Here is a 144,179-nt window from a genome sequence, read left to right as displayed (position 1 = left end):
ACAGCAAATAAGGAGGTTTATTTTGGGAAAGGACTCTTACTGTCTTTTTTTCAAAGCTAAACTTTAAGTTCCTCTCAAAGTTACTTTGGCCTATGCCCACGAATGAACAAGGACAGTTTGGATGTTAAGACCAAGATGGAGTCAGTTAGGTGCAATCTTTTTTCACCGCCTCAATTATAATTTTCCAATGGTAGTTTCATAACTTTAAATCATGACTATCAGAGTTTTCATAAATTATCTAGGTAAACAAAATAAAATAAGTAAATGTAATGTTATAAATACTTGTAGTCAAACTGGTCTTAATTTAGAATATACGGTTATGTTAAATTAAATGATAGATATTTCATTATTTGGGTATTTTCCAATAAATATATACTGTAGGAAAACATTCTTGCTAAAAGAATGTGTCCTTTTTTAAAAAAAGGTGAACAAGTTTTGTTTAATTCAAAGTCTATTTAAAGGTTACGTATAAAACAAGGTAAAAGGAACCAGAAGTAAAAAAAATTTGTAAAGAAAGTTATAAAAATACTTTTTTTTGAGGTAAAAAAGCTTAAAGATAAATAATTTTATTTAAGAAATAATCTTCTATGGTAATTTTAGTCCTAAAATAAAATAACTGGTTGTTTGAAAAGGAGGGATGTTCAGGAAAACCAAAAAGTCTGAACATGTGATGAACAGTCGGCATAAGTCACAATAAGAAGATTTATATGTATTTTTGGCTGTGTGCAGTGGCTCAAGCCTGTAATACCAGCACTTTGGGAGGCTGAGGTGGGCGGATCACGAGGTCAGGAGATCGAGACCATCCTGGCTAACACGGTGAAACCCCGTCTCTACTAAAAAAAAAAATACAAAAAATTAGCCGGGCATGTTGACGGACGCCTGTAGTCCCAGCTACTCGGGAGGCTGAGGCAGGAGAATGGCATGAACGCAGGAGGTGGAGGCTGCGGTGAGCCGAGATCGCGCCACTGCGAAAACTCTGTCTCAAAAAAAAAAAAAAGAAATTAAGTTTATATATTTTTTAAATTATGTAAATACCATTGTTTTGTTTAAAAAGAGACATCCATGTATCTTCCTGTATGTGTTTTTAAAGTCCTTGTAACACTGAGTTACAGGGCTTTAACTCCTAAGTCTAAAAAGGACACCAAGTCCTGCTAAATCTTAAACACTGACAGCAATTAAACCCTCATCTTCAGGCCCTGTAGAAGATGCCAATCAAAATAAACTGCATTCCTGAGACACAGGGCAAAAGAATTAAAGCTATTAAATTCCTCAAGGCCCAGTGACTATCACAGAAGATGTGGACACGTGAGATTACAAGGGCCGATTTTGAAAAATAAAATATATTCAGTTTCTCTATAAATTAATCATTAGTGTCAAAGGCACACTGATGCAAAACCAGTATATGGCCCCCTGTGTCAGATTAACAAGGTTTTCTTGAAGCATTAACCAACTCCTTAATAAAGGTTATAAAAGGCTTATGGAAGTTATATTTTATAATCAAGATTACATTTTATAGATTGTTTACAAAATTTTGAAAAAGAAAAGTAATTGGCTTCTTGCTGTTTTTATTAGGGCTTCCTGTTTAGAAAATTAAGTCTCCTCTCTCTAAGAATGAAGGTCTTCATCTTTTTTTTTTTTTTAAATCCTCCAGTTATCACTTTGGTTAAATAAATGACTTTACAATGACCTGTAATCCTGTTTTGTAATACCAAGTGTTTTAAACCTTTTGTATTTGATGAACTTCCCAAAACTAAATTATAAATTATGTCTTTTTCTAATCTAATTAAACCTTTAAGACATTAGATTTCCTAAAGTCCAAAAATCACATATGTTGGCTTATTTGGTATAAAAATTTTACAGGAAGCATTTGTCAAACATGAAATGGTGGTTGGTTTTCTTTGGGCTGTATTTGTATTTATATGTTATTGGTATGTGTTCCAAAATTATGAGAAACTCCTATAATTCTGATATAACAGTGTACATTATCAGTAATAATCATAATTGTTATGTTAAAATTATTGTGTGCCACAGAGGTAACAAATTTCCTTGTCAATTGTGTCTTTGAATTATGGCTGCCTTAAAACTTTTTTTCATCCATGGACAATTGTTGCCTTATTTTGGGCCTCTTTAAAAGGTGTTTTATAATCAGCTATAAAACTCCAACAGGTGCTCTGAAATGCAGGTTTCTGATAACTTTGGGGATAGTGACATCAGAATAGAGGAAAAACTTTCAGGACTCATGGAGAGCTAAAATGTTCATGAGTCTCAAGCAGAACAAGAATTAACTTCATGGACGGAAACAATCTTTTTGACTTTTGCTTAAAATGTTTGCTGATCCTTTGTTTTGTTTTTCAGAATCTTAAAACTTTTCTTTTGAGCTATTGACAGCTTTTAACAATTTAGTGTACTTCTTATGAATAAAATTTGGAGCATATTTGTTTCTACCTTTGGAATTTGGAAACTATTTGTGACTATTGTTAACTTAAGGCAATACAGTTATTTGCATAAGTGTAATTAGATTGTTTTCATTTGTAACAGGACACAATTGGAGAAATTATTTTACCAAGGCTTTGACTGGAATGGTGTGCTTTCCTTTAAGGAATAAACTGGACTTATGGAGCCAATAAAGCCCTTTTGAAAAACTGGCCTCATGTTTTATGTACACAGTCCGTGTGCAGGGGTTCTGACCTGTGGTAAGTAAAGAATGTTACTTTCTGACAGGCACAGAAGCCCCCAGGTTCATCTTGGAACCTCAAGAGGAGAGGAAATTCACCCAACTCATAGGTATTTGATGGCACAAAGTCATAGCTGGGCTTGGCTTTAAAAGTCTTGTCTGAGATTCATTCTATGGAACAAAGTTCCATCAAAGCCAATTTCAAAGTCTATGTAAAAAATAATTGTGCTTGCTGTGCTGTATACAAATAATTAGGCCAAGTATAGTAAGCGAACCAGTCCTACTATGATTTGTCTTTAGTAAAATGAGAAACTTGAGAGAGAAAAAAAATTATGTTTTAAAATGATTTTATGCCTATTGTTAGATTCTAGTCTTTTCTAATGTTTTATTTTTTAGTGTTTATTATTTTCTACAGTTTGGACCAAATTCTAATTTTTCTAGGCTACAACTCTTCAAAATAATGTTTTTAATTTTTTCTTTTTTTCCATTTTTCCTAGTTTGAAGTCACTGAAAACTGAGCTGTGCTTTCTTGAAACCCTGCAAACTGAAGCCAGATGACTTAAACTTAGAAGAAAATAAGAGTAACCCATTTACATACATAAACCACTTTCATACCTGCCTACTAATGTATGGACTTCAGAGTAATGTGGCCTGTATCAATTTTTCCAGGATTATTTGTTTGTTGTTGTTTTTTCTCCCTTTCTTCCCTCTATTTTCTCTTCACAGGACATGAGACTTCACAATCTGCTCAAAATGAGCTTTTGGGACCTACTCATCTAGAAATAAACCATCCTAGCCATGAGAGATCAGATGAAACCTGAGGCCAGAGACTTATTTTTTTGTAAAATGCTTTCTACAAAAGATTTTAAAAAAGAAAAGGGGGGAAATGTGAAAGGAAAATACCTTGGGCCCCTTCAAGCTGGAAACCACTCAGGGCAAATCTCCCTTGCATTCTATTCAATGTAATCCCTCTGCTCACAGAGATAGATGCATATTCTGATTGAGCTTGCTTTAAGTTGTTTCTGTTTTTCTGGACAGAAATAGTGGACTCCTTACATATATTGATTGATATTTCATGTCTCCCTAAAATGTACAAAACCAAACTGTGCCCCGACTGCCTTGGGCACATGTCGTCAGGATTTCCTGAGGCTGTCAGGGGCGCGTCCTCAACTTTGTCAAAATAAACTTTTAAATTAACTGAGATCCGTCTCCGATTTTCTGGGTTCTCAAGATTATTCCCTAGCTGTTAGAACTGTGGCCTTCTTTTTCATTGTTTCCAGAATTATATATTGGTGTTTAACAATAGCTGATTGTTAATCTCTTGTGAATTTATTTTGGTTGTTCAGCTATTGTTTTGGATTTTTTAAAGTTATTTAAACTTTTCCAATTATACTAAAGATTTATCAGCAGCTTTTTAATAGGAATGTCCAAAAGTTGGAGTTCGAGAGAAGTGGAGGTAAGAAGGAATTTTGATCAATGTGCAAGTGTTATTTTAAAAAAGTTGAACAGAAACTTAAGCCACCTTAAATGTTACACCAATTTATTCACGACAGTACACTATATATAGGCCTGATTTTGCACTTATATCTGCATGAGAAAAAAATGAAAATTTAAGTTGCTATAGTCTCATGAAAGCATCTTTTGAAACTTAACACTTGATAGTCGTTAAAAGAAATGTGGTCTTTAGCAGGGAAAGAAAGAACTCATTAGCTATCAGTATTTTGTTTCACTTGATGTTACCATTTAAAATAAGTTAACAAGTTAGTATTCTAATTATAATATGACGGTCACAAAAATGAATTACTTTACCAAGGCAGTCAAATTTCTGTGGAAATTGTACTGGATGTGAATAAAAGGCCTACGCTTAGAGTCTTATCTTCCATTTTAGAGTTCTGTGGCCTTGGGCAAGATACTTTAAGCTCTCTGATCTTTAGTTTCTTCACTTTTAAAGTGAAGATACTAAAATAGCTTATATTTCATAAGGATAAACTAGGTAAAATTACCAAGGCTAAAACATATTGATATTTGTTAAGCCAAAATTCTTTAAAGAATCCTTTGACTAAATTAAAACTGCAAAGCTTAAAACAATTAGATTAATAAAGTCCAGCCATATAAAAGGTGAGAGCAGAACTGCCTGCTAGAATTACTATTTAATTAGTATTACTATTAAATTACATTCGTATTAAATATCTTATAATTTATATTTATATATATATTAGAAATATATTTATCAAGAAAACTATACCATTTATTATATGATAGCTGATCTGATATTTAAATGCAAGTTAAGGGTATGATAACAGTATCCACACTATTGTCATAGCAGCCATTTGCCCTCTATCTAAATGAGAAAAAGTATTTTGGTGAACATTTAAAAAATCTGGATATTTTTCTGAATTAAAAATATTTTTCAGGTGGAGCCAAATGTCTAAGTTATTCACTATCATCATTTACACAATGTAATAGAAGCCTTACTCGAACACAAATAGTTCCCTTTTTCACACTAACATGTACATTCTATTGTCTGCCGAATCTAGATATGAAAAGTGAAGAGAAGCTAAAATATTAAACCCATCTAACTAAAAAGGCTAATGTAAAACTAGTAAAAATATAAGAATGTCTTTTTGTTCCTTGTACAGTATTATATATAGCAGCCAATAAATTATAGTGCATATCAAGTTAAACTCTAAATATGAACAAATTAAAGTATATATGTTTGTGATGAATTACTTTTGTTTTCACAATTTACCACTTTAATATTAAAATGCAAGACTTGTAAACCTTTATTTTTGTTTATGTACAAGATGCTAAAAAATATATAAAGTTATGGATTTCAGTACTTAACCTGTGCATCGCCAGTCCCAAAGGGCCGTAAGTATATGAAATATAGCAGCTGGGAACAGGTTGAAGGTGTCTATTTTTCAAATACTTTATGTTAAAACGTATTTGTTATGGAGACTCATTATAATGCTATCTGCAGGGCCTAGACTTAAGAAAACTGCCTTCTAAGGAAGGTATACTTCATTATGAGTCTCTTTGTAACTTAATATGTAAATTCTCTTGATTATGACCCAATGATATCATTTAATATTAAATTACATGTCAAAAGTTTCTGATTTGTAAATGTATTTAAATGTGCATATATTAACACAAATTGAAGCATAACATTGACTTAAATTATTTATTACAGAGTTCTTTCATGATCAAATATTCAGTATTTTATAATATACACAACAGATAATATTCAATACTCTAGATGGACTAGGTTAAAAGTAAATATGAAATCTAATATTTCATTATTTGCCATTAAAATATTGCTGGAACCATGTTTGTATTCTCAAGAGAAGTCCATATCAAGTGTTGGCAACTTATATTTTCTCTCTTTCCTGTTCCATAGTAATTTTAGTACTGCTTCCATAGTTGATTCAGTAGTCAACACGAGCTTATCAAAAAAAATTTTTTTTCACCAAATTAATTTAACTTTTGGTTTGGGTAGCATTTCCAGTTTATAATTGGGAGGAAGTTTTGGATGTAGCAGATGTTGGTTATTAGAAATAAAACACATACAGGCTAACAATTTATCAACATTCTTTAGAGATTCTGGTACTGCACAGAAACTTTGATTCATTCCCTTGTGTGGTCTTTTCTTTTCTTTTTTTTTTTTTGAGACAGAGTCTTGCTCTGTGGCCCAGGCTGGAATGCAGTGGTGTGATCTTGGCTCACTGCAACCTCTGCCTCCCGGGTTCCAATGATTCTCCTACTTGAGGCTCCCAAGTAGCTGGGATTACAGGCGTGTGCCACCACACCTGGCTATTTTTTTACTTTTAGTAGAGACAGGGTTTCACCATGTTGGCCAAGCTGGTCTCCAACTTCTGACCTTGTGATTCACTCACCTTGGCTTCCCAAAGTGCTGGGATTACAGGTGTGAGCAACCACGCCCAGCCCAGCCTTTTCAACTACAATAATCTATGACCAGATCCTGTTTTCAGGGCTATTTGTTAATTTCATTCTGTGCTACGAAAAGACCTTCAGTGGTTATGTTACTTGATGGTATGACTTCAGTGTGGCTGATTAGCTTTGTGGTTCCTGTTTTCCCTCTCATGTTCCGGTGTGTTTTGTTTTCCATTACTTAACAAACATTAATAACAGACATTGAATTTTGATATATATATAATATGTATAATATATATTATATATAGTCAGTTTATTTTGGCTTAATTCGAGAGTTAAGTTCAAAATAATATATATTATTAATATATAATAATAAATAATATATATAATATATATTTTATATATCTGTAAATATAGGTTGAAATCTTTATTAAGAACACTGTTGACCTCTTCTATCCTGTCTTGGCCTAGGCCTTGGACGTTAGGTATTCTATGTATGTCTATGCAGACAACACATGGGATGTTTACTTATCTCTATGCTCTATACAATGTTACTCTTCTAAATCTTATTAAATGTTTACTGTCAAATTCTCATATACACTTCATTTACTGTACTATTTTACTTTCAGTGCTCCTTATGACAGAGAAAGGCCCTGTAACTTAAGTATATATTTTGGATTCATTGGTGTTTTCATTTTTAATTCCTAATAAAATTATTAATTTCTATTAATTTTACCTCTAAAATTTCTTCCTTTGCTCTTTTATTTTCTCAATGTCTGTTGCTACTGTTCTGTTCTGATCACTGTAACACCTACAAACTGGTGAGACAACAAAATCCTTTAAACTGGCATCCCTGGACCTAATAACCCATATCAGCCACTCAATCCATCCTTTATCCATCCTTTACCCAGTAGCCAAAGTAATTATCAAGTAATTATCAAAGTAATTATCAGCAAGTCTGACCCTATCAGACTCTTGTTTAAACCCTTAAATTGTTCTAAGTCAAAATTTCTTAACATGATTTACAAGTTTTTTGTGATCAAGAGTCAGTGTAGCACTCTAAGTACATTTCTGAATTATTTTTATTACCATTAAGGTGCATGTTCATGATGTTTTAGCACATCTCATTATGTTAGAGAAGGATATTTTCTTCTCTGGAAATATTTTTCCACTATACTCACCTTTTTTTTCTTGTTATGCACTAATTATTCCTCAGTTTTCTTTACCTGGGGTCACCTTTTCTGACATCCAGTACACACAGTTTGGAAGCTTTCATGTATGAATTTGTGCAATCTTAAAACCAAGTCCTTACCCTATAAGAGAATAGGGATCGTTTTACAATTTCTTATTTACTTGTCTCCTTCTAGCAGAGTCCTAAACAGAGAGGGAACACACAATAAACATTTGTGGGAGGCAAGAAGGAACAGGAAAAAGGGAAAAAGGGAGGAAAGGAGAAAGAAAAATGGCTAAAACAATATGAAAAGTAAAGCAATATTTTGATCAAACAAGAAATATGTTGCTTAGTTACTCATCTATGCTTCATTTGTAAGAAACCGTCCCTAATAACAATAATACTACCTTTATTATAATGAACATTATCATCTACCCCAATGTATTACATTAGGAATGATCACCAATAACAATTTTTCATATTGAAAATCAGACAGGCTTTTACTTTTCTTTCTTTCTATTGTTAGTTCTTAAAATGATTATGTGTTAAACGACACAATTCATTGGAAGGAGAAAAACATATCGCAGGTGACAAAATTACAATTATAATAGAAAGCAGTCTATTTGATATCTTTTTCATAGTAACACTACAACTTTTTAACATTTTAAAAACTTTGCCATTTTGAGTGCTATAATCAGCTGTTAAATTGAACAGAATTGACAAAATGTTAAAACATGTAATATGATTGCTCATTTGTTCAATACTTCTACTAATTCAATGAGATTCATATGTAAGTTAGTAATCTACTCTGCTGCATGATTCATTATAACAGAACACTACTTAATTTGAAAGTCTCAGAAAGTGATGATAGTCTGTATAAACAAGTAAGTTAAATTATCTTGCTAATATAAAATTTAGAAGTTAGATGAAGAATATAAGAATCAAATTATTGGAAAGTTACAGTTAGAAAATATTAAGATGGGGTATTACATAAAAGGAGAGAGAGAGAAAGTTTTCAGCAATATTATTATTTCAATTTGTTTTCAAATTGCAGGTCCTAGGTCAGATATTTAAGGTGAAAAATTCTTTATTCACATAATAGATATTGAAATTTTTTTTTTTTTGAGACAGAGTCTCTTTCTATCACCAGGGCTGGAGTGCAGTGGTGCAATCTCAGCTCACTGCAACCTCCACCTCCTGGGTTCAAGTGATTCTCCTGCCTCAGCCTCCCAAGTAGCTGGGACTACAGGTGCCCGCCACTACGCTCAGATAATTTTTTGTATTTTTAGTAGAGACAGGGTTTCACCATATTGGCCAGGCTGCTCTCGAACTCCTGACCTTGTGATTCACCCACCTAGGCCTCCCAAAGTGTTGGGATTACAGGCGTGAGCCACCACGCCTAGCCTGAAATTTTGTGAAGGTAAAAAATATTTGAGATCAGTGCTCAGTAATTCTTTGTGACTAAAGTATAAATTTGATTTGAAAATAAAAACAGCATATAAATCTTACAAAATAACATGCTAGTGAAACTGTTATTTAAACATCATAGGTAAGGTGTGGTGGCTCATGCCTGTAATCTCAGCATGTTGAGAGTCCAAAACAGGTGGACTGCTTGAACCTAGGAGTTCAAGACCAGCCTAGGCAGCATACTAAGTCCTTGTCTCTACAAAAAAACACAAAAACAAAACAAAACAAAAAAATTAGTGGAACGTGATGGTTGGAACCTGTGGTTCTAGCTTGTCTGGAGGCTAAGGCAAATCCTTAAGCCTGGAGGTTAACATTGCAGTGAGCCATGATCACACCACTGCACCCCAGCCTGGGCGACAAAGTGAGACCCTGTCTCAAAAAAAATAAAAAATAAAAAAAAGAAAAAGAGAAAAAAAATTATTATGAGCACTGTGGAAACATTGATATAAATTCCAGAAAATTGAGATGTAATTGTGAAAACTTACTCAATTACAAATTAGACAAACCTAACTAGAAAAATTCTCAGGGGAAAAAGGAAATTTCACTGAACCATCTCTCTTCCCTGTCCCCATTCTCTTTCCCTCCATCCTTTCCTCACTCCATCCATCGCTCTGATCATCTTTCTTTCTCTTTCTCATTTCTTTGTCCCTCACCCATCTCGTTTTTCCTTTCACTGCACTCCTTTGTCTGTCATTTCTGTATGATCTTTCTTTTATATGTAGACCAGATCAGCTTCTTTAAAACAACAATGGCCAGGACTACCAAAAGCTCTAGTTCCTCGTATCTTCACTATTAAAAAGGAAGCACAGGTCACTAGACTAGGAATGGGTGTTGATTTGCCCACTTTGAGTCAGATGTCTGTGTCTGGCCTAAGCATAGCTTAGATTAAGTTCTTATTTCCAAGACAGAGGATTCTAAGAAGGTAAAAGCTCCCATTTGAACCAAATGGTTGGGAGAATTTTCCAGATACGACAGATGCTGCTTTTATCAGAAAAACTATATATGGCCTTTCTTCAGGTTTTCAGAACGATATAAAAACTGAAAGAGCAAAGGAGAGACCTGAGGTAAAATGTATACTTCAGGGACTATTTAAACATTAGGTAGTCAGAACTTGAATTAGAGCAGTAATAGTGGACAATAGCAATCAATCCACGGAATAACACAGAAAAACCTATGACATTTTTCTGAAGCATTTTTTTGGTTTTGTTTTGTTTTTTGAGATGGAGTCTCGTTCTGTCACCCAGGCTGGAGTGCAGTGGTGCAATCTCGGCTCACTGCAATCTCTGCCTCCTGGTTCAAGCGATTCTCCTGCCTCAGCCTCCTGAGTAGCTGGGACTACAGGCGCATGCCACCAAGCCCGGCTAATTTTTTGTATTTTTAGTAGAGACAGGGTTTCACTGTGTTAGCCAGGATGGTCTTGATCTGATCTCGTGATCTGCCCACCTCAGCCTCCCAAAGTGCTGTGCTGGATTATAGGCGTGAGCTACCATGCCTGGCCTCTGAAGCATATTTTCTAAAGTTGCATAACAATGTCAATGTATCAAGGAATAAACCAAGGTTTTTTATCTGTGAAGTGATCTAAAATTAACTAGAATTAGTCAATACATCCATTTAAAGCTTTTTATGAAAGCTACATCCTTCTCTCTCTACTTTCTGAGCTCTCTTTGCCTGAGAGCAAACTTGTATACTTTGGCAAATTTGTTTTCTGGCATTCATCAAGAAGCTGTACACAATCAAACAGCAGAGGACCATGTCTATTCCTGTTCTAGGTGAGGTGAAAGCAAATAAAAAGGCTTGCAAATGGCATAAAGCCTCACAAACCCATTTCTGTTTGGGATCCAGTCTAGAGTGGAGTAATGGATATTTCGGCTCCTGGTTTGCCTGCTTCCACCTCAAAAGTTTGTTTACTCTTCATGATTCATGATAATATCAATATTCTCCTAGTGCCTAAATTTTGTAACCACGAATGTATTTCCTTTTTCATTTCCATTCAATTACCCAGTACTAGCAGTACTTAAAACGTTTTGGGTTCTGTAAATTTCTAGATATTGTACTTACATTTTCTCATTTAATTTTTCTTAATCTTTACAATAGTTCTGTCAGTTACTTTTATTCTCATGTTTGAATAGAAAAAAAATAAAATAGGGAACAAAGATTAAAGAAATTACAAAGGGTCAAATAAGTAGTAAATAAGTGTGGGTTTCAGTCACGGGTATGGCTAATGCTATTACCCATGTTCTTTCCACTTCACCTACTGAAGCATTCAATTTCTTAAATACATTGCTAGTGTCTGCTGCTACTCCTTTAATTCAATTTCTATTACCTTATCTTTAGCTATTCCATTAAGTATGCATTGTACCTCAGGTCCCTCCCTACTTCAGTACATTCCTCAGATCCCAGTCTTAAATTGTTTCTATTTTACCTCTTACATATTTTAATGTCTAATTTAAGTTTTTGAAGTATCCTCTAGTACCATACAATAAATATTTTAAAGAGAATATATATCCTAATTTATTTAAAAATGCCATCTTGTTTTGAATTTGTTGTTGTTGTTTGTTTTGAGACAGGGTCTCACTCTATCGCCTAGCCTGGATGGAGTGCAGCAGTGTGATCTGCAACCTCCGCTTCCCTGGCTCCAGCGATTCTCCCACCTCAGCCTCCTGAGTAGCTGTGACTACATGCGTGCACCACCATACCCAGCTAAATTTTTTTTCTATATTTTTGTAAAGACAGAGTTTCACCTTGTTGCCCTGGCTGGTCTTGAACTCCTGGGCTTAAGCAATCTGCCCATCTTGGCGTGCCAAGTCCTGGGATTATAGGCTTGAGCCACTGTGCTTGGCCTTATTTTTTTTTCATATGCATGACTATTTGTCTTTTGTCCATCCTTATACTTTCTACTGGGATTTTAGATTATTTCTTTGCAAAATTATGTGTGTTTGTTCAGAATTTGTAATTTCAACAGTAAGTAAATCATTAGAAACTTGAGTTACAGCACAATGAAAAAGTAACACCGAGGCACTTTGTCTTAGCCACATGAAGCTGAATTTGTAATTAACATTTTTATCACAAATTAAAACTCATTTTCTCCTACTTGTTTGTAATCTTATTTAACTGTAAGAAATTTTATAATGGGATTGAAATATTATCAATCATTTTAATTTCATAGTTAGATTTTTACTATATACAAACTTTCCTTGCAATTAAAAAAAATCACTGAAGAATGAGATAAATTAATGTAATCATGGGAAGGAAAAGGCTATAATGGCAGAGGGGAGGTTTGTACCAGATGTAAAGAGAAAGTAAAATAGAGTGATTCCATTCCTAGAAGTAAAGGGAGAAAAATGGAGGTGATAGTTGAAGGAAATTGACATAATCAGACAAATGTGTTCTAGCCCTTATCCTCCATGACAAAATCTTAGCAATTGCAACATAACATAATTTGAATGGAAATTCTAGAGATTGTGCTGTGATCCACTATAGAATTCTGTGAGGTGATGACGAAAGAGAAATTCTTAAGTCAGATGAACTAAAGCAAACTAAAAATTGTAGTATGACATAGCAGGCTGAGAGAGGATCAGAGATGAGATAATCCTCAAATTTCCAGCATGCTTCAAGGCTAAGTTGAGATCCACAGGACCTTCATGCAAGGGAAGAGATGACCTTGTCACAGAGGATAATAAATTGATAACCTGAGCCAGGCTTCAAGTGGAGTACCTGACTAAAACTGAGGAAGAGTCTGTAAAGTCTATATAATTCACACTGGGTTTGGCAGAAAGAAGCACTAGGCATTCACCCAACAAAATAATGGAAACTTTTATCAGTGGTCATTTGATAGGTTTAAGTGCAAGCAATTTAGAAACTACTCAAGCCAACAGTCTTGTAATGGAGTCCAATTCAATCAAGGACCAAGAAAAAACCTCTGTGTTATGTTGTGGATTCTCCTCCTCCATAACCAGGAGTCACAGCAACTTCTCCTCACACTCAAAGGCCTGTTTGAGACACAAAAAGGGATAAGGAGGTGGCTATAAGGAGGTTGGCTGAAATGGAGGAAAGCTGTCTGAAACAATAACTGATCAAGATACCTTAATTAGTGAGTTTAAGAGTCCCTTTGCTCTAATAACCAGGAGAGAGAGGGATTCCCGAGAGTAGGTTTAGAGAATGTAGAAAAAGTGAAAAGTCATTTATTTCCTTTCAATGTAAGTAAAGAGTAGTACATTTTTAATCCTGGTGCACTTTAAATCATATTTGCAGATGGTAAGTATTTGAAGTACTTTTTTTGCAAAGCTTTTAATCCCAAATTAGAGGGAAAAATGTGAATGTTGGCAGGGAATAGTATACATCTTCCTCAATATCTATTTTTTTCTACTTCTTTAGAAATAAAATATAAGTGTTTTAGCTAATCACATAGTCATTCAAAATGAATACTACAATCCCCAGAAGCCCTTTTACCACTAGAAGTGACAAAGTTCTGGACAGTTAAGTATATAAATTGTTAAGTGCCATCTGCTCTAAAAAAATCTTCATAAAATATCTTTTAAATTTTTTTGAAGATTATAAAATATCTTTAACTTGCAGTTACTAGGAAACATAGATATAATCAGTTATCACCTGGCTCTAATAGACTCTTTATTTTTCTAAGTAATTTGATTAATAATGTACTAGAGTAATAATAAAGGGATAATCAAAACCAATTTTATTAGAAATTTTAATTAAAAAAATAAACCTTTTTGTATCAGGTAAACTTTGAAACACAAATATCATAAAAACTAAAAGGAGACTCATTCTTCTTTATACCAAAAAAGAATGGCCTAAATTATTTTAGAAATATATTGTGTGATAAAGTCTACCATATCACCAACTGGGTGAGAATATTATGCATCTTTTCATTTACTATATTTCACAAATTGATTCTCGAGTTTAAGAAAATTAGCTAAGATATAATACTGATAGTCATTGTTTGACATTCTACATATACAATAAATTTCACCATCATTGTTATATTCTAGAGCAATGTTGTGTAATACAATTACATGAACCATATATGTAACTTTAGAATTTCTTACAGCTATATTGAAAATGTTAAAGTAGGTAAAATTAATTTTAATCACATATTCTATTTAATCCAATATATCAAAAATGTATTAATACTGGACGTTTCAACATGAAATCAATATAAATCATGAGATAGCTTACAGTCTTTTTTGTTTTGTTTTCAAACTGAGTTTTCAAAATACAGTGTGTAGTTTATGCTTATATTACATATTAATTTGAGCACATTTCTGGTGCTCAATACCTAGATGTGACTACTATTAGTGGCTACTGTATTGGATAGTGTAGCTGTATTTATATGTCTCTTTGCATTTATTTTTTAATGATTGTAAAAAGTCTAACCTTACTAATATTTTTCTCTTATGATACGTGGAAAATTTTAAAACCTGTGAAATCACAATTCTACTCAATGAAAGCTAAAGGCAGACTTTAAGGATAGGCTTTCTTCATACCTTCTTGAAATAATTATCTAATACTTGGAGCATTTCAATAAGAAATATGAAGAATTATAATGTTATTATAGCATTTTTTGATAGCTCCATGGTCTTTTGTATACTTTGAAATGTTTTATGATTAGTGCAGTAACTCTTAAGATGATAGCAAAAAGTGTAAAGACATTGCAAAAATAAGATAAGAACCTGTAAGGTATCTGAGATTTATAACATATAACAGAAATCTGAGACTTATAACATTTAACATGGACTATTAAATATTAGAATATTAGAATATTGACCTGGAAGAAACTTTTACTAAACCAGAAGCTACCTTCTGTCTTTTTAACATGAGAGATGTTATTTGGGGGTTGCTCTCCATGCAGCCCTCTTACAGAATTGTGTACCAATGAGGATCATGCCCATTTTTTTTTTTGTAGATGGACTCTTACTCTGTGGCCCAGGCTGGAGTGCAACAGTGTGATCTCAGCTCACTGCGACCTCCACCTCCCAGGTTCAAGCAATTCTCCTGCCTCGGCCTCCTGAGTAGCTGGGATTACAGGTGCCCGCCACCATGCCTGGCTAATTTTTTTGTATTTTTAGTAGAGACAGGGTTTCACCATGTTGGCCAGGCTGGTCTTGATCTCCTGACCTCAGGTGATCCACCTGCCTCATCATCCCAAAGTGCTGGGATTACAGACGTGAGCCACTGTGCTCAGCCAAGATCATGCCCGTTTTTTAATGCCATTTCCACCATTCCCACACACAGAGAGACTTTCATATAGAACAATCATAAAGTCAATACTAAGTAACACTGCCAAGAAAGCCCCACACTAATGTACTTTATTTATTAAAAACATACTTTACCTATCTTTATTTTCTTTATTTTTCCTATCTCTGCTTGTTTAATAAATGACCAGACAATTCAAATGTTACTCAAGGTTTCTTTCAGTTTTAAGACTACATTGGTGTTAAAATGATGAGAACTAGTGAGTTATAATTACCATGTAAAGTGAAATTTACTGTAAAAATAATGGCAAATTGTTGAATAGGTGAAAACTCTGCCAGTATGTTTATTACCATCTCCAAAATAGTGCTAGTTCCTTAAATAGAACTATAGTTGTTACAATATGATTTTTATCCTTTGGTTTTTTTTATGCTTTCTTAAGTCTGGGCATTGTATTATCCGTATTTGTTTCATGGTTGAATATGAATAAAACATGAGAAACTAGGTTATACGTCCAGGTAATATAAAACTGGCTTGACCTCTCTGTAAATATCATCAAATCTAGCAGGAAAACACATTTTCTTTATTTCCAAACTAGAAGGTAGTTTCTTTAGAACTAAATTACATGCATTTGAAAATATGGATATAGGAAACTACAAAGAATAAAAAGAGCATGTAGGTCGGGGTAATGATCCTTTGCTTATCACAAGCTGACCAAAATCTATATATGTTAAAATACTTTTTAGGATATTTTCTCTGCACAAATTTCAAGTATTTGAAAAACTGGCACAGAAATGCTATTCTTCACTACTGTTTTCTAAACACAGCCCAATTTTCCTTTTGGTGTTAATACTTGTAAGAAAATATGTAAACATTAGGCTTATGACTGCAGAGGCTTAGAGGAAGATAATTAGAAAGATTAAATCTAAAAAATAAAAAAGATTTTGTAGATGAAACAAAAAAGCGAAATGAGCTTTTTTTTTAAAAAAGAAAAAATAACCATAAGCAACATGTGTTTTTCTTTAACTAAACTTACTTTTTTGTCTTAGCAACTTTTAGAATGCAATGGGATTACAGGTAAAATTTACAAATGGGTTAAGATTTTCAAGTTTTCATATTTTGACTATATCTAATACCTGAACAATACTTGCAACTAGGATTGCTTTTACTTTAAAAATAAATCTACCTTTATAGCGACTCTACAGTTTGAATTAATTTATTGGAAATTAAAAGCATGGCAACAAACACAGGGAAGACAATAACTGCATTCTGAGTTCTGCTCTGACCTTTATCTTTCAAAACAGTAACTCTCCAAAATTGCTGAAAGGTTAACTAATCTCTTAAAAGGTCACCTGTCTTTAAACTAGCTGCAGTATATAAATGCTTTTCTGCTGTCCTGGAGCAATTCATCAATAACTCATTAAAATAGCACTGTTTATTTCTTGAAGTTTTTACTTTCTTGAAACGCTATTTCCTCTTGGTCAATATAACATTTAATGTTATGTCATAATTTACAGAAATATAATTATATAAAACTATGTAGTGCTGTTCAGTTAATTAAAACTATTTTTGAGTATGTAGTCTATGCCAGGCATAGTTCCAGTTGCTAGAAAAGAAAGCTAAGAAATACAGGGTCATAGACCAGAAAAAATGTTTGTTGTAAAATGTGTTTATGTATAGTGAGTATGGTGTATGTCAGCATGTAATATTTAATCCAATACAATGGCCAATAAACCCTTTGAAAGATAATGAACTTATTCCAATATTGTTGAAATTAATTCCAGCATTTTCAAAACTTGTTTTCTAACTCATTTGAGAGCCGACAGCATTTAAAAAAAATACCCTAAAGGTTAAATATAAATTAATGCAAAAATCTGTCCTTGAATGTACAATTGGATTCTTTTCATGTGATCAAATACCATTAAAAGTTTAACGGGTTGAACAAGGTGACTATGATAGGTAAAAATGGGTGCCTACTTGCAGACAAGAACAGAATTCTAAAGTAATAACACAGAATTGCTTCTATATTCTGCAACTGGTTTGAGACTATTTTTTTTGTTGTTACTCTGAAGGAAATAAATATTAGTTGTATAATCTTTGATTATTGTTTAAAATAAATCTCACTAAAGCCCACCAAAATGTCTTAATCATTACCCCACTCATTAATTGAGGCCCAGTATTTCATTCTACTCAGAATAACAATTATATACTTTATGAAGGCAGGCCTTTCTTTCAAAGAAATAACAATCTGTCCACCATTTGGATGAACAATTGCAGTTTTTAATAAAAGTACAAACAGTTTATAAATCCGTTTTGCTTAAAAGAGTTCTCATTTTGCGTCATTTTGGATATTTATTAAATTTATGTTTTTAAAACTGGCTTTTTGACATATAGTATCCAAGTTTTAGCAAGCATAAAAGAGTATGAAACAGAAAATGCATCAATAAATACCAGAGTATTTATCATATGTAGTAGAACCAAGAATTGTTTTATGAATCTTGTGTTTTAATTTTGTTTCTTTATATGTTTTTATATATAATAAGTTGCAATGCATTTCTTACAAGAGTTTCTTTCAAAAGACTTGAAAGACACTAAATTAGAACATAAAGTGTGACAGCCTGAAAACATCAATAAACAATAATGTCTGATTTTCACAAATACACATTAATTTCACATCTCTTATTTTTCTTCCTGAAAGCTTCAGCATTCATTGAATGGAGATATAAATACTCATGTCTATTTGAATAAGGAACACAGAGTTTGACTGTAGTTACAGGAAAAAAATAGAAAAACAAATGGATATTATTTAAAGCCACTTAGCTATATTGACATTCAAAATATAAAAGTCCATTTGTTATAACACACAACTTACATATATTCATGAGATAAACTTAAATAATACAGTTTACTTGGAAAATCATTTGCAATTGGAGCTATGTTAGCTTTCTAATAAATTTATTTTAAATGATATTATATATATCATAATCTAGGCCTTTAAAAATATTATATTCATTCAGTTTCTAATTCAATGAGGGAAATGGAGGTGACAGTTTCTGACATTGATGTTATTGTTGCATTTTAACTATCCAAATGAAATCCTGTAAAGCTTACTGATTCCTTATTTTTGAATTTGCATTCTTGTGTAGGGTTGAGTCTTAGTATACTCCTGTGTTTCTACTGAAAATTAAATAGGTACTACTCTGTTCCTATCTTAGTATACATTTGTCAAGAAGTCAGAATTTATTCATTTACACTGACATCTACCATACACTCAATTGTTGTCCAATAGAGTAAGTATGTACTTGTGCATATGAAGCATGTTATAAGCATAAAAAAACTGTGTAAAATATAGTCATATAGTTTGAAGGATTATAATATTATAAACATCCCTCTACCCACCTTAGAGATTAGAAAGTGAGTATTTTCAGAATTGTCCACCCTCACGGGCAACAAATGAAAGGTAATAACTTATGTAAATGATGGGTTCATTAGCCCCTTACTTTCTTTACAGATATGAGTCATTTATGATTCCTACGTATCAGACATCTCATTATGGACATTTTAAATTTTATATAAACAGAAACATACTGTATAAATTCTAGGCATGAGTCACTCACACTGATTTATATAATAGATGGTGTGATTCCCTGTCCAGATACTCTGTTTCACTGCTGTATTCTTTTCTCTATTGCTGTGAGTTTGGGCTATTAACAACTCAACAGTCCCTCTTATCCTCGCCCATTATTTTGGAAGAATTTTTTGTTTCACAGTAAAATCAGTACCTGGAAGAATGTGTGTCCCTACCCTTCAGGTGCCCCATGCCTAGTGACTGCTTAAAAGGAGGCAAAAGTGTCTGGTTCACTTACCTCAATAGGAGAAAACATTATTATGTGATGTGCGCTTAAGAGCCATACCCCCGTGAAACAAGCCAGGCTTAAACTTTGTCTCAGATTGCAAATTTGTTCACCCTTTTATCCTTATTTCTGCTGCTAAATTTCTTCCTTTAAATTTGAAATTATTTCTGGAAATGCATTCCATCAAAAAGTAAATTGGACATTAGACAATGAAGGACAGTAATTCCTGAAAGAAGGGAAACACACAAGGGAAGTTCTACAATTGTCCATGAGATTATATTTTCCAGACCTTTGCAAAACAGAAATCCAGGAGAAGACTGGCAGTCTTCCTGAGTTAAGGAGATGAAGCTGGGAGTCCAATAGATTGAGTGGCTAGAGTCCACAGGGAAGGAAGGATATCAGAGAAGACAGAGCTGTAATGAGGAATGTGTGGATCTGAAGAAGGTAGCTCTTTGAAGTCTATAGCTGAGAACTCCAGCACGTACCCATGAGGACAATGCCCAATATGGGGTAAGGAACCACTCCCCCCCAAAATCAATGGAAACAATATCTGTGTATCACACAGGGCTGAGAAAGCTTCTGTTCTCACTAGCTACCTGAAGGCATAGCAATAGAAACTACCAAAAATGAAAAACAGAAAAGAAAAACAACAAAAACAAATGAATTTATATTAGTGAGGTGTAGAATCTATTCAAGTGACCTAATATGCATACAATTGTATGAGAAAGAGGGTGGAAGGAAAAATGATTGAAGAAGCTATGGCCAAAGGTTTTCAAAATTTGATTAAGACTATGCAGCCACAGATCCAAGAAACTCAACACATTTCAAATATAAAAAACACAAAAATAGGCATATCAAAATCAAATTGGTTAAAAACAGCTGTAAAAAGCAAATCTTAAATCAGTCAGAGCGAAGAGCACATTATGTTCAGAGAAAATGTAAAAATAACATCAGACTTTTTTGGAAGAAGCAAGGCATCCTAGAACAAGATGGAATTTCATATTTCAAAAACAAAAGGGCAGAAAAGACATCAAACATATAAAAAATGAAAAAAAGATATCAGCAAAGATGAGAACTTCAAGAAATGTTAATAAAAGTTCTTCCAGTAGGACATAAATAATACTATAGTTCTGTCACATTTTGTGAGTGAGATGTTGTCATTGTCTGTCCATTGCTCTTTTTAAAGATGTTGTATAGTGCAGAAGTTCGGAAGATTGAGTAGATGTTTCTGTCTAGAGTCAAGAGCAGGTTTCCTCAGCCTTGAAAGATAAGGATAATGTCTCCTTCTAGAGCAAATGGCAAGTGTGCTTGATGCCCAATATAACAGAAAGTGTGCCCTATGGAAGAAAGCGAAGTCATGCTTACTGCCTATTGTAAAAGACTCACATTCTCTAAGGTAAGACTTCCTTTCCTCTAATGCAACACAGGTAGTTTCTTGCCTTTTTTATGTTGCCCTGTGGGAATGAGGGCTTCAGGAATTAATATAAAATGATGATACTCTTGCTACTGCTATTGCTTCTGGTAATGAACTATCTTTTGTCTGACACAAGAACACAATAACTTCTGTCAATAACAATGAAACTCTGTCAGACTAGTTGCTTAGCATGAAAATAAGGTAAAATTAAACTCTTCACTCTTCTTGATGCTTGAACATATGCATTGGTCATTTCTTATTTCCTTGATACAGATTGGAATGCACATACTTAAGAGTTGGTCAAGTACTCACGCTGGTTTCTTTACCTGTAGTGTAAGAGATATTGTAATAAAAATGACTAATTGGAATTCCTTAAACTGAGCATCTTACACTTTGGCTGTAATAGTAAACTTCTGCCTTCCAAATACATTTCATATAAGATTATATCTCAACATTTTCACTTCCAATATGTGGACTCTGAGCTCTCCTCACAAGCCTAGATTTCTATAATAGACTCCTAAAACTGATGCTCCTGATTCCACTCTTATAATCAATTAAGAAACAATTCTGGTTAAAAAAAAAAAGAGCCACTGTAGTCATTCTAAGTAGGAAACATTTTAATACAAGGCTTATATTTGATTGCAATTTATTTAAAAGGCTGAAGGAGCAAGTATTAGCTTGTGCCTCTGAGGCACACTCCCAGAGTAATAAGCAGTCCTCAGAAATGTACCTGCTATCACTGCAGTCATGACTGTACCTATGACTTTCAGGGTCTGGAATTATCACTGCCCACAGAAGCCTCTGATATCAGCGAGCTGGAGAATAGGCACAGTTCTGACTTGAGGCTATGGTATCCGTTCAAGAGGTTACCTGTGGTGATATTGTTTGTTGAAACTCAGGAGACCTCAGGTTTAGAATCTTTTTCAAAAGATCCCAAACTGTCAAATATTGGTTAAAATCCAGGAGCTACAAGAGGTAGTGTTCCTTTGACTTCCTTCCATGCAAAGTGTCTAAATGACAGAACTTTCTTTGCGTCTAGAATCTTAATCGAAAAGGAGGCTGGAAAAATAGACTTGGCTTTCCAACGCTAGAAAATAGAAGATGTAATGATGCTTTGAGAAAAGAAATTCACATTTCTACTACAACACCTCTATAAGGCTTTTCCCATACAGCTAGTTTAGTGATATCATTTTGTTACATAAAACATAAAGCCTTACCATTGTATATAGAATAAACCATACAATTCCTATTATGGCTCAAAGTTTACTCCATAATCTAATTCCTTTCTTACCCCATCTCCTGCTTTTCCCCTTCTCTTCATTACACTTCATCCACACTGATCGTCTTTCTTTTCTGCCAACACTAGGATTTTTCTCTTTAGACTTGGAGAAATTGTCCCTGGAATTCTTCACTAGACTTTTGTATGGTGAATGAATTATATCATGTTTTAGCTCCAGTGACAATCCCTATTAGATTTCCTTTGACACTCCAATATTAAGCAATAACAAAAATTTCACATGTCGATTCATAACTTTTCTCAGTTCTAGTACTTTTTCTTCCATAACATTTTTATTGTAATTTTAGTTATAATTGTTTTAACTTTTTATCAACAATGCCTATTAATGGTTAGGTCGAAGTCTTATTTATGTCTATTATATAAACGTATCCTTCATTATTTTGAAACTTGTTTTTCTCTTGAATTTTTTGGTCTATTTTCTATTTTTAAAAAATTTAAATTAGAGGTATTTATATATTCTTTTGTTTTTCCTTTATTTTCATATTATTCTGTCTTTGGGAATATTTTATTTCTGTCTCACAGAGAATACCATTTAGAATTTCTAATCATTCTTTGCTTTTTTTTAGTACTGGTAACAACTCATTTTTTGAATTATTTTTACTTTCAGTTAAATGTGATTATTACTTTTCAACAGGCCTAGTCTTATTATTTGTTTTCTCTTTTTACTCATTATCACAGACACATATGTCCATCTGTTTGCAAAACACAGAGCCTTACTGTTGTATATAGAATAAATCCCAAAATTCTTCATGGTTTAAAGCTTACTCCATAATCTAATTCCTTTCTTACCCTATCTCCTACTTTTCCCCTTCTCTTCATTATGCTTTATCCACACTGACCTTCTTTCTTTTCTCACAACAGATGGATACATCTATTTTGTTTTCATTATTCAGTGATTTCTAAATGTTCTTTTTGGACATTTAATTGTGAAAGTGACAAGGTCATACAAATTTTGAAACCTAGTTTCTAGTTCCTGTTCATCTGTACTATAGAGGTATACTTTTCAAAGTCTTTTTGAACTGGAAGCCCCTTTCAAATCAATATATAATCACATGAAAACTATAAGGTATTATTTAAAAGAATCTTCAGTATAAAATGTATTTTAGTTCAACTTTTATTAAAAAATGCATTATAAATTTAGTTTAGATACAGTATTTAATAATACTGATAATATATGACTAATGTTTGTGATTGTATATTTAATAGGAACACATTCTTATTAATTTAATTTATTATAAATATATGGATTTATTGCCAAAACTATCTGTGTTTTAAATGGAGTGTTTAGCCCATTTACATTTAGGGTTAGTTTTGATATGTGAGATTTTGACCCTGTCATCATGTTGTTAACTAGCTGTTATGGAAACTTGATTATGTAGCTCCTTTATAGTGCCTGCGGGCTATATGCTTAAGTGTGTTTTTGGGGATAGTAGGTGTCATTCTTTTGATTTCATGTTTAGCACTCACTTAAGAACCTCTTGTATGGCTGGACTACTTGAAACAAATTTCCTCAGTCTTTGAGTATCTGAGAAGGATTTTTATCTCTCCTTCACTTATGAAGCTTAGTTTGGTGGGACATAAAATTCTTGGTTGGCATTCGTTTTCTTTAAAGATGCTGAAAATAGGTCCTCTATCTCTTCTGGCTTGTAGGGTTTCTTCTGAGAGGTCTTCTGCTAGCATAATGGGAGTCCCTCTGTAAGCAACTTGACTCATCTTTTTTAGCTGACTTTAATTTTTTTCTTTTTCCGTAACCTTGATGAATCTGATGACTATGTGCCTTGGGGATTGTTGTCTTGTATAGTATCTCGCCAGGATTCTCTATATCTCTATATTTCTTAAATTTGAGGCCGGGCGTGGTGGCTCACGCTTATAATCCCAGCACTTTGGGAGGCCGAGGCGGGTGGATCACGAGGTCAGAAGATCAAGACCACGGTGAAACCCCGTCTCTACTAAAAATACAAAAAAATTAGCCGGGTGTGGTGGCGGGCGCCTGTAGTCCCAGCTACTCGGAGAGGCTGAGGCAGGAGAATGGCGTGAACCCGGGAGGCGGAGCTTGCAGTGAGCCGAAATTGCGCCACTGCACTCCAGCCTGGGCGACAGAGCGAGACTCCGTCTCAAAAAAAAAAAAAAAAAATTTGAATGTCAACCTCTCTAGCAATATTAAGGTAATCTTTGTGAACGATATCCTTAAATATATTTTCCAAGTTGTGTTTATTCTCTTTCTCTCTTGGGAATGCCAATGAATCATGGATTTTGTCTCTTTATATAATCCTATATTTCTCAGAGGTTTTGTTCATTTTTATTAATTATTTTTTCTTTTGTCTGACTGAGCTGATTTGTAGAACCAGTCTTTCAGCTCTGAGATTCTTTCCACAGCTTGATCAATTCCAGTGTTAGTACTTCCAATTGTATTATGAAATTCTTGTAGTGAATTTTTTAGTTCTAGAAATTCAGTTTGATTCTTTATTTAAATGGTTATTTCATCTTTTTGTTCTTGTATCATTTTACCAGGTTCCTTATATTGGGTCACAACTTCCTCCTAGATCTTCATGGGCTTCTTTGCCATACAGATTCTGAATTCTATGTGTCACTTCAGACATTTCAGACTGATTGAGAACCATTGCCGGAGAGCTAGTGAACTTGTTTGAAAGTAGGAGACAATCTGGCTTTTTAAATTTCCAGAGTTGTTGCACTGATTCTTTCTCATCTGGGAGGGTTGATGTTCTTTTAACTGTGGTATAACTTGTGTATAGTCAATTGCCTTCATTTCTAGATATTTTCACAGGGCCAGGGCTCTGGACAGGGTCTTTATGGCTGAATTCTTGCCCTTGATTTCACAGGGAAGTATATTAGAAAAATACTTTTGGTATTGTAGTTTAGGCTGCAATTCAGTAAATGGTGCAGTTATGTTCTGCAGTTCAAGGGACAGAGAAGTGATCCCTCTTACCTGGCCCACTCCTGGGCTTTGAGGCAACCCCATCTTATCACTGGCCCTGCACCCACATTTCTTTTGTTAGTGGTTCCAGGCTGTGGGGTTCCCTAGGCAGAGGTCACAGCAGGGAGATAGGTACACACCCTTTCCAGGACTGCCCTGCAGAGGAAGGCACATCCCACTCCCACTCCAGCCCACAAACCCACACATCTCACCTGTATTATTGCTGTGAGAGTGTAGGCTTCTCTCCCGCTCAAGTGCTGGCCATAGATCTCAGATTGGCCCTCCTAAGTTACATGTTGCAGCCCTGGGGGCCCAGGATCAGCTGGCAGCTTTGTCCTTTGGACCCTCTGAGTCAGGTTCTGGGTGTGACTGGGTATCTGAAGTGCTCCCAGGCTGCCAGGAACATAATCAGGTGGATCAAAGCACCCAGGCTAGGCAGCGGAGGCTGCACTGTGCACATGGTCTTGCAAGGAGGTCATACAGGTGCCATGGGAGTGCCCGCAAAACAGATGTGCCCTAGTCCCATGGGTAAGTCGGTGCCACATTCTCTTTGCCCAACGGTCAGCTGGGACTAGAAATTATTGGATGGAGATGGGGAGCCTTGGGTAATGGAAGCCTATGGCCACACTCCATCAGAGCTACACCATGCACAAAGACCCTTGGTTCCACACCAGCTGAAACCCTGTCTCAGTCTACTCTGTGGGCAGATCCCTCTTTCAGCTCAAATGTCCATGGGAGACATGGGATCACCTTCAGCCAGGATTCCAGAGGTTTTCAGAGAAGGTGGGCAGTCCCACACTCCCTTTACTCACCCATTTCCCAGGAGCCATTTGGAATACCCCACGTAGGGTTCCCAGCCTCCTCCTTCCTCAGCCTCAGTGTCTGCTTCACATCTCCATCCACTATTGGTGTCTTGTCTCTGAAGATCTGTTCAAATTACATTTGTTTACTCAAAACCTTGGTCTGTCTCCATGAAAGTGAAGTTTCCCAGCCATGTCTGGTCAGCCATCTTATCCCCGCCACCAAAAAAAAATACCTAAACCCACTTTAGATATAATGACACACACTAGATTAACCAAAAATTCTGACAACACCAAGTGTTTGCAAAGATGTGAAATAATCCTCTTATGGTGCTGGTGGAAAATGTTGTGTCTACTCAAGCTGGGTTTCTGTCATACAGTATATTATTGTCATAAAGAGAGCACAAGGAATTGCAATTCCAAATTGACTAATTATCAATTGCCAGCATCTCTGTTAAGAAGAATTCAAAACCTGTCAGACTTGGAGCATTCGGGGCTGTGATACTTGGGGATATATTCCAATATTAAGAAATTTGGCCTTAACAAGAAGTGTAAGGAAAGTAATATGGATCAAAGCCTAACCTACCATGTTCCACCAAGGTTAGACATTTTGTGGAAATTGCCTATTCTACAAGGGGCATCATTTCAATTGCAAGCTATGTAAATGGAAGGCTCCAGACCTATGAAGTACACTCTCCGATGATTTTACGTGATGGTCCTTTCCATGAGCAGATAACTAAACAAACTGAGGACTGGATATAAAGAATCACATGTAAAAATTCACGTGGGTTCACCTAAAACTAACAGTTGAAAGAAAATAGAGAAGATGTCTGTAAGTATACCTTTGTAAAATATTTTCAGCAGATAATAACAATAACTAATAAGACCTTGACCATAAGTACTGGTCAATGTTACGAGTGAAAGATCAACTGTTTTTGTGCACACTGCTAGATTTAATTATTAAAATAATCATCTAAGTGGCAATCATAATGTAAAATGAAAGATATTGCTTTCAAATAGATTATATATTTAAGCACTTATAAAAGAAAATAAAATAGGAAGCAGCCAACTTACAAATGAAAGAACGTTAACATTTCTATCTAACTTTATGTTAGGTAAAATAAAGCAATGAAGTATTTTGTTCGTATACAGCAATTATGAACAATTGGTGCCAATCACAGTAAATTGGATAGAAAGTGGTAATAACTACAGTATTAATAGATAAGTTTTTCCCCCTGTAGTATGATATGTCAAAATGTTGACCATACAATAGATTATATTAAAAAAGAAGTGCATTTTCCCTCATAGTATTTGTGAAACAGTCTGTTAACACATTTTCCCACTAAAGTATTTTGTAAATAAATAAAAGATTTTTCAAAATGAAATTATATTAAAGCCATGCTTCATTATGAAATCTGGTATATACATATAAATTAGCTTCATAAAGTATTCCATTGGTTCTGAAACTAGATTCACTGCCTAGTAAAAATATAGATAATACAGAGAGCACATTTATTCTTAAAAGTTACCACCACATGCAATCTATCAGAACACTGTAGCAGTAATGTGTTATGTGACCCCTGTTAATGTCTCATCATGTAGAAGCTTATTTTTGAGAAGCATCTATTCTCTTTCATAATCCACCTATAGGGCACAGAAAACTTTACTCTTATACTAACCACTACTAGTTAAAATTCCCAAGCTTAAGGTAAATGCTCATCATCAGTATAATAAATTTTTGAAAAGAAAGGAATTGATTGTCAACTTTGTGGCCATATCTTAATGGGAGACAAAGTAAGGAATAATTTCAAAAACTGGAAAATTATCTATTAACTCTCAAGTCTGCATTTGTTTCTTACTCCTAGTATTAATTATTCTGGCAGAAAAAAGCCATATGAAATACATTTGGAGAAAGTTATAAATCAAATATTGAATTAAGTAAAAAGGATTTATATCACTTTTTGAAAGAAAAGACACTGATAGTGACCTATTATGAAAGACATTAAACAGTCTTTTCTATAAGCCCCGCAAAAATCGAACGGAATATGGAATCATCTTCCATTATCTCCTCCATATATTTCTTGGGTACTCAACTTCTATGCAGGGGAAAAAGAAAGAATTTCCCAAAGATATAATCTTTGTAAATTGATTTATTTAATTTGTCTAATATTTATTTGAAGAAAAGTTATTAATTACCCTCTGTTTGAATAAGAATACAGTTGATGGCAAAGAATAGAACGCCATCACAAATTAATTAATGATAAAATGATAATTTATTTCACCTGAATTCTAAAATGCCAATAAATAATGACATCAGATTTCTTTCTCTTTCATTGGCTCAGTTTTGCTTACCTTCCATCTTTGTCTCATTCTTATTTCTTTCTCTGCAGATAGCCTGTGTTTACTTGCTTGGAAAGAAGAAATTCCAGCAGCTTCAGACTTAATGTCCTTGTTAGGTAAAATCCAAAAAGAGAAGGTAAATACTACCTACTTACAGTTCAGAAAATTCTGGGCAATGGGGCACTTTGGACTATACGCCTACACTCCAGGTATGGTTCAATGAGCAATAATCACACCAGGACCACAAGTAGTAGCAATCTACTAAGCCAACACTTTCCTAAATTTATGTTGTACTCTCTCAACTGGTTGGCTAGCCTTCCTTGTTGTGTTCCAAACACCTAAAACCATGCCTTGTACATAGTAATGCCTGGTCTAAAATTATATGATTGTATACATCAGTGGTTCTTAAAGTATATTCCAGAATCTCTCAGGCTTTTTAGACACCTTCACAGGGTCCACAATATCAGAACTATTTTCATAAAAATACAAAGTTCAAAAAGTTGATTGACATGGCTTCAGAATTTGCATTGCCAGTAACTTTTGGAAACAACCATTTAAGTTTTAGTATAGTATCAGGAAAAATATCTACAAGTATCTAAGAGAAGTATTAAAATATCCTTCCCTTTTTCAACTATATGTCAACTATCTACTTTATATTCTTTAATCCTAAAATTACATAGCAAGAGATTAAGAATGGATGCATTTATAAGAATCCAGTTCTCTTATAATAGCTAGATATTAAAAAGATTTGCAAAGATATAAAACAAGGCCACCCTTGTCTTTTTTAATTAATTAATTTATTTACACAAGATCTCACTCTGTCACCCAGGCTGTAGTTCAGTGACACAATCACAGCTCACTACAGCCTCGTCCTCCTGGGCTTAAGCAATCTCCCACCTCAGCCTCCTGAGTGGCTGAGACTACAGATATGTGCCGCTTCAATTGGCTATTGATTTTTTTAATTTTTTGTAGAAATGGAGTCTCACTACATTGCTTTTGAACTCCTGGGCTCAAGCAGTTCGCTCACCTTAGCCTCCCAGGGTGCTGGGTTTGCATGTGTGAATCTGCAATCTATTGCAGATTGTGCTTCTATTCTATTGTGGCTTCCATTTCTTGTTTTGAAAAACATTGTTGTTAGTTATAAAGGTATATTATTTATATTAATATGCCATGGTTTTATTTTTTTAAACTTTTCATAAGTTTCTACAGATATATTTACAATTTTGTTTGTTACTTTTAATACAGAAAATATCAGTACATAAAACCCATATAAACAAAAGGTCATTGGTGTCCTCGATAAATTTTTAGAGTGTTCAAGAGCTTTTGACCAAAAAGTTTGTGAACCACTGCTATATGCACATAAATATATAAATATATATGATATAGTAAACCAAATACAATTCTGCATGAGCAATTGAACTGATTTTACTAAGAGGCTAAATTGTTGTCAGCATGAGCTGGGCACTTTCCAACAAAGAGTCCTTCCAGATCAGAGCATCAAGAGTACCAAAACGGCCGGGTGCGGTGGCTCACACCTGTAATCCCAGCACTTTGGGAGGACGAAGCAAGTGGATCACAAGGTCAGGAGATGGAGACCATCCTGGCTAACACGGTGAAACCCCGTCTCTACTGAAAATACAAAAAATTAGTCGGGTGTGGTGGCGGGGTCCTGTAGTCCCAGCTGCTCGGGAGGCTGAGGCAGGAGAATGGCGTGAACCCGGGAGGTGAGGTTGCAGTGAGCCGAGATGCACCACTGCCCTCCAGCCTGGGTGACACAGCAAGACTCCATCTCAAAAAAAAAACAACAACAACAAGAGTACCAAAACAATATTGTGTATTTTAAAGTCTGTACATCAAGTTTCTTCATGAGACTGAAAGTGAAATATTTTCCACAATTTTAAATTTCACTAGAGCATTTTCTTCTGTACATTTTCTTCTGTACACTTCTTCTTCTGAGACTGAAAGAATGGCAATTATGAAAAGTCTAACGGAAATATGAAGTGGAATGTTTCCACTTTAAAATTTCCACTTTAAAATTTCCAAAATTTTAAATTTCATGAGAGCACTTTCTTCTGTACACTGAAGACCGAGCATGAATAAGACACTCAGAATGTCTGCTCTCATAGAGTTTATGTACTTTTGGCTGCATACAGAGACCATGCAGGTAAACAAAATAGACAAGATACTTCCAGATTCTTATTAGCATTTTTAGAAAAGAATAAAATAACTAAATAAGCCAGTAAGAGACTTGCAAAAAGTCCATAAGAATTTAAGTGAGGTATGGGAATGTCTCCATGAGGTGAATTTTGAACTGAGATTTGAATGACAAAAAGAAACCACACAGCAATAGATGTTTGGGAAAAAAATTTAAGACTTTGGTTTTGGACATAATATGTTTGAGTGTCATATGACATCCAAGTAAAAGTTTTGAGTAAGCATTTTTATAGAAAAGTCTGTAGTTATCAGGAAACATAGAAGGCCATATTATCTCTGCTGTGAATCTGCAATCTAACAGAGCCCAACTACACATTAAATGAATACTTGTTGAGTAAATAAATTAATGAAGCATCTACTTCCCTGACTGTTAATTTTTACTCCTCATGTAGTCTTCCATTTAATTAGTTCATTATTAATTACCTTCCAATCTTGCTATATGAGGAATAATGACATAAACAGGAAATCTGAGCCTTCACTTACTGAAATCTTGTTAAATAGATTCCTAAATTGAAATGTTTCTTATAATGGAGATAACATTAATACTTACCTACTATATGAAAAAATCACTGGAATAACTAAGAAATTTAAGTTTCTGCTACTATATTTGCCTATTGTAAGTGTTTACCATGACAGGCTCTGCCTAAGATGAACATATGTATTCATGTATGTGTTCATTCATTCATTTATCCATTCATTTTTGATAAACACTTTTGAGTCTTTACTCTGCTGCAGCAATTTCTTAAGTATTAAAGATATTCACACATAAGGACAATGTCTGTCTCTGCTTTATAGGCCAGAGCTGGAGACTGTCTGTGCCTTATAGGCCAGGATGGTAACCAGTACTTTGGATTCAAGAGAATGGCAATTATGAAAAGTCTAAAGGAAATATGAAGTGGAGTGTCCTATCAACTTCCTGGGGAAGTTAAGAAATATTTTGTAATATTTACATGAAACTTGGAACAGAGGGTGAGAAATGCCAGTCCAAGCAAGGGCAACAGCATGTCATCTAATTGACATATTATAAAAACATTGTGGTAATATTTTTACATGTATTTATTTATTTATTTATTTATTTATTTATTTATTTATTTATTTATTTTTGAGACGGAGTCTTGCTCTGTTGTCCAGGCTGGAGTGCAGTGGCGCGATCTCGGCTCACTGCAAGCTCCGCCTCCTGGGTTCATGCCATTCTCCTGTCTCAGCCTCCTGAGTAGCTGGGACTACAGGCGCCTGCCACCTCGCCCGGCTAATTTTTTTGTATTTTTAGTAGAGATGGTGTTTCACCATGTTAGCCAGGATGGTCTCGATCTCCTGACCTCGTGATCCACCCTCCTTGGACTCCCAAAGTGTTGGGATTACAGGAGTGAGCCACTGCACCCGACCGGTAATATTTTTAAAGAGAAACTGAAAAGGTTGGTGGAAGGGAAAGAGAAGAAAGCAGGAAAATAGGGACAGAGAACAGAATTGGAAAGTTATTTGAAAAATTCAAGGGAACTCCCTGAACTGAGGCAGTGACAGCTGGGATGAAGAGCGGCTTCCAAGTTTCAGTCTTTGAACTTTGGGAACAGATAATGTCATTCATCTGGAGGTGCTGAGGGTAAAATGGAAGATTAGAATACCCAAATGGAAGTATCAGATGGGCATATCTGGAAGGAGGTTGAAATTTAGTCTTTAAAGCATTGTTATATAAGTGATAATTTAAGAAATGACCATGAATATGATCACCCAGCAAAAGTAAAGAGACGATTGGAGAGGTAGAGCCTAATAAAAACATGTTTAGGTAAAGGAAAAAAAGCATATGTAAAAACCTGAGTAGACAGAGATACAAATATGGAAGAAAGGAGATGCAATGTCTTGAAAACCAAAAGAAGACAGTACTTTGAGGAGAAATTAAATAGTGCCAGATGACACCACTGTGAGTTTCAAAGTATAATATTTTAAATCAATTTTGATGTAGTGATGCAAGATGGAAAAGAAATAATAATGTCCTACTGTCATTTAGACCAATGTCTAGAATTTTGCTGGGAGATTTTGTGGAGTTTTGAACAGTGTAATTCAAGAAAATGCTCTTTGGAGAAGGTTTAAAAGATAATTAAAATGCTACAAGATTTGGCACAGCAACAGAAGATTAAAGAAAGTACAGATCTTCAGTCTGTGGAAAGGATAATTTAATGTAGTTCCTTGAGTAGTTCTCACTTATATGGAGAACTCTTAAATGCAGATTTTCATCTGGAACAAACCTGTGGAAGTCAAGAAGTTGAGACCAGAATATTTCACTGGGAAATGCACTATTCTAGTTTAGAAGAGTAGAACTAGTTTGTGATAAATAAAGAGAAATGTATGTGTCAATTTGTTTGGGGTGGGAAGCATTAGGGAGGAGTTATATAGCCACACATTATGGTACCTAAGGAAACACTAATGTTTAATTCAAGAAAATAATGTCATATTGAAGTATTTGGGGAAGTTTTATTTTCAGAAAAAAATAAATATACATGATTGTGTTTGTAGATTACATGAAGGTAGCATTTTATGGAGATTAAATAGCTTTTGCTTCCAGTGAATAAATGAGTAATACTATGTCACTTTAATATTCCCTCTAAGTTTCAACTGTAGATGCAGCTTTATATTTCTATAATGAGTATGGCAAGCACAGTAAAGCCTTGCTTTTCATCTCCAGTGGCTCCTGAACCTGGAAGATATCGTAAGCATTAGAGTCATTATTTAATGTTTATTAGATACTCTGGGATCATATGAAGGTTGAAGCTATAATTTAGTAACAAAAATAAGTATAAACTTGCTCTATTTTTGTTGCAATCCAAGAAAATAATGTAAATCTGTGTTATCCTTATAATTCTGGTTTACGACGTATTTTTATTGATCTTAATAGTATGAAAATAGCAAAACATTGTCTGCTTAGCTATACATAATACTAGAGTTTAAATGATAGAATAGTATATTTAGAAATATATGACTGACCTTTCATAACTAATGGTTTGTGATTTATTATTTTACTTCCTTCCATAAAAGTGGACTTTAAGAGAGTGACAGATACTTAAAAAAATTGAGGGTCTTCTTCCTGTCCAAATTTATGATGGACTTTATTATGCTTCCAAGAAGGAAAAGGATAGCTTCAAGGATGGTGATCTTGAGTATAAATTTAGCCATTATTGATTATGTTGTACTCTAGTTGAAGTTGCTAATCCTTCAGTTGATAGCAAATGAAAGTAGAGTAGGCTGATTATTTCACTTTGAATTTTAAAAGGCACACAGTCAAGTTTAAACTTAGCCATCTAAAAATAAAATAATGGAAAAAGGTGTTGTCAGCTAACTAAACAAAAATAGATATGTTTTCATTACTTCAAAAATAATGAAAATATATTTTAGTAAAGGAGAAATCAACACTCCATTTCCCAACATTATTTTGGAAACAGATATTAGAATGACAATGTAAGAAGACCAGATGGAAAACACAGGAAATAAAAATTAGATTTTTGAAATAATTTAGTATATGGTATAATAGAATCTGGAAACTAAATCTGTGCTTTACAAATATAATTAATTACACAAAATTTACCAAAGATCTTTTTCATTTGGGCTTACATAAAAAAATTAAAGTGTATATGTGTGCATACATATATGCACTAATATAATGTCTACATATTCAAACTTGTGTAATATAAAACATATATACATTCATGTACAATGTATGCATATTTTTGTGAGTGTGTATGTGTGTATAAATATGCATATGTTTTAAACGTATCTTGGTCTCAGTGAAGTGAAACAGAAAATTGGAAACCATTCAGTTGTTTTATAAATTGTGTAAAAAATAAATTACAAAACCTTTTTTGAATGTCATAACACATAGTATGGTACTAAATTTAACCAACTGTAGCATATTAGAAATTATTTTCACAAACAGCTTGCTGTTATGACCATAATAGAAATGATTGCTAATAGTTTCCTCATTGGAACTTGTACTTTGTGTTTAAAGAGAACTTCAAAGGCAATTGCAAAGAAAATAATAGTAACAATCATTTCTTTTCAGTTCAATAGGAGAGAAATGACACACGATCTAAATTAATGTTAATGTATTATATATGTAATTTCACATTTTGGTTAAATAGTCCATTTACCAAACTTCAGGGCCCAATTTTAAAAATCAGTGTCTGTAATTTTTTAAATCAAATACCATTGAACAAAGTTACTTGTACATTTTTTACAGCTGTGCAACATCAAATATGATCAGAACTTCATAGTTAAAAATACATAGAAAATTTATTAAATTATTTTGATCACTGAGATCAATATTTCAATGTAATTTTTTCACATGGCTTCTTTTGAAAAAATAAATGAGTGGACCATGGAATTGAAGCAATTGACTGTCAAAGGCTTTTATGGTTTCAAATAATATGATTAACCTTAGAGAAATCTATGCTGAAGAAGATGACTATCAGTCATGAGATAGTTTCGACCTATTAATATATATTCTTGTGAATAGTTTAAACTATCTATAAAAAAGGAAATCACGGAGCACTTTAATAGATTTATATAAAGTGTTACAAGTAATTCATTCATTAAAAGCTATTAAACTTACTATTACCCTAGACTATAAAAGGTGCTTAGAATAAAGACATGCATAGAATGCGGTTCTTTAACTTGAGAATTGGAGTATCTCATGCAGTGGGTAGACATTGTAATCTAGCTTCTGTATCTCTGCATCGATCATCTGTATACCCATCTTTCTTACTTCTATCAGCCCACAATAGCCTACCCTTATTCCTCAGTTACCACAAAGACTTTCCCACCTCAGTTGTTTGTGCTTGAGTTTCCCTCTGCCTGGACTGCTTGACATGAGTCCTTCTCAGTCTCCAGATCTTTGACATCCAGTGCTGTTTGCCTATACTTCCCTGTATAATACTCAGTATGCCTTATCTTTCCTTAAAATGTAGTTTAGGAGACAGAGATCATATTTGTTTTAAGCCAAATATAACAGCAGTCTACAATTTTCTAAGCTCCTTTGCTGTTAGAGCACAAGTAGTTCTCAGTTGTGAGGATACAAATTAAGCAAAAATCTGCTGTGCACTTTTTTATGAAAGCTTTTGCTTCCCTAAAAACAGACATAGATGTGACTATTCCTTACATCTTTCTGCTTTGATCAGAAGTAGGAAAAGAAGTTATCGCAGCGAAGTATGCAAAAAAGTGAAGGAAACTTCAATCAGGTTAAAGAAATGTGATGGAAGAGGACTGATATATTAAAGAGACTTATGGGTTAAATCTATGCTTTAGTGATGAATTATAAGAAAAAAGATAATGCCATGCAAGTATTACAAAAGGAGAAACACTTTAGGCAGAACAATGAAATCAGTTTGATTCATATTGATTATGAGATTCCTATAGAACAGTAAGTTGCCATTATGTCATGATGATCGCTAGGCAGTAGTTAATCCTAGCTTGAAAGTCTAAGAAATTGTCAGGTCTGAAGATACAAACATACAGGTGTCTGTTGAGAATATGGGAGTAGATAGATTCCTTTCATACAGTGCATGGAGAGTAAAATGAAAAGAAGGTGCAGGAGCAAACTTCGGGAAACCCAATATTGAATGGGCAAGGATGAAGAGAAAGAGAAAGAAAGTGAGAGAGATGGAGAAGTTATAGTTAAAGACCTAGGAAATCAGAAAAAAAAATTCTCAGAATGCAATTAAAAGGACAGTACCATATTTGGTGATAAAATATTTTAAGTGTTAACAATATATCAAGTTAGAAGATAATGTCAGAATGCATGCTGGATTTATTATTTAAGACGTCTGCACTCAGAACAATAGAAAAATGTATGTTACATATAAATTATTTTTTGACTGATACGCATTTGTGTACATAACTCTCTGCTTTTTCCAAAATAACAGCAGTTAAAGAGGAAAGGTCCACTTTAGTGCCTGACAGTGGACATCGCTCCACTCTGGTCAATGTGATATTAGAGCCAAATATAATTTAATTTCAGAAATCAGAAGATATTATACCTACAACTCACAACTTAAATTGAGAGCACTACTGAATATGACTACCTAGTGCTAAATAAAGAGTATATGACTCGCCAATGTATATAACTCTATCAGGAGCAACCTACACTCAGGTTACAATTTCCAGTCGTTTTAAGAATATAAAATGACAAAAAACTGCTAGTTAATATTATTGAGCTGGGAGCAGTAGCTCCCATCATTCCCTCAATATAAGAAAAATATCTCTCTATTTATTGAGGGATGTTTCCAACTTAGATTTATACAGCAAACACTAAATTTGGACCTCCACATTACATGGTACAGTAGTTTTTGTATACGTGATTATTTGGCCCTGTATAAGTTATTTTGAATTCTTATGGCTACTTCCTCTTTATGCATCACAAGCAGTTTATTCCTATAACAAAATTCTCCAACATCTCCCAAGAAGGACCTTTTTATTTTTGTATGCCTTTTCAGCAATTGTGTTCTTTATAGTTTCTTTAACTTTTTGCTAAACTTTAAAATGCATATAGAAAATTGCACATATCATAATCATAAAGCTTAGAATATTCACAAACTAAACACAACTAAATAATTAGCACCCAGGTCAAGAAACAGGATTACTCCAACACCCAGAATCCCTCCTCATTCACCTTTGGATAGTCCCCAATAAAGGGTAGCCATTATCCTGAATTCTAATACCATATATTATTCAGCTTCTTTTTGTACTTTATATCAAGATAATTTATAATGTGTGCTACTTTGTGTTATATTTTATTAGCTCAACCTTATATTTGTGAGAGTGCTCATATTAGCCGGTATAATTATAGATGATTTATTCTCATCGCTATGTAATAATCCATTGTATACCGATAATTACGCTGCATCTATACATCTGCTTTGACTGGTCATTTAAACAGATTTTGTTTTGTTTGTCTGTTTTATGGAAGCTATCTTTTTTGTTTTCTTTTAATATATTTCTTTTTGTGAGTGTTTCCCACAAATAGAGATTCCAGAAATATTCTCAAAATGGGTTTTGGTGAACTTATATAACACTTTCTTGAAATGATTCCTTCTTAAAATGTGATGCTCAACTTTGGTCAATACTGCCCATTTTTCCATACTGAATAAGAGTTTTTGTTGCTTCACACCCTGCACAAGAAATTGTAGTGGCTGTTTTTCATTGTAGACATTATAGTGAATTTGTAGTATATCTCATTGTGGTCTTAACTTGCATTTTTCTGATAACCAATATAGTTTAGACCTTTTTATATGTTTGCTGATCTTGGCAACTTGGATCTTTTTTATTGAGTATCTGTTCAAATCTTTTGCTCATTGGGTTTATTTATTTTTTTCTTATACTATTACTTTGTAAGTGTTCTTTGCTTATTTTGAATACAATTTCTTTTTTTGTTTTTGGGTACATATACTGTGAAACAGTTTCCCACTCTGTGGGTTGCCTATTCATTCTATATATGGTGTCTTTTGAAGAACAGAACCTCTTATTTTAAGGCATTCCAAATTACCATTTTCCTTTATCATGAGTTGCATTTAAGACATCGTAATTCCTCCAAAGTGATAAAGATACTACACAATTTTTTTTCTAAAATGTTCACTTCATTGGTATTTGATTTTTGTGTATGGTGTGAAGTAGTAATCAACACATACACATAAATGCATACACATACATATATGAATATATGCATATTTAATGCATATTTAGCTAAACCTACTTACTTCAGTTTTACTTTGATAACATAAATGGAAAAAATTCTAAAGCTGCATATTATAGGACCCATTATTTTAAAGTGCCAGCCTAAAACCTTTGAGGCTTTCTTACAGTTTTAACAAGCAAAATATTGCAATAAGGCAAGACCACGCTATCCTGACACCTACTATAGAGAGTTAATTACAATGAAACACAGAAAATCACACACTAACACTGCATTCTCATTATGAAGATCCTGTAATGCGAAGCTCACACAGAAAGCACTGAGCCATGGAGAAATGGAGACACAGAGGCTGGAAGGCAGAGTAGAGAGTTATATAAAAGAGATCTATTGGCCGGGCCCAGTGGCTCACGCCTGTAGTCCCAGCACTTTGGGAGGCTGAGGCAGGTGGATACCAGCACCTTGGGAGGCCGAGTTCAGGAGTTTTAGAGCAGCCTGGCCAACATGGTGAAACCCTGTCTCTACTAAAAATACAAAAATTAGCCTGGTATACTGGCGCACACCTGTAGTCCCAGCTACTCTGGAGGCTGAGGCAGGAGAATCGCTTGAACCTGGGAGGCGGAGGTTGCAGTGAGCCAAGGTCCACCATTGCACTCCAGCCTGGGTAACGAGCTAAACTCCGTCTCAAGAAAAAAAAAAAAAAAAAGTGAGAGAGAGAGAGAGAGATCTATTTAGTGAGAGTTTTCATAAGAAACTAGGCATACTATAAAATTCATATGCTCTACTCTGTTTTCCCCACAGCAATCCTAAATTTCTAACAAGACCCACTTAATAAAGAATATTGATTTGAAAGAGCACCAAGTTAGTAATCTAAAGATGGCAGTTGTATTTCTCAAATCCTTGTGCATAATGGATTTCACTTTATAAAGTCATGTCACATTAGTAGTCCTGGTAATATATACCCTGTAATGTTTCATGTGTTTGGGTATGAGTAGTCTCTTATAATGTCTGAAAATGTAGAAAGCTGTGGTGGATACAGAATGACAAACAATATCAGGAGCAGATGTACATAGGAGATTTCAGCAGGTTTTCTTGTCCAGCACATCATTCATTAGATGGCCCAAGATATTTTTATAACAAATAACAGAAGATATAAAAGTTACACTGTTTAAAGTGTTTCTGAGTCAAATGACATTGATGGTTTAAGTTACTGCAATATAACAGACACAAAAAAAGAGAAATACATTCTTAGAAAAAAAATTTGCCTCTTAACACCCAAAGTTCAATACTGAGGAATCATTAAGTTTATCAGAGATTTCTTTTAACATTTTAAGTGTAAAGATCAATTACTACTAATGCCTAACTTGCTTCGATGGGAAAATAAAAGCAGCATTTTTTGCCTATCTATATATTATGAACTTTATTAGGCTACTCATATTTTGCTCTATTTTAGACTTGATTTCAAACTCGAAGAATAGTTTGTCTGCCTTGGAGCTCACAGCAGATCCTAAACCAGAAAATATGCTCAAGAAACATATATTCTGTAGTTTTACAAAATAATAAGTAATGAGCGTATTATCTTTTACTACAGAGAGGAGAAGTTCTTTTTGGTGGCCGTATGCTTACATGTATATTGTAAAAACAAAAAGATACATTATTTTATTAATACAGAACTCAATAATTTGGAAAAATTCAATAATTCAATAATTTTTGTGTCTTGCTTGATAAAACTTTTCTTACGACAATGTAATGGCATCGTCCTGATTACGGGTAGTTTCTTGAGTATGGCAGTGGAAGAGCGGTCACCTGCTGATGATAGATACGACAGTAGTTCTCCTAGAACTTAATCTTACAGCATGGCTTTCCTAAAATCTCAACCAAAATCTCTCCTGTTTTATCACTACTCAGGATTACGTGAGCCATTTAATAATCTTTAACAAATTCCTTCCTGCTTAAAATACCTACAGTGGACTTTTTTTTTTTTTTTCCCAATTGTACTTTCACCAACAGTGTTTGTGGTAAGAATTACATGTAATGTATATTGTTTAACACCATGATTAGGATACAGTCAAGGTTCAACAAAGGTTAGTGAGTATCATGATTATTGAGAAGTTCTCAAACTTACACGAAGCATGAGCTATAGTTAACCAATTATAGATAAAATACACTCCTAAAAAGTTTAAAAACAAAGTAAATTCATGGGAATTTTGAAATATGACTGGCTATCTTCTACAATTTATCCTTGTCAATTGTAACTTACTTTAGAGATGTTAAATTCAGTGTGAAGTGTCTAACAGCATTCTGCCTCACTTATAATTCAGAAAATATTAAAAACTCATTTCTGATTGCCTGCTTTGAAACAGAGTATGGAACATAAGATATACTTGATGATTGAATGAAGGAACACAACTGATCTTTGGTTGTACTCCAAGTTTATTTTTCTAAATTTTGAATTCAAGCCAGGAAGGATGCTATTCTGCTCCATCTGATAAAAGGATAAAATAAATTTTTCAGACCAGATGAAGGCAATTCAGTCCTTGTCAGTTCACATTTTAGTGTTCTTCACAATTATAGAAAATTTGTGCATAATGGGAACATTAGAATATAAGTTTTTGGTTGGTTTGCTGGTATGTTTTAAGACAGTTTCACTTTGTAGTCCAGGCTCGGGTGCAGTGGCATGATCTTGGCTCACTGCAACCTCTGCCTCTGGGATTCAAGTGACTGTCATGCCTCAGCCTCCCAAGAAGCTGGGGTTATAGGCGCACACCACCCCTCCTAGCTAATTTTCGTGTTTTTGTTAGAGATGGGGTTTCACCATATTGATTGGTCAGGCTGATCTCGAACTCCTGACTTCAAGTGATCTTCCCACCTTGGCTTCCCAAAGTGCTGGGATTACAGGCATGAGCCACCTTGCCCAGCCAGAATATAAGGTTTTGAACACCAGAGCTCTCTTACTTATTGAATCTCATGGTCTTCTTTCAGGACCTGTAGTAGTGGCTCACTTAAAAATCACTATTTTTGCCATCATTAATATCAGAGCAACAGCAAAAAGTCTACCAGTTATTGTCACTTTATAAAATGTTCATATGGCAATGCTTGAGAAAAATCATTACAAACCCAAATTTACCTAGGGGCTCTGAGGCTCAGGGAAATTACCCACAGTTACAAAGACAGTGGCAAAACCAAACATCAAACACAGATTTGTTTAAAACAAATGTAAATGAGAGAATAACAGAAAGCACCTTTAGTGTGAAATATTGTTTTTCCTATGGCATTCCAGAGATTATGCCACTATCTGCCTTTTCTATTATTTTTATCAGATGAGCACAATGGGAATTTACTGACCATTCTGTTTCTACAACTAAAGTTTTTATGGCTGTTCAAGTTTCTCCCCTAGCTTAAAGAAAAATAAATAAATAAATAAGAATGTCCTGCTTGAAGCCAAATTTTTCTCTGTGATTAAGTTAAAAAGATATTTAGAAAAAAATATTTTATTAAGAAATAGAAAACTGCCAAAGAGAAAAAGATACATCCACATTGATTATGCAGATTCCATAGGGAAAAAATGACAAATATTGTCATTTTTTTATTTTTTGAGACAGAGTCTCGCTCTGCTGCCCAGGCTGGAGGTGCAGTGGTGCAATCTCAGCTCACTGCAAGCTCTGTCTCCTAGGTTCACGCCACTCTCCTGCCTCAGCCTCCCCAGTAGCTGGGACTACAGGCACCCGCCACCGCGCCCAGCTAATTTTTTGTATTTTTTAGTAGAGACGGGATTTCACCATGTTAGCCAGGATGGTCTCGATCTGCAGACCTCGTGATCCACCCACCTCAGCCTCTCAAAGTGCTAGGATTATAGGCATGAGCCACCTCGCCCAGTCCAATATTTTGATTTTTTAAAACATTAAAGTATAACATAAAATAGTGAATTTTTTTTGGAAAACTGCTGTATGTCTATACAATTTTCTCTGCAGAATATGTCAATTATTCCTAGAAGTCACATCATTTCATTAACGACAATTAAGTCACATTAGGAAGATACAATTATAAAGAGTTGGAACGCTATCCAGGTATCCCTTCTGCTCCAAAGTTAATTTGTCTCTGCTTTTATGTCATAATAAAAAGATTACATTACTTCTCAGATTAATGCAAAACATCAACCAGAATTGAGCAGCTTTATTCACAAATCCTTTCAATTTGTATTTATTTAAACCATACTAAGCACTGGACTTGGCACTAAGCTCCTGGGTAAAAAAATGAATTCTTTATAGTTCCTGATTTTGAGAAGATTTATTTCAAACAAAACCCTGCAAATAGAAGAATCCTAAATAGTAATCATCAAAATAGTAATTTAAATTAACATGGAAAAGAAACTTCAAAATGCTTTTCATTTTATTGCTCTAAAATATCTAGGGTTCATTTGGATGATAATATATAGATAAGATAGTAACTGATATATTCAGCAAAAAGTTAACTATTCTTACACAAATTTAAAATTCCTCTGTGGTTGTTATACCAAATTCTTTATTTCATCAACATATTGCTTTAATATGTAAGTATTATCACATCAACAAAATAAAGTGAAGTAGTACCCACCACAACACCTATGGTAGGAGCATACATATTTATTACCTATAAATTATAATAGAGGTAATCTACTCACACATAATTGAGTTTCACTTGTCTTCTGTAATCTCTACTTAAATCTAATCTTCACAAATAAATTATCCTCTACCTGCTTTCACTCCAAAATCTCTTACTTCATAAGTACACCTTAGACAATTCTTACATATTGTCTTTCTCATTTCTAAACATTTTGTGTATGGTTTTTTGTTTTTGTTTTTGTTTTTTTCCTGAGATGGAGTTTTGCTCTTGTCACCCAGACTGGAGTGCAGTGGCACGATCTTGGCTCACTGCAACCTCCCACCTCCTGGGTTCAAGAGATTCTCCTGCCTCAGCCTCCTGAGTAGCTGGGATTACAGGCATGTGCCATTATGCTCAGCTAATTTTTGTATTGTTAGTAGAGACGGGGTTTCACCATGTTGGCCAGGCTGGTCTCGAACTTCTGACCTCAGATGATCCTCCTGCCTTGGCCTCCCAAAGTTCTGACATTATAGGCATGAGCTACTGTGCCTGGCTTGTATATAGTTCTTAGATGTCACTAGATAATAAACTCCCTGAAGTCAAAAGTCATTCTTTGATTCATTTTCAAATCACAATAGTTTTCATCAAATCTAGATAAGTCAAAGACAGCTCTAGAAAATTAGCATATGACCCATTAAGGAGTGAAGAATTAATAGGGATTCTTTGGGCAAAAATTAATTGAGAATGTTTTATACACAATGAAGTAGTTTATGTTTTAACCAGTAAGGCAGTGTGGTGTTCAAGCAATATTAGCAGTGAAAATCATTTAAAATGTTATTTGATATCTTAGATATGAAAGTAGAATGCTAATAGTTAGAACAGTAACCCAAATATCCAAATATCTTCTTGTCACAACCCCATGTTCAACACAATTGGCTCTATCTTCTAAGTTTAAAGATTTTTAAATTAAGATCATGGTTTCATGTTCATGCAAATAATGCCTTCAGTAAGGGGAGGACTTGACTCATTTGAGTTGGAAGAGAAGCTTACCAGCTCTTAAAACGTGGGCAGAACTAAAAGCCAATTATAGTTAGCAATTGAATTATGCATTTGCTAGCTTTAGAGGGGACCTGTTTCACTTCTGTGACAAAGATAAATCTAAAGCAAAGAGGACAAGTTCTAAGGAGATTCAAAATGAGGTTTTAATTTTCAGATATATTGAGTTTGAGGAGCTGGCTTTTAAAACAAGATTTGAAGCGAAAAGGCATCTGAGTGTTTGAGCTAGGGTATCTTAAGACAAAGGGAGAGATTACACATAACAACGAATTTAGATGTTGTGGAAGTATATAAAAGTTTGGATAGACTGGACATGTTTACATATTGAGGGAAAATACACTGGAAGGGATAAAGAAAAGGAGGAGATGATTGATGGACGTCCAAGGAGGCAAGCAGGAAGAAATGGGATTCAAAGCACTAATGAATAGATGAATCTTGGAATTTCAAAATTAGTCTTCTCATTTGGATCCTTGAATGAACTCATGCAGGAGCCTCCCAGTTACCTGAGCCAACGTTGTCCTTTTCTCTTAATCCAGTGTGGGTGGATGTTCTGTTGCTTATAATCTGACTAATATAAATAACGACCAAAAAATGCTTCTCTTAAAATGTAAGGATGGCTGCAGATGATGGTGAGATTATGAGCGTCTTAGAGGATGTTATAGAATCTTTTCTGATGCCTAAATTATTTCTCTGAACTAGAAAGCAAGATTATCCACTGAATAGTGTGGGTGAGGGAGGCCTGAAAATAGTAATGGAAACATTCTAACAATTTAAAGGAAAGAAAGGAGAATAGAAGTATATGTGATAATCAACAATGAAATGTAACTAACTATAGAGTTACTAAGAGAATATCTTTCAGATTCTCAAATTTGCTTAAAACTCCTTGTCTCTTGAATTTAGAATATATGCATACTAGAGCTATTCAAACTTCAAAAAGTTGTTACTCACCCCTGTAATCCCAGCACTTTGGGAGGCCAAGGTCAACGATCGAGGTCGGCTCACGAGGTCAAGAGATTGAGACCATTCTGGCCAACATGGTGAAACCCCGTCTCTACTAAAAGTGCAAAAATTAGCTGGGCGTGGTGATGCTCGCCTGTAGTCCCAGCTACTCGGGAGGCTGAGGCAAGAGAATTGCTTGAACCCGGGAGGCGGAGGTTGCAGTGAGCCGAGATCACGCCACTGCACTCCAACCTGGCGGCAGAGGGAGACTCTGTCTCAAAAAAAAAAAAAAAAAAAAAAGTTGTTACGTGACTTGCTATTACTGATAATTGCACACATCAAATATTAATCAGGTAAATCATGTTAGAAAGCCTTTCTGTAATAAAATAAAAAAATCATAATTTCTTCCAGTGCTTACATTAATTCTTTTCTCTCCTCCAAGGTGTTATTTCAATCTCCTTTTTAATTAAGAATAAGTGATGAATATAATTTATCAGTGTCTTCAAGAGCTCCTTATTGGCCTTGATTACATGCAAATCAATTACTTACTAATAATCTGTTTTTAAACAAATAGTATTATTTTTCACATTATTTCTGAAGAGCAATAGATATACTTTTAGATAATTCGGTAAAATACCATTACATAACAAATATATATGTGTATATATATATATATATATATACACACACAAAAATAGAAATATATGTGTGCATAAAATATGTGTGTATACACATACCCACACTCAGTATATATAGTCATCTTTTGGTATTTGTGGGGTTGGGTTTCAGGACCCCCATGAATACCAAAATCCAAGGATAATCCAGTCCCTTGTATAAAAGGTACGGGAATTTGTATAACTTATGTACATCCTCTCATACTCTTTAAATCACCTCTGGATTACTTATAAGACCTAATACAATATATAAATTGTTGTTATGCTGTATTTTAAAATTGTATTTTTTTGTTTTATTATTTTTATTGTTTTGGTTTTTAAAAATATTTTCATTACAGTTGATTGAATCTATAGATGTGGAACCCATGGATACAGAAGGCTGACTGTACAGAATGTGACCATGTATCCTGGACCCAACTTTGTAAAAGAATGTTTATTTAAAATTCTCACTTTCAGATCAAGAGAGCTAAAATATATTGAAGTGTGAAATAAAAATAAATTATATGTTTGCATTCATTATACGTCTATATAAATTATCTAAAAAAAGAATGTTCTACAACAGTAAAATCAATAAAATGTGTTTTATCCATATATGGAGAAAGATAAGGCATTGATTATATTTTCATCTGTATTATTCAAAACATATGACTGAAGAACATTATTTTTGACAATCCCTGGTTATAAATAATTTCTTTGCTAAAAGTTAATTTATAAGATGAATTTTTATGTTATTGAGGTGTTCCCAGGTCACCTGGCTACCACATAAAGACTATTAAGCAAGTAGATAAAACTGTATATATTGATAAAAGAAAATAATTTTACAAAAGTCAATATAATTACAAATTGTTAGAATACTTAGCTAAAGCTCCTCTTACACAGGTATTCAAGGCATAGTTAGGTAAACTTCAAATGTGACACTCACTTATAGTAAAGTGTACATAGTTGATATAAAATTTGTACTATCTTTTATCTGATGTAGAGACAAGAAGGAACAGGTGAAGATAAGCAATGTTTTTCTGGAAAAAAACATGAATGTTATTAAAAAGAGGTTTTAAAGGTGTTTTAACATTCTTATCGTTATGGTCTTTTTAGATTCTTTTCTAAAGTCAAATATTATTAAACTGATAAGCAGTTTGTATTATCTTCATGTACTTTAAACAATCTGTCTCCTTCCTTCAAATATTATTCTCACGTTAGTCTTCAAATAGGAAATACAAAAACACTGACATCATTAAGTCCCTGGTAGGTGATCTGACTACCTTTGACTTCTAAAATATAAATCATTGTTAAGTATGTAATAAGGATGAAGAAATAAGATTTTTAGCACCTTATTACAAGTTATAATTTACAGAGAGACATTTATAATCTATATGGTCTGACTCTGTGTCCCCACCCAAATCTCATCTTGAATAGTAATCCCCATGTGTTGGGACAGGGACCTCATGGGAGGTGACTAGATCATACAGGCAGTTCCCCCATGATGTTCTCATGATAGTGAGTGAGTTCTCATGAGATCTGATGGTTTTATAAGGGGCTTTCCCCACTTTGCTCTGCACTTCTCTCTCCTGCTGCCCATGTGAAAAAGGACATGTTTGCTTCCCCTTCCACCATGATTTAAGTTTCCTGAGGCCTCTCAAGCCAGGTGGAGCTGCGAGTCAATTAAATCTCTTTCTTTTATAAATTACCCAGTCTCGTTTATTTCTTCTTAGCAGCATGAAAATGGACTAATACAATAATCCTCCAATAATCTCATAAGTATAGTTGTTGCTACTTCCATTAATGAACTAGTGAGTGATATATCCAGTATCTGAACCCACACAGAGAAATTCCAAAGCCATGTCACAATTTTAATTATTTCTCACCTGTCAGACATGCAATTCTTTAATGATAATGTCCAAAGGGTTTTTTTTTTCTTAAGGTGAATTCTCAGCAGTACCATCTCTTGTTTCCTACCAATACACGAACAAGATCCTAGAGCTTTATTTGCAAACTTAATGATAAGGAACTATGCAGAGCATTTAGTACCTTGTAATAATTCTTCTCACTTCTTCTACAATCTATCTAAACATATATAACATACTACAACATTTATTGTAGTCATGATGCATATAAATTTTATATGCATTATCCATGGAACGTGCTGATAATCCAGTGAGGAAAGTTAAATAATTAGTCACGAATTACAAAATAAAAAACTAAGGCACAGTTTGGTTAAGAGATTTTTCAAAAGTCACATGGATTTAAAGTATTAAAAGACGGATCTCAACCCAGGACCTCTACTTCTATGTCCTGAGTTTGATGTATACATACAAAGTATCAGCTTTGTGTATTTCAATTACAATTCTGCTACCAGTTTGCCACAGGACTTTAAGTCACACTCCCCTGGGCCTAATTTTCCACTTCTGCAAAATACATGGAACAATAAATCAACATTTCCCAAAGTATGTCCCTCGTAACTTTCATTTATGGCTGCTAATTTTATAAAAAATAGTGTCATGATCAGTGGTTAGGAATAATAGGCTAAAAAATGTTAAATAAGATTTTTTTTTTTAATTGAAGAACTCTTAAGAGACTTTTCTTGTTTTTTTTTGTTTTGTTTTGTTTTGAGATGGAGTCTCACTCTGTCTCCAGGCTGGAGCTAAGGAATTGTACATCTTTCAGGAATTGATATAGGATGCAAATCTATTTGAAAATAAAAATTCCAATACTTCACTTCCACGCCACTCTCAGTCTAGTGGAACTGAAGGCTTAGGGAGCGTACATTTGAGAATTTTAAACAAGATCTTTAGATCTGATTTTATTCCAGTGCATTATACTGTGCTTCATTGTATACTATTCTGTTCATTACCAATAATGTTACCATCTATCCTAACCTCATTTCTTTCTCTCACTCACACACACACACACACAGAAATACACACACACACACACACACACACACAAACAATATAATATGAGATATACTGTCATAGTTTGGAGATATAGAAAAAAGCATAAAACCTACTACTTAAGTCTTAAAGTCTGTTGATCATTTCAATTATTTGAACCATGAACTTTGTTTGAATAACACAGCTATTTGGTTTAAATATGGGAGGGATTTATGTATCTAAAATAATTTCTCTTTAAAATTCAATACATAATATATATATTTTAGACCTTTTTAATAAATGTTAAGTGATGAATTGCTTCATTTTATTTTGTCTTATTTCCCATACCACTTAAGGGAACTAACAGCAGGTGTCATTTGGTCAGAGGTCACTTCTCAGCTCCAATACTCACTAGCCTTATAATTAAGAAATAAAGGTTACATGATCTTCACATCTTTATCATTTTAAACAGATTAAAGATAGTACCTTTCTCATGCAAGTCTAGTGATGACCAGCATAGTACTTGTCACAGAAGGAGCACTCAATAAGTATTAGCTTTCACTGTAACTTTAGAACTATCTTAGTTTTTATTTTTAAATGAATCTTATATGCTTGTCATGGTTTGTGCCACAATTTGGAGTTGCATTTTCTTACAAAATTTTTTTATTACTTTTGCTGCATATGTTGGTATGGACTTGTATAAAAACTCATGGTAGAAATGCTCTTTAATTCCCTTTATTCATTGGAATAAAATGAGATCTAAAGATCTTGTTTAAGAAGAGATGACTTGTCATGCCTGCTTATAAAATCTAGAAACTACTATTGCCCATCACCAATGACTGGAGCAATTTTAATAAGTCATTAAGCGTATTATACGATTTTAAATGTTTATTTTGCTTTTTTATTTCTATCCAGAACTTCCACTGAACAGGGAACTCCACATGAATACATGCAATGAGTATGCCCCCAGATCATAAAAGATTCTCCCTATAAAATGGAAATTATTTTGTCTAACATCATTCTGATTAAAATTTAATTCATGACCCTAATTCAGATATAAGAACTAATTTGTGTCTCTGAGTTAACTAGCGAAACTTCACCAAGGTCACATGATTTTAAGTAGTAAAGTGAGAGTTCAGTTTGTAATAATTTTAGAGTCATCATGCTATCCATTATATATTTTCTGTGTATTTCCAAAAGTATCAATTAATTAAGTGGCACTAACCTAATATATACCTTAAGGCATAGGTTTGAAACTTTTGAATTTTTAAAAACTTTATGTTAATTATTTCAGGAAAAAAAGCACTGTAGTAGATTGGATTTTTTGAAAAATTGTAGTGTCAGAGCTAATTAACAATTATGCTTTCCTTGACTATTATTTGAGTTTTCATCATTTCCTTCCAATCCATGCTTTACAGATTATAAGTGGTAAAGTTTGCAAAGTGCAAAACATGGTAGAATTTCCTGGCTTAGAATGAATATCTAAGTATTGTATTACTCACATACACAATTCCCTTTGAATCAGCATTAGTTTCAAAGTGTATGCTTTGTTCAAAAAATTTTTGCCCTCCTCTTATACTGATTTCAATTGTACCTACTTAATATCTGCACATTCTAGAAACACCAGAATTAAGGGTTTTTTGTCTTAAATTTAAAAAATATTTTTTTTTACTAACAAGCCCAGATAATGTGGATATTCAGTTCCTTTGTTTGGATGTAATTACAAGAGAGGATATACACTGTAAGAAGAAAAAAATGGATTCTCTATGAATAGCTGATGCAAGAGAAAAATTCTAAGATATATTTTTACCTAATTCAAAATAGGTATGATAATTATGGGATATTAAAAGTTAACAGTACGTACTCTTCCAATATAAAGTTGAGTTTCTTTATAATCTGTTTTTAAATAAGCATAGTATTGATTTCAAGTTGTGAACATACAAAAACCCATTTCTTTTAATCTTCCTGCTTTTGGTAAGAAAGAATGTGGGTGCTTTAAATACTCTTGATGTGTCTGTCACTGGCTGAATAATCGCCCCTCCTGTGCAGAATAGGCCTTTGTCTGTTGAAGATTGCCATGTTGGTTTTCTATCGACTTCTTAAAATATAAGCACCTCATCTAGGCTGCCATCTCTAGAGTGACAGATTGGGTAGATGATTCTATCACTAGATCGCACTGTGTTTTGCCATTTGAAACCAGATGTCATTTTTGGGAAGAGAGTTAACGCTTTTGTCACAGAGTATTTCTCTTGTTTCACTTAACATCTACTCACCTTTCAGTATTGAAGAAATACAAAATACAAGCTGATAAGGCTATACCCAGGCAGAGTTTTCATGCCACCCATGGCAATCTCTGCAGTTATAAAGATCCTTCAATAATCTGTCAAAAACTGACATCACTGTGTGAAGAGCCGTTCATTTCTATATCTCATTTTGGATTGATGTATGTGCACTTTTATATCCTTCAGTTCGACGTAACATTTGGCCTTTCATGTTCTCAGTTTAAGCTACAGGGAATTCAGAGCTATTTCAAGGCATAATTATACCAATCTGCATATAAAAGGCTATATGTCCTACAGAGGATTCTATGGAAAAGCAAACTTCTTCAAAGAAGAAAATTAGAAGTAATTCCCACAACTAAAATTCACTAAAGTTAATACATTTTTCATTTGATGAGGGCAGCTTTATTTTTTTTAAGCCAATAGATCAATCCCAAAAATGGTGGGGATGATTTTTTGTGTGCAAGGTCAGGGAAAGAGGAGTAAGCAAGAATTGAAAATTGAAGAGGAAGGTAAAGCAACAGGGTGTGTACATTATACATATTGGTTTTGAAAATGGCCACATCACACCAGAAAAATCAATACTTCATATTACTGTACCAGACAATAGGATTCTCACCTACATAATGTATTAACTATTTATTGCCGCATGGCAATATACCCCAAAACATAGCAACATAAAACCACAAATATTTATTATCTCACAATCTGTGTGGTTCAAAAATTTTAGTGCAGCTTAGCTGGATGCGTCTGGCTAAGGACTCTCAAAGGTTGCAGTCAAATTGTCAGCAGGGGCTGTGGTCTCATCTGAATGCTCAACTTGGGAGTCTGTTTCCAAGCTCATTCATGTTGTTGTTGACAGCCCTTGACCTTGTGCCACATGGGTCTCTCCACGTAGCTGCCTCCACAATAGCTCTGCAAGGAATCCAGAAAATAATAAGACAGTATATAAGAAGTTCCTCAAAATGGAAACAATAGCATTTTGATACCCTAACGTCAAGTGTGAAATCACTTCACTTTTATCACATTGATTTTTTAGAGGTGGTTTACTATATCCCACCTACATTCAGGGGAGAGGTATTACTCAAGGCTGTCAATGTTAGGATGTGAAAATCATTATGGGCCATCACAGAAGCTGTCAACCCTACATAAACACAGTCATGTTAAATTGCTTTAGGTACTTTTTTATATTACAAAAGACATTTCAAAATGCAAGTTCTGTCAATGTGGTTTTAAACTAAAAGTAATTCTACTACACAAATTCTGCAGTCTTTTTTCCCAAATATATTGTTCTCCAAATATAATCTTGCTAGTTTTAGAAAGTTTCATAACTTGTAATTGATGAGTATGGTTACTTACATTTTTTAAGTAACAATTTTTATCTTTTTTTAAACATGAAAAATTGAGATTTGAAAAAAAAAACAACTCACAAATATAATTGTGTAAATTCTGGAGCTAAAAAAGTACTTAGCAGAGAAGTTATGCAGCATATGGTTATCCTAGTCCCAAACAGTAAAATGTGTCTGTATGTGCCAGCTCTTAATTATCAGCTCATTAACACTCAGGTGTCAATTGCTGGTGGCAAAGGCAATGCCCAAATGGCCTAGTTTCTGTCATGCACAGTGTAATTAAATTGACCTCAAGTATTGAAGCTTGCTAGTTGTCTGATACTATTTGGATACTAATTTCAGGCCACTATTCAAAATAGAGTAATATGGTAAATAAACCAATGCAATGACCAAAAAGTGATATTGAGTTTTATATTGTAATATAATATAATAACCTTAGAAACAATTGAATAAATAATCACTATTCTAATCTATAACAAATATAACAATGCATATTACCCCTTTGGTTTTAACATTATTGATTTAAAATTACTTTAGATTTCAAGATAATGATATTACAAAAAAAGTAAAAATAAGTTATTATAATAGTGGCATATGGAAAAATGAATTACTATTTTATTATTTTGTTTATTGATATGTAATAAAATAAATGAATTATTAATATTTTAAATTTTAATTATTAACTCCAAAATGTGATTCAATTTCAAACATGTCAGTGCTTTTCTATATAGCCCTAACAACAGCAATAAAAAATATACTAAAGAGAATCCCACATTCAAACTCTCAACAATGTAAGATCAAATTTCCTCATGACATTCTGCATTATGCTTATAAGACTTTTCTTTTTATGTCTATAGTTTATTTTCAAGCTCCCAGTTACAGAGAGGGGAGAGGCCAATTAATGCACTAACCTTTCTTCCTCCTAAAACTTTATGAATGTGAAAAAAAAAATTAATGAAAAAGCTACAATGGGCTGGGCGCGGTGGCTCACGCTTGTAATCCCAGCACTTTGGGAGGCCGAGGCGGGCGAATCACGAGGTCAGGAGATCGAGACCACGGTGAAACCCCGTCTCTACTAAAAATACAAAAAAAATTAGCCGGGCGTGGTGGCAGGCGCCTGTAGTCCCAGCTACTCGGAGAGGCTGAGGCAGGAGAATGGCGTGAACCCAGGAGGCGGAGCTTGCAGTGAGCCGAAATCGCGCCACTGCACTCCAGCCTGGGTGACAGAGCCAGACTCCGTCTCAAAAAAAAAAGCTACAATGACAAATAAAAGACAAACGATTGAGGAAATAACTATGACAACATTCTGAATGTTTGGAAGTAGATAAAAAGTTATAATTGACATAGTAACTGCAAAAGTTTTAAAACCTTAGCTGGAAGCTAAGAGTGTAAAGAAGAAACCTGGTTTATCCCACAAAAAATTCCCAAGGCTCAGTAATTGACAGCACAAATTAGTTCTGAAGTAGGGGTAAAAATTAGCCTAATAAAAAGGACGAAAAATGTTATTAAGAAGCAGTTAGACCTCCCAGATGTCCTCATCAACTGTGCACATGTAGGTCGTCAACTATTCCCTCTGGTTAAGAGACAGGAGATTTATTATTCTCTAAGGAGGTTGAAACAGAGAGCTCCTACATTACGAAATAGCAGGCACAGTTTAATGTGCAATCATCATACCAAGAAGTTTGGATCTTGAGTCTTCTAGATTTTTTTTTCCCAATTAGTTTTCAGAATTCAAGTACCCAGGCTTACACCTCCAGGCAGAAGACCTGAAAATATTTCTTTTGGTTATCTAACAAGACCAAGAAGAAAAATATGTCTAAACATATTGACTAGGAGTTCCCCAATTAAATGTTACCCAGATTACCCTACAGACAAACATACTCAACAAGCCCTCCACATAGGGACAGAATTTATCTTCAGCATTTTAGAGTACCTACATTCTTAATTATGAGCTGACAGCCAAGTATCATAAGACATTATGAAAAGTCTCTAACATAATTCTAGGAGACACTATTCGGAAAAAATAAAATGGAAAATAAATTGTCATCAATATATTGGATAAAATAAAGCATTGCATACGCAAAGGGTTAAAAATACTTTAAAAGAGGAACATTCCGAAAACAAGAAGAACTCTTAGAATTCAAGAAAAAGTAATAATAGTAATAATAAAATAAAAAGTTCAGTAGAGGTTTGGAAGAGATACACAACAAAATACCCTAGAAAGTATATTTTTAAAATATAGAGAAGAAAAAGTAATGAAAATTGACAGACAAGTAGAGGAGGTTCAGCATCCAAATAACGAAGGAGCCAAAAAGATGTAGAAAAATAAGGGAAGAAATGATGAGAGTAATAATTTGAGAAAATTTCCAAAAGTTGAAAGGCTTGGGTTTGAAGATTGAAAGAGCTTACAAAGTGTCTGCAACATGGATGAAAATGGACCGTCAAGTTACACAACACCAAATTTCAGACCTTAATCACAAAGAGATTCTCTCACAAGTTTACAAAGGAGCTGGGGGATCCTGTGTTCATGAAAAGTTTATTTACAAAAATGGTCCACTTACTTTAGAAGATGATATGTAAACCCTTTCAAAGAATCAAAGCTTAACAACACAAAAATTTGACATGAGTCAAGCCTGACCAAGACCTAAATTCTTCAAGTGTTCACATAGAGTTTTGGTCTTTTTCATACTAGACACTGTTCACCATTAGTGTCTGAGGCCTAAAATTAAGGCCCATTGTTATGTGTTGGCATCACTAGGAAGGCCTCAAAAAGCCTAACTTCAAGTTCCCTTCCCACTCTGCTCCAGAAGATGAGGTCTCCTAACCAAGCCATTCTCCTTATCAAAGAGACCATGCACAGGCCCTGCTTATCCTGGGTTTTTTGGTAGTGGGTTTCAGTTCTCCTGCTAACACAGGGAATTGTTCAAATAAGCTAATCACATCATCCCATTGGAACCAGGGTGCACTTCTTGAAACACAAAGCTTTTCTCCCACAGTCCCTCGTTGTTCCCTTTGTTTCCAAGTGCAACCTCCAAGTGGTCCTGTGCAGAATGCAGTGTCCTCCTCTCCCAGGCTGTGAGAAGATGTGACTAATAAATTGCTGTAGATGCCATTTGTCCAGTGTCCAGTTGAAGATTCTCCATCCCAATAATCCCAGGGCAGGAATCCCTCCCTCACCAATAGAGTGAATAGGAGGCAAGTAAAATAACCTCTTAAAGGATGGTACAACCATGACCAAGGACACCTAGTCAACTTTAATTCACTGCTTTTGGATAACTATGTGATTTCATGATACTAGGAAGGCCAAATGGGAACAAACCACTAATTGGTTCCAGCACCACTTTGTTCCCTCTCTTCCCTTTCTAGGAAGCTCTTGTTTTTCTCCAAAAGAAGAATTCTTGTTAATTGACTATACGTGGGCATGACTGATGGTTGGGTTTGGTCTGTTTTTGGGAAGTGTCACTGAGTCTCCTGCCCATAAAAGTAGTGACAACACAGCACCTTAAAGGTAGGCTGGTGCTTGAGTCCTACCTATCAAGGGTAAGCTAGAGCTCTCTGCTTACAGCATCTAACATAGTGACCTTCACTAGCTGCTTGGGACAGCCATGTGGATGTTAACTGTGACTGTACACCCCCAGGAGGAATATGGGATGACACATTGTCAGGTTTGTAGAAAGGGAGGAGACTGATACCCTAGAAAGAATTAAGCATGGCTCCCAGGTTGCCTAACAAGAGCCGCCTTTCAGGCAAGGGTAGCCCCTTGCCCATTTCCTGTGTAACTGTTTCCCTCAATGCATCCCATGCATCCTCCTGATTCTCAGGGGTATAAAGGTAAACATCCATGGCAGCCCATGGTCAAGGCACCGATGGAAAAATAATGAGAGATAGTTTAGGAGCATTTCTTGCCAGCCCCTCTTAAAACAGTGGAGCGGTAATGCAGCTGCTCTCCCAATGAAAAACACTACCCAAAATACTTAGGCTTTTCTTAGTGTTGCTGTTTACCAGCATGCAAAAGTACTTCATTGTCATGCCTGCCTCACAGTCAAAATGACCTTACTAGATGCGGACTCCATCTCTGAGGAGACTGAGTGGTATTCCCTGAGGAACGAGATCGCTGTCTACAGGTGGACTGCTAGGCTGCCAACATTTTTACCCTCAACCACAAAGAAGGTCTGCACCAAGAGTGATCAGGAAACGGACTGAAAGCTGTGACTATTAAACTTTACGTGTTTAGAAATTCAAAATATTCTGAGGAAATTGGTACAGAGAGACCAGAGAGATTAAAAAAAGAGGAAGGCTGCATGCCTATAGTAGACAATGGTTTTGAGAATGACCTCTGGGTCATGACCCCAGAACTCTTCCATTGTGCCAAAATGTTGTCTGTTTCTCTGTTGCAACAAAGATTATGATTCTCAGCTTGATAGGGTAAAATACCCATGACACCCCTCTGGCATAGCATAGGTGTTATTTAAAACCCAACTTAAGTCTGGGGCTCTTAAATCCTGTAATGCAACCATTTCCTTGGAAAAGGCCCCTAACATTTATGATAATTATTGGAGGCTTTCTAAAGTAAAAAGTTTATAACTATGAGCAGAGTACAGATTATAACTATGAGCAGAGTACAGAGGGGGAAAAACAATTAAAAAAGAAAGAAAAAGAAGGAAGGAATCTTGAATACAAGGGGAGAGAACAAAATTGAAATAAAGGTATAAAATTGGACCACTTCTCATTGCTCCTGTAATCTCTATACTATCTCTATATCATGGCCATAAGCTGACAGTGGACTTCTCATTGGCCCTACACCATACATCTTTAGAGTGGCAATTTTTGGCCACATACTGGGCTTTTCTGGAAATACAGAACTCTCATAGACATTGAGCTTCTGATCCTCCATATCAAGCTGGCCATTATGCCTTGGGTCATGAAATCAGCATTCCATAAGCTCTGCATAGCTACCTAGGACTTCCTTCAACAGACTGGCACCAAACTGGATCCTCTAATATCCTCCCCCTGAAAGAGCGAGTGGCCTTACCTCTCCTCAGCCCCTTCTCTGATGCTTCAGTGCTATAAGAGATCAACTCACTTGTGGAACTCTTGACAACCTGGGAACAACTGAGGGAACATGTTGATATACTTTATGGATCAACTACCACCATTATACATGATGGAGCTCAGTGGGACTTTACTGCTTTTCATCCATTAGTCAGGATGTCCCTGATAAACAACAGGATGAAAGGGTCAGCATAACTGGCCAAACATAATGCAGTCAGTTTTGTACCAAAAGTCCAGGATAGGAAATGGCTTCTTCTGTACATTTTCATAATCTCTCAATCTGTTGTCTAAGAGTTGACCCCTTGGAGGTAAAGATTCCTGAGAATCTCTTGCCCCACAGAGACACAATATAAAAATCAAGGCAACAGATATGACTATATGTACTAGGGCCACAATACAAGGCCCCACCAGAATACCTCTTATTCCTTTAAAGTTGTAAACATTATTGATAGTGACTAAGGCATTTACTTTACTTCTTAAAATAGACAATGTTGGGCTCTTGAATAAGGTACTCAGTGCAACTTCCATGTACCCTAAAGACCTTGAGCCGCCAGTTTAAGTAAGAGGCATAATGCCATCCTCAAAGAATTCCTATTTAAGCTACTAACTGGCAAATAGAACCCCTGCTATTGCCATAGGTATGGATTAGTTTAAATCCACATCTGTATTCTCTGCAATAAATCCACACAGGTCCCTCACTTTTCTTTATTGGCCATAAAAGGGATACCACTAAAGTTTATGTTTTTGAAGATTACTTCATGCATAGCCCTCTTTACCCCAGTCAAATGCCTACTTCACATCCTAGGGAGTTTCTTCCACTGCATAGCAATCTACTTATCACAAAGATATAAACTGATGCCAAGGCTTCAAGGAGCTAATGGGGGTCTAAAATTAAGGCCCAATATTATGTGCTGCCTTGATAGCTTGTATAACCAAGAGAGCCTCAAATGCCCTAAGCCTTCTTCACTCTGCTCCCAAAGATAAGATTCCCCTAGCAAAAGAATTGTCTTTATTAGGGATCCCCAAGCCCAATTCCTTTTTTTTTTTTTTTGAGATGGAGTTTCACTCTTGTTGCCCAGGCTGGAGTGCAATGGCATGATCTCGGCTCACTGCAACCTCTGCCTCCCAGGTTCAAGCAATCCTCCTGCCTCAGCCTCCAGAGTAGCTGGGATTACAGGCATGAGCCACCATGCCCGTCTAATTTTGTATTTTTTGTAGAGATGGGGTTTCTCTATGTTGGTCAGGCTGGTCTCGAACTTCCGACCTCAGGTGATCTGCCCACCTCGGCCTCCCAAAGTGCTGGGATTACAGGTGTGAGCCACCCCGCCTGGCACAATTCCTTTTTATCCATAAGTAGTGAGGTTTCAATTCCAGGCCCAGCCCCACAGATTTACTCAAACAATTCAATTACATCCTCTAGTGGGAGGTTGTTTGCTCTGTCCCTGAGTGCAACCCCAACTTGGCCTTTTTTGTTGTGCAGGGCCTTCCCCCAGGCTGTAAGAATATTTGACTAACAAATTTCTGTCATTCTCATCCGTCTATACACTGTTAGGTGTGCGTGTCTCCATCCCCATAATCCTATGGTGGGAATACCTCCTTCGATGGAGTGAATAGTAGGTGATTAAACTACCCTTTACATGCCTTCCTATTTTTCTTTCAATGTTTCACTAAATTAGTTAAAGTAAGTTGAGCTAACTGGGGTGGAATTATTAGGTGAAATGATGATGATTTTTTAAAATCAGGTTAGTCAGATTTACTCTTGGTGATGCAGCAGTTTGTTCAATGTGATTTCTCTGGGAGACGTGCTCATATTTGGCTGTAATTGTGCTTATTCATTACCAATATAACATATCATTAAGAGGAATAAAAATGCCTACATTTCATTTTAATATAAATCCATAAAAGAACAGTAAGAACTGTCTTTAGTTTCTTAGGCCAAATTTAACAGTGCCTTATACGAGAGAATCATTGTTATGGGTGAACACAGCAAGAACTGGAAATTTTAAAATATAAAGTGAGGTTCTAGATGCTATAATTTATTTGTATATTTTCAAATATAATTACTCCCAAGATTTCAATTTTAAAATAGGACACAGAGAATGGAAACATAGCTTGGCACAGGTGGAGAGTTCAGTCAAGAGAAAGGATTAGGGTGGGTTGTTAAGTTTATTGTTAGGTTCTTCCATGAGTTGCCTTATATTTGTGTCATTTTCTTCATAGGTGGGATTCAGACCAAAATCTTTTTAAGGCCCTGTTCTGCATTAAAATTCTATTATCCTGTGGGACCCGCTTAAAAAATAGAAAATAAGCTTAATTGCTAGTAGAGGTTAGAAGATAGTTGATGAATATAGACTTAACAACTTGAAGGTGTTAAGACTTCTTCAAAAATATTTGTTGAAAACATTAGTTGCACTCAGATGCATAGGAAAGATTTTTAAATGTCTTTTACAATTGTTACATCTTTTAAATGTTTTATTAACATTTTCTTTATCTTTATTACTTATTGTTATGGGTGTGTGTTACAAAAAAAAAAAAAAAAAGAAAAAGAAATGCCAGAAGGTTTGACTTAGCCTTTGTCCTTTTCACATGGGTCAAGCCTAATTTTGGTACATATACTAGCCAAAGTTATACATACAAAAAAACTTTAAAACTAATTATAATTTACATATGATATATTTATAAAATTATTTCTAAACATTATTAATGAGAAAGTTTGACTTAAGAGATATAATTTAAATAATATTAATAACCATCAGTTATTATACAGAGAATAAAGTAGAATGTAGCATGGATAGTACCATTTTATATTAGAATAAAAATAAAAGGCCGGGCGCGGTGGCTTATGCCTGTAATCCCAGCACTTTGGGAGGCCGAGGTGGGTGGATCACGAGGTCAGGAGACCAAGACCATCCTGGCTAACACGGTGAAACCCCGTCTCTAATAAAAATACAAAAAAATTAGCCGGGCGTGGCGGTGTGTGCCTGTAGTCCCAGCAGCTCGGGAGGCTGAGGCAGCAGAATGGCGTGAACCCAGGAGGCAGAGCTTGCAGTGAGCCGAGATCAGGCCACTGCACTCCAGCCTGGGTGACAGAGCAAGACTCCATCTCAAAAATAATAATAAAAATAATAATTAAAAACAACCGTGGAGTTGTTTAAATATAATGCAGTTCAGGCCCCACATGGGCAGCAAGCATAGTAAAATTAAATGATAGAGAAAATTAGAAAGACTTTCTACAAATAAGATACCTTTCTGCAGAGTTTTTTTCCTTTACATTAACTTGTTTAATGGCAGCATGGTCCTCTCCGGCAAAGAAGAGAACATCCATCATCATTTCTCTCTCACCTTCATCTGCTGACTGACCATTAAGGTAGTGAGGAAGTACATCCTATTTGTCCCCTGAAATGCCCCTCAAGTCTATCCTCTCCCCTCCATTTTTACCAGTCCATTCTAAGTCAATTGTGTTTATTTGTTCCTTACCTAGAGATTCACAGTAGTCTCTTCTTACCCCAATGTCTCTTTTTCTTTTTTTCTTTTTTTTTTTTTTTTGAGACGGAGTCTCGCTCTGTCGCCCAGGCTGGAGTGCAGTGGCGCAATCTCGGCTCACTGCAAGCTCCGCCTCCCGGGTTCCCGCCATTCTCCTGCCTCAGCCTCTCCGAGTAGCTGGGACTACAGGCGCCGGCCACCACGCCCGGCTAATTTTTGTTTGTATTTTTAGTAGAAACGAGGTTTCACCGTGGTCTCGATCTGCTGACCTCGTGATCCGCCCGCCTCGGCCTCCCAAAGTGCTGGGATTACAATTGTGAGCCACCGCGCCCGGCCCTCTTTTTCTCTTTTCCATTGTTGCAAGTTATCTTGCTATTTAATTAATTAATTAATTAATTTTTTTTTATTTTTTGAGACAGGGTTTCACTCTGTCACCCAGGCTGGAGTGCAGTGACACAATCTCAGCTCACTGCAACCGCCACCTCTCCAGCTCAAGTGATCCTCCCACTTCAGCCTTTCAAGTATCTGGGACTACAGGTGTGGGCCACTACTCCTGGCTAAAATTTTTTAAATTTTTTTTGTAGGGACAGGGCCTCTCCATGTCACCCAGGCTGGTCTCCAACACCTGAGCTCAAGCAATCCGTCCACCTCGTCCTCCTAAAGTGCTGGGATTAATTACAAGTGTGAGCTGCCAGCCAGGCAAGTTATCTTGCTAAATCTAAATAAGGCAATTCTTAGTTATTTGTAGCATTTATTTTTATCTTTTATTGTTATTATATCTAGGACTGGGATAGACACTTCTATAGAGTGTTAAAAAATGCTTTCTCACACACACAGAAATACATCTTAAACTAAAAAAAAATCACCTAATATATCGTTTTCACTCCAAATAACAGATTTGCAGCTAGAAGCTTGCTTCCTACCTCAGCAGCAACATCTATAACCAATAACCACAGTGCTGTAGCCTTATCATATAGCTTGATAAAAAGCTATACCAGTATTACATATTTTTGCATGATGTTAGTGGTGTCGCCAATTTCCCCCTATTCTGGTTTCTAAAGTTATAAGTACATCATCTTAGAATTAGGAAGACACCTTTAAACGGAGTAATATTTGCAAACACTGTCATGTGAGGCCATACATCATTGTCAATGAGACAATGGAAGCAACGTAAGCATCTATGGAGGCATTCAATGAGGTGGTTTGATATTACCACATTTTAAAATAAAATTTAATATGCCTCTTAATGTTGCTTAAGGAGTATTGTACCACTTTATTTCATTCTTTGTCAGGTTAAAACTAGAATTACTTATCATTTGTTTTCATTACTTTTTTCCTTGTTTTAACTTATGTATGTTAAAATGTAACTCACACACATCTCTCATTCTCTCTGTCTTTAATTCAGTTTTGTTTGGTATAATCTGTTGCAACCATTGCGTTGTTTTTTTGTAGTCTTTGTAGCCCTGTCATAAATAAGGGTAGTTTTCACACAATGTTAAAATAAATCATTGATTGCATGGTGTTGAAAAGCCCATGCCAGCTTGTTGATGATCAAATACTATTGCTTTCCAACCAGGCATTTTGATACTTTAAAGACTAATATTAGAGGGGAACAAAAGGCAGATGTTTTACCTATAATATAAACTTTTATGTTCATATATTCTTTCATATGAGCCTGTTATTACATTTCCCAATCTCTCTCTCTCTCTCTCTCTCACACACACACACACACACACACACACACACACAATTTTGAGAGGAATACTTTGCCAGAGAAGTTTGAAATTGGCTATTCACTCTATTATTAATTAGGAAACACAACTGAGAATAAAAGAATTCTCACATTTTTGAAATAACATTGAGAGTTGTGGGCTTACACAATTCACCATGCCAACATTTCTTTTCTTCCTTTTTTCATAATCAAAAGAAGAGTTATTCACAATGATAGGGAGAAAATGGAGATAGGGATTGTGTTTCAGATTAGGTGATTGCAATGTTATCTAAATGTTCCTATCTTTCAGACAGATTGGTTGAGGAGTTATCCAATGATCATCAGATGTTTTCTATGAAAAATAAAGAAGCAAACCAAAACAAAAATATCTTCATCTACACAATATTGTCATTATGGATCAATAAATTCGCTTCACAAATATGAATACTCCCTTAGAAATACCAGTTAAGTTACAGATTAATTTGAAGTACCTTAACTGGGAAATTTAAAACCTAGTTTTCATAACAAGGAGATAAAATTTTAATTGATTCAAAAGGAAAAATAAGTAAAAAGGAGATTTTAGTTATATTCTGAACACCCAAAGGACACCTCTAGGGAACAGAGCCTGTCAAGCTAAGTAATGACAACTTCAAGAAGTCTACTATTAGAGCAACTTTTAAAATTCAATTCTATTGAGCAGATACCAAATACTGCCCAAATTCATTTTTATGAAAATCATATGCAAACAAAATGATTCTGTCAAATATGCAGTATTTCCAACAAGCATTTATTTGTATGGAAATACATATTCAGAAAGGACACTGGGGTCAGATAAATATGTCCTAGTGCAAACATACACATGCATTTTTTAATAGTAGAGATAGAGGACTATTTGAGAGTTGTAAAAGGAAGTGGAGGAAGAAAGCAAACCCAGCCAGATGTGTTTTATTTCCTGTACTCCATACCACTGATAAATGGAGAGGCAAATATGAACTGAGCCGATGAGTGGATACCAATGGCAAGTCTACTTTCATCTTGAGGTTTTGAAATTTGCACTGCTTAGGCACAATTCTGTAGCAGGTTGAAATTTTGAGAAAAGAATTTCTTTTGTTTGTAGACTGGATTCTATACTTTTGGTAACCAAGATCAGTGGTTAAACGTTGAAAAAATTTAATAACATATACTACTTGCATTGTGAAACTGCCATTGCAAAATTATAACTGAGAAAATTATTGCAGTTAAAGAGATCCGAACTAGCCAACTCCATCTTGCTTTAAACTCCAAGCTGTCTTTGTTTACTCCTGGGCATAGGCCAAGCTAACTTTGGGAGGAACTTGGTTTATAGTTTAACTTTGAAACAAAGATGATAACAGGCCTTTCCCAAAACAAACCACTCTCCTGTCTGGGGACTAGACTGCCTTTGTAGGACTAACAAATTAGCCACAGGATTAGAGATTATGGTTTAGGAGTCATGCAGCTGGAAGCTACAAGATTCTGACCTTTTCTAAATTGCTTCTGGGGATAACCACACTATTGTAATACCTAAGATCACTGCTTGAGATATTATGGAGACCTTGCACTTAATCAATCAGCTGGCACCACCCAGATTGATAAACTGGTGCATCTGGTCTTGTGACCCCCAGCCGGGAACTAACAGTGCAACATGACAGCTTAACAGCTTCTATTTCCTATGATTTCATCTCTGAACCATCCAATCAGTACTCCTGATTCACTGGTCCCCCCACCCACCAAATTATCCTTAAAAACTCTGATTCCCCAAATACTCTGGAAAACTGATTTGAGTAGTAATGAAACTCTGGTCTCCCTAACAGCAGGCTCTGCATGAATAGCTTTCTCTATTGCAATTCCCCTGTCTTGATAAATTGGCTTTGTCCAAGCAGTGGGCAAGGTGAACCTGTTGGGCAGTTACAAGTCTGTGTTAGAATTGTGCTATGCATTTCAGATTCATCAGTTCACCTAATCCTCACAGCAATTCTACAACTAACTGTACTTATCCATATTTTACAAAGGGTAAAAGATTCAGATTCAGATGTGAGGTAACTTCAAAAATATCTTCCCTGTTTCCACAGCATTAAATAAGTTTAAATTTGAAATACAGATCATATGGTGCATTGCTTTTCAAATATTTTGGGGAGTGATTCACAGTAAGAAATATATTTTACATTGTGACCTATTTTATACATATAACTGAAAAAAGTTTCACAAAGAACCATTTGCTTTTACATAAATGATGTATTTTGATACTTTTCTAATGTGTTTTTCTATTCCATTTACTTATTTTTTATGTTATAATCTCAGGCCACTGATAACTCTCAACCACAAATTTTGATCACTTTATTATTTGACTATTTAATATTTTCCTCCAATTTCCTTGGTAATTATAATTTTCCTAAAGGCAGATAGTACCATTCATTCTTACTTTCTCTCACTGTCAGACTTCAGTATATGTCTGTAATCTAATACAATTTAATTTTACCACTGAAAATTCATAATCTTGAATAGTCTATATTTCCCAGAAAGAGTGAAAATAAGGGATAAAAGGTAGTGATATACAGGGGGAACCAAGGCAACTTGTAATCATAGCTGTTAACCTTTCATTGAGAACTATCATTCTTCTGTATTTTATTCGGTTCTTTTCCACTGAATTGGTTTATTAGATGTTCAAAGCAAGAGAAACACCTAGCCACACCCTCCCCCTGGCTAACTTATTGCCTTATAAAATGAACCTTGGTCCAGATACATGCAGTTTGAACTCAAGAAAATCAGTTACAGAGAACACACATGAGATTAAGAAGCACATTTCTTCTATTACCTTGTAGTTAATTCAGACTTAAATTTCTATAGGGTAAATTCTGATTATTTTTAATATTGTAAAAAGTATCTATCCCTTAATTCATATTTTCTTCTTGGAAAATGATACCCATATGGATTTTTTCCTTACATTTCTATCAACTTTAAATATGAAATGCCGTGTTTCTAAAGTTTTAGGTAAAATCCCTTTCTTTTATTGCTTGAATGCGCTCATATCTTATGTACAATCTCTATGTTAATCTTTGTGGACCCTTGGTATTACTACACATCAAAAAAAAGTTAAAAAGTAAATACAGCATTAGGTGGAAAAATATATACTTCTATGATTCATTTTGGGTATCATGAGAATCATATACAACTAAATGTCTACTTTCAAAACTATAAATATAATGAAATCCTTTAAAACCTAGCATATGCTGCTTCAAATGAGACTCAGTTTTGAACAGATGTCCCCTTAGACCTGTTATATTAAGACTAAAATTACTAAATCAGCATTAGATGTTTTTAAACTTAGAGCCATATTTGCCACTGATTTTTATTCAAAGCTCCCACAGGCGTCAGTGGAAGATCCATGCATGGAAAAATGGCATAATATGTATCCTAGTTTTATTTATTTCATATGTATACAGCAGTATAAAATAATTTATTACATTTACACTCATTTTACTTATGTATTATTATAGCATTCACAATAACAAACACTATAGTTAAGATTGAAACTCATCTTTTGTTATAATACCCTGTTTTCACTCACAGATAACTGTCTCAAAAATGGGTTTAGAGCTGAAATTCCCTGCTTACTTTCAGCTCTAGCATGTATGAATGTATTGGAAGTCTGAGTTCCATCATTCAGAAATTTTTGAGTCTCATGTGAAATTTAATATTTTTGAATGATGAATGCAAGATTTTTATGCAACTCAAAAACATCTGGAGAGTAAAACTTCAAACTAAGCACGTGACAACTTTTCAAGAAATAAAAGCAATTTTTCTAATTTTACAAATACTTAAAAAATGACAGTGATTAGAAATACATGCATGCACTCTAAAAGTATTAGAATTTTAGTCGTATTATTGCCTGCAATACTCTGGCGGCACCCATCTACCTGCATTCATACTGAATGCTATAATCTAAAACCTATGCCAAGATTTGAGGAAAAAAATAACTCTACTGAACAGTTTCACAAATTACTGTATAAGGATTTTGTCTGACTTAGCAGAGGGATGTTTCTTGAAGTACTAACAATATATAAAATAATTTTACTACTCCATGATGTAAAAAATATGGAATTCCATTATTTTCTTTTTTCCTTGTTAAAAAGGAACATAAAAGGATGTTAAGTGCAAAGCCTTTACCACTACAAAATTAGACTTGAAAAAGATAAAGAACTCAAGAATTTGTAATATGAAAAATATAAGATTTTCAGAAAAATCATCAAGTATACCAATATTTTAAGTATTTTTGAGTTCCTTGGGTATCAATAGCACACATAAAAATATGAGGGGGAAAAACACATGCAATGACAAATAACAGTGCTATGATCAGTCAATAACTTAAATACTTTTCTTGATCTTGCTGAACTTTTGCCACACTCTGCCTGAGTAAATGTTTTAAAGATTAACTGAGCTCCAGTAAATAATGTTTAGAAGATAAAATGGTACAATTAATGTACAGTTGTTAAAGATTATGTTGGGAATTGTGAGATTCTTTTTCCTCCTCTTATTGAAGAAGCAAGATAGCTTCTATAATACAGAGAACCTGATGGCAAATTACAACCCAATTAACAAATAAAACAATGAGAAATTAAAATATTTAAATATTCTACTATAGTTCTTAATTTGCAATGTTTGATAAAGGCAGTGCATTTAATATCTTTATAAAATAAAATACACATATTTCCTTAATATTTGCCAAGGAAAGATGATACACATATCATTGACACTATTATATCTGTGAAGTAATTCTGACGTGATACTTAAATTTGATTTAAGATGATTTCACCAAACTATGTTCACACGTTAAAAATTAGAATTCTACATGTGGATGAAATATTTTCTAAAAATTGTCTTTTGACATACCTTTGAAACATTAAGACACTGTTTCCACAGGAAATTTTTTTTGACTTTGACTGCTCTAAAACTAACCATGTTAACAAGGAGTAAATGACATGATTATTTTTTTCTGAAATAATTTATTGACGAAATACTGTCTAATATGATGGATATTATCCTTTGATGTATATAAAATTATGTAAGATTGGATATTAGAATGACCAGATTAAATAGAAAGCCTATTCTAAAGTTCCTTGATATATTAATCTAGTAAATGCTTAATTAGAAACCTTCATTATTTGTTGGTTGCACTTTCCATTTTATAGTCCCCCTCATTGGAAGAAAACCTTTTAACCAACTTACAAGAATCATATCCTTACTCTGTTATAACTTCTAATTTACTTTGGATGCAACAGATAATTGATTAATGACTTAATAATTTGGCATTTTATCCTTAAACAATTCTATTTGTCCCCCAAATTAGGAAGAAGTTCTGGTTTGGGTTTTGTAGATTAATGATATAATTTAAGAACTAAAATGTAAGTTAGTATAACTAGTTACTAGGATATATGAAAATAACTAATACACAAATATATAATATAAAAAGTTGGTTCAAGGGAGATTATATACAATGATATAAAAGGTTAAATAATTAAAGAAAATGTCTTTGAAGTAAATGACTTAATATAATTACTATACATGAAGTGAGTATAATCTTATTTTCAATGCATGCAGTAAGGAAGATGGATGTGGATATTCACCCATGATTGCAAAATGATGCGTGAAACATTTTAATTAAAGCAGAGTGACTCGACAAGAAAACCATTTTCTTGTTAAAAAAAGAATTGGAACAAACAGACTTTTTCCAGTTAAATTATGTATAAACATTTCCTTACTAAAATAGTCTATCATTCAAAATATTAATGTAGTAATGCCAAAGTTTAAGAAAATGTTACTGCTGCACTTAGTGAATTTATGTGCTTTTTGTATTACATATGATCTGTTAGCTTCATATATGTTTAAAGAGACTTCGAAAAGCTGAAACATTATGTACATTATTTTGATATACAAACTGATTGGAATATGATATATTAATATCTAATTTGATAACAGTCAAATGAGTGATACCAATATATCGCTCTAAATGTACATATCAGGACCTAAGTGTGTGTGTATATATATATATGTATTTTAAAGTTAAATCTAGGGAAAAATTTCCACTTAGGTTACATAAAATTTGATGAAGAACATTTGTCAAATGTTAAGTTTTAGTCTATTCTTTAATAATACAGTGCAGCTCAAACTGTCATTGAATATAAGATCAGTTAAAAATGAAGGAAAGTATTTCAAAACAGGTTTCTAATTTGAACTGGGCAAACACTTTGATATAATGTTGAAGGTTTGATATAATGTTTTGATATAATGTTTTAGAGGGTGAGGGGAGCTGTGACAATTCTGCTTTTTGCTTGAAAGATTATCTTATATTCTCTGATTTTTTTTCCTCTCTCGAATGTGTTCTAACAAGCCATAAACAACAGTAGAAAAAATATATAAAAGAAAGGAAAGTGCGCCTTACTAAATTTAATAATTAATATTGTTGACATAAAAGTAAAAGGCAAGCTTAACTTTTGAAGGCTGACTCACGAAGAATTTTTTCATTAATCAAACACTGACTACATTTAAGCTATAAAATTTTCACATGGAATACTGAAACAATAATGTACCATGATTCTATCTCTAAATTTATTTTAAATTTAGAGATCTTTCATATTTTATAGTTATTCTTTACCAGTTCAGATGTTTCTATATCTCTATATATTCATATAGAGTTGTAGATTTTATATTCATGTGTAATTAAGTCACAAAACTATGTAAAACTATGTAAAATAAAATTCTGTGTGAGTGATATGACTGATGACTTCTTAAAATAGTAATCTTCAATTACATATTTTACATCACAAAATGTACAGACACCCAGTTTTTTTCTAACAACAAATACAGGTGAATTTATCGATTTTTTATAAAAGCTTTAAGTGATTCTAAATTCAAAGCCATAGAAATAGAATCAGACTTATGCAGATTGTTAGATAGCTTGATAGTACATAGTCAGCGCTCTGTCTGATAACATCAATAGCTACATCTTTGGCATTGAAAATTCAATATGAGTTTTTGACAAAATTTTGTAGCTTAGAGCATCATTTTCTTTTAAACAAGGAAAAACAGGGTTGAGTAAGATGAAAATTGGGAGAAAACTATTAATGATTTTTTCTTAGTAAGTTTGTCTTTGGGACCCTGAATTACCTTTTATTTTATTGTATGATGTGGACTGTATGCATCCATTTAAAAACCAACTGAGTTGTACCACATTTTAGGAAAATTATATAATATAATATATATATTTTATGTTTATTTAGAAGCTTTGAAATAGTACAGTAAACACTTTGCAACACGGTGTATAAACTACAGAATGTCTTTGATATTTTGTGGGTCTTCAGAATACAACATTTTTTATAACCCACAGGTGAAAAGAACATAATCACAATTTCTCTTGTAAAGTTGGAATAGTTTGGGGAACACTTGATCACACAAAAATAATATAAAACAGTCAAGTTTAAAACAGTGATATTGCATTTATAATGCACAAATTTCCTTTATCTTTATGACTGGCTTCTCGTGGTGAATATAAACATCTAAAGGGCTCAGTGACATTTGGAGAGAGAAAGATAGATAGTGCTGTAAACAGGCACACACTGATCGGGGAGGCAAAATCAGTTGCCTCTAAAGTTTCTACAGTTCTGCACATTTCAACTCATTTCTCAGGCCTGCTGAGAGCAATTAGGTCCTATAATCGGCCATGATGACTCCGCCCGAAATCTAATACTCAGTTACACATGACTAACTGGATGGCCAAGATAATGAAGTTGAAAAGTTGATGCTTTTGTTGGTCGACTTTGTGCAAATCATGCTGCTTCAGGTAAGTCCTGTAGAATTGACTAGCATATCCTTTTCCGTGCTGTGAAAAAGAAAGAAAAATACTCTAAGAAAAAGAGGTTGACTTTTGGAGTTTAGAATTACACGTTATTGTAAAAGAAAGAATACAATTAGAAACTAGTTGTACCCTCATACCAAACACATGTGGTGTCAAACTTTTGCACTGCTAGTAGTCACAGCCATTCTGTTGTTTGGTATTCTGGGAATGATAACTTTGATATTCTTATAAATTAGTTTTGCATGGGAAATGTATATTTTATATACCAAAGATGAAATTTGTGAAGATTAACTTTTTAAAGTTATCTAAATAAAACAATCCCTGCACTTCACTATTTATGCACAGAGTATAGAAAAAAATGTGTGGCCCTTACATTTCTAGAAAAAGTTTCTAGCAACATCTATAAATAACTTGTTTTACATTTAATTTCATAAACTATAAATTATATATATTAAACCAATATTTATTACAGAAACCTGTACCAGAAAGTGTTTATGTAGTTAAATAATTTAAAGATGACTCACATTTTCTAGGTTTATTTAATCTCATTTATAAAATTTAAAAACCAAGTATTTTTATGGCCCATACATTTTTTTAAAGTATTCTTACTTATAAGAATCAGTTTTCTCATAAAGGAATTAATAAAGGCAAAGGGGAGAAAGATATTATCAAATTTGCTCCAGTTGTATAAAATATATGAAATTACAAAGTAGAATGCCCAGATTTGATTGCCCAGATTTCATAATTTTAAGTATTTTGTTTATTTGTAATGATAAATAATACTTCTTCCCTTATCCATAAACTTTGTAATATTTGACCATAAACACAATGAGAGCAGAAGTTGCATCATATCTATCAGTATCTGGCACATAACAGACATATAACAAAAATGTGCTGAAAATAAAGCTAATTGAATTTAGATTAAATTTTCATATATCTCATTAAAAGTTACAAAGTACCTTAAATAGCAAAACAATTATTTTAATCTCATAAATGGTTGCTTTTTTAAAACAAAGATAAGAACACATTGATCTTCTCAACCTTATTCTCTGGTATTTCAACTCATTTCACGACTATCTAATTATCTATTTATCCTAATTTATTTTTCCTCAAAATCTCAGTTTCTGACCATGAAACAGTTCTTTACTAGTTCACCATTTAGCAGGCACATCAATTAAAACCATAGCAGTCGGCCGGATGTGGTGGCTCTCGTCTGTAATCCCAGCAATTTGGAAGGCCAAGGTGGGTGGGTCACCTGAGGTCAGGAGTTTGAAACCAGCCTGGCCAACATGGTGAATCCCTGTCTCTACTAAAAGTACAAAATATTAGCCTGGCGTGGTGGTGGGCGCCTATAATCCCAGCTACTTGGGAGGCTGAAGCAGGAGAATTGCTTGAACCCAGGAGGCAGAGGTTGCAGTGAGCCCAGATCATGCCATTGCACTCCAGCCTGTGAGACAAGAGCGAAACGCCATCTCAAAAAAAAAACAACAAAAAAAAAACCATAGCAGTCAGGCACCATCATCAACAGAAATGAAAGTGAAAATCTACATGTATTGTGTAGTATAATAACTAGTATTGAAAGTAATCAGAACATATTTTGTAATATATGATATCAAGAAGTATAAAATGAATTTGATACAATATATGGTAGCCATTATAACCAGGTCATAATATTCCAGAGAATACTCTACAAGTAAATGGAATTATTATTTTAATAGAATGAAATCCTATTTTTCTGTGTCCTTGAGTTCAAACTGTTTCATGAGAAACTTATATGTGAAATAGTTCAATTAAATTTGTTTGCACCAATCAGAATTGAAAATTATTCAATAAATTAGAATAGTGAAACCATAGAAGTCCAAGTTTATAAAATAAATCAGAGCAAATAATTATGGTCACCAAATAATTTGTTGTCCAAACTGGACCCACTGGTGAGTGAAAAGAAACACTATTATTAATTACAAAAGATTTTGTGCTTTCTGGACAACCCAGGAAAATATTGTCACCTACAAATAATATTACTTCTTTCAAAATAAGCTGGGTTGGGGCCTTTCCTGTTAATAGTAAAAATCAGAAAATGCTGATTTGGAGGAAACATTCTTTTCTTAGTTCAAGAACAAAAGAAACTCAGGAGTGACCTATAGGCAACCTATAAACTAATTCATTATGTCAAAAAACTAATATACTGAAAAACTACATTTTAGTATAAATTCAGAAAGTAGCCAACCTGGCATATGTTTAGAGTAATAAAATATCATTTCTAGTTCTTATGGCTTAAAAGCCATTAACATAAATATTATATGTTCACTTGATTTACATAGGATACAAACAGAAATTGTTTCTTTTTAATAAAAGAAATTATTAAAATGGTTCACAGTTTTAAGAACACAGAAGCTTAACACACATTATACTCAATATCTTAAATATAAACATAAACTTAAAAGATATCTGTTAATTGCTGCTTAGAGTTACGTGTTTTCTTTTTTAAAGTTCACCTATTGTACTTGTTGTCTGAATAATATAATCACCTTTTATTAAATTTACTTCCTCCCACCTATGCGTTAATTCAGTAATGCAGATTTGGATAGGACAAATATAAGATCTGAACTTAGATCTGATCTAAGTTCTGAAGGTCAGAACTAATTAGACTGAGGAAGGAAGATTTCCTCCATGTCAGAAGCTAATCTTACATTTATGAAGAGTTATCCCTCAGTGTATGTGAGGGCCTGTTTCCAGGTTGCCCCCAAAATCGGAGGATGCTCAAGTCCCTTATAAATGGCCTGTAGTGTATGCATATATCCTATGCATGTCCTCCTAAACATGTTAAATTATCAGGTTACTTACAACATCTAATATAATGCCTAATACCAGGCACATCACTTCATTCACATAAATTCAAGGTAGTACTCTGTGCATGGCAAATTCAAGTTTTGCTTTTTGAAACTTTGTGGGACTTTTTCCCAAATATTTTTAATCCACAGTTGATTGAATCCACGGACAAGGAGCCCAAGGATACAGAGGAGCCAAAAATCCTGCCAACCTAGAAATGGTTTATACTATTACTAAAGTTTTAGTCACACCTGCTTTATTTCAAACCTTTTAAGAGTTGAGTTTAAACACTGAATAACTATTATTCTTGGCTGGGCACGGTGGCTCACGCCTGTAATTCCAACATTTTGGGAGGTCGAGGCGAGTGGATCACTTGAGCCCAGGAGTTTGAGAATAGCCTGACCAACATGTCGAAAGCCCGTCTCTACTAGAAATACAAAAGTTAGCAGGGTTTAGTGGCACAGGCCTGTAATCCCAGCTACTCCGGAGGCTGAGGAACAAGAATCACTTGAATCTGTGAAGTGGAGGGAGGTTGCAATGAACTGAGATCCTGCCACTGCACTCCAGCCTAGGAGACAGAGCAAGGCTCTGCCTCATAAAACAAACAAAACCTATTATTCTTTTAGAGTTGCATGGGCTAATGTTGGACAAGTAGCAAGCAAACATTACCTGACCCTCCCCACAAAAAAATATTAATTGATGACATATTAGAGCCAGTACCAGGACAATTATTCCAGTGTTAAGTAACATGGCTATACATTTGCTGATGCATTTTAGGTTCAACAGAATGAGTCAAATACACAGAGAATCTCTATGCTTTCTAATATGTTCTATGTATGTTTTGCAATTATCAAAGCATACTAGGAGAATTTCTTTTTATTTCACAAAAGCATTTTTTTCTTGTGATGCATCAGCATGTAGGGAATTGGTCACTTGACAGGTAAGAAGGTTTTATTTTCAATTAAATGAAATCAGAAGTAATAGGAAAAGGACTGTGTTCCTTCTTAATTTTATTCATTCAGTGCATTTATTCTCCATAGTGAGTCATAAATGCTAGATTAAGACACTTATCTTAATATCTAAACTATAGGTGAAAACGTATCCTTAACGGAAAAGAGATTCTCAAATACCTACCTTCTCATAACTTAGCACAGATATAATTTTTAATAAAAGTTCCATGGTGTATATTTTTCTTTATATTGTGGAATCCTATTTTTGCCCTTTATAATTTGCAACTGATATTAAGCTATGAGAAAAATTAAATACTTAAACAAATTAAAATTTTAAGGTATTAAATTGACTAATGACAAGACAAATGACTGTCACATGTATGTTGCAGAAATAACTGTAAAATGGTCAGTACTAATATACTGTTCATTGCATGTAATTGCCTGGTAAAAATTATTTTATATTATACATTAAAATAACAATTTAATAAATTGAATATTCACATGGTCAAACTTGCAAAAGAGGAAGGAAAATACCCTTTATACTTTATGATTATATAAACCACAGAAATTAAAGCAATACATTAAGTTTATGAAATAATCTATTTCTGCAATTTAAAGAAAGGACACCCTTCGAATATCCGTGATGCCTGAGACTCTCCACTATAGTGAAAAATTTCCAGAGGCTGAGATCAGTAACCTACTCCAGAGCTTATTCAAGTGTTCTGTAAGCCTCATCATCAGGACACTTCTTTACATATAAATGCATGTAGCGTACAAGAACTTGAACAAATTACTCCCTGGGGAAGTCAGAAATATCTGCTCTCTGCTCTATGTAAAAGCACATCACACACTTCAGGATAGTTTTAATGTGAGCCACCATTAGAAATTTGTACAGTTAAACAATCCATTTCTTAACTTTCCTCTGTCTTATTCTTGAGCCACATTTAACGGTTCCCTTTAAAATACTTTTGAATTTTTTTTTTTTCAGTTTAACCTTATATCCAGAAATGAGCACAGTAGTGTTAACTATTGAAAGAGGGTAACTGCTTGATTTTTCACTTGCCTTCCATTTGAACACTCATATTTGCTTTTATTTTTGAAAATATAGTTGTATATTGTTTGGATTTTAAGTCATATCTTTATCTCCCCAGAAATTATGAATAGATGAAATTCTAAATTTAAAAATATATATTTTTATATTTATTTATATGTGTAAATATATAAATATATACGTATCTAAATGGAAAAGTTAAAATGATTACTCTGTTTTTAGATATCTTCCTCAAATCAATTCAAATAATAATATTCAAAGTGTTTTGTCTATAGAAGTTAATATACTATCACTAGTTTTTGTTATAGTTAAAAGCACTCTTCATTCATATAATTAATTAGAAGTATTATTAAATCAAACAAAATTGAGTTACTATAACTGCATCTATTCTCTTAATAATATGAGAGGTAGTTGACATAGTTGCAGTAGTCCATTGGGTAGATATTTCCTGGTGAAACAGTTGTAAATGTACTATTGCCTTGTAAGAAGGTAGTTCTCATGTGTAAATATATATATTTACACATATAATATATACAAAAGATTTTATATATATAATATATAAATACATGTAAATAAATATAAATATATATTTATAGATAATATATAAATATATGTAAATAAATATAAATATATATTTGTATATAATATATAAATATATGTAAATAAATATAAATAACTTATTTATTTATATTTATATATAATAAAACCTGTTTATGTATTTATTTTTGAGACACAGTCTTGCTCTGGTGTGCAGTGGTGTGATCCTGGCTCACTGCAACCTCAGCTTCCTGGGTTCAGGCAATTCTTCTGTCTCAGACTACCAAGTAGCTGGGATACAGTTGCGCACCACCACGCCAGGCTAATTTTTGTAGTTTTAGTAGAGATGGGGTTTCACCATGTTGCCCAGGCTGGTCTCGAAGTTCTGGCCTCAAATTATCTGCTCACCTCGGCCTCCCAAAGTCCTGGGATTATAGGCATGAGCCACTGTGCCTCGCCAAACTAGGGTTCTTAATTTTAATTCATAAGGTTCATACTCTCTTAGATTAAGTTTGCTTTTTTCCTTTCATCAGACAGAATGCTTTAATGCTTTTTTTATTCTATTTTGACAGAGATAAGGGATTATAGAACATAGGTGGAAAACAGGAGTTTGGAGACGGTAGTATTATAATATGTACTATATGTAAACCTTATTAGTCCTTTAGAAAGCAAATCTTGTAAAATAAATGACTCAAACAAAGCTTTAGACCATTAATGTGAGAAATACATAGTAAAGGCAGGTATTTATTTTTATTTTATGTGTATATCAAATACTTACAACATAGCTTGCAATTAATAGTTATTAAATTAAAATTTAAATCCAGGGATATTTAAAAATAAGGAATTGACAAACACAGTTTTGCGAAATAGAAATATACATCAATGAATGAATAAAATGTATAATTTCAAATAGAAGAGAGAAGCATGTTGAGCACAATAATTGTCTCATAGACATTCTCGTTCTAGCAACTCTGGCACCCTTAAATAGTTGGCCATCTCTCCTAAAATTCTAATGTTACCATTGTGAAATAGACTATTTACAACTTCAAGCTATAAATTAGAAATGGATCCATCCTAATTTTCTGACCTAGCAGAGTGTGTGCAATGAATAAATTTATTTCATTATCTGGGAGATACCTTCCAAATCAAGTAGAGTTGATACACTGTGAAAGGCCCTAAATTTACTACCAAGAGAATTTCAGAAATTAGTGTTGATCAGTGTTTATTTTTAAACCAAATTTCATTGCTATGCAAAGGACTTAACAGCTTTAAAAATAGGAGCTTTTATTTGTCCAAAAGTGTACTCCACAAATACAATGGTATACAATTACCCTCACGTAGCTTTGTATGACAAAGTGAATCCACTGAAACATTACAGATATTTTTTCCAGATAGAAGATCAGTAGGCACTGAGAAATTTCTATATATGTGTATGTGCATGCATATATGTGTATGTGTAAATCAAAACTACCTTCTCATAAGGCAATAGTACATTTGCAACTGTTTCACCAGGAAATATCTATCCAGTGGATTACTGCAACTATGTCAACTGCCTCTCATATTATTAAGAGAATAGATGCAGTTATAGTAACTCAATTTTGTTTGATTTAATAATACTTCTAATTAATTATATGAATGAAGAGTGCTTTTAACTATGACAAAAACTAGTGATAGTGTATTAACTCCTATAGACAAAACACTTTGAATGTTATTATTTGAGTTGATTTGAGGAAGATATCTATAAACACAGAGTAATCATTTTTCACTTTTCCATTTAGATACAAGAATTGTCAGTACTCTAAAGATCTATTTTTGAAACTCTAAAAAATTAAACTTTTAAATTAAAATATTTGTTTAAAAAAAGCCAAGACAATGTACTAGCATAGAATTTTGTAAAATGTTCTTGAACTTAGTTCAAATTTCTCTAAAAATGTGAAAAATTATGTTTTAGAAGCATAATAAATTTTCCCTCAGGAGAAAAATAACAGGATATGACCCTAACCTGGGCACTTTGGCCACCATACCAGGCTCTACTTGACAAACAGAACACCATCGCCCAATTAGTATCTCAAAGTAAAGTTTGGAGACTGAATTATTTTTCACATGTTCTGACCCTATGCTGGTGTATATTTAGGAAATGTAAATATAACTTATCTTTCTCTGCATGTTTATAATATCATTGAAAATTTTTCTGGAATTCTTCATCACAGTCCACTAAAATATGGAAATTGTGATTTGTCCCAGAAATATTTGAAAATAGCATTGTTTACATTATCAATGAAGTATCCTTAAAATTTATTTTGAAGACAATTCACTGAGTTATATCTTACTTTAATAATAACAAATGATACTTTCATTTAAGTTACTTTATCAGTATTGTGTGTATCTGAAATTCCAACAAAATATCCATACTTAAAAAAAATACAATTCTTTTTTTTGAGAAGTACAGAGCTGATAATATTTAGTGACATTTAGACACTTACTTTTCAAGCGTTTTCCTTCAAAACAATATTATAAGAAAACTAAATTAGCACCTTTCCTGTGAGGTTGAAGTTAGCATTGATTTTCAAAACAGAAGGCATGAAAATGCTGAATGGGATTGGTCATTCCTAACTACAGGAATGCTGTGCTTGTATAAACCTATTTGCACCTACTGTATCACAATATTTACTCCAACTACTTGTGATGTGCACAACTTCATCTTTTATATGAAAATCAAGTATAAATCCCAGCAATGTAAGATGAGAAAAAATACAAGTAAATAATAAGACCTTCATTAAAAAATATATAGCCATGTAGCTAAGGTATTAACCATCAATAACCTATTTAAAAAAGGGTAAAGTTTCAAAGTAATTTAACCACAACCCAACAGATCTCAGAAATGTAAACAATTGGAAGCTCTGGATTGGTAAATATTTCTAAACAGCCTATTCAAACATATGTTCAAAGAAGACACAACACATACAACTTAGAAACAGTGGGTGAATGTATGGCTACTTACATACTTGAGGATCAGATTTCCCCTAACATAATTCAGTTACTTCTATGTCAAGGCAAATAGAAGGTTAAAAGCAGGAAGGGCAGACTAAGAAGGAGGTTAAAAATGTTCACACACTGAAAACTGGCCACAGAGAAGAGATACAGAAAAAACAACCCTGCACTAAAGCACCAAGACTATACGTTCTGATAACCCCTTGAGTTGGGCTGCCAGAAAAAATACAGAGTGCTCAATAATCTTTGAATTTCAGATAAACAATGAATAATTTTTAGTAGCTGTATGTCCCATAGAATATTTGGATGCTAAGTATTTTTTATTTGTTAAGTCTGGCAATGCTGTCCTCAGGGCATCTACTTCATGATAGCACAGATGACACTACCTACTACTAAAGTCAAAAAAATGTTGCATTGCATTTTTAAATTATAATATAGGACTAGTTCGTATAAAAAGTTATCTATATATTTCCATCAAAATAATTTAAAATTAAGGCATGAGAGTTCAGAAAGAGATAAAAAATTATCTAGAATATAAATTTTTAGTTAATAACTAATTGTCCGATTATTGTATAATCTTAACTGTTAAATTATTTCTTTGTATTATGATTGCATTTTATCCCTGTTTTTTGAGTAAAATTTTTGTTTTTGTGAAATGGATATAGCATATTAAATAAATAGTATTTCTTCTTGGCATAGTAGGTATAATTTTTAATTGCCTATCCTAAAATGAAGGCCTGGGTACATACTTTAGTTTTAGTTATACTCTAGAAACCCATTAAACCACCTCTTTTTCTTCCTTTCAATTTACCCTGTCATCAGATAATTAGAGATTTGAAAACTGATAAGCAATGAATTAAACTTAGCTTTAAAAATATCACAAAAATGCTAAATTATTGAAACAAGATAATATCATGCTTGTTAAAGGTTAAAATTTATTTAATTAATTCTAATTAGATGCCAAGATTTAGATCCTTAAATCATTATGTTACTTTTGAAAACTTTAAACTTGGTGTTGAATTAGAGATCATCTTAATTATTATAAACATTTAATTACATAGTGAAGTAAAAATGTTGCATTTATATTTACTATTTATGCAAAGTATTACAATAAATTTAAATAAAAGTTCAAATTTTAATTAATCAATCTTTCTTGGGGCCAGTGAAGAATTCTGGTTAAAAAGTTTTGAAAATGTATACTTACATATATGCATTATCATTAAACTATCACAAGTGTACAAAACTACCTACATATCTCATAATAATGTTCTCATAAAGAAAGCAAAATTCTTCAACATGATATTAAAAAAACAGCATCTGATGTACCCATTCATTACTACAATGCCATAAAACAAATATAACTTATGTAATAATGACGATAAGTAAGAATGCCATATACATACAAACTGTTACATAAAAACTTCAGAAACCTGAAGGAAAAGTCAGATGAATTGCCTCCAGCCATAGGTGTCCAGTACTATCAACAACCTCCTGTTCATAATATTATACATATCCACAATGGCTCACCCTTTATATTTAAGATTATCTTATATTTACTTAGTGTTTACATATACGTTTTCCAATGATACGTGGCAGACAATTGAAAAGAAAATAGCTTAGTGAAATTAGCAGGGGGTGATGGTGAAACATGAGCTTAAAGGAGTTGTGAAAGACAAAGTGATATACCAGAAGAAAGAATAAAAGAACTAGTATAGTTAAGGCCAGAATAAAAACAGAAAATTATGAAAATTTGAAATAAGATAAAATACAGTGGAGATTATTTAGAACTGGAAATGGTTAAGATTTTTTGTTGTTTTAGTTTGCTTTTTTTAATGTCATTCAGAGACTACTGTAATTTTATTATTTATCTAAGTCAGAGTAGAGGCCTAGACAAACTCTCTTGAAGAAAAAAGAATTGCACCTCATTTCCATTCAGAATATTTCATTTATTGACTCATTGATGTAGTCTATAAGCATTTATGAGCATCTACTTCGTTCCAGACACAGTTATGGAACATGGGACCCTTAAATGGAGCAAATGATTCAGCTCTAAAAGATTTTACAGTCCAGTGGACCAACAATTGTTTCACAAAATATTCTAAAGACAGCAATTATGTATGAGAATCTATAAGAAGTTACAGTTAGAGTGTCTGTATCTCAGTGTCTGAGAAGTCTTCTCATTAAAAGCAAAATAAATTGAATCTTGATTGATGAATAAGAGACGGTCATGCAGATGAATGGAGAGAAAAGCGGGTTTTCAGATGAGAGAGGATGCCAGAACAGAATGTATAAACACACAAGGGCTTGAGAAAAAGTATCTATGAAGAAGCTGACAAATTATTAAATGACATGAAACAGAAATGTAGGCAGAGCTTAAGTATAAAAGTCTTTAAAAACTGGAATAAGTATGAACGTTACTGTGGCTTCAACAGAGAGTCTCAAAAATGTGTTAAGAGAACATGAGTCAAATGTTTTGTAGAAATAGTCTAATTAGTTAATATTAAAAGCTAGATAGTAAAAGACAGGAGTCCTCATTGATCTTGGTAAGCTAGTCAGAAAGGCCTGGATTTGAGGAATCCAAAGTATACGCCTGCCTTCTCACAGAGCCCAGTGGCAGAACTCAGGGTTAATACTTTCCATATCTGGAAGTAGTTTGCATTCCATTACTCTAAATCTTCAAAATGTAACAAAACACTGCACTCAAAAAGACTGCCTGGCTACTTTGTGGCCAACTCAATTCTAAGGATGACTGTGAAAGGAAAAAAGTGATGAAATGAAATGCTTAAAGAAGGGATTCCATGCCACTATCTCAAGCCTCGGGTAGTGTCCACAGCAACAAAATTTAGGAAACCTATAAAAGAGTACAGGAATTTTTTTCCATAACATTCAATGAAGAAAAAATAAGGCACATAATGATCACAGACTAATATTGAATTCACTTTATAACTGTGAGACTGAAACTTTTTAAAATAAATAATTGCTTCTAGGTTTCTTCTTTCATAGAGAGACACTCACAAGTAAACCTTACCCTAGGAAGATCTCATCTGCAACTCACAGAATTAGTGAAGACACATGGATAATTTGAATTATAGCATTTCAAATAACATATTTCAAGTGATTAAAAGTAACATACATTTGATTAAATCTTTCCTATGCAAAAATAACCCCTGCTACATTTCAATTTACCAGTATTTTAAGTTATCATCTTTCCTCATGTCTATTTTTTGCTTCCAAAAATTTTAATTAAAAAAAAAAAGTCCAGGCAGGGTGGCTCATATCTGTAATCCCAGCACTTTGGGAGGCCGAGGCAGACCGATCACCTGAGGTCAGGAGCTCGAGACCAGCCTGACCAACATGGAGAAATCCCGTCTCTACTAAATATACAAAATTAGCCGGTCTTGGTGGTGCATGCCTGTAATCCCAGCTACTCAGGAGGCTGAGGCAGGAGAATTGCTTGAACCCGGCAGGCAGAGGTTGCAGTGAGCCAAAATAGTGCCATTGCGCTCTAGCCTGGGCAACAAGAGTGAAACTCCATCTCAAAATAATAATAATAATAATAATAAAAAGAAAGCACACTGGCTTTTTGTGCTGTCTCAATAAATGTTAACTACTATTACTTTTGGTATAATTACTCAAAACCTGTCTTGGTCTATCCAAAACAACTTTCAAATCTTAACCTTCACTATACCTCTGGATATATCTGATAGATTGGACAAGTTAGAATATTTACTTCTCCAATTTATTATTTGCTCTCTAATTCTGCATTTTGGTTCATGCACTTTCCTGCTCCTAGAATGCCCTTGGTCTCTATCCATTAAAAATCACACAGATAGTGCTTGAATAGTGGCCCCAAAGTGAGCTCTACAAATTCTTCCTTGATTATACTGTAAGGAGTCTTTCCCAAAGATAGTCAAAGATATTTTATTCTAATAAATTAAATATCACGTTCCTCTGTTAATGCGATGAGAAACCTATAGACTCATTGAAAACTAGTGCATTTTGATAAGAGGAAAATGCTTAATTGCAGGTGACTATGGCAATTGCATTTACAAGCATATTAGATTAAAAAACAATTACATTTGTTTAGTATTTCATTTCTTCCATTGCTAGAAATAGCAATATTAAATGCAAGAGCTTTATCATTGTATAAAAAATGAGAAATTTTTCTTTTCATATGAGAAATAAACATAAATGAGAATGATTCTGAAATGAAATTGGGCACTAAAACTTAGCTGTTAGGTCTCTTGTTATTTGGGCAAAATAGTGATGTACATGCAAAACCGATGTAGAAGGTAGAAGACAGAAACACATAGAATCAAAAAAACATGAGAATTACACAGAGAGCCCAGTGAATAAACTATAAGCTGAAACTCAAGTTTGGGTGGTTTCTTAAGTGTTTTTTCAAAGGAGTTTGTGACACTATTTGTTAGTTCTGTATCACTTTGAAAGACAAAGGTACAAAAATACAAATAGAAAGCTGATTGAGAGAATCAGGTTTATTAGATAATAAGATTTTAGAGAAGAACAAAGGAGGCAAAAGTATCCCTAGGCTTTTATGTGCTCAGATATTGATCTGTGACAGATATATATATATATATATATATATATATATATATATATATATATTTGATATATGTTACAGAAAGACGTAATTTTTCATATTAAGATGGCTTTCATTTACTTTGATCATTTTAGGGCATCTGTCTTTTACACAGGGCTATCGAAACTCTCTAGGATAACAATATTTTGTATAAGGCTAGAATTTGCACCAATATGCCAGTACAATTCTCTAAACATAGATGAGTCAAATTTTATATGGTCATTGATTTTCATTATTTTAATTTTTTTGCCTGAGCAAATAGAAATCCTTTATTTTTCTACAATTATCAAATATAACATGCTACTTCCTATACTGAAATAAAAATCTGTTGTTTGAAAAATGAGTATTCTTCAGATTTTCACTGTTGTACATAACCAAGTATCTTTACTTACTGTAAGCATACAAGTTAAGTAAAATAACGAGAATATGAACTTTTAAAAGTTATAATCATGCTTTGTGATTAACACATGAAATAAACAAAGCTTAATCTTTGCTGAGCATTATGTATTTGGTTCTATAATATCTGTTCCATTGTTTTCTTGGATGGAACAGAAAAATAGGGAGACTGTACTTTTAAAACATGTATTATGTCAAAGAATATATATACTGCAGATGTAAAATAGTGATATATTGTGAAAAGAACATTTGGAGTCTGATTTTTCTCTGGGAGTAAAAGAGAGCATAATTAGTTCTATTTAAGCCCAGAATTGTAATTTTGTCCATACTCACGCTGATGTCATTGTTCCAATTTTAACTGAATATATGGTTGCCTTGAACACTTAATGAGTGCTTCTTTTGGGCAGGCACTCACTGCTTTAAATATGTTAAATAATTTAATTTCCACAATGAGCTTTGGAGGATGCATGTTACAGATGGGGAAAAGGAATTATAGGAAGGTTAAAGAAAATAGAGAGGTCCCACAGCTAGTATCTGGCTGGGTCAGTAGTTGAAACCTGGCTGACTGATCCCATAACTGGTGCTCTTCACCACATTGCTTCTCTGATGCAAGAACATGTACAAAGGTCACTCATAAATCCATAGTGGGCTATAAGTTCAAAGAAGGTAAAGGCATACTTGGAGAACAAAATAAAAATGGTATCTTCTAAAATTAAAAGTTACAAGTTATAATAAAGTCAAAATGGTAAAATTAGTGATGCTTACGGAAAACCTATTCTGAAAGCAGTAAGAACAGGGTATGTTTCAAGCATGTATTTACTAAGTATACCACATCCAACCAGGTGAGCAGGTTGTGCTTCAGGCACATTTTAAAGCTGAAAACTTTTCAGGAGTAATCCAATATGCCCAAGGTTGGTTTATTCATTGCTAAAAATCTCAAAGGAAGAACTGATTTGCATAAAGTTTGGAGAAGGGAAGGAGGATACAATCATTCAAAACACTTTTGCATTTTTTCGTGTTTTGCATTTTTCAGTGTTTCCAGGATGACCCAGAGCATATCACACTGAGATAACCTGATTGGAATATTTTTATTTGTGCAGTAGGTACAGATCACTTAACATCAAACGAGGATGCATTGGGCTATGTGTGGTCACTAGCAATTAAGTTGATCTAATTCCCTTTACATTATCAACCAGAATTCTCATAGTATTTTTATTTTTCCTATGGAGATCTCTTAAGAGTATTTCAGTTTATTTGGCTATTGTATTGGTATTTTAAATTAAGATAATAATCTTATTTCCATATATCAGCCTGTGATGAGTTCATGAAACATAAGCATTTTCCTATACTCCAGGCCACGAGAACATTTATATAATCTAGTTCTAGGCCAAACAAAACTGAAGACCACTGTACTTGGAAAACAGTTGTGCCCAACAATGAGTTTTCTTGAATGTGGGTCACACTGTTCTTGTCAGTAGCTTGGGAAGACTTGCTTAAAGCAGTTGGTTAAAAAGTTTTTACAGTTTTAAATTGTTATGGTGCTTCTTTACAATAAATACTACTACTAAAAATAATAGGGCCAATTGATGTCCCTTTGAAATTAGAGAGGAAAGTAAGTTAAATGAGAAGAAACTTAAAAGATTAGAAAAAAGAACACAGACTTAAAATTAACTTCAAAACAATACGATATGCCTTTGTAACTACTTTAGGTGTTTCCTTGAAAAAAATAAAGGTAATCTTTCTCTATATTGGATATATAAGCACACTTTTTATAAGCGTTATGAAAACAATTTCTATAAAAATTACTACAAAGAAAATGATTTACATTATCAAGGAATATGTTACTAGATTTCAAGCTCAATTTTAACTGTGAGAGACAAATATTAAATTATTCAATGTTAAGTATTTTCTAAAAATAATTCTAATATAAGCCTGAATTTTTAATGTTTGTAATAATTTCCATAGGAGTTAATATTATGTTGTTATAACTTGGGAAATAATTATCTTCACATCACTCCATAATATAACTTATAAGTATAGATTTCCTCAATCATTAGCTTAATTCAAGCTCTAAGAAGTTAGAATTCACTCCAATCCATCAAAAAAGGCATTTCTAAATTGTCTAATACCAGTCATTTTGCCTATATAAAATTATGTATATTTATATAATAATATAAAAATTCATAAATTGATTCTAAAATTATTTACTATAGCCTATTTCACAGGACATACTGTGATCCTTGACAGAAGAGAACTGTCACCTTGTAACAATTTACAAAAGTGATGTATTTATTTTGTCTTATTTCATTTATTTGTGCCTGTAAAATGGACACTCAGTAGGTAGTTACTTCTGTTATTATTAAATTTAGTATTAATGTTTAGCCAACATAAGTTTTCCATTTGATTATTTTCTCTTTCATTTTATTTTTCTGAAGTGTATGACTAATTCATGCTTCCACATTACCAAGCTAGGATGTATTATAATTTAATCTCCAAATATCAACTCCAGATATAATAATTATATATGGCATATAAGATCTGCTTGCTATATCTTCCAAAGTGATGAAGAAAGCATGTATTACTTCTAGGTTTAAGGGTAGTAGTCAATTATGACTTTGGATGATTAATAATAGATGTTTGAATTTTTATTTAATTGTCAGCTGTTCTATACTAACTGTCATCATGGATTGCCTTAAACTTGAATAGAGGATGATGTGATACCAAAAGTGAAAATTCTCATTAAAGCCAATGTAGTAAAGAGAGACTCAATATTAGACAAGGTTAAGATATTTTTCATCTAGAGTCAACTGACTTCATTGTATAATAATAGCTTAATGTGTAAGCTATTATTACATACAATATGAAGTTTTAAACCTGAGAGTTATGATGCATACTTTTTAATATACACAATCTATGGTATTTATTAGATGTGTATATATTTGACATTCTCATCCTCAGCATTTATACTCTATGCATCTCCCCAAATCTCTTTCTAAAACTGCAATATCTTTGTTCCTGGACATTTCATTCACCATTGCAATTCAATATGTGAGATGAGAAAAAAAGAAAAAAAGACTTTGAGAAACTAAGTTTCTTTCCTCTAAAAAATTCCAAAGAAAGAAAAATAAAAAGTCATTCCCAGAGAAACAGGAAGGGAGGGAAATGAAACAATGCTTTTTCAATTGTCTCTTCTTCATCTTCAAGTAAATTGAAGTTTTCCCTCCTTTGCCAGATGCAGATGAGGAAAGGCATTTCGTGGGAAAATACAATGCAGGGCTAGAACGTGGTATTTCACCAAATCACAGATGGCATATGCATATGTATATCATTTATAAAGCTTTCTAGGTAAAATGTTTCCATATCCCTCAGGAGGAAGAACCGATGTCAAGGTTAAGATATTTCCTGTAATGTGTAATTTAAATCTCACAGGAGCTATATAGATACATTTCCTCTTTTCTGCTCTCCATAAAGACAGATTAACTGATTACCATCTTATCTGTGTAGCATTTGTTTAAATACTTAACATTTATTATGTCACCTCTGTACTTTTCCTCTCAATTCACAATTCCTTGAGCCATTTAAACTTTCTTCAGATACGCCATTTCCCAAAATGTTAATCTCTTTACTCTATTTACAATTTCCTTTAAGCATCATAGTCCACAATTTGTCACAATCTTCTAATCTGCGTTCAAGGAAAAATGAAATACAAACATCTCAATTTTTCTACTTTTTTGCTATTAGATGGTATTCAAGTTAATATATTTAAATATTTGTTTCTATAAAAGCCAAAAAACACCTGAAGAAATGCTCATCATCACTGGCCATCAGAGAAATGCAAATCAAAACCACAGTGAGATACCATCTCACACCAGTTAGAATGGCCATCATTAAAAAGTCAGGAAACAACAGGTGCTGGAGAGGATGTGGAGAAATAGGAACACTTTTACACTGCTGGTGGGACTGTAAACTAGTTCAACCATTGTGGAAGTCAGTGTGGCGATTCCTCAGGGATCTAGAACTGGAAATACCATTTGACCCAGCCATCCCATTACTGGGTATATACCCAAAGGACTATAAATCATGCTGCCAAAAAGACACATGCACACGTATGTTTATTGCGGCACTATTCACAATAGCAAAGACTTGGAAGCAACCCAAATGTCCAACAACGATAGACTGGATTAAGAAAATGTGGCACATATACACCATGGAATACTATGCAGCCATAAAAAATGAAGTGTTCATGTCCTTTGTAGGGACATGGATGAAATTGGAAAACATCATTCTCAGTAAACTATCTCAAGGACAAAAAACCAAACACCGCATGTTCTCACTCATAGGTGGGAATTGAACAATGAGAACTCATGGACACAGGAAGGGGAACATCACACTCCAGGGACTGTTGTGGGGTTGGGGGAGGGGGGAGGGACAGCATTAGGAGATATACCTAATGCTAAATGACGAGTTAATGGGTGCAGGAAATCAACATAGCACATGGATACATATGTAACAAACCTGCACATTGTGCACATGTACCCTAAAACCTAAAGTATAATAATAAAAATAAAAATTAAAAAAAAAAAGAAACAAACCCATATGTTTTGTTAGAAGAGGAGAGCTCCTCTATCTTGACTATTTCTGTATCCAAGGTGATTCAGAGTTTAATCCAGAAAATATGTATTTATTATTGATTTTAGTTATGTGTTACTTCTATGCTTATGTCTTGTTTAAAGAAACTTAGTTGAAAAATATGAAAACATTTTGAAATATGTTTTATGGAATAAAGTGGTAATTTTCAGCCCAAATATAGTGACTGACACAGATGAGCCTTAAAACACTTGGTGATAAATTAAAGCTAATTTTCTAGTTTGTGTAAAATAGATGATGAATATCAAACACAGGTAATATTGGAATTCAGTGTCAGATTCAGGCCAATCTTAAGGTGGGGAAAACGTCCTACTGACTACAACATTTTTACTAGCAGTTAAAAACACTGCCTTTCTCATAATACATAAACACTAGAACCAGAAACCTGTTTCATCTGCAGTGTCATAGTTTTTTTTGCTATACTTAAGCACTGTAAACTTAACAATCAGTACCTTAAAAAAAAAATAGACTACCTGGGTGAGGTGGTTCGTGCCTGTAATCCCAGCACTTTGGGAGGCCGAGGCCAGGAGATAGAGATCATCTGGGCTAACAGGATGACACCCCGTCTCTACTAAAAATACAAAAAATTAGCTGGGTGTGGTGGTGTGTGCCTGTAGTCCCAGCTACTCGGGAGGCTGAAGCAGGAAAATCGCTCAAACCCGGGAGATGGAGGTGGCAGTGAGCCAAGATCGCACCGCTGCACTCCAGCCTGGGTGACAGAGACAGACTTCATCTCAAAAAAAAAAAACAAAAACAAAAAGAATATACTAAAATGAATTGAATCATGTATCTGTTTCTCAACAAGCACCATATTGTCATGTTAACAGCTTCTGATAATAAAGTAGCCATTAGTTAAATACATTGACTCCTATGTTGCACATAATCAAAGTCTGTTTGATAGATATAATTAAAAATTAAATTTAACTGATTAAAAATGTAATGATTCTATATGGGATGTAAACGTATCTGAGTGTATCCACACCACTGAATCATGAAACCAGAGCATATAAAATGTATTTATAATCCCTTGTTGAATGACTTAAAGTTATCATTGATAATTTAGACTAACACTGTATTGCATAACAGTGTGTATATATATATATATATATATATATATATAGACACTTTATCAAAGTTAATTTCAAATATTGTCTCTTCAATCCATACAGTCAAAAGAACTGTATCTCTAAGAGAAAGAGTATGGGTAAGTGCCTTGCTATTACCATACGTAATGTATATACATGATGTCATATAAGGTACGAGTTACAGAATCATAAATAAAATCCTAATTTTTATCTGCAAAATTTCTAGCTTATAATTTGTTTTTATCTATGTCTTTTGGTATATAATTATGTTTTGGGAGACAAGGTTTTTGAATTTCCTACACTCTCCTCACCTAAATTGAAGTAGGTCAAGCTTTACAGTGACTAGGAAGTCTTATTGAAACTCAATACAAACCTAAAATATTTTGTTATACTCCAGGAAACATTAAAATGACTCACATTATGCTGAGTTTAATCTTAATTCAGTAATATTATTTAAACTTGAACAGTGAATCTCAGTGTTCGAAACAATTTCTAATCTATATTATCTAAATGACACAATCTAATTTCTATTAAAAGGATTGAAGATGACGAAGACTCACCCAAAAAGTGTCTGGCACATTGAGTATTGAATAATGTTTAATGATATTTATAGGCAATTGAATTTGTAGATTCCAGACTTATTTACAATATCTTTATAACTTAACACATTCAAATTTTGACTCATAAATCTTCAGTATAATAAAGCAGGAAAAAATTCCCAAGTAGGTATTTCTTTTCATTGAATAATTCTATTTATATTTTAATTGATAGTCTTATTTTGTTAAGCTCATGTGATGGACAAATTCTTACACAGTTTTACATCAATGTACAAAATAAGAAAGAGGATGAAAATGATCTGTAATATAAAATGAGGTATATAAATAATGTTAATATGCTAAATATTAATTCTAAGAAGTCCTAAATATGCATGAGATAAACTGCTTTGAAAAACAGTTGAAGAGTCATACTAAAGAACTATAAAATATTGAATAAAAGTGGTGTAATTAACTTTATCGATTATGTTTTCTCTATATGCCCTTAAATGACAATATTTTACTTAACCATATATCTGTGAACTCAGAAATGTAATTTTAAAATGCAAATAAATAAATCCTATATGGGAATTAAATAAAGAAAAAAGGTGACTAAAGTAGAGGAAAATATAAAACTATTAGCTTTATAAAAAGATGAAAGATGAGAGCTAACATATTAAGCTGCTAGTAAATAAAAGAAAGATGGTACTGCAGATGGGGAAGAATGGGGAGTAATTAAAATTGTAAGAGGGTTAAGAAATAAGAAACAATTTAACTCTGCCTTAGGATATGAAATAAGTTCTTAGAACAAATCAAAAGAAGTTTAACATCTCAAAGTCCTGAAACACTCCATGATATTTTACACAGATGCCCTAGTTGGGTGCATTTCAATAGCTTGAATTAGTTTAAATTCTACTTCCCTATGTAAAAGTCTGTAGGTGTAGCTAAAAAAGAATATAACTAATTAAAACATTTTTAAAAAATTAGAAGAAAAGAATAAAGTTTGCTTGGAGGTATCAACAACTGCGTGTGTACATAAATGAATGAATAAATAATGACAACATTAATGAAATTTTGCATACTTTAAAAATTCCCATTAATTCATTTTTCATCACATAATTATTTATAGCATTTGTAATATGCATAGCTGGATAATGAGTCTAAATATGCCAAGAGAGTAATTGTACTGGGAAGAAAAATCGTAGTAGAGCTGGAGCAGATTTTAGCAAAGTTAATAAATGGTGAGAAAGCAGTTGCAAAACATAGTACTTATAATTGTGTACGTTTTGAATATTTAGAATATAAAGGTTGGGGTGAACCACAGGTCAAATTGTCAAAATAAAGTCAATTCAATTTGAAGTCATTAAAATGCCATTTTTAAATATTACAGATAATTATAAAGATAAATATATTGATAAAAGAAACTTATGAAATTGTTCTTTAACTGGGGGAATAGAAACTTCTTGGGTGAAACTAGTTCCAAATTACCCACAGGCACAAATTTTAAATGACTTGAAATAAGTCACAGAGAAGTACTGATGTCTGAATAAGTAAAAAAAAAAATTGCTTACAGAAATGACCAGATATTTATATATAAAACAACTGCTGTGTTTCATATCTGCACCTCAGAAGGATTTTTATAGCTTTCACTTTAAATTCTACTAGCTGAGATAGACGACTATACAACAACTAAAGAAAAAGAAACAAAATATTATAATATCTCATGTACCTAGTGTTACAGAGAAGTTCCCATCAACTGCTGCATCAGTTAGTTAACTGGAGGAATGACATGAACTATGAATAGATGACCATATTTCAGAGAAGTAGAATATAATAAAATTCACCAAATACAATAAAATAAGTAATATTTTAAAATAAGTAGCATAAAATATAATAAAATTCAGATAGAGAAAATGAACAGGGTTAAATTTTTTTTTCTGATGCCAAGTTACCATTTGTTTCCTATTCATGGAGTTGAAGGGAGTAAACTTTTTGATAATGCCAGATTTATTCATAATTCCTGGATAAAGGAATTTAATGAAAAAATAGAATGACTAGTGTATTTCTAAGGCCATAAAACTGTCCCAAAGAAATAAACTGAAAAAGTGAGAAAATTAGGTTCACCAATCTGTATGAATATAAAGAGTAAAAGAACAACAACAACAAAAAACCCACCCTCAGAAACAGAGTAGACAAAGTAGCACAACATGGAAGAGAACTAATCAGAAATTAACATATCAAGTTAAAAAGAAAAAATCCTACAAGAGAGGTCCACTCATTTAGTGGTGTATGGGCCTATATGAAAGCAAGGCCTTCTATAAAAATATTTATTTTTGGACTTTAACATTGGATAGTGAGGCTATATTTAAGTCATTAGAGGAAAATGCAAATCCTAGAGAAAACATTATACAGAGGTACATAAGTATGAGGGTAATGTGTATCAGTAAGAAAAGTCATTTTATTTTGAATTCTATGTATGCTCTTACTGCACTACTGAGTTCAACAAATTATGAAAACTCACAGAAGGCAGGCTGAGATAATGAAGGGATTGGAAGAAATGTTACTAAACAAAACATGTTCTACAATTTCAATCAACTAAAAACTTGAAGTGCACATAGACATAATATAGATGCCTAAAATTTTCCCCCAAATAAAGTCTATTGATAAAAGGTCTAGATAAGTTTTAGCAGTATTTTAAATGCACTGTTTTAGAAATTTATGTTTTTAATCATCATATGGGTGCATCAAGTTGAAATTTCAAGAAGATTAACAAGTTGGCAAAAATAAAATTAGGTCAGGAGACAACCAGAATGATTTTTAGTATACTTGGACTAGTCTAAATGTTGTATAATATGAAAGCAGGATGGGCCATGAAAATAAATGGTTCCCTTTATACTCTAGAAAGTTCCATTGATTTAGAAATTTAGTTATTATCATGCAGTTTTTTTCACTTTATTCAGTCCAATTTTTCATTGTATAACACTTAAAGAAATATTTTCACAAGTACATTTTGATGTAATTGTATTGAGTATCTTATGATTGTCTTCAATTTTTAGGAATTGATTAAGTTTATTGGCAAGAAATCAAGTATCCAAATAACACATACTTATGCCTTTATTACTGTATAGTTTAAGCTGATAGGAAGTGAATTTCATGTTCATTTACTGACAAAGATCTTAAGAGATGGTGTTCAAAATATAAAGCCAAAATCATAAGCAGGAATGACTACAAAAATATTAAAGTGTTTTAACTAGTAGGGTTTTCTGAAATCATACTAATAATATAACTTTTGTCAATTACATTCTTGACTTTATATTCATTTTATATTTTTATTTATGGAGATTATCCAGATGGTTTTACACATAACTTACTGTGCCATTTGAAAGACTGAATCATTTTAAATAAGATGTCTATGATTCTAAACAAATCATTAAAATGTTCATGATAAAAATGCAATGTTATTTTAAAACTCCAGAAAATATTTTTTCATTCTAACATGATTATTTAAAGTGCTATAGGCAATTATTAATTTTAATTAAAAATGAAAGTGGTATTTTAGTGTTTTTAATTATGCTAATGAAAATTAAAGGTAAAGTAAAACTGAAATTCATTAACATTTAAGGTAAATCTAAATATGGCATTTCTGAATATATGGTCATGATCTACCTGTTTAAATTTATTTACTCAATCTTTGAGTGTATCCCTTTGCTCCATATCAACTTAGCAAACTATAACATTATAGGAAAAATAAGATAAAGCAAGCTCAGAAAGTGCTCATGAATAACTCAGCAAGTATTGAAGGATGTGTTCAAAATTATTCCTGATTTTTAAAAAGTCTTCTTTTATTAAATACATCATGTATACTCTTCATGGGTCTTTTGTTAATACATTAAAATAAAAAGAAATGTAAATGTAAGCATATTTTTAAGAACATGAAGTACATTATTTAATGTTTGCATCCACTTATTTTTGTGTAAAAGTTGGTTTCTTGCAGTTTTTAGTTTTAACTTTAGCAATCAGAGGTATAGACATCAAAAGTTATTTGTATTGACAATGATCTCTTTTGTATTTTTAAGCATATCGTCATTTCCTTGTCATTATTGTATAAATGACAGTGACAGTCTCATTAGGCTTTTTAGAGCTTTACAAAAACATAACTAAATATACTGCTATTTTTCCTAACATCATATACATTATATTCATTATGAAACTGCATATTTAGCAAAAAAAAAAAACCCTACGACTTGAATAATTAAAACATTCTGATTAAAAGCAAGTAGTTAGTGTTAATTTTTAGCTTTTTTAATTATGTAAGGGACTTGCTTTAGACTTAGAAGATGACATTATTTCTATTCTGAATGAAAAAGTACACAAGTGTCAAAAACTATCACCATATGAATTTGAGGGGCAAAATGGTCAGGAATAGTTTTGTTTTAGAGTTTGTATTATCAGACTAACCATAAATTTTTTATGATTATTAAGTCAGAGTCATGGTGTAATTTTAAATATAATCGGATGACTCTAAGATGACATTAAATACTAAAAGTTAAATAAAAAAAAACAGTCTAGACATGATTAAAGTTGTATGAAGAACTAAGAAGAGTAGAAGTGAAAACAACAAAATAGCTATTCTTCTGCAAATTATCCACCACAGGTCACACGTCAACCCAAACCCTAAATTTTGAGCGGTGTGAACTGGCTAAAACAGATTAGGGAAAAAAAACTACTATTAAAAACTAACTCATTCCAACGTATATATATTCATATATATATGAATATATGTATATATGAATATATGTTGGAATGAGTTAGTGCATATATATACACACATATATATGAATATATGTGTGTATATATATGAAAATATGTATATAATGAATATATATGTGTATATATATGAATATATATATAATGTGCAAATAATTAAAATTTTCCTGGTGAAATAATAGATTCATTCTTTTGATTTTTAGCAACACACATAAATGTTAATAAATTTCATAATCCCTGAATCAGATTTCTAAATGAAAGACTAGATTCTTAAGAAATAGAAAAATTTGCATTAAAATATATGCAGCATTAATATTTTAATAATAAAAATTGTTTCCGTTAGTCTTATTAATAAAAAAATCTAGTCAGTAAAGAAAAGACATTTGTAGATGTTTAAAATTCCAGGTCTGTATGTAAGTGTAATTTCACCAAGATTAGTACTCACTAAGAGCAAAAGAGGGCAAGTTGATTTTCCCACTGTATTTGAAGTAGATTTACCTGTTATTACATGGTAAAAGCAAATATTTGTATTTATTTAGAAATGCAAATTTTTATTAATCTGAATCATATACCCTTCACTTTTTGCCTTGAAATGATTAATAATGTATTTCTATAATGTACATTCTTAGTTTAAGTGAAACAGTAGTTAAATATGCTGCTTAAAATTTGGAAAAGTTTTACTTTTAATAATAAATAAAATTTTGAATCCAGAATTCAGTTTCAGAGGCAAAGATCTCATCATGTTCCTCACTTATTAAAATTTGATTTTAGGCTATTTTAGTTCACTAGCATGTGTGGATTTGTGAGTTAAACTTAAGACATTAGCATCCAAATTGCATTTTTGACATCTCAATATTTCCTGTCTTTATTTGTTCTCTCTTTGTATAACTTTAAAAAATAAAGCAAAACAAATGATTTTTTGGTTCTGAAGTGCTAAAGTGGTACATCATGCTGGGGTATTTGTGGTTCTGAGTAATCTGAAAAGCTGAAAACAATCCTTCATAAAACACCACCTGACTATTGTTGTCACCACAATGTATGCATCTAATAAAAGACCATTCCTTTAAGCATATAACACTTGTCTATTTGCTTTATCTATGTCCAGGTTAGTAGTCACAACCTCAATGCATTCAGTCTTTGCTTTTCACATTGTACTTCATAAAGGCTAAAATAAATATTCTTCTGTTTTTTTCTTTAAGTTTTTGAAAACACTTACTTTTCAATTTCATCGGTCATAAAAGAAATGGTATATCTACAATCTGTCTCATCATTTGTTCTAGCTTATAAGTTCCACAGTTATTTTTGTAGTAGATGAAATAAAACGTTATGTAGGATGGATCTTCTATATAAGATAAGTGATCTTTTGATTGAGTTGTTATGAGTTTTATCTTTATCAAACATTATTTATGTAGTTTGACCAAGATATTAAATTGTCAGTAATATTTATCCATTAACGAAAAGAAAAATATTTCTATTTCTCATTACCAAGATCCTCAAAGGAAACATATTATGGAATCTCAAAGCATTTTTATTGTTCGCAATGATTATATAAAATAATCAATTTGGAGAACATAGTCTCATATTTTGAAAGAGCTGAGTGCAATTATTAATGTCTCAATGTTAGAGGAATCTATTATTTTAAATAAAGAATATTGCCCTAAAGTGCTGCCAGCATCCAGTCACTTTTATCTTTATTTCTTAAAAAAACCTGAACTCCATTTTTACCAAAAAGAGTGGAATGTTGAACTTTATCTCCTCAAAGGGAACACTTTAACAGAGCCCTTTGTGTAATACTTACTCAAATATGGTGGTTTGTAAGGCGCTCGCGTATTAGACAGCAGTCCATCCAGCTCCTTCCTCTCCAGAGTGCTGTGAAGGGCCTTCTCTTTGCCAAAGGTGGAGAAGGACCGCTCTGCCCCAGGCTGGGCTTCTGGAGTTTCAAACACTTCAGTGTCTGGAACAGAGTCCATGCCGGGAACATGCAGATTGCTGCGATAATCAGCAGCCTGGCGTCCATCAGAAGGGACAAAAGAAGGCATCCAGCACCGATCTGAGTGGCCCAAAGCTTTACATTCCTCAGTGCAATTGGAGAAGAGATCCATACCTGTAAGCAGAAAACAGAAACTACGGATGTAGTCTTCACCAACATGACCAGTTACTTAGCAGTGTAAGATAACGGGTAGCATAAAGGGTGACAAGTGAAGGTGTCTTAACAAATTTTTCCTGGCTTACCCTGACAGGAACCAAATATTGTTTTGTCTCATTTTTGTTCATCACTTTAAAAAGAGAAAATGATCTGCAAATGTAAAAGATAAGACTCTTCTGGCAAAGAGGCATCTGAGATAGATGTTTCTAAACTACTTGGGGTATGGGAAAAATATTGGCTCTAAACAATTTAAATAACTGGGAAATGGTGAATAAAAAAAGTACACATCTTTTAAAAAATCTCTTGTGAAGTTCAAAACAGATAAAACAACAAGGTGTAAAAGCTTTAAAATCCGTGATCCCTAACAATGATAAATATCTGACTTTTTCCCTTAAAAACAAATAAACATAAGAAATATGCCAAGCACCAAAAATGATATTTAGATTATGAAATTTGAATATGAAGCAGAAAGTGAAATTCAACAGAAATGTGGCATACACAGAGGAAAATCAGTAAAAAACAAGAATAAAACACAATTTCATTAGCAGCTAAAAGCATATTTTCCGAGGTTTCTAGGAAATGACTTCCTAAAGGTATTCCTCAATGACACTCTAGTAGTCCATATGACTAAAAACCACTTATCATTTACCATCTTAGACAAATCCAGAACAAATGACTGTAATTAATGAAACCAAGGTAACCAAATGCAGTGTAAATCAACTGCAGATACTATTGACAAATACCTTATTACTTGCTCTATATTGGAACACACTTGTCCTAGTCAACAGAGTTGTTTGCTTACTAATCCTATAATACCAAGATTTCAAAGGACAAGTTCAAATTTCATTGTCTTCCTTAGATTGACAAGATTACAAATATTATCTGATTATGATCAAGAAAGGTCATTCAGTTTCTTAAGCAAAGCATAAGAATTTTCAAGCACTACAGAATACTATTTGATATTAATGCTGATATATAGCACTACACAGAAAAATGCATACACAAAAATAGGATTTTAATGTTTTTCTAAACATAGTAACATATCTATCAGATATTTTAAAACAGGGCCGAAACAATCTCAACCTATTCTCAAACTTTAAATGGCTAAGAAGCTCCCCGGCTCACTGGCGTGGAGCTGGGTATGGAATGACAGTGCCTAATAGGCCACTTTATTTTTTAAATAATATTAAAAAAAGAAAAAATAATAAAAAAGTTTTAAAAGAGGATCAATTTGAAAAACAAAAGTATATTATTAGTCTGTTAAAACTAAAAGTATATTATTAGTCTGTTAAAACAAAAGTATATTATTAGAAAAGAAACTCAAATCCATGCACGGTCTGGAAAAACATTTTTTAAATCAAAGGAATAATATTTATTTAATGAATATACTTGATTGTTACTTCTATTAATATCACAAGTGATTTGAGCTCTTAAGCAAGTTTTTGGTTTTTAAATTCCTGATCGTATTCTGTTATATATTGATTTATGTGTATTTGTGTATATGTTATCTGCATATATAAAATAAAATGATTTTTCAAAATTATGAACACTCTGGTTTGTCTAATACTATCTAGATTATCTAGATTATCTAATACTTAACTCTAGTATTTTGGAGTTAAGAACAGCAAATTACATAAATTTTAAAAAGTAACACCAAGCTTCTTATCATATATTAGTCTCACTGCATGACTTTTTAAAAATTTTATATTAAACTATGTAGAGTGCTAAGTCTGACTTTGATTATAATATTTCACTGATAATTTTCCTGTATAAGTCTGGAAATAAATTACTGATCAGTGAACTGCTAAGGAACGGAAATGTGAGCTGAAGCTGGGATTAAGGAAACTGACTGACAACAGCATGTAAAACATGTAAATGTTTCACTAGACACCAAAGAAGCTCACTCCTTTATCCTATTTTTGCAAGAAGACATGTGAAAAGAAAAAAGAAAGGGAAATAGAATGTCCCTGATACACATTTACATACTAACTAGGTAGAGGCTACAGAACCAGAGAGAAGATTGATACTTTGATATGATAAATGCTGTCTATTTATTAATAGAATGATGGCGGAACATAGATTTTTTAACAGTAGAAACGTCTTTAAGAGTAAAATTATTATGAGTAATTATTTATTTTTAAAATAAACTTATATACTCAATTTGAATAGCTGATATAATTACATTCCAATATAAATTAGAACTAATATCATTTTTCTTCACATGATGACTAAATATCATTTTAAATATGCTAGATAAGACAGTATACAACCTTTCACATATTTTTTTTTTGCACCTAGGCCCAACTACTCTTCTAATTGTGAATATGACGATTCCACACATAATTTTAATAATCTACTATGTCAACATATATTAGGATGCTGCTTGATTTTGGTAGAAATTACTTTTATGTAGTTTATACCCCAATGTGCCTATTTTCTTATCTGGCAAGTAAGTTTTTCTTCTGCCTCTTTTGATTATTTGAGTTGGGTTAAAATTTCCTTAGATTACATAGTAAAGTTCACACAAGTTTAATCTGTATTAAAAATAAACTATAGCATGTGCATGGCAAAAAAAAAAAGTGAGGATATAGAAAAGTTTTTTGTTAAATGAACAGTATCACTCTACAGAGGCAATAAACATGTAAATAATGTTCTTAATAAATATATGAATTAATCCTTTTAAAGTAGAAGTCCTTTAGTAATAATATACAGCTTCATGTAACTAGAAGGAAAAGTAAGGTGGCTCAAATTGTACATAAATGTTTCACCAGTTTTATTGATAAGTGTACCTATTTCTCAGGAAGAAAAATCAGACATAGAAACAAACATTTAAAACATAATGTAAATAGTAAATCAATAAACTTAGATAAGTAACAGAAAAATTAATTAAAAATTGGTTTTTTCATTTGTTGTGTAGTTATATAGTTTGAGAGCCACATAAATTTATTCCATTACGATTCCTCACCTTCGGAAGATACTGTATAACTAACATTTTATCTTTTATCACCTGTCGGTAGTCCCATTAAATATAGTACTTCAATTACCAAGTAAGCAGAGGTATATTTAAGTTTTGTTGTGATAAATGACTTTATGATGCACAGGGATGCCAGATATTACAGTAGCTAGGATATATTAAAATGCATAACTTTAACACTGCTCTTGTAATTCTTTAATAGCTCAAATTGGCAGCTCAAAAGTTAATAAGTTTAACTTAATTTTTCTTTTTCTCATTCAAATGCCCTTACTATGGAAACTGTGGGATTTTACAACAGAAAATTACAGACCAAACCTCAATTAAATTAAAAAACAATTAAATAGACTTTAGGGATACAAGTGCAATTTTGTTATGGTGGTGTAGTCTGGATTTTTAGTGTAACCATCACCTGAATAATGTAAATTGTACTCATTAGATAATTTCACAACCCTCACCTGGCTTCAGTCTTCCCACCTTTCAGAGTCTCCAATGTCTATTATTCCAAACCTCAGTTTTGGAATTTTGGTAATATCTAATAAATGTTTCAACATATATCTTTTACTTGCAATCTCTTTTTCTAGTTATTTATTTTTTCCACTTTTCAGAAATAATCTGTTCTGCAAGTGATGACAGCTGACATGATAGACTGCCTGTTATGCAAAGATATATTTAGACAAATTTTAAAGTACATGGTTTTCAACTGGCTAGTAACTTGTTCTGTATACTCAGAGGCAGTGGATATTTCCATTGAGACCAAATTGTGATTTCAGAAATTTTAGAATTCAATTTGTGCTACTTTTTTGGTGACTGTCATAATACAATATTGCGTGAACATTTCTTTTTGTGCAACAAGCTTTCATTCAAAACGTTTATTTTTTTCCAAATATGATAAATTAATTTTAAAGAAGATATAAAACTTTTCATTTTTTGAGATTTCTAGTCTTCTTTTAACTACTTAAGATACATTAATTGTAACCACAAAAATTGCAGTATGTTTTAGAAAAACGTGGTTTTGAAGCAAATAGTTAACATAACTCACGCATGAAAAAATAAAAATATTCCCATCAAAATTTTCTCCCTACCAATAATCTTTCAAAATGTATATATTTTTCACCATTTCCTCTCAATATTTTGTCTTCTATATTGCTTCCAGTTATAAATCTCTCCACATTTTCAAGTTGCAGCTCAAAGTTTCACCAGCGAATAAGGTTTTATAAATACTGGTGTAAATCCATTTTATACATAAACCCAAAAGCAAATTTGGCAATTATCTAAATTCTTAATGGAGTTTGGAAATATGTATTTGTGTTTATAATAAACCAAGTATTCTATTGCTGATATTGTAGTAATGCAATGGCTTAATGCATTTCAATGATATATTTTATCTACTAATTTGAAATTGCTGACCAATCAAATCACTTTATTTTTAAAATTCATAGCCAAATTTTGACCATGTATTATATCTATATCTATAATTAGTTAGAAACTAAACATATTTGGAAGATAAGTTCTCCTATAACTGAAAGAAAAAATTATTGAAGAGAAATTTGACAATTTTCAGAGAATGTCTAACAAGTAATTCAATCACTTATTAGGATTCTGTCTTCAACATATTTTTTTAAAGGCACAAGGTATTAAAAAGAAATCTATAATTAAGCTTAGCATTATTGACAGTGTAGATATTTTATAATGGGAAAAGCAACCTCTCACTACTAAACAGATCACTTTAGATATAACTCAAATAATATTAAAATGTTTAAGATATACAATTTAAAATATTCTATCTGTATCCTAAAATAGAAGAAATAATTATGCTTTAATATAATGACATAATAAAGTTGAAAATATATTTCTTTAAAGTCCAATTCTTTGGCTATTTAAGCTGTGATTAATCAGTTTTTCCTCTTGTGATGGTTTATGTCTGCATTTACCACTTCTCCTTGGAATACTGCCATATCTAACCAATACATCAATAGTGCACTGAAAAAAACGGGAAGCACCTTGACAAGGCTATAGAAAGAAAGTGCCACAGAGCAGTGGTCAAGGCGAAGAATTTCACACATGGAGCCAGGTGCAGTGGAAAACTGAAAAAGCTTATGTGATTCTCTGTGCAGCTGCCTTCGTGTTTAAAGCCCTTCTATGAACAACATTGGTGACAGCAAATGGCTTAGAAAAAAGAAAAGCAAGAAGGAGGGGGTGGAAGATAGAACAACAACAAAAAAAAACTATTCATAAAAGAATAAATAGAAGGCATATCTAAATAAATAATACAGAATAATGTTAATGTAGAAAAAGAAATAGGAATAAAGAAAAAGGTAGGAAGTTTAAACAGGTGAAGCACTAAGCTAAACAGTCTGTACACTATAGTGTGGAATACGGTACAAACTGAAAGAGAGAATTCGGAGTCTTTATCTTTCCAATGTTAGTTTTGCTTGATAATCTAACTTTTCCCTACTAAAACCTAGTTAAGTGAGATTTGCTTATTATAACATAATGTTTTTTTCCTATCCTGAACTTAGAAAGCTATGCTATGAGTAATATTACCTAATTTTGCAAAATTGGAAGATCATTAATATCTGGGTTTACAATGAAATAAAACAGATTTATCTGAAATGGGCTTAAATTTTTGGAAATAGTCTAGCTGCTTGATGTGAGGTTTATAGTACATAACAGCAGTATGGATTGAAAAAAGTCTTTAAATGCATTTTAATTCTCTGCATTTGAGGTTTTATACTTAAAAAAGAAAACACTTCAAAATCATTCTTACAATAAAATTACACAATAAATCTGATTTCAATTCAGCACACAAAGGTGCAATCACTTCTTAACATAAGTGCTTTATTACAATCCTAAAATAGCTATTATTGTGCCCAGTATGTTGTGGCTGCCCTGTAACTACTAATGAGATACATAAAAGGATTGCTAATTCTGTAACACTTTTACATGTTTAAGAACTTAAAGACACGAAAAAAATTTTAACATTTTGATAAAAATAAATACTGCCTGGCTGAAATGTTTTCCACAACACATTTTAACATTTTAGTATTCTTTTAAATGCTTTGACACCTCCAATCATTTGAAAGAAACATTACAGAAATGGTAACACCAAGTGACTGTGAAATAAAGTAGCTACTGGGAAGACGCACTGATAAGAATATGTTCTCATCTATCTTCCAAATTTGGCTCTTTTGCAGATGTTTATTCATCTCTCTTTCTTCAGTTAGGTTATTATGGGTCATTATGTCTGAGGGACTAAACTAATTGAAATGTTCATTGAGATTGAAGTGCTACAGGAAAAACAAAGCGGGGCGTGTGGGGTGGGAAAGGAGTAAAATGCATTCAAAGAAACATGCTACAGATACTCTTTTTAAAACATTCAACATTTTGTTTTAAAAGTTTTAAAAGGTTGACAGTTAAATTAGAAACTCTGAAAAAGAACAGGAATGAGCAATGCTAAATGTACAGTTTTTAAAGATGACAATAAATCATATGCCATATATGGGGCAAAAATGAAAGGGACTTTGTACTCACATATAAACTTCTGGCAAGATCTGGTTTGTTGTCAGGTTCCCAGACACTAAATAGATGCTCTGTTCACTTAGCGTGAAGGCCCGCAAGGGGCAGAGACCTCCGGGGATTCTTGGCAGTTCTCAAGTCTCATTAGGCCTGCATATTAATGACTCACAGCAATATAAAGAGACCCTTGAGCAGCCTTTTTTCCCTTCATCCTGCGTGGGTTTCCCAAGGCTAAGGCAGCTACAGACACAGCGCACATTAGCCAAGTGAGAGGCTTGTAGCAACCATTGCTGCCAGGCCACCATGGGGTGTACGCTGCCCTTTGACACACTGCCTCAGCACCATCCAGAGGTCCACCAAGTGTGTTAAGGAATGGGTGCTCTCGAGGACTAATATCACCTTGAAAATAAGAACCTATCACTCTATGGTTATATTATTAAGTAAAATAAAGGTCCAGTCTCAAGAGAGTTGAGTTGAACCCACAGACAGTCTAAGATCGACATTTTCAGGAGTTAGAAAAGTTGACTAGCCTTTCTATTTCTTCGTGTGTCAAATAAACACAAAACTAGATAGAAAAAGTAAAATATTCAACAAACACCCATCAAAGATGAAAACCAAAAAATTAGGAAGGACACCAGAAGTTTATTAAATCATTTTCATTTTAACATACATATTTTATTTCATGTAAGAGTTTCCTTTTAGTATTAGTAATAAGAGTTACCAGGACGTCATAAAACTTGACTTTCTAAAAACAAAAGTAAAATAAAATGAATATATAGCACATTGAAACCTATCAGTGACTACCATCAAGCCCACATACAAATATACTCAGAGTTCACCTTTTGATGTGTCATGGACCCTGTTGAAAATATGAAGAAACCAAGGACACTTCAAAAAATACACATTATCACATATTACCTAACGTTCTGAAGCCTAAGACTCAAGATTAGAAACTGTTTTCAATCCATTAATGACTTTTAATCACCATTACTTTTCTCATTCAATACTTGGTGGTGTGTAAAATGCATTGCCCTGGAAAACAAGAAATGTGGATTCTAGTCTTCAGTCATCCATTTATCTTCTTGTGACCTTGGGCAGGTCAATCAATTTTATCCATCTTCAGTTATCTCATCCATAAACAAATTTAAGAATACCTTAATTGACTGAAGACTGGTAACTGGACCAGGTGAGAGAGCTATGTCTTTCTGTATGCAATGTGTCCATTAAAGAACATTACATAAGCAAGATATATTTCGTATTCTGACACTCTCCACAATGAATTCCTAACATTAACTCTCCAAAGGAACACTGCATTTTTACAATTCTCTTTAAGTCTGCAATTATCAAAGTAGAGTGACACTATTTTTCTGTAGAGTTACCAGCATTAAACCTATGGAAAATTGCCTAGGACATCATCCTTCCTAGGTTTATTTTTAAAAGCAAAAACTATAAAAGTTAGCATTTAGATTGCCCTTTGATCACACTTACCAGCTGACTGGGCACGGTTGGTGGCATCATGATCACTATCTCCCTGTTCACTGTCTCCATGACCACTGTCCTTAGAGCTTACTATGTCGGCTTCCTGGAATGCAGAACTAGAAGTACAAAAATGTGAATATTAGAATAAAAAAGGTGAAGAAACAGAGAAAACATTCTTCTGCCACCACATGGTCACAGATGGTGCTGCAGACTCACAGACCTCTTTCTTAGTTGGCTTTGTTTCTGAATAAAGCTAGCTTTTATAGCCTAAGCATAACTATTTAAAAATGATCGATTAACAGTCATTTTGAGCACTTAAGTCATGTAAAGTTTAGGCATTATTCTATAATTGGAGCTAAATACATGTTTATATCATTTTCATAAAATAGACATACATTTGGAACAGTGAGGAAGACTATCAGAAACTGTGTAGGAGTGTAAATTGACAAAATATTCAAATATATTTTAAGGGTTGTATATATATGAAATATAATGTATAATTTTTAATGTATTGTCTAGGAAACACAATATAGTTCATATTTATGTCCTGCCTCAATTGAAAATATTTTATACATTTTAATTTTAATTTAGAATAATATACCTACTTCCTGCTTTTACTAGGCTGTAAATTGTCCATTACTGCTAGGGAAAAAAAGAGTCCATACCTGTTAACTCGGCGAGGTCTGTCAACTAGATAGCTGAGCTCTGCTCGCTGGTGTTTAGTCTAGGAAAAAAATAAATAAATCAAGAGCATTTGAATGCTATGGGTTGAACTAGTAGTCTACTTTTGAGGTTAGGAACTATAGCTTAAGTAATTGTATATATTTTTATGAATTTCCAAGCTCTCCTAAGACCTCATCCTAGCGATTGCTGTGTAAGGGCAGGAGAGATATGCAGAGACACTTGAATCCACATTTTAGTCACTTGTAAAGGTTAAAAAAAAATTGGCTAACTTTAAATGTGTGTATTTTTTTAAAGAGAAAATGCAAATGACCTCATGGCTAGAGCTCATATACTATTGTCTCTAACAGAGTCAACCTGTTTATATTCTGCTGTTTTTTTTTTTTTTCAGTGGCTTAAAAAAGTGTTTAGGTGCATACTGGTTGACACAAGAAAAACAGCACGCTCAATAAGCAAAAAGTTTGGATATTTTATGGAATTATGTTGTTGTTTATTTTCAAAATGTGCTTAAGATACAAATGAGCTGTACAAATATTCATGAAAGTCAATTAATAATATCTAAGACTCAAATAAAATAACCTGCCAGGAAAGGAGTTCATAATCCTGCCCGCCCCCCCCCCCCATTCTTTTCCCCTCCAAAGGCCCTCTGCATTCGCCTCCCCACCTCTACCACCCACACACCTTTCCGGTCCAAACTTTCTTTCACATAAACCAACTTTGTTCTGCTCCCAACCCCCACCCTCCAACTTTGTCACTTCTCCATCCTTTTAAAAAGAAGTCAGAATTGACAAGCCAAATTCTTTTATGAAGAAAGCCAACAGCAGCAATTTATCCAAAACAGTGGCAAGAAGGTGATTATTAGCTAAAAAGATATATTTAAGACAACAATTGTTTAAGCCTTTCGTTAGTTTACTCTTAACAGGGGTTTGTGCCAACGCAGCTTCATTCAAATTCACACTGTGTGGACGCTCGGCTTCAAGAGCGTCTGTAAATGCTGTCCCGAGCCGAACTGAAGGCTTTTTTTGCAACCCGAGTTCAGAGGACAAGGATCTGGTAACTTGTTCACTAAAACATGCATTCGAGGTTAGACAACTGTGTAAAGTTAAACAATCTATAGCTTACTTGTACACGCGACTGAAAGCATCGTTAAACAAAGCAAAACAGAGCCAACTTTATTAACGCCTGGGACAGACGCAAAGAAAAAAGACCTTTGCCAGTGCTAGAAAGTAAGTCCCTCCTCCACATTTCCCTCTCCCTTCACGCAGTTTCCCTTTATCCCCAGGTTACTGAGAAGGGAAAGGACTGACAGGAATTAAGGTTTTAAAGGAAAGATTGAAGAGCAAAGGAGGGAGCTCCAAGGTGGCAAAGTACCAAGGGGACGTAAATGAAAATAAATGTGAAAGGGTGGAACAACGCGAAAGTTAGGTTACACACGAAGGAGTGGGAGAAGGTGACCGCCCATCTCCGCTCCCACAACGATACACATAAGCTAATATCCTAAAAATAGATACACAGTGCACCAGAGATACAAGGGCCGGGCTAGAGGAGGCTTTCTGATGGAGGAGATGAGAGATGGTGGTCCTTTCGCTTCAGCCTTACCTCGTTGGACAAAATGCTTCCGTTGGAGATGATATCAGGCTGCTGGTCGGTGTAACCGGTGACGATGGCCCCGCAGGGGTTGTGCTCAGTGTCTGTACTCCGCGAAGGGCTGCAGGGCTTAAGAAACATCAGGTCGGTCTTGGCGGACTCAGGGGTCAGGCATACCTGGTAGCAGTAATTCTGGTTGTGGTGGTGGGAGCCAAAGCCCCCGGACTCCTCCACCGGCACCTGGGCCGGGTTACTGGGTACATTGGAGCTCTGCACCAGCATGATGTCCGACTTGCTGAGTTTCTTCTTGCGCGCCCGGGCTTGGCGGCCACAGCAGGTCGAACCTCCGCCACCGCAGCAGCAGCAGCAGAGGCAGCAATCGCTGGCCAGACAAGTGTAGATGTTGAGCTTCTTCTCTTTTTGACAACGCACGGCCAGCACGATCATGGCCAGCAGGAAGATGAAGGACACCGAGCCCAACGCGATGATGAGGATGAGGGTGAGGTCTAGCGAGGTTTCCCCTCCGCCAGAGCGGCTGGGGCGCTGGTGCTCTCCTGACCCTCCGCCTCCGCTCCCTCCCCCGCCCTGGGGCTCCACGGCGCCATCCACCAGCTGAACCACCAGGGTGGCGGTAGAGGACAGGGGCGGCTGCCCATGGTCGCGCACCTCGATCACCAGCTCATAAGGCCGCTGGGGGTCGCGCTTGGCCGGGACTCGGCGTGCTGTGCGCAGCTCTCCGGTGCGCCAGTCCATGCGAAAGAGGTTCATTTCGTTGCCACGCACGATGCTGTAAGTGAGCCGGGCGTTCTCGCCGTCGTCCGCGTCCACGGCGGCCACGCGGGTGAGCAGGTAACCCGGCTCCGCCGAGCGGGGCAGCACCTCACGCGCTGGAGTCCCGTTGCGCCCTGGTAGAGGCGCCACGATGGCAGGGGCGTTGTCATTTTGATCCACTATGAGGATGTTGACAGTGGCGTTACCAGCCAGCGCCTGGGGGCTGCCAGCGTCCCGGGCTTCCACCTGAAAACTGAAGTCCTTGAGCTGCTCATAGTCGAAGGAGCGCAGGGCGTACAAGTAGCCGTTCTCAGAGTTGATAGAGACGTAGGTGAAGACGCTCATGCCCTGGATCTGGCACTCGAGGATAGAGTAAGCAAGCTGGGCGTTGGCGCCCTCATCGCGGTCGGTGGCGCTCACCGCGTAGATGTAGGCGCCAGGCACGTTGTTCTCAGTCACATACACGTCGTAGACCGGCTGGCTGAAACGCGGCGCGTTGTCGTTCACATCCGACACTTGTACCTGGATCGACTTACTGGTGGAGAGCGCAGGCTCGCCCCGGTCCCGGGCCACTACGGTCAGGGTGTAGGAGTCCCCCGCCTCTCGGTCCAGGGGGGCTTCGGTAACGATGGTGTAGTAATTCTTAAAGGAAGACTTGAGGCGGAAAGGCACGTCTCCCAGTAGCTCGCACTGCACCTGCCCATTCTCCTCTGAGTCGCGGTCAGTCACGCTGAAAAGGGCCACCACAGTGCCGGGCGCCGCGCCCTCGCTCACCGCCTCCTTCACGGTGCTGAAGCTGATCTCTGGCGCGTTGTCGTTAGCATCCAGTACTCGCACTAGCACCTTGCAGTGCGCAGGCACGGCGTTGGGGCCCAGGTCCTTGGCTTGCACGTACACTTGGTATACTGGGCTCTCTTCATAGTCCAACTCGCCGCTTACCTCCAGTCTGCCAGTGCGCGGCGAGAGTCCGAAAAGCTCCCGCGCCCGAGGCGAAATGTGGCTGCTGAAGGAGTACACGACCTCACCGTTCTGGCCCTCGTCCGGGTCGGTGGCGTTGAGCTGGATCACGAGAGTGCCTGGGGGAGAGTTCTCTGGTAGAGACACAGTGTAGACGGGTTGGTCGAAAGCGGGCACATTGTCATTGGAGTCCAGCACTCGGATGGTGAGTAGGGCCGTGCCGGTGCGCTGCTGCTGGGGGGGCAGGCCTGCTCCCCCGCCACCTCCCCCTCCTTCTCCTACTCCTCCCCCACCTCCCCCGTCCACCGCGGTCAGCACGTAGCGGTGCACCGCTTGCTGCTCTCGGTCCAGTGGCTTCTCCAGCACCAGCTCAGCGAATCGGTTGCCATCCCCCTGGGTCTGCACGTCCAGGGAGAAGTAGCTGTTGGGGGTGATCTCGTAGTCGCGCAAGGAGTTGGTGCCCACGTCTGGGTCGAATGCGCTCTCCAAGGGGAAGCGAGTGCCTGGCGTGGCGCTCTCAGAGATTTCCACCGTCAGGTCTGGCTCCGGGAAAGAGGGGGGGTTGTCATTAATGTCCAGCACCTCGATCTCCACCTGGAACAGCTCCAGGGGGTTCTCCAGAAAGACCTCCAGGTGCAGAACACAGGAGGGGCTCTGTTTGCAGATTTGTTCGCGGTCTATTTTCTCGTTCACGTACAGCACCCCTGTCTCCAGGTTGAGGTCCAAGTACGGGGTCCTTGAGTTGGGCACCGTCTGAAACCCGCGAGCTGAAAGTTTTGTAATGTCCAGACCCAGATCTTCAGCGATATTCCCCACGAAAGTGCCATGTTCCTGCTCCTCCTGTACCGTGTAGTGAAGCTGGGAAAAGACTCCTTCCACCATCCAGAGCAAGGCAAACAATAATAGCACAATCATCTCCAAAAGGAAAGGAAGTAGCTTCCCGCAGCCAGTCAGCCACCCAATCACCTCCCCCACCACCACGAAAAAAAAAAAAATCTGAAAAAATACAAATAAAAGTGAGCTACGTGGGGGCTCCTGTGGCTTTCTGTCTTTAAAAATCTTACTCCTTTTGCTTCATTCTAGAGCTTCCCGCAATCCAGCCTCATTTTTTTAAATCTAAGCACAGGAAGGGTGACAGGCGTCCCCTTTCCTCATCTGTAATCTTTCCACTGACCAATTAATAAAATAACGATAATACAATAGTCAGCGTCCTTTATTCCGACAGTCTTGGCGCAACGCGGCTCTGGCAAATCCCAAAGAGGAAATTTCGATATTTCAAGACTGTCCTCGGTCTGTCTTCTTGCTGATGGGAGGAGAATGAGGAGGAGGAAAAAGAGGAGGAGGAGGAGGAAGAAGAAGAAGAGGAAGAGGAGAAGGAAAAGGAGATGCTGTTGGCACCGTTAAACATGCCTCTTAATGTCAACGGCTGGCAAATGCAAAAGGGCTTAAAACCAGCGATATAATTTTGTGCCGGAAAAGCACAGAACGGCTCTGCAGCTTAAAACTTTCATTCTCTTCATTTCTCCGGATGGATGTTCTTCTTGACATTTTTTTCCTCTTTCGCTCTATTTGTATTTTTTGTCTTTCAGAGTCTTGGTTCCCTCTGTCCTCATCTCCACCGTTACTTGCCTCTCTGTAAGTGTAATGAGCAGTTTCTTTTCTGCTGTTTTCTTCCCAAGCCTCTTTCCCTCTAACCTGTCTCTTTTTCCTTCCAGTCCTTCCTTCCTCCTGCTTCAGCCTCTGAGCCTGTGGTCTGGGCTGGCACTTTCTGAGCTCCGAGCGCTCGGCTTCTCCGTTTTTGCGCAGCGCCCTCATTCTGCCAACCAATCGCCGAGGAGTACCACCCACCGGGCTGCCGATGATTGGCCAAACCGGCCGCCAAACAGACACGTCACGCGGCACCCGAGCGGGGCGGGACAGAACTCTCGCCCGAGCGGCCGGGGTGAGTGTGAGTGTGAGAGAGAGAACAGCCCCGCAGGTCCCGAGGCGCTGGCTGGGGACAATGCCGCGGAAAGTTCCCAGTCCCCAGCCGCAGGTAATGGGGAGGGAATAGAGAGGTTCCCCTGTTTGCATCAGCAAATGCGAAAACATAGTAGCAACAGCCGCGGTATCCTCTCCTAGGAGCGGGATTTCCAATGATGCTAACATTGTTTTTCCTTTAAGGTATTTTCCCTAATACGGATCATGGAAATAAATCGAGAAGGGGAAAAAGTAGCGCAGGGCCCACTAATTGGCAAGGGTTACCTAATTAAGGGACCCTAGCAGAGACTGGCAGGGCATTTAAAAAGTGGGTATTATATGGCATGTGTCAATCTAAAGGTGAGGGGTCTGACGGGGCCGTGAGGAAAGGGGCGAAGCATACGGAGTAGGGGTTGGAGGTGACTCCTGAAAAGCGGAGGAATTCACGCTAAAGGATGTGGGCTGACAGCGCTTACAGACGGGCAGACGCGTTCGACGTGCCTCTTTCCTCCCTAAATACATATTCACAAAATACTTACCAAGTAGATTAACTCACTCGAGGACCTAGCTTCGAGCCGTGAGTGCGTTCATCAGTGACTGAGCAGTTGATTTGAGCCGCTTCCTACGAGCCCGCCATCCTAACGCCGGGCTCTGGGGCATCCGGCACACAGAAACGCCAAGCGCTGCAAAGCGCCTCTGATATCCCTGCGCCTTGTGCGGCCAAGTGCCACGCAGCGGCTGGGAACACTGGCTATTTTCTAATTTTTTTTTTGGCAATTGGAGATCGATCCCTCTACCCACCATGCTAGATTAGACCACTGATTTCTGCCAATCCTGGGGTCAGCCCGCGGGGTGAGGACAGTGGGGCGGCGGCGAACGCGGGCGAGGTGGGGTGGTGGGCAGGGACCGTGCACACGAGGGGCCCGAGTGTGCACCGCTGCGGGTATCTGCGAACACGTTTGCACATGCACGGTACTTGCATCCATCCTCCCTGGCCCAGGGCTTAGCTCTGTGTAAGCCCCAGCGGAGCCTCCCTGAGTTCCGAAGGACGCGCTTGACCAGCTGTGAGTGCCCATTCCGGAGGCGCAGGGGCAACGCGGCACATCCACATAGCTAGTTCTTGTGAAGTTAAAACACAGCGCGAACTCTTTAATGCTGGAGAGTGGATAGAATGCCAATTCTCTAAGGAAAGATATATAAATGTATATTTTTAATTAATGGGCCACTAGCAAGGAATTGGTTGTTTGATCACGAAAGAAGCCTCTATTCAATCTCCTTTTTATGCAAAGAGATAGGAAGGTCCTTTGCTGCTTTCTGGTAATGAATGACCCAAGAATACCACCACCACAACCTGCGGGAAAAGTAGAGTCGTTTTCTGACCCGGAGATACGTTGCCATTCCCTCCTGGCAGGGAATTAAGGAGGGCTAGTGTCCATGGGCGTGATTGTAGCCTGAGACGTGCTTCTGAGAGTCCCGCGAATGCACGTCTACTGCCCTGATTTCTGCGCCCCCACTCCCCGCAACGCCTGGTCCCCCCGGCCCCTGCACTTGGCTCTTTCATGAAGATGGGTCCTGCCTTTGAGCGCTTAGAAGGAAAGGATGCCAGCAAAAATGGCTAATCCTTTTCCAGCTGCAGTAAATTGAAGACTGGCCAAAGCCAAACGAAAACCGCTGCAGTTAAAATGATTTTAGCATCACGTCTGCGGCTGAGAATGGAGCGGCAGTGTATAAAGGGACCTGTGGATCAATGAAAAGGAGATTATAGTGTATCTGAATATTAATACGGTATTGCATCTGTACTTCCACCCCTCCCCCCTTTCTTTTTTTTCAGATCTGCAGAATTGAAATGAAATGTTTTGAGCTCCTCAAGCTGACTCGTCAGAATCCTGGAGCCTTTTAAAAAATGACGGTAATTTTCTAATGCGTTCATTTGTACGTATGGAAACACTTGTGTGTGTGCGCGTGAGTGCGCGCGTGTTTGCATGTGAGAGACATGCAGCTGAATGACAATGCAGATCCAGAAATTGGGGAAGAGGGTTTCCACCCCCGAAATGTAGATGAAGTTTGAGCTGACTTGGGGCGTATGCTGAAAGCCAGAGAGGTTCCAGAGGTGGAGATGAGATGGCCAGATTTGCCTGTAAATAATCACTACATCCACTGTAACACTTGAGCTGCTTTTATTTTTTTTATTTTTATTTTTTTTGGTAGCAAATGTGTTTGAATGGAACTCTCTCCGCAAACGTGGGTTACAGGCGTCTCCTAGCGGCGAAATCAGCATAGGGCAGGCCAGAGAATTTTGCTTTGGAGAGCTCGCCTTTTGGGGGCTCAACAAGATTTCTTGGGTCATAGGGGTCTGTGTCCGCACCAGCGTCGCTGAGCCCAGGCCCCCTAGAGGTCTCGCCTCTCCGACTCCTAGTCTCTGTGGCGCCAGCCAGGGACCGGCGGGGTGACGGTGGGGTCTTCTTCCCGGCAGAACAGAACAGAGCCTGGTCCTCCGCCTCCCTCTAGATAGCTCCAGCCAAGGGCAATTCCAAGAGCATTTTGTTTGGAGCCAAGATCACATAGTGGCATTAATAGCCTTCTGTGCCCCTTTACCCTAGAGCCTTTAAAACAACCATGCCCCGTCACCCACAAAACAAAACAACACTTTAAATTTGCCTTTTAAAATGCCTCTAAAATGTAACAGGTTTACTTTTTCCCTTGCTGTGCCAATCAAACAGATCCCTGCCTTTCGTTTTTCTTTTTCATTCTTACTCCCGTGGACCCCAGAATTTAGTGAGATGAGGTTTGTATATACGGCAGCCTCAGTAATGAGACTAACTACCTCTTTGAAGGGTAGAGCATCATGTATATTCTTTGGTCCTCAATCCCCCCGTTACTGGAGCGGAAAAGGAGAAGGAAATATATTGTACCTAATCCCTTCTTCACCCTCCCTCGTTCACCCCCAGGAGCGCAAACTGTTTGAGCCAGGACAAACTGCACCCTAAGAAACAGAGGAAAAGCAGTTTTATTATTTGGAGAGAGATTATCAAAATCAGTTTTCATAAAAGTCCTGGTTTATGTATTAGAGTGATAGTGCATATTTTTTATTTCATTGGGCTTTAAGTGCAGCAGAAACAGAGGGGCGCTAAGGATCCCACAAGTGTGTTTTACAAACTTTGAAACTGGGTTAAGGGATTGCTTTCTTCTCTGCCCTTTGCTGCAAAGGGTGGGGCAGAAACAAGTTTGTTAACCAGCCTTTGGATAAATGAGTGTTTGCAGTGATTTAACATGACTTGAAAGCAATTTGTTTCTAAATCCTCTTATTATTGCTATGTGCCCAGAGCTTTGAGGGAAGTTTTTTTTTTTTTTTTAGAATTGGAAGAAAAAATTACTTTATCAATAACCAGGCTCCACCAGGATTGACCTAGATGGTTGTTCTTGGCACTTGTCATTCTCAGCAAGCACAGCTCAGAGAACAAATACAAAAGACCCAAAGTACATTGCATCTTTTATGGGTAAGCGTGAAATAGGTTTATTTGTGGTAGTGTAATCTAACTTAAGAGGTGGGAAGACAAGGCTTTGGAACCAATGCCACGAACATTGTGTTAGTTTTTGTTTATCTATAGTAAAAAGTGAATGCTGACTGGAATTTCTGGGAAAGATTTATAGCATATGCAATTTTAAGTATTCAGGTAACTCTTTAGTTACTGTGTTTTAATCCTTCAAGCCCATCAGAGAACAAACCAATCCTTGTTCTTGGGATTGAAAATACTAGATATCCCATCAAGCACCGTTATCTTGATATTGAAAGTAGAAATGTGCTTCTCCATTTTGTTTAACCTAGTTAATATTGGGGTGGCTTCACATTTCAGTGCCTTTTCAGTTATCAAGCAGGGCCAACATTTTGTTAAACTCTAAACAGTGAATTAAAAGCACTGAATGAGCTGAAGCAGCCCTCTAATGCAAAATGACAAATTGCACTTAAGCAATACATGAACAAAAAATGATTTATGGATTTCTACAATGGTCTGAGCAAATGAAAGCAACATGAATTATACATCCTAATGCTCAGAATATCATTTTCTAATAATACTGTTTCAGTTCAGATACTATACTCTGCTCCTTTCTATAAGAGAAATTGATCAATAAGAGGTCCAGGAATGTTTTTAATTTGGGCACTGTTTTGTGATACTGATTCCAAAGTGTGTGTGTATGTGTGTGTGTGTGTATACATATGCATATGTATATGTGTGTGTGTACATATATTTTCTTTTGGTTTTGGGGAGGTGGGTTGATGACGGACATTAAACATGCATTCTTGTCAGATTCTTCACGTATTGTGTCTTTTGGTGGTAAATAGTCCTTTGAAAACTTTTGTTTGTTCCGTATTATCTTTCAGAATGCAAATAAATAGATTTCATTCAAAATGACAGTCTTTATTGCCTTATGACTTCTTTTTCTAAAAATTAAAATGTATTACCTCATCATACCCTTTTCTTCCATTGCTTTGGATATTAAAATATCTTATTTCTCCAAAATGTCTCTTAACCTCTTTATATTTGTTTTATCCTCTCTTTTTTCAGACCATTGTTTTATTCTTTAGAGCATTAGAAACATACCTGGGCTAGTAAAAAGGTCATGGCACCTTAGTTTTATAGCCTTAGTAGACAAAATATACACTATGGGTTGTCTTAAATTACAGAAAAAAAATCAGTCAAATAAAATTGTATGTGCTGTTTGTGTTTTGAGTCTGAAAAATACAAAAACCTAGTTTCCTTTGTGTTATGATGATTGACTACTCCTAGCATTTTTATTTAACCATTTGTGGTTTGTGTAAGTGGTTATTTTTTGGGAGGTATGTAGAATTTTAAGTGAGGGTGGTGTCTGTGCTGTGTTGCATCCTCAACCACAGGAAACTGCTTAATTACCCAGAGGCCTCTAAAGTCACATTATTAGGCTTAATCTTAATTATCCAGGTTTATTTAAAAAAAGAGAAAAAAACATTGAATCCCCATTTCTGCTTTTGACAGCATTAATAACTACTTTTACTGAAAGATTACTGAAATGAATGATGTGATTAGGATTGTAAATAAGAACTAAAAGACATCACATTTAAAAAGCCAGCTGCTTTGCTTAACAGGGAGATGTGTGGGTTTTACTGACATGCCCCAGAGATAGAAAATGAAGCTTCAAATATAGAGGTCGATACAGAACAATTTCAAAAATTAATTGCAAGTCCTGATGAAGTTCATATGAGTAAGAGAGAAGTTGTCTAGAAAGAGCTCTTTTTTTTCCTTACCCAATGGTTTTACTTTTTATTTGATAGTGATACAAAACCTGCATAGTTTTAGTGTTTGCCTGGGAAGTATAAACTATTTTCTTAAAGGGAAACCCCTTGAGTTTTAAAATACAGAATAAGATTATTCTGTATAATAAGATAAGAACCCAAATTGTGATTAGGGTGGCAAGTCGTAGAGCTATATTCTTATTCTTATAATAAGAACCCAAATTGTGATTAGGGTTGTAAGTCATAGAGCTATATTCTGAAGAGTTTTAAAACATTATTGGGGACAGACATTATCAAAATAATATAAAACACAGCTTGAGAATTACATTAATAATTAGAATTACATTAGAATTAAAAGAGTAAATCAGAACAAACAGTAAAACAGATACTTCAATTAAGAAAAAGTATTTCTCTCAGTTTCACTGCCTGCTTAGTATAACTCTTTGTATAAGAAACATGATTTCCATGATATCTTATTTAAACGGGCTTGGCAAATGCTGTACTTTGTTCCTCTATTTTATTGCAATTTCATCTATTCTTTTTAGGTGAAAGTTACTAATGGTTTTTAAGCAGCTTAATATTTACCTAGAATTGTTATGTAAATTATATTTGGTATTCTCCATCTATATAGGTTTTATTATCCCAACATTATAATTAATGTTATAAGGATGTTCAGAGTTTAAGGAACTCACTACATTATTACAGAATTCAAATCCAGATCTTTTGCTGCCCATATACAGGCTCATTTTATTACCCCATGGGCTTTCTTCAGTCTATCTGAATTTAATTTACTTAGGAGATAAAACAAACAAAAATCTCAAATTAACTTAGAAATGGAGTTAATCCAGATTTTGGACTGACAGAAATGCTGATTTTATCCTAGTCAAATTGGCTAGTACATTACTGAGTTGAGTGATGGAGGAATTCATAAATATGTTTGAGGGTTTCCTTCTTCAGGGATTTTTATCAGTGAAACAAAGCTTGAATATGTTTTCTTACAAGAGAGTGATATTATAACCAGTCATCTTTTTCTCATGCAGAAGTGCCCAGTGTGGAATTCATAGATTTCAAGGAAGGAACAAGAAAATTGATGAAACAAGTTCAAAAGAAAGGTACCTGTGCCTCAACATTCCTAAAGAACACTGATCAGTGATCCCAGAAGCATGCCATGTTCTCTTAATTCATCAGCGATTGAAAGCAAAGGAAAATCAAGAAATGTACGCAGTTTACACGGTGCAAATATCGGTGTTTATTTTGTAAACATTTCTGAAGCAATCTTTAAAAAGGGAAATGTGTTTTTGTTAAATGAATTTCAAGTATCACTTCATGCTAATTTCATCTTCAATGTTGCTTAAAAATGGTTTTCATTATAAAGTTTTGAAAATTAAAAAATTAAATTTATTCATGCCAGGAGAAAAATGGACAGGAACTTAAAAATACCTTTAAATTTTGAAAGACATAATCAAATGAAGATGATTGTGGCATCATATTTACTACTATAAGTAAAATTTATATTAATGTTTTGGTATAAGAACTGACAGAAGAAAAACATGTTTATTTTAGAAGTGTACTCAGTAATTCAGAGGATACGTAATGGGCTCTATAGGGTAGGTTATACATCTTTTTTGCTCATTTCTGAAGGTACCTGACTATGACAGGAGATGATATGGTAAATTTATGAAGAACATAACCTTGAGAATTAAACCAAATTGGGTTCATATTCTTGCTTCTCTAAATATTTGAACTTGGACAAATTACTCTGAAGCCCTATTAAGTGTGTCAAACATTTGAAACATTTATTAAACTATGATGATACATTGACCTTGTTATTTTGAGGCTTCAACTGAAATGATATAGGTAAAATTCTTATTCTATAGTGGATTCTCAGTAAATATTAACTATTTGTATGGTAAGATGTTTTGGATGAGGTAGTCTATAAATAGATATTTGTTGAGAATAATTGGCATTAATTTTCTTGGGGGTTTTCTTTCCTTTATCAAATATATATTATTTACTAAGCAGATACCAAAACATTTAGTGTCCCTATTTTGAGGGAAACTGCAATATGATTTTGAAGACTAGATGAAAATGATAAGTGAAGAAGACAACTAACTAAGTTTTAGTTAAGCTTCAAAAATATAAAAAGTCAATTATGAGCTTTTCCCATAATTATATATCACATTTACTTGCTTTCTTTCAGATAAACTTACATTTTCGGTAAGTTAAAATTTATATGATAAAACTGATAGGCAGATAGATTATAAAAATCATTTTCATAAGCAGATAGTTCATTCATTTTAAGTTTTTTTATTTAAATATTTGTCAAAATTTTATTACTAAAGGGCTTTAACTTGATAGAGTCATTTAGTTTTTTTTTCCAATTCTTTAGCATAATATCTTAATAACTTCTCCTCTATTCAGGCCAATGAGTGCTAAAATTCTCAAAATTAAAAACAAATTGGTGAAAAATAAGCCTCCTAAAATAGAATGAATTCGTTAGAATACCCAATTCTGAGCCTTAAGCCTCAATTGTATTTGAACTTTCTTTTCAGCATTTTCCTTGCCATTTTCTGCCTATGATTGCTTTTATTAACATTCTCTGTAGTAATTATGACAATTTGAGAGGCAAAGACTCTCAAAAACATGCATTGGTGCTGCATTGGAGCCTACCCATAGGAATAGTGAGAGAATGGAAAATAAAAGTAAATTATGATATATGTTTCTCAAGAATTTCATAGTCCTTGATTTTGTAATCAATTTGATAAAGAATATATATGTTTAAATAACTTCATTAAGAGTATGAAAAGTATTAAAACATATAATGACTATGAGTGCTAAAGGCATAAAGAATGAAGAAAACACTTGGATAAAATAAATTAAGCAAAGATTTCTAGAGGACAGCTTTTGTTATGATTTTAATGGCAACAGTGGTGCAGATTGGTAGAAAGAAATATCTGAAGAGGGTTAGACAGACTTGAGCAGTAAAGAAATGAAGGTAGGGATAGCAAAAACACTTTTCTAGAAAGATCATAGAAACAGCAAATGAATGTATTCAATTATGGGCCAATATCCTGAATTTGGACCCAGTTGCTTAAATGCGTAATTCCAGCAGTCCTCAATTTCGTTTCGTTTGATTTATGTTTTCACCATCTCCACTAGAAGCTTGGCCAATTTGATGTCAATGGAAATGCATGAGATCTTTATTCAGCATTCACACCTGAGCAATGCTTTTGGTATGTCTTGGGCTAATAGCCAATGTTCAGTCTTATAATTATGATAAAGCCTAATATTATTGCTTGTTCTTTAGCATATATATTTGAGAACCTTGGCGGCTGCTGCTAATTTAATGGTAAAGTGCTGATTGCTGATTTTCTCAAAGCTTTTTTTAAAACCATACCTAGTCAGACTACCTAAACAAGTACCTAATTTAACAATAACATATTTACATTTTGCTGGATGTAATGTTAAGTGGTAAAACAAGTGGTAAAAGTATTGTTTAAGCCCAAGGAACCTGACAAGCATTCAGTTGGTCACAGTTTTTGATGGATTTGTTGGCTGCATAACTAACTAGTACTTAATGAAGATGTGCTGACTGGATGAATGAATTCTGTTTTAAATTTTAAAATACATTCCTAAGATACCTCAGTTTCACAAGCTATGTTTTTAATAATCTGTATTTGCAACAAGTCTTTTAAAATTAGTTATTTTTAAGAAACTTTACCTAAAATGAAAAATTCACTATACCTAATTACAGATGTGTTACAATACTTGATGTCTCCCAACTAATAAAGTGCATTTCTCAAAACTGCCACTACTCAAAAGTGGTATCTCTTCTTATAATTTTCTTTTGTTTTCAGATTTTCTTCTCATTTCATAATACTATGTTGAATATATAAATATGTATAGAGTAAGTACAATGGCCAATATTCTGAATTGTTTTGTTCATTTTATAAGGTCATGATGTCATACTAAGAAGAAGCCACCTGAGATGAGACTGTTAGATGTTAAAAGTATGGCTGATACAGAAATATATTTGCTGCCCCAGGTAGAATCAGGAGGTATTTTAATTTTGAAGCATGTTGCAGGGTTAAGTTAAAAAGAGAGATTGATTCACCTGTTAGATTTAAAATGATGTCTCGAATTTCAAGTCAGAGGGGACACTGTTTAGCTTCTAGTGTCTCTGTTCTTCAACCTTCTGAAATGGAGATATTTCAGTTCAAATATGGTATGTTGGTTGCCATAGTATATTTTCCTTTTTCTTCTCTTGGGTTGATGGCTAACCCCAGTCTTCTTTATTCCATAACTGACACACTCATAGTGTTTGTGGTTTAGATATTATGGAGTTTGTAAATACTTAACTCTGTATTTTGGCCACCTAATAAAGCATAGGCAGTTGTCCAGAATGCAAGAATTTAAGTGGAAATGTACAACACATGCACACATGTGTGCACACACATACACATGAGGAAAAAATGGCATTGCAGTTAAAACTTTGTTTTTGTCATAATAAAATAGAAACAGATCTGTGAAACAGAAGTGATCACAAAATCAGACGATGCTACACACAGAGTATACTTGGATTACAATGGAGAACTTGCACAACCGTTGTGAAAAAGAAGGTTTAATTTTTTCATTTTATACAATATACAAATATGAATTACAGATGGATTTAAAAATTCATTAAAAGTATAAAACCATGGGATAACTAAATTTATAGCATACTGCATATTTATATAACTCATATGTTTTTTAAAACCGGGCTTAACATTGTACCTTTTCATGTCTACTCCCCAAGGCAAACAAAAACAAAAACAAACCAACAAAAAAACCCAAAACGAAACAGAAGTTTCTGAAGGACAGCAGAAATGGTAAGTTTTTTCCATGATGCAAGACACAATGGAAAGTAACCTTCTCTTGGGAGCTACACCTAGGTAGCCCTAGTCATGTGAAACCAGTGATGATAGCAACAGATGAAGATTCTGGATGGGGACAGTAAGGCCTGAAAATTTTGGATATGTCTGTTATTAAAATGTAAGCCTCTTTTGACATTGGAGTAGTAAGAGGGGGTAAGTAGGATTGTTAGCCTTTTAAAATATTCCTCATTAAGAGGATTTTTTAAAAACCCAATTTTTGGTGTTAAAATCCGAGACACTCTGGAAGGTGGCTTATTTCAGTTGGAAAGATAGTAAGCTGGTTTTCAGGGCCCAAGTAGACAGTATATTTTGGAATCCTGAGGTCTGTTATTTCTAACATGCATGGATAGCATTGACAAATTCTCTTCTGACTGAAAATCTAAGTTACTGATGTTTTTGATGGTTATTTCTTATTGCAATTCACACTGGAATTTTCCTAAAGGTTTTTTATGTCTTCATTTATTTGTTTTAGTATAATGGTTCTTATCTGATTAATTATATTTTTTCCTAGAATTAAAATAAGATTATATTTATCTCAGAAAGGCAAAGAATCAGTACATATTTAACCTAGAACACATGATTTGTTTATTTTAAAAGTCTATTGATCTTTATCGTTATTCTTTTTAACAATGTATCAGAATTAGGCTATGTTGAGATGGGAAAATTCATTTATAATTTTAAAACAAATGCTTCTCTAAGTAAAAATGTTTCTCTTTTTTCTCTTTAAAATTAGTAGTTTGGGTTTAGCTGGCATTCTTATGACTTACATAATATTTTTATGTTTCAAATAAGGGTATGCTTGGGAGCATGAGATCTGATTCTTAGGTTGGGGACTGTAACAGTAACTCCTATTTATGTTTCTGTTTTAAAATCAGATCTACTGTATACAAAGAATAATTTTATAGGTAATAGCAGAAATATAATAGATCTTTATGAATGAATCTTCATTCATCCAGTCAGCACATCTTCATTAAGTACTTGTTAGTTATGCAGCCAACAAATCCATCAAAAACTGTGACCAACTGAATGCTTGTCAGGTTCCTTGGGCTTAAACAATACTTTTACCACTTGTTTTACCACTTAACATTACATCCAGCAAAATGTAAATATGTTATTGTTAAAGATCTAAGTTTAAATTTTAAAAATTAATTAAAAAGATAAATGCCATGGTATTTAAGGACCTCTATTTAATATGGTGCTTTTATCTTAAATTATTGATGTTCACACTGTCCTTGCAGAATTTTATTGCATTCAGGAACATTTGTGAATTTTCTTTTATCTAAGAAGAATGTGTTATATTTCAGTGAATTATAGGTGGCAGTATACACAGCTAAATTCCATGTGTTACTGCAGGTAGATAGAAGGTTTTTCAATTGTTTAACAATTTTATATTTAAGCTTATTGTCATTCTAGCCCCGTTTCTTAACCACCTCCTGTTTTTGGTCTTAATATAAGCACACCAAATAAACTTCCTTTGATAAGAGAATGCTGGTGAGAAGTATTTTGAATCTCATGTTTATTCTGAATGTTAGTTAAGATGCATTTAAAAAATTTTGCTAAATAAAGATACATTAGAAAGAGTATAATACTCATTGACTGCTTGATTTAATATTAAAATGAGAATTTAAAACTAAATGAACTCTTAAAATTACATATCAAGCCAATGACAGAGAATTTTTTATTCTGTCTCTTTCATTTTCTGTTTTAAAAGTTACAAGCAAATATGCTTTGACTGCTAAGTTGTGAAAATGCAATACTTTTCTGATTTATTATCCTGAAGTATGATACCTATCTATGAGAAAGTTAAGTACAAAATTGCTGTTCTTTATGCCTGATATGCACCCTGAAAGTATTATATTCATGAGAATGATGAGAAAATTATATGTGGTATCAAGAAAGAGAATAAACCTTAAATTGATGATCGATAGCTATACTGTGGCATCTCATGGAGAATAAAAATGCTGAGCATTAGAGCAGTCTATTAACTTCATTCCTTCGAGAAACTTTTACAAAGTGTATCTAAAGGTTTTAATGACAGTCATTCAGAGACATATGGGGCGGTGTAAGTGAAAGTCAGTGAGGTAAACAGGTCAAACTCTGGTGCCCTGCATGCTTTTCCTATTGTTTTGTTTTACATACTGAACCTTGTAAAATGTGACACCCCTTTTCCTTTGAAACTGAAATTATTTTATCTAATCAAAATTTCTCATGTGTAGAGGAGGAAATTGAGAATGAGATATTCTCAGTGTAGGATTGACATTACAGAATAAACCTCTGATAAGTAAACATTACTTCGTTTTTATTTATGTTTACTTTTTTTTTCTTCTTTTTTGAGACAGGGTCTTACTCACTGCAGGCTCAAACTCCCAAGGCTCAAGCAATCCTCCCCCCTCAGCCTCCCAAGTGGGTGGCACTATAGGCGCACACCACCGTGCCCAGCTAATTTTAATATTATCATCATTTTGGCCAGGCGCAGTGGCTCACACCTGTAATCCCAGCACTTTGGGAGGCTAAGGTGGGTGGATCACGAGTTCAGGAGTTCAAGACCAGCTTGGCCAACATGGTGAAACCCCATCTCTACTAAAAACTACAAAAATTAGCTGATCGTGTTGGCATGCGCCTGTGGTCTCAGCTATTTGGGAGGCTGAGGCAGAAGAATCACTTGAACCCGGAAGGTGGAGGTTGCAGTGAGCCGTGATCGCATCACTGCACTCCAGTCTGGGCGACAGGGCGAGACTGCATCTTGAAGAAACAAACAAAAAACAAAACAAAACAGACAAACAAATATATATATATATATATAAAATCATTATTTTTAGTAGAGATGAGGTCTCACTATGTTGCCCAGGCTAGTCTTGAACTCCTGAGCTGAAGAGATCTTCCCACTTCAGCCTCCCAAAGTGCTGGGATTACAAGCATGAGCCACCACACCCGGCCTATTTGTGTTTTCTTGAGTGTGGGATTTTTTTTTTTTTTTTTTTGACACGGAGTCTCAGTCTGTCACCCAGGCTGGAGTGCAGTGGCGCAATCTCAGCTCACTGCAACCTCTGCTTCCCGGGTTCAAGCAATTCTCCTGCCTCAGCCTACCGAGTAGCTGAGATTACAGGTGCCTGACACTGCACCTGGCTAATTTTTGTATTTTTAGTAGAGACGGGGTTTCACCATGTTGGCCAGGCTGGTCTTGAACTCCTGACCTCATTATCTACCTGCCTTGGCCTCCCAAAGTGCTGAGATTACAGGCATGAGCCACTGCGCCCGGCCCAAGTGTGGGATTTTTATTTGTTTTATTTGTTTGTTCTTTCCCTCACCATAATTAGTTTATTCATTTTAATATACTCAATTACTTTATAATTATTGACTCATAGTCAACTTATAATTTTCTAGTAGGTATTCTTGTTTGCATTTGCTCACATTCATGCTGGCCAATTGTTTTGCACCACTTAACGCAAGCAGATATATCAATATTATTGATTCTTATCTGAAATAAGCAGATTTAAATAAATCCAGATTGAAACTATTTCTTCATATTATTTCCGTGTTCTTTTTCAAGGTCCTTAAAGATAGAGTCTCAAAACTTGTATGTACTTTTCAATGAATTTTTATTGCTTTTTGATAAGATATAGTTCTTCAGCATTTGAAAGTCTGAACACTCCAGCATTTGGAGTTAAAAATAGGGATACTTCTATAGAAACCCAAGGAGATTTTAGTTAAATGTATTAAACTAAGTTCATTTTAAAATGTGAAGCCATGAAAATCTGCTAAAATAGGACACTGATCAAAGAGTCTCTTTTGGGATGGAGACATGTAATGGGCCCCAGGTTTTATCTTCCCTTTTTGAATAATTTACTCACCTTGATAGCTCTTGAGTCAGATAGTGTGTCGAGCACGAGCAACTTTTCACCTGAAACTAATACTAGACCTAAAACTACCACATTCCCACAGGATATGTCTCCCTAAAAAGTATTTTAAATGTACTAGTTGAGATTTCAATACTTAAACTGTTGCCTAGGTTAAAGTAAAATAATAAAATAAACGTCTTTGAGATGTGGATGTTGCCATAGAAGTACAACTGACTTATTTTGCATATTTAGCTAGAGCCTAGGAAACATCATTTATATAGGTTGTGCCCACATGGACCTATATGATAATCTAGATATTAGGTCCCTTACTTTTGTGGACTCACATTTATATAATATAGAGCCTTCCAGAAATTAGTAACTTGTAATGCCCCATGTAATTTCACTTTGAAATGAAAAATGGCAAGAAATTTTGATTACTCACTTAATTCATTTATTTATTCAATAAATATATATAGCACACCTGTAATATGCCAAGATGCTTGAACACATTAGTGAACAATGTTCTTGCCTTCATTTGTGTGTGTGTGTGTATAGACAAAAAATATCAAATAAGTATAGTAAATAAATAAATCATCTTGAATACTAGGACATTAAAAGTGCCACAGAGAACAGAAAAAGCAGAGCAAATTAAAGGAATCTCTTAATTTTAAATTAAGCACTTTTTCATATGAAATTTTTGGAGGTTATAAAATACAGATATGAGGTTGAATGGGATAAAAAGTGAATATGTTTGTTTTGCCATGAGAAGAGAAAAAAAAAAAAATTTGGTTGTTGTTTTTCAAGATTTCCTTCAAGAGTTGCTTTAAAGCTGACTCATTAGCCACCAGATTGAATGTTTTCCCACTAGGCAATTTGCCCCAAAGAAATTGGTGACAGAAGCACTGAAATAACTTCGTCATTCTAATGGCAAGAAGGCTTTTAAAGATATTTTGAATAAGTTTCCATTTTTTGATAGTTGTCTTTTTTGCAGAAATATGAGGTAGTATTTTAAGTGTCAGTGGAGTTTAAAACATTGGTTCCAGATGTTGCGTACCTAGCAGGAACCCTTGGAGGAATTTCTTGTTTACCTTAATAAAACCATCATCATTTATGGAGAGTAGCTAACAGGAAAATACACGCAAGGAAATAAAAAGCAAAGACAAATCTAGTTACTGTTATTTGAACAAGTAAATTTCATATAGAAACTGATGACAGCGAAATGTGTCAAACTTGACTACTCTGACTGTGTGCCTCCATTGATTGGCCTTTGCAAAAGTCTGATTTGTAGTCAAGCTGTAATGAAAATGCTTAAAGATGCTGAAAGTCAATATAATGGGCACTTTTGGAATGTACCACATGTTCAGTGTGCTTCCAATATACATTTTATAAGATTTCTCTCAGTTCATTTGGTTATATTATTAGATAAGCACTAATCTTAGAAAATGTTATTTCCTCTGCATGCAAAATCTGTAGTGACAAAATGCTCATTTTGTGTAGTTCTCTGGAAGATTTTGTCCTGCTAAAGTTTCATGGTTTTGTTCTACCAGTGTGTCTATCACCCAAGGTTACTTATTTATTTGCTTACTGTCTTCACGTACTTACTTATTTTAGAAAAACATGAAATAATTAGGTTGGAACTTTGTGGTAGGTGCTTACAAGTACTTTTCTGGATAAAAATATTCTCATAGGAAAAGTGATAAGATGATAGGGCCAGTGTGAGTACCCAAGTTTTGAACCACCAGTTAGTTATGTCTGGGTCATAGATGTATGTAGACTAGAAAAGGAGGGATGGATCCCAGGATAAAGGTGGGAATATCACTAGACGTAATAATATTAGAGAAACAGAAACCTGGATAAATTCAGTCAAGTTCTACATATATGATGTTCATAATGATGACAGTCAAGAAGAAAATGTTAAATATTGTCACCTGTATGCCTTTTAATAAGGCAGAGGTATTTTTTAATTCATTTCAGAAAGATTTCTATGAAATGGTCCATATTTATATAAAGTAAATAACAAATTACGTTAATGAAAATAATAATTTCAGTAATGTGTGAAGTCCTTGACTAGTTATTTTAAAAGTGCTTTGATAAAGAAAATTTTTTGTATGTATTATCTATTTTTAGATTCTGATGGATACATCATTACAGATTGTATTCAATCTATTTTAAAAAAACTGCTCCATATATATTTAACTTACTGATTTGCCATGCCTCATTAGCTGCAAACCTGTTTCTCAATGAATTTTCTATTATTTATAGGCTTACAGTGCAATGAATTAATATATTTACAATTATATTAAAAACTTTCTCAATCACATTTAAATTATTCTTCCTTCTGTATACAATGAGCTATATTTTAGCAGAAGATATATGGAATTATACAAATTTACCTGTAGATGTGTTTCTAACTTAATTTCATCACATGAAGTTGAAATTGTGTGTCTTAGTGTCTGTAGACAAATTGTTAAATTTATATAATGTCTTTCTGGGAGAAATGAGAGTAATTAAGAGGCACAATGTTACCTATTTAATTAGCCTATTTGTATCCTCAAAAGAATCCTTAGTTGTGAAACGTATGAGAGAGCTTGCCCTTAGTTAATTGAATCAGAGGATTTTTAAAGTCATTTACATTTCTCCCTACTCATTTGGTTTAGTTTTGTTCACTCTAAAATGGCTCACCAAAAGATTCCAGACCATACACTTTTGTCTAAGTAATATTTTATTGAAACCTGTGTAAATCCATGGTCAAATCTAGGGTCACTATCAGCCCTATTTTGTTACCAGAAAGCACTGAGTATATTTTTACAATAAAGAGGTATTCAGATATAAAAATATATCACCTAGATCTTTAAGAGTAAGGGATTTAATGTGTTGACACTCATTGAACTATTCAAAATGCAATTTGAGAGCTACTTAATCTGTCTTTCCTGTGGATATTGCTAAACCACAGGCACAGACAGCTTAGTTTACATATGGATCCTCCCTTCCCCAGATAATTGTATTTACTAAGATAAACTTTACCTATTTTACTTTAATATTGCTCTGAAAGGTAAGTCCCAGTTTAGAAATTAGTGAATGAAAGGCATCATGCTTTTAATTACTCTTAAAAAGAACCTAATCTATCTCCTTTGAAAACTCTAAATTAGATTAAACTTTTGGGGGAGAAACAAAAGCAGAGGGGAGTTGCCAGTGAAGTGTTTTGAAGCCAAATGTAAGTTACCAATCCTTTTATGGAATAAAGGAAACTAAGAAAAACAGCAGCTGCCATTTCAGCTCAATAACTCCAGTACCTCCTAATGAAATCATTTTAAGACTGCTGAGTAGAAATAGTTTAAAGGTCTATTGTAAAAGAAACAAGAATTTTATTCATTAATTAGACTCGTCAGAGACTGCTTTGAATTTGCAAAACTGAATAACCTTTTATTCCATGGTTATAGTTAAATCCTTAAGCTCATTTGATTTCCTATGTCCCATTTGATTTCACTTTAAGTTTTCACCTTTACAAATGCATTATAGGCCAATCCCATAATGTTTTCACTGCCCTCTCACTTTAGTAAAAAGGCAACAGAGTAACTCTTCATAAAATTAACACAGGACTGTGGGAATATAAATTGCAGAAATGAAGTCTCCTGATAATGCACGAGTAATAGAATGGAGAACATTTTTGTTTATGTGTTTTCTCAACTTCAGGTAGCTAATGGAGACTTATCTTTTTTAAAAAAATTTTAATAGTGACATTTTTATGCTGTAGAATATTAGACTTGTGCAGAGATTACTTTCAGTTTTGTTACTTTTCAGTTGAGATTTATTCAAATGCAGAATTCATGGCAGTATTTGAGATTTTGCTTTCTAACAGGTATGAGACATTAATTTGTACTTCATTAATTTAGAATTTCTGAAAATTTGAGTCTGGTATGATTTTTTTGACAGTGAAAAAGAGGGTATGCTAAAAAATAGTATACATACTAAGTATGTAAAGTATACATATATACTTATGTATATACTAAGGAAAAGTATACATACTTAGAAATCAGCAGGTTTCTAAATTTTAAGAATAGTTGAAAATGTTCAAAGCATTATTTTTCAATAACTTTATGTCATGGTTACAACTTACTAATTATATCATTTATCTTCGTAAGAAATATTTGGTTGTTCTAGGGCTTAACATACTTCACATTATTATAGTTTCTTAAAAATACTTAAATTTTTTTTCAATGTAATACATTAGAATTTTAATCAAACTGTACAGTGAACAAAACAGAGATCTATTGCTCCAGCCTCCCTATCAAGATAACCAATCCCCAGGGGCAATACTGTGAATCTTTCAGCTGTTTCTTCTGGTATTTGTGCATGGCCCAAGCAGTACTCTGATATTTCTGTTTCTTGATTTTCTACTTTAGAGTGTATGTTTCTATTAATGTCTCAGAGTGAGATTTCTTTTAACTATCTGCCCATACGTACAAAAACATGCTTCCTCTCTCTCCATTATCCCAAAAGAGCTTTATTATATTTTTTTAGTTAAAATATTATTTAGTGTTTATATTATTATGAGCATATAAATTTGCTTTTATCTGAGCTTAGTATTATACTTTGAATACAGTTGGTTTCTTGAGCAACTGTTTTTATTGGAGTTTATGACTTGTTTTATCATGTGTTTAATTTGCATGTACTTACCACTCCAACACTCCAGAAACACTATAAATCCTGTCAGTACAAACACATCAGGTAATCTCCTGGGTGTTTTTTTTTTTTTTTCCTTTTCTGAATGCCAACTTCTGGAACAGCTGATCTCTAGGTCAGCTACATAGCTGCTAACCCCAGACTTCCTATCACCATCATCCCAGACATTTCTTTTGCCTTTCTCATGTGTTCAGTCTTTTGCTTATCCTCTTTCTATTATTTCTTAATTTTAGGCAAACATTTCCTTGAGACACTTATGAGAAAGGAATAATGGGCATTACATTTTTGAGATTCTACAATTATGAGAAACATTATTGAACATGGTATTTGACTGAAGATGGAATTCTAGTTCAGAAATTAGTATTTTTCTAAATGATGAAGTTGTTTCTTCTAAATCTTAAGACGTTCTGATTCTAAATCCAGATCTGTCTAATATGAACTGTTGTGCTTGTTAATCTCTCCAGAAGATTTTGTGGTTATCTCTTTATCTTTGGTATTCCAAAATTTCAAAATGGTACATCCTGTGTGCCACTCCCCATAAAAACACAAACAAAAAAATACATTTCACTGGATTGAGTACTCAGCAGGCCTTTGTACATTCTGAAAGATAAATATCTTTCAATCTTTGAAAATATTTTGATATCATTTATTTGATGATTTTATTCTTTTCTTTTGTTGAATTTTTTTTCCTTGAAATTTAAATCAGTGCTCAAATTGTCTTACCTTTTATTGTCTGTTTTCCATATCTTTGTGATTTTTCTGCTTTCTAAAATGTATTCTTAACTGGACCCTCCAACCCTTCTGTGGATATTTTTATGTCTGTTATTATGTAACTTCTAAGAGTTATTTCTTTTACTCTCAGTTTACTTTTTTAATAATCTCATTGTGCTCCTATGGATACATTATTTTCTATTATTTCTCTGGAAAAATTAATATTTTCTTTTGAATTATTATCCTTCTATGTTTCTTCTTTTTCATCCAAGATTTATTTTCTATTTATTGATTTTGTTCACTGGTTTTCATTCAGAGGATTGATTTACATGTGGTACTCATTGACCATCCATTCAGTTTTGAATGCTGAACAAAAATGTTGATTTACTGCTCAGAATAAAAGTTGATTGGAAGCTTAGTGTGCATGAGTCAGCTTGCAAATGGCTGGTATACCTCACAGTAAGGAGAGTCACTTAATTGAGTATTTTTAAGTGTAAATGTTTAGGGTCCATTTATCCTGGTCTGATGTCCATAGAGAAGAATTTTCTAATCTTCTGCAGGTGAATGTATGAAATTGGCTGGGGAGTTCCATTTTTGATGATGCAGACGTTCATATTAAGCCTGTTGTTTTTATTTGGCTCCCATATTTCCCACCACTCCTGTCAGCTGTGTCTGGTGATCCAAAGATAAAACCCTCTTTTGCTGAACATCTCCATAAAGTTAATGTGTGTTGAGGAGAGAGGGCTACTTTAAGGACTGGTAGGAAAGTTAAAAGTTTTTTAGAGAAATAATCTTTCCTGTCATTCAACAAACCTCATTATTTTCAGTCTCGTCCCACAAGCTTTAGTAGTTCTTTACAAGTCACTAGTATTTCCCATTTCTGAGTAATTCGGTGGTCTGCAAAGAGGGACTTCGCTTGCTTCTTTTGGTTTTTCCCTTGAGGGAGCTTTGGCATTGGCTTTCTTTACTATACTGTATCTGTTACTACGTATCTATCTACTTTTCTTTTACCAAAAATTTTTTGACATCTCTCATCTGCTGTAGTTTCTTCTCCCTTTCTTGTATTTGTGTGAATGTTTTGCATTCATTCACTTGTCACATGAATGCAATTGAGAAAAAACATGCTCAACCAGAACTCAGTGCAACTTCAGTTTTGTAAAACTATTCTGTAATTCAACAATTTTCAAATTTCATTTTAGTGACTTCACATTAATGACACTTTGCATTAGCTGAGATAGCAAAGTGTTCTTGTGAGGAAATGGTTACTTGGCTAGCTATGGAATTCAAATCTTGTCTTCTCACCACTGGGATAAAGTTGATTTGAAAATGAATATATCTATATACTGACTGAATTCTTCAGTCAATAAAGAAATATTCCACAATATACCAGTGTTTAATTGATTTTCTGTAGTACTCAATTCCAAATATGAAAAACAATGTTAATGAATGAGACAGCCTATCAGTAGTATTGCAATCTATGGTTAGCTTATTCCTAGAATAATTGCTACTGTTATTGCCCATGAATTTTAGACATCACTATTGATGATTGTTAATAAAATATTAATAAAATTGACCAATATCATAAAATGTCTTACTCAAATATATAAGATTCAGTGAGCATATTGATATGTACTGTTAAATTGCTGTAACTGACAAAGAGATAAAAAGAATATACTATTGCAAAGGGGGTAAATTCAAGGAGGAAATGAATTCAAAAGTTATTTGGTGATAGTATTTTTGGCTATTTTCTATTACAAAGGGAAGATGAAACGTAGTTTAATGTTGTTTTTGAATTAGTGGCTAGATACTGGCATTGATAATTGAGATATGAAATATAGGAAAGAGAGAAGTTTGGGTGAGAAATGTTGGATTTAGTTTCAGGCAGGTTAAGCTTGAGGTTCTTTTAAAATATTAAACAGCAGCCTGTAGTACAGTACTGTAGCTCATCAGAGATGTCTAGGTCAAATATGTAGAATTGATCAGATTAGCTTAGCTACACAGAACAGAAATATTCCCATATCACAAGTGTTTAAGCAAAATAAAAATTCATTTCACTGCAATCGAAAAAGGCTATGGAAGGCAACTTAGGCTAATTTGAGCTCAACAAAGTTATCCAGGCTTTTTCCAGATGTCCACTCTGCCATCCCAAAGGCTGGCCCTCCTCTTATGAGATCCAAAATTTTGCATGTAAATGCTTCATCACAATGGTGTCTCCAATAGCTAAATGGAATAAAGGAAGAAGACATCACCCTTCTCTTTTAAAGACACTTACTCAACCTCCATCACCATTCTGTTTACATCTCTTTGGCCAGAATTTATTTGTATCTCACGAAGCTACAAAGAAGTCTTGGGAATAGAGTCTTTTAATCTGTATGGTAACTCGACAGGCTAAAAACCAGCTTTCTGTATTTAAATAAAAATAAGAGAATAGAGGAAGGAGTAGGTACCTGACAGTTGTGAATTAAGTTACTGACACATAGATTGCATTTTGAAATGTAGAGGTATATGAACCAGAAAAAGTATGTTAAAAATCTTATTTTTAAATCAGATTTTTGCAGGTTGAGCAATGAATGCAGATGAGGAACTAAAGAGAACTAGAGACAAATCCTTCAAGGAACTTGAATGAAGAATGAGGGACAGGACAGTATCTCAGAAATACAGGGTTTGTGAGAGAGTAAAGTTAAATCAGAAGAAGGCCAGTCAAAAATGGGGGATGTGATGAGCCTGATGACCAAGTCTAATTTTTAAATGATGCGATATAGTGATTCTCTACTTAATGAATGTATGTGCACTAATCCTTTACTTTAGGTATTATCATCTTTTTTATATAAGTGCAAAAATGTAGGCCTGAAAGGTTAAATAACTTACATTGAGACACAGAGCTGTGAATTTAACCAATGCCCCAATCTCAACTCGTAATCTCAATCTATCCCGCTACCTCTTCTTCGTTACGAGGGATCTTAACTCTTAGACATAATTAATTTACATTTTTTTTAAATTAGGAAGTTAAAGAGCTCAGTGAAGGTGAGATGGTGTTAGTCAGAATGAACAATGTAAGTATGCTTTCAGTGGAAAAAACTTTTTAATGGTGACAAATTTCAAAACAATTTATCTAGGATCAGATGCTGAAGGTGCACATTCTAATTACATTTCCAAAGTGGAAGCTGATCACTATATATTTTTTTCAGTGACAGAATTTCTTTATATTTAAATACATAACTAACTCCTCCAAATAACCCCCAAACAAACAAGAAGCCAGATTAAATAAAATTCACATTGAATATGCCTAACCAACATCTGTATGTGCAACTAAACACTGTGTCTATTACTGCAGTGTGAACCTTAAACAATATAAAGTGTTCTGGGGAGTTGAAGAAGCCCAAGTTTTAACTCTGTGGTATTTGGGGAGAGAAGATGCAGGAAGTAAGAGAAAGGGGAAATAAATTTTATATTTCTTAATTTTGTCCTTCCAATATATTCATAAAGACCAAAAGAGAAAAGGAAGCTTGGGATTGTAAATAAATAGAGGAATAAGGAAGTGTGGGACCCTCGCAATGCTACCTGACCAAAACATATGAAAGAAATTAATTCCTTTCAGATTGAAAAGGTGGGAGAAGAGATGAAAAGTGACCAAAGAGGATGGGAAAGAGACAAAAGGAGAGGGGACCATCCAGGAGAAAAGAAGAGACCCATGGCAGGGGAGCAAGATGGAGTTCAGTGCCAGTAAGTGCCTGTTTCCATCTGTATCCCCATTATCTTAGGCTCCACTTAAGGGTCTGTCTCCTTTCTTCAAGCCTCTATGCTGTCGGGATCCTCCAGTCCTCTCCACCCTGCCGCCGCCCCTACTGTGCCTGTCCCTCCCTTCTTCTATTTACTAGGAGTTGGCTTGTTCCATAACCCTCACGTCATAGTTCTTTTTAGCCAAAGAGGGAGACTCAGGCGTTTGGTACTGCTCAGAGCCAGGAGAAACCCTACATAGAGAAGGGCTCCTACCATTTGCTGATTCAGTGAAATCCTGCTGTAGTACACTGGTATGCCACCTGCCAGGAGGCCTCCTTGCACAGACTGGCTCACAGGGACTAGCGTGGGTTGCTGGAAGGGAGGCAGGACCACATTTTGGTAAGAAGGACCAAGCTTGCATCTGGCCCCCCATTCTGCTTCTCTGGCTGCTGAGCAGGCCCTGGTACTGGGGTTGTGGATCCCATTCAAGCCTCTATAAGCTGCCTTCTCCTAGGTAGGCATTATGGGATATAAACCATTATAGGATGGTTGAGGTAGCTGTTGACCACATTGGGAGCTGTAGACCACGGGGCGAGAGAGAGAGGTCAATATTTCTGGTTGGAATTAGAATACAGTCCAAGAGGACAGTAAAAAATCTGGATCTGTTGAGGGGGCTGAATGTAGCTCTGGGCAGAATTGCTGAGTGGAATAGTTGGAGATGGGAAGGAGCTGTCTTGTGGGAAGGGCTGCACTGCAATGAAGCTTATCTGCTGAGGATGCTGAAAGATAAGTGGGGACCAGAACAGAGGGGAGGATGGGTCAGCTGCTTCTTTAGAATCTTAGTGGTAAAGGCTCGTTTCTCCGAAGGGGTTGCTGATGTTGTCTGCCTGTGAGATCTTGTGATTATTCATGGGAGGCTGTTGCTGAGGCATGGGTGGGAGGGCAGAAAGTTGCTGCTGCTACTGCTGGGCAGTATAGGGGAGAAGGCCCTGGACAGACAGGGACGAGGTTACCTGGTTGCACATTTCTGGGGCACCTAGTGCCATACCTGGGCTGGAGATCCTTCTTGCACTGCCACCTTTACTGCTTCCAATGCTGTAGTCAGGTGAAGATGGAGATTCTGCTGAAGTAGCTGGCTTTGGTAGCAAAGGGTCACATGTTTCAAGGCCATGGCTCTAAAGATTTGAGTTCACTATTGGTGCTGCTCTGTTGGCTGCTTAGGGAAAGAGCTCAGCCCCTTGAGTGGCAGCTCAGCCCCTTAAGCCAATCCCCAGCTGTCATGTAGATATCTGTTTCCAGACAGTCTCGTTCTGTACTGAATTGTTTCTCTTGAGAATCAATCTCTGTTAAAATTCTGTATTCTTCTCATCCTTTATATGTCCTGAAAACTCTGTTCAGGCAGTCTTGTGTTACTGGTTTTGTTGATGATGACAGATTTTCAAGTTTGAGCAACACTGTGGTCCATCCCCAAATAGGCAGCTATCCAGTGTAACTGCCTCCAGTGATATAAAGTCATCTGAGGGAACCTCTTAACTGGATATTTTTTAAATAAATTCCAGAATCTGCTACTTTCATATTAGTAGCATCATTTTGTTCTTTGGGTTCTTTTTCAGTGTACTTACAAGAAATTCGTGGAAGTCTATTCCAGCAAAGTGTGTATAATTTTGACTTGGGTTTCTGGACAACATCTTCCTTAGGACCTTTTTTTTGTCTGTTTTTGTCCTTGTCTTCCTTTTCAGAGACTTCCTTTGAGGACTTTTATTCCTCCTTATCAGAGGGGCAACTGATGTGCAGTTGAATATTATCCTTGGCCCATCACCAAATAGGGTGCAGGGCTTCTCATATTCTGCTAGGCTATACACAACTTCAACTTGGAACTGGACTTGGCTGTTTTTTCTGACGTGACCGTATTTGATGTCCATCTCTGTGTTTCCTGAGTCAAACTGATATCTTCCCCTCTTTCTCAATTGCTTTCTTGCCTGGAGTCTTAGATGTAATTTTGTCTTTGATTGTAGGTTCTTCCATCAGTTTTTTTTCCTGATTCTTTCATAATTCAGAGGATGTTTTGAAAAGTGTTACTGTTAGACACTGACCAGCAGTGAAAGACTGATATACACCAGTAGTATGTATTTAAATAAATTATGAATAACTAACAGAGATGAGAATGATAAAGACCTGTGTGGTAGAGAAATATCCTTACTTTGTGTAGGTAAGCCCCAGCTGGGACTAGTTGCTTGGTGGTCTGCAATAAGACTACAGCATATTAATTTGATTTAGTATATTATTAATACAAGGTTAGCTAAAATATTCTAATGCATTCATCTCCTAATATGATGTTCTTACTAGGAGCTGGCTCATTCCGTAACCCTCAAGTCATAGTTCTTTTTACCCAAAGAGGGAGAATAATCCATTCTTTATGGCTCATTGTGGGGAGAAGGTATAAATGTGTGTAACTGTTTGGGCCCTTAATATGTGCTAGTGCATTGAAGTTTTTTAATGTTTTTATTTACCTTTTTTCCCAACATTTTGAGGTTGATAAGATTATTCTTCTTTTACAAATGAGAAAACTGAGATTGAGGTCGAGATTAAAAAGCTTGTAAGTGGTTGAATCAGAGTTGTACTCAAGGCCAGCTGCACAGTACAAAATCTAAATAATTCACTATATAATATTGTCTGCTTGGATGCATGTATTTGTTTCCTGGGGCTTCTTTTAAAAATTAGTCACAAACTTGGTGGCTTAAAAAAAATGGAAATTTATTTTCTCACAATTGTAAAGACCAGAACTCCAAAATCACGGTGTTAGTTTCCTCCAGAGCTTTCAGGGAAGAATTGTTACTTGCCTCTTCCAACTTCTGGTAACTTAAGGATTAAGTTACCTTTTGGCAGCATCACTCTAATCTCTACCTTCACCTTCACATAGCCTTCTTCCCTGTGTCTGGGTGTGTTACCTTTTCTATCTCTTATAAGAAAGCTTGTCATTGGATTTAGGACCCACTGGGACCCCTGTGTGATTTAGGATCACCCAGGATGATCTTGTCTAGAGATCCTTATCTTAATTACATCTTCAGAAACTCTTCTAAATAAAACTGCATTCTGAAGTTACAGGTGGACATATCTGTTGAGGGCCACTATTCAGCTCACTAAAATGAGCATGACAAAATTTTTTAAAACATGTTTTTGAATTGTGAAATATAATAAATATACAGAAAAATATATAATACTAATGTATGATATAATTAAAAATTATGATCACCCATGTAGCTACTACCCATATCAAGACATAGAACATTCCCAGAACTCTAAAATACACTGTTTCCTTTAAGGATCACCTCATTCCTGTGCATTGGAATTATTATGACTTTATGGGAATTACTTTCTTGCTTTTCTTTAACATCTTACTACTCATTTTGTAAAATAAGGCAGTTTGCATATTTTTCAATTTTATACAGATGAAACATTATGTTTTACTTTGTGTTATGCTTCTTTTAATTAACATGATATTTATAAGAACTATATATATCGAGTGTGGCTGTAGTAAATTTATTTTCTTTACAAACTAGCTGTATGTTTTACATTTGTTGCAAAAGTTTATCACATTCTATTTTTGGCTATCACAAACACATATTATAAACATCTTTTGTTTATTTATTCTGGTATAACTGTGCAGTTTTATATGAGATGTGTGCTCCCTACATGACAGGTTTACAAAGCAGTTATAGCAATATACCTTTCATTAGCAGCTTGTGTGAATTCCCAATGTTCTCACATATTTAATAGCACACAGTATTGGCTGAAATTTTAGTTTTCTTATAATTTCATAGATGTGCAGTAATATTCCATGGTGGTTTTAATTTATTTCTCTTTTTTTGAGAAAGGATTTTGCTGTGTTGCTCAGGCTGGTCTTGAACTCCCAAGTAGCCAGGATTACAGATGCGTGCTATCTTGCCAGGCTTATGGTAGTTTTAATTTAAATCTCTCTAATTACCAATAAAATTGACAATACATCTTCATAGGTTATTGGATTTATACTTTCATAAACTTTTTGCTGGTTCAACAACAGTTGAACAGTTCCTTCCCATTTTTCAATTTGATTGTCTTCTCTTATTATTTGTCTTTCTTCTTATTGTATGATTCTGGATAGGAGTCCATTTGTTAATCACGCATTCTATAAATGCTTTCTTTCTTATAGTAGTTGTCTTTGCTCTCTTTTTATTGTGTGTTTTCATGAGCAGAAGTTCTTTTTATAATGTAGTCAATTTTATTCATTTTTTATTTATGGTTAGTGCTTTTGGTACTTAAAAAAATCTTTTTTTACCCTATCTTACCAATGCTTCTAATTTTAATTTTTCTTTTTCTGTGCTTCTATCACCAGCTAAACCCTTTGCTGATTGACATATTCTTTTTCCAGAGATGGTAATATATTTAGGTTGTAATCAAATCTTGCTTAGTGGGAGCAATTCTGTCACTTTAAGATGTGTTGTATAATTCTTGTACATGATTTTTCCAACTTAACTTGGAAGCCAGTCTTAATTTGCTCATTTTCATCTTCTTAGCAGATCTGTTATGGTGGGCCTTAGCTATCCAGTAAGTATGAATAAAAGAGGGTTTCCTTTGAAATTGGTTTGCTCTAATAGTGCTTTGGTTAAAGAATCTCCCCAACTGATTTCAGAGTTGATGATACTTTATATTAGTTAGGTATTTGACTACATGAAAAAGTTTACTGTTTACCAAATATTTTATATATGATACTTCAATGAATTATCTAGTGAAAGCTATAAATACATATAACTATGATAATTTTATTGAAGACTCTCAGATTCATTAAATTACATAATCAAGGGCAAGCTAGGAAGTTAAGTGCTGAAATACGAAATCAAGTCTGCCTTTTTTTCAGTTCTTCCCTTAAATAAAGTTTTAAATTTTGGAGTGACAGATTCACTTATTTTAAATTATATCACCAATTTTAAGAAATAAAAGAGCCATGTCATTTAAACTATGTCCAGATTTCTCCCTACAAGCATTCTTTCTTTATCCATACTCATGTAGAGTTACTCACTTTTATGATTCTTTTGGTTTACATGTTAGTTAAATATAATGTGTTTTCTTTCTCCTTGGGAATTTTGGGGTGACGTGTAGGGAGCCTCTGTTGGATAAAACTTGCTTAAGCAAGTGGATTTTATTTTTTTCTTGTTTGCTTTTTATTCTTCGAGGCAGAGTCTTGCTCTGTCGCCCAGGCTGGAGTGCCATGGTACAATCTCGGCACACTGCAACCTCTGCCTCTCGAGTTCAAGCAATTCTCATGCCTTAGCCTCCCAAGTAGCTGGGATTACAGGCATGTGCCACCACGCCCAGCTAATTTTTGTATTTTTAGTAGAAACGGGGTTTTGCCGTATTGGTCAGGCTGGTCTCTTAACTCCTGACCTCAGGTGATCTGCCCCTCTCAGCCTCCCAAAGTGCTGGGATTGCAGGCATGAGCCACCATGTCCAGCCTCTTGTTTGCTCTTTAGCAAATGTATTAGATGAGTGAAGGGCAGTATGGGCAAGAAAAAGAAAAATTATTCAATTCAAGAAGTTTATTTACTATTTGTCTACAATACCATTTGACTATGGTTGCTTTTTTAAAATATTCTAGTTTAGCTTATACAGTTTTAGAATATATAAATGCCAGTGCTTTAAAATCTTAAAATCAGATTTATGAATTTGTAATGGGCAATTTATAACCTTCTGTCTCAGAATTTACTTTTTAAGAGCAGATTCAGTGATTCCAAACTCTTCCACTAGCTCCAGACTAATGATGAAGATACATAGTTATCTCTGAGGTTATGGATGGGCTAGGGAAGAAGAAAAAGTGGGCATACGGATATTTTGTCCCTATTTGCAAAAAGAGATGAAATATTATAATGAGCAGGTAAGATTTTTAAGAAAAACAATATTTAAAAATGCAGTGTCTAGACTAATACAGCACTTTTGGATAAAAATGCTCACAGTTGTGTAGTTGTGTGATTTTTCTAATCCCCTTTGCCTTCTAGCATGGGACCATGGACAATTTATCATGTAATTAATTCTTTAAAATTATAGTATATGTATAATAATAAATTGTAGTGAAAACTTTGGTATTCGAAATAACATCTAACATGTCAGACTAATATTAATCACCAAGTAGTAAACCATCTTTTCCACGTGTTTCTACCTAAGGTTTCTTCTTAGTATTATTTCTCATTTTGAAACATTTCAGGAGTTCCTAGATTTGAAATCCTAGTATAAATACACTTCTTTAAAAAAAAATCTTTTGTTTTTAATTATAATCACATCTTTTTTAGGAGAGCAATAGAGAGGGTAGCTTTTATGTGTCAGTTTCTCCACTGAGTTATGCCCTATCATGCTTTCAGGACATACAAATACATGTCCTACTAGTTGGTATAGATTGAAGTCAGAGTAAATCTTTGTCATTCTACTGGGTGTTGGGGGGTTCTCTTAAAATCATGCTTTTCAATTTACTTGGAGCCTCCTTGGCTTCATCTCCTGCTGTTGTAATCATTAGCAGAAGTTCATAGAGAGTGGAATTTCTCAAAATATAGACAGTTTTTTTATTCAGAACATGAGCCCTGCAGGCATTTCTTTTCAGTTTTACTTAGCTTGGGATATTTAGCTGCACTTTTGACTTTAATATGCTTATTACAGAGCCTGAACACAGAATATGTTTCCTCCTGCTTTAAGATACAGATGGCAAAAATCCTTAGTCTGCCAAGGAATTTTATTTGCTTTTAAATCCTAACGGTCCCACTATATGACTTTGTTATATTAAGATTTTAATAGTGCAAATAAGGGTCAAGGCTTCTTTGTTGATGAAATTTTAAATCACCCTTTGGCTTTCTTGTATTTGACACTTATTTTCTGTTTCATCTTTAAAAGCGGAAGTCCATGAGCTTTTCATCCAGTGATGTAGTTGGATTTTATTCATGTTCAGACTCATTGAAACCTGCCAACCACATAAAAACAGTTGCCAATATGGGAGAAGTCTTCCTTGTGTTGTGATAGAAAGGATTTCACTGTTTAAAAGTAAACTTAAAATAAAAATGTATTCCCCTCTTTAAAAGAGGAGTATGTGCCTGCTTGTCCCAGGTGGCTTTCTATAAGAATTAGAAACAGGGTAGACTTATTTGATAACATCTTCAATTGTTTTTCAAATTGTTTGTATTTATACACATACATACATAATATTTATGTATACACACACATACACAAACATCACCCTGTATATATATACATATATATACACACATACATATATGTATGTATGTGTGTGTGTGTGTGTGTGTGTGTTGTGTGTGTGTGTGTATATATATGATGTTTGGCCTTAGAAACAATCCCCATTTCAATGTCAATTTTGAATTGGTTACAAACATTACTTAGACTTGGTTTTCGACCAACTTGGAATGCAAAGAAAATTTTTCTTTTTCTTAAATTAATGCTTCTATTTTTTTTTTTGACTTGTAATTGTGATTTATGTGTCTGGATTTTAAAATTATTTAAAATTAGCTGAATTTTGAGTCAGTGAATTTCTCTTGACTTTACACTTAGTATGATTTTGCTCTACTACATGAGTTCTTTTTGGTTTGTTATCTATCTAATCTTCTATAGCAACAAATATAGGATCATAGTTTTACAAAAAAAAGTCCTATTGATTTTGCCACTTTGATGTTTCCCTATCACTTCCATCCCTTCCATTCATTCTGTCACTGCCCTAATTCAGGTCCTCAGTTCCTTACATCAAATTTTTGCAAGTTTCTATTTAGCCATTTTGCTTTCCAATTTATCTCCATTCCAATTCATTCTAAACATTATTTTCAAAAGTGTCATTTTTCAAAAATATAGTCTTATCACACTTTTTTCTACTACAGAACCTCCTGTGTCTTCTCATTGCTTTTGGAGTAGTTTCAAATTCCTTAGGAACGGCACAGTTCAATACAACGGCCACTAGCCATATGCAGCTATTTAAATTTAAATATAAACTTAATTAAAAGTAAATAAAAGAAATTGAGTTCCTCCATCACAGTAGCCCAGTTTTAAATACTCAAAAGTCACATGTGGCTAGAGATAACTGAATTGAACAGCACCATTCTAGAATATTTCTCTCATCATCAAAGGCTCTATTGGACAACCATGTGTGGAATGTTAAGACACCCCTTCCAACTTATTTTTAACCATGTTCTAGCTTACGTTTTCAGCCTCATTTTTTCTACACAGTGTTAACATGCCTCTGTGATCCAGTCATATGCATCTACTTATTGTTGAAAGCATCAGTCATTCAATCAACAAACTTCACTGAGCACCTTCTATATGCTAGGCACCAGTCTATTGGAAGCACCACTGTGAATTAAAAACAAAACAAAGCAAAACAAAGCAGCTGTCATGGAGTTTATATCAGTGGGGCTTATAAACATCCAAAATGTTTAAAATGTAAAATATCTTTTGGCAAAGAGTGCTAGAAAGAAAAATAAAATCTGGTAATGTTTAAAGAATGATGGGTGGGTGGTTAGATGGGGTGTTCAGGAAAGGCCTTTTTGATAAAGACCTATTTCAGCAGAGGCCTGAATAAAATGAGGAAATGAACCATGCAGCTCTCTGGGGTAAGTGTAAGCTAGTCATTCTACTGCCTTCAAGCTTTTTGCTACTCTTAGCTTTGTGGAAATATTAATAAAGGTCATAGCATTATTAAGTGGTAGCCTCTTATCTTGCTCTAAAGTTTTTTGGTCTCAAGCCAGAGTGTAATCAGAATCATAGACTATTAAAGCTAGAGACATCTATAGAAATCACCTAATCCATTTTGTAATTTTAAAAAGGAGGTACCTAAGATTTAGATAGGATAATTGATTTGTTTTAAGTGACAAAGTGAAATAATGGTAAGTGGCAATTAGAACCCTGGACTCTTAGTATTTTCTGAATAGAACTGAGTTTTCTGAGTAATGAGATCCAGATGGATATGACGTCTTGAACCTTTTAAAAATTTTTTAAAATGTAATATTTAATTAATACTTTATTTTGGTTTTCTTCAGAAATTTGTTGACGTTGATATTCAAATGAACCATTTGTTTTTCTCTTTACACTAAGATTCCATATGGTCATTTGGAAGATACATTTACAATGATATACACATGTGGCTATCTTTTAAATTTTACTTTCCCAATGCTATAAAACATTTATTAGCATTATAAACATGATACACACATATGTATATATGCATGTGCATGGTGGGTATATGTGTATATCTGTCATAATTCAAATATTAATTTCATGTTCTGCCTTTGTATTCACAAAACTCAAATTTCTTTGTGTGTAGTCCTAAATGGCATAAAGTCATGAATTTTAATTGAATTATGGCTTTATTCCCCTGATGGAATCCTGATGTATTGCTCTAAGAACTCACAGAAGGTGGCTTAATAATGTTTTTTTTTGTTATTGTTGTTGTCGTTATTGAGATGGAGTCTCGCTCTGTCGCCCAGACTGGAGTGCAGTGGTGCAATCTCGGCTCGCTGCAAGCTCCGCCTCCCAGGTTCACGCCATTCTCCTGCCTCAGCCTCCCAAGTAGCTGGGACTACAGGCGCCCGCCACCACGTCTGGCTAATTTTTTTGTATTTTTGGTAGAGACGGGGTTTCATCATGTTAGCCAGGATGGTCTTGATCTCCTGACCTCATGATCCGCCCTCCTCGGCCTCCCAAAGTGCTGGGATTACAGGCATGAGCCACCGCACCCGGCCCTTAAGGTGTCTTAAAGTCACCTATGATGGGTGAGTGCTCAGATTCCTCTCCTTTGTGAGGTGCAAGTTCATGACAGATTCCTCAAGGTTAATAGCTTAGTAGTATAATTTTATTGCAGTCGCTATATTGTCAACGCATAGTAATCTCGTAACGTACATCTTTATTTAATAATTCTGAAAACATTTTGAGCACCTAACTTCAGCTATTGAGAATAGATATAAAATTATACATTATGCTCTATAATTTTAGGAAAAGAAATTATTATCTTATTACATCAATAAATCTTGCTTTTACCTACATCCTTTCCATATAATAAATATCCATTTCTCTTTCATATGTCCATGATTAAATGCCTTAAATGAATAAAATATTTCTTTTGAAAATATACAAAATGATTTGTCCAAACATGTAAAATGCATTATATGATTCCAAAATCTGTTTTTCATGTTTTTCTTTGGGGTGTGATCTGTTCCTGATTAGTTTAGTGTTTGTGCCTTAATTGTAGTATATCCTTAAGGAAATTGAGTATCGGTAGACTATTTATTGCAGTTGAAGATATAGCAAAAGAAATAATTAAGTTTCTAGGAGGGAAATACCTACAAGTGAATGATAATACAGTGTTAGTGTAAAACAGTCTTTCACTAAAGAATATATATGCCATTATTTACTCAAAAAATATTCAGCAACAATTTTACCCACAGGTGAAATGCACTGGAGTGTCCTAATTTTGTATCATGTATCCTTTCTGCCATTCTCAAGCTAATGGCACTCTTCACGACAAGCCTAATTGCACTGTTAAGCTCCAGAGGAAAAAATGTGGCTATAGAGTATATTAAAGTACATACAATTGAAAAGGAAAATGTTCATTTTTGCAAGCAGAAGATTACCAACAGAATGCTAAAATTAAAGGTCAGTTTTACAATGAGCTCTCATATTATGGAGTGAGTTTATGAACAAACTATGTATTATATAAGAAAAGAAAAAACAATTTTATACCGAAGTAGTGCTTTCAAAAAAGTATATTATTTTCTT

The 144,179-nt window shown here is 34.5% G+C and overlaps 1 protein-coding gene, 1 long non-coding RNA gene and 1 pseudogene across 4 annotated transcripts; 1 reads left to right on the top strand and 2 right to left on the bottom strand.

Annotated features, from left to right (window-relative positions):
* Window positions 1-50,736: 50,736 nt before the first annotated feature.
* On the bottom strand, window positions 50,737-109,223 carry PCDH10 (protocadherin 10). 3 transcript variants are annotated; one of them, XM_058436761.1, is made up of 6 exons: window positions 107,233-109,223; window positions 106,579-106,695; window positions 104,964-105,022; window positions 104,308-104,414; window positions 95,982-96,287; window positions 50,737-51,247 (listed from the first exon to the last, which is right to left on the bottom strand). In XM_058436761.1, the coding sequence occupies exons 1-6, from the start codon at window positions 109,207-109,209 to the stop codon at window positions 51,177-51,179; spliced, it is 2,637 nt and encodes an 878-aa protein (XP_058292744.1). In that variant the 5' UTR covers window positions 109,210-109,223; the 3' UTR covers window positions 50,737-51,176. The 3 variants fall into 3 exon arrangements, with proteins under 3 accessions (XP_058292744.1, XP_032003142.1, XP_032003144.1); XM_032147251.2 differs by having other exon boundaries at window positions 106,579-109,223; XM_032147253.2 differs by lacking the exon at window positions 50,737-51,247 and adding an exon at window positions 63,740-69,821 and having other exon boundaries at window positions 106,579-109,223.
* A 1,034-nt stretch (window positions 109,224-110,257) lies between these two features.
* On the top strand, window positions 110,258-116,740 carry LOC116463956 (uncharacterized). Its single transcript, XR_004246826.2, has 4 exons — window positions 110,258-110,329; window positions 112,085-112,162; window positions 113,609-113,750; window positions 116,563-116,740. It is a non-coding gene; the product is annotated as an uncharacterized LOC116463956 (long non-coding RNA).
* A 16,802-nt stretch (window positions 116,741-133,542) lies between these two features.
* On the bottom strand, window positions 133,543-136,367 carry LOC116481137 (R3H domain-containing protein 2-like; annotated as a pseudogene).
* Between the last annotated feature and the right edge of the window lie 7,812 nt (window positions 136,368-144,179).

This window comes from Hylobates moloch, unplaced genomic scaffold (assembly GCF_009828535.3).
Source record: "Hylobates moloch isolate HMO894 unplaced genomic scaffold, HMol_V3 SCAFFOLD_3, whole genome shotgun sequence".
NCBI lineage: Eukaryota > Metazoa > Chordata > Mammalia > Primates > Hylobatidae > Hylobates > Hylobates moloch.
The sequence above is the reverse complement of the archived record's forward strand: the minus strand, read 5'-3'. Positions and strand labels throughout refer to the sequence as shown.

Excerpts from the sequence above, each read along its gene's own strand:
- PCDH10 (XM_032147251.2), bottom strand. The coding sequence starts at position 109,209 with ATGATTGTGCTATTATTGTTTGCCTTGCTCTGGATGGTGGAAGGAGTC. Across the intron at positions 96,288-104,307 it reads CAACCGTGCCCAGTCAGCTG|GTATGGATCTCTTCTCCAAT; the intron begins GTAAGTGTGATC and ends TTCTGCTTACAG. Across the intron at positions 51,248-95,981 it reads TTACAAACCACCATATTTGA|AGCTATTGTGGAGGCAGCTA; the intron begins GTAAGTATTACA and ends GATTCCTTGCAG.